We start from the raw sequence: 144,179 nt of genomic DNA, 5'->3' as shown, positions 1-144,179 counted from the left end.
CTGGGACCTCCAGAACAACAGGAATAAGTCAGAGAGCCCAGTGTGTGTGGTCCTGTGGAGTTTCATATGTAGGGCAAACTCCCATTAGACGCAAACAGAGCTTTAATTTCATAATGCGGAGTGTTAAAGGAGGTCAACGACGGAGTAATCTGACTAAAAACACTTCAGATTTAAAGGCTGTCGGTTTGTCAAGAGTTTGGAGATGAAGGTAAAATCATAGTTGACGGCGTAAAAGCAGAAACTTTCACATTATTTAAGTTAAGAAAACCTGAGTCAACATGAAAATAACGTCAACACAACTGCTAACCAGCCTCAGGGTGAAGCAGTGGTTCAGTTCCATGCAGCTCCACCCTGATGTTAGACAATTCCATAAAGTGCAGTGTATGAGTTGTGCCAAATAAAAACAAAACAAACAAAAATATAAACAAAATAAATAAATTAAAAAAAAAAAAAAACAACCGTCCTGGCCTGACAGAAACCAGACTCACATTAAATGTGATATAAACCTGCTGAATCTGTCTGCATCTCATCAGACCTCATTTCTCAGCTCTGTGTTCATCTACAAGAAAACCCTCCTGTAGCCTCTTTAATGTTTTATAGCTGTGCTAACACAGGAAGTGTCTCTGCTAACATCCTGCTAACACTTGGTCTGAACAGTTCTCCTGCTGCTGTAGACTTCAGCATGCAGCAGTGTTGAATGCAGCCACTGATTCTCCCAGTAAAGCTGGCATGAAGTCACAGAAAGACACAGAAAGCAGACACGTGCAACACTGAGAGGAAAAGTTCTGTGATTTAACATGATGCTGTAAAGACGCTCTAACACAGAGACGACCACAGATCAATAAAAGAAAACAGAGAGAAAGGACTGCACGCTGCTCATGTGAAGGTGGAAACAGCCAAACAGCCTCAGAGGCAGACTGAGCAGCTTAAACAGGCTGAGCACAGCTGCAGCTGTGAGGCCCATCAGCACAGGTGGAGCTCTTTGTGCTGATGAAGACTCAGAGTCTAGAAACAGTTCATGTTTTAAAAAATGAAATTCAAATGTTCTGTACTGCAGTGTTTATCTTTTTTAACCCTCATGCACTGTTCGGGACATTTTTGTCCTCTGAGAGTAATTTTTCTGTTTATTTTGGCCATAACTTTGTCAATATGTGAACAAATTGAATCATTTTTGCTCAACAAACTTAATCTTACATACATTTTGTTAATATGATTTTAAAATTTTTCATAGGTCAACAGTACACTGGGCAAATACCCCCTTATGTGTTGTTCGGGACAAAAACGTCCCCTAACTTTAAAGGTTTTAAAAATATATCAGATAAATATTTTTTTGAAATTTTTTTGCATAGACCTTTTAATTAACTTCAGTTCTAATCAACAGTAGTGAAAAAATCCTTTTCCCCCAAGGATTTTTAAAAAAATTTCAAAAAAATATTTATCTGATGTATTTTTAAAACCGTGTTTGCGAGGGTAGTGTTTGCGAGCAGTGCATGAGGGTTAAATGAAGAGCAGTTCTTTAAAGACACCTCAGCTTCACACATGATGTCAGAAGCTGTGCTATTTCTGTTATTTATACTTTATATTTTAAGACGTTTTTACAATGTTTACACCTTTATTTTAATAAAAACGTGTTTTTTTTGCCTCACTAACAGACCTCCACGCTGGCTCTGTTATCTTGTCATCAGTGTGTGAGCAGTGTCCTGCTGTATTTAAAGAGCTTAACCTGCTCAATAACATGTGACCCCTCAGTGTACTGATTAACTGACAGCTGTACTTTACAGACCATCGACCAATCAGCGTAAATGTCACCGAACTCTCCAGGAAAACGCTGAACAGCCTCTGTGCTGTAGTGTACATGTCACATGCGGTGACGTGCTTCTCCTCCACCGCGACTTCTATTTCTGCCTTCTTTTCATGAACAGACTTGTGATAAACGCAGGAAGCATGCAGCCCTGTGAGCGGAGTTCTCACACAAGGGCAGGAAATTAACTGTAATTGGAGGATGCTCTCAATCAGAAGCAGCAGCAGAGGATGGCAGCCATGTTGTCAGCAACCGAGAGTCATTCATTTGCACCTGTGAGCATTTATAGATCCTAAAATGGGAAAGTAAAATGGTGTTATTCAGGGGAATGTGCAGTCCACACACACACACACACACACGTTAATGTTATTAGCTGCCAATGGTTCAGTGTGTGGGGAAAAAGGGCCTGAAAACAGAATGAATCTGATCAGACACCTAGAGGTCTTATCAAACGTTCCTGATAGGATTCATTAGACAGATTATTACAAAATATTTGGTATTTTGAATGTATATACACAGATGGACGGCCATTGTACAACAATCCAAAATCACAGGTGCTGCCATGTGGGAAAAAAGACGACATCTTGGAACCAGAGCCTGTACAGTGCACCGGTTGGAAAGTGAAGCCACATCCAAACACCCACCCACACAGTAATCAGGACGCCATTTCCACATACAAGGGTATCTGTAAAAACGAAGCCGTTTGCCTTCATTTGTGCCTCTCATTTACACATAAACAGAGTTTAAAAAAAAAAAACGAATCTTTCTAAAAATTCCAGCAAAACTCCAGCAAAAGCGGAGATTTTGGAAAAGATCAACCTTTTTTTGTGTAGTACGGCTGCCAGAGCAGCTGTAGTCTAGTAATGGAAGCGTTCCAGGAAGCGTTTGCATTTCTGTTTAGAACTTTTTACCTGTTTGCATTTTAAACACAGCTCCTCTTACTGTGTAGAGGAGCAGAGACATGTCAGGTCTCCAGGTTCAGCAACTTTGGAACAACTTCTAAAACAAAGAGCCAGACTGCGATGAGGCTTCTGATTGGCCTGCTCGGCTTTCTCCTTCTTCCTACACTGCCACCCACAGGCTTGGAGTAGTCATGACGGCTCTTGGGAGCGTTTTTATGTGGGTTAATGTAAACGGAAACTTTTTTGAAAACGATGATGTGTGCACAATGTTATTTTGGAAATTGGAGGGAAGGAAATATTCGTTTTTCAAAACACCTGGTTATGTGTAAACGGGGTCTAGGTCTTCCAATTAAAATGTAATATATGTTAACTTGCTCTGTGTTATTTAAAAAAAATACACATAATCTGACTAAAAATAGTTTTAAAGACGTTTTTAGGGCTCATGGAGCCCATGCAGAAATGTTCCGGCTGCGACCCATCATTCAGTCAGAATTCTGTATAACTAAGCTCAGTTTTCTGAGATCACACCATGATTCATCCAGTCTGTCTGATCTTTGCAGGCGAAACAAGGTGGTTGTTGTATTCTCTTCAAAGGAGCTAGCAGCCCTGTGGTTTTTTTTTTATCAATGGCATGCACACATTAGCACCTGCGGCTATCATAACCCCTGGATGTCATCTGTCACACCCACACAGAGGGAAGGTGAGTTCTTAGCGGTGCCTTCAGGCGGGCAGGTGGAGGCTGATGTATCAGCATGGATTAAAGGTAAGAGATGGATGAGACTTGAAGGGAAATTTCATTAAAACGTCTGATGTGATTTATTTGAATGATAGAAAGACGCCTCCTCCTCCTCTTTACATGCAGGTATACGCTTTCATTTCATGTGTTTTGAGTCTCAGTTTCACTCATCAAACTCTGAGCTTTTAGCTCAGAACTAATTCTCTCCACATCCCGAGGTGTTTACCGACATCCCGCCGGCGAATAAGCGGGAGATGACACAGCATCTGAAGCTGCCGGCGTGTTGAATGAGGCCCTCAGCTGCCGTCTGCTCTGCGTGTCATTCCAGAATTATCATTGCAAAGACAGAATAAAGCATGTTTACTCTGGGTCTTCAGGCAGCCTATCGTGTAGTTGCATAGCAACCGCTTGGAATCAAATGGAAAATAAGTTGACCTGTGCACCGTGAGCCTCCGACAAGCCGGCACAGACTCCCACAATTCCCCGATTTGTGATGTTAGGAAAACACTGAAAAGCTGTGTGTGTGTTATGTAATGAGTAAATCAGGATGAAACTTTCTGGAGTTAGATCAGGTGCAGGAAGAGAAACAAGACCACACACAAACTGTTCGAAGAAATTAACCATTTAGTGACCATTTAAACACACGTTGCTGTTAAAGCTTTCTTTCACTTGTTGCATCCATCTTGACCGAAGCCATCCCATGTTCCCATGCACAGTGGTGGAGTTTGCCTGCTAACAGGACATCCAAGGAGTACACTGGATTGGTACCCAATGCAGCTATCGTGGTTGCTAGGCAACAGGAAACAGGCAATCCTTCAAAGGCCAGACTCCTCGGTGCAACCGAGGATGCATCCTTTTGAAGGCTGTAAAATGTGTTTCATGTTGGGAATGTGTGTGTAGCACACATTTTATTCATGTGTATGAAAAGGAATCGTCTTTATGTGATGTTTTGCTGTTGAGTTTGCAGCACAGAAAAGATTCATGAATTATTGTTCGTGAGTTCAAGAAGTAACAATGGGAATATAAATATTACAGCGTGCAGCAGTTGTTGTCCAGTACCTGTTTGTACAAGCCTGTTTGTGCTTTAATGCCTCCACCTTCTTTTCTGTCCCAAGCGTGAAGCCAAGTACATGCTGCGGAGTGAACAAAATGTGCAACAGCTTGTTCGCTGTGTGCAGTATAAATGCCAGAATACAGTAGGTCCATGCTTGGCGTATAAATGAAGGTGAATGCCCACAACCACCAACAAAAACACAGAGGAAGTGCGACTTCTTTACTCACACACTAAACGTCTTTTCTGTCACATTTTTACCAGCTCTTTGATCAGCTCTTCACTCTAATATCTAACACTGAAGAACAGTCTGTGAAAAGTTTTGTGAGGAAGAAGGTCAACTCAGAAAAAATAAAATAAACAGATGAACACACACACTCAGCCAAAGGCTGCAAGAAGCTTTACAGCAGAGCCATGAAAGATTAATTAGAAATCAAAACGAAATAAAGGCGCTTGGATCTATCATCAGTGTTTCACTGCACACAATGCAAAGCAGCATCATTTCCTGCTTATTAGCCGGCAGCACTGCTGAATTACTTCATAGGATTTCTCCATAATGTAATAAACCAATACAATGCAGACTGAATACAGAGAGCCAGAGAGAATCAGTTCATATTTTGAGAGTCTCTCCTCTCCTCTCCTCTCCTCTCCTCTCCTCTCCTCTCCTCTCCTCTCCTCTCGGGAGGGAATCAGGGATAAAGTGTGCGCTCGGTTGTCTAAATGGAAATGTTGCTACTTCAGCTGTCTTATAGGAGGAGAGTTCTGGTTGCTATTAACTTGGTTGCCTCGACTCTCTGGCACAAAGTCATCCCTCTGACACCGCCGAGGGGCTTCGTAGAGGACATCCAGAGGACAATCCTGGACTTTTTCTGGTCTGGCAAGCATTGAATTTGGGCAGCAGCTTTGTACCTACCTGTAGCCGAGGGTGGGCAAGGTCTCATTGACATTCAGTCTACAATAGCTCAACAGATCCTCTACAACAGTGGTCCAAGCTGGTTAGATACAGCTCGGCTCCTCATGAGAAGAGCTGGCTGGTTGGATTATGACAAACAACTTTTCCAAATACAGAGCAAGGACCTTGATCTATCTGGACTTACACTGTTCTACAGCTCTGTACTGCAGGTCTGGAAGATTATTATTATTATTATTGATTAGATTATTATTATTAATATTCAATGTGCAAGGACTGAGACTCCGGGCATGTGCGAAGGGCAGCTGGTGGTCCCTGTATAAGCCGCCCATTGAGAAGCGAACAGCAGATCTCCAATGGAGAGTTATACATGGTGCAATAGCTATGAACAGATACAGAGCGTCCCAGGCTAGGACCACTGTTTGAGTTGCTGAAAAGGCTGTTTTGAGATGAACAGTTTTTGAGATGAGGTTTTCTTTTGATTTATTTATTTTGGCCCTAAATATCAGGTAATGAAGAAATCTGCTTGTACATTGTTGAACTTTGTATCTGGGTGTGCAAAATCTGGCTGACACGCAGGAACATACCCCAGGATTCTGGGTGTGTGGACCTACTGCCAGTTTTTGAAGGACTGTTAAAATCTTGCCTTTGGGTGGAGTACGCCTTTTACAAAACATTGGACAAGCTGCAGGACTTCATACATGTATGGGCTGTGGGAGGGGCGCTGTGTTCTGTAGAAGAAAACAGGGAGTTAACCATGAAGTTATGATTTGAGAGTTTCATTTGTGATGGTCGAGATCGTTTGTGTACCCTGAAAATTAGTTTTTTGTTACTCAAATGTTGTAATTTGTCAGTGTTTTATTAAACCTCTCCTCTCCTCTCCTCTCCTCTCCTCTCCTCTCCTGATGTTGAAAACCCAGAGAGAGGAAGAATAACAGCAGAATACAGGAGGAGAAATGCGATTGTGAGGCTTTCTAAAGATAATAACATCCCTTTATGGCTGAAATGGCACATCATCAGATTTAGAGCAGCTACAATAGAGTATATATTATAAAAACCCTTTCAGGTCCGCCCTGTTTATCTGCAGCAGATAGTGAAATATTTCACCATGATGAGCAAATGACAAAAGCCTCAAGGGAGCAATGGTTTCATGGAAGGTTCTTCAGAAGTCATTATCATTGCATCACCTCCCTCAAGTGCTGAACGCGGCCCTGAAAACCCGCCTCCTCCCCCTCGACTATCAATCTTTGATCAAAGCAGCTACCTACATTTAAACAAACCAGGTCACTACATCTCCAGCGTTCCTCTGTTGGTTTGGTTTTCTCTCCACCTCCCAGAAACATCGCTGTGTGTTCCAAAGCGTCACCCAGCCGTGCTCACATCTTCTTCTTTGATTTCCTCCCCGTGTGTCTCGTGCTGGAAGTGCAAAGCCCTGCATGATGATTTGCATAAGATGGAGGAGCGCAGCGCTGCATGCATGCTCAGCCTTTGATGTTCTGCAGTAAATCTGCTACCGTGATAATTATGTGTGCTCACATGTGTCGCGGCGACATTTTTAGCAGAGATGTTATAGAATATTTCTCCTTTAGACCGACTGAAATCACTTCGCCGTCTTCAGGCTTTGTTGTTGCTAGCGTGGATGGAAATTAAAGGACTTTCTGCCAAAGTATCCAAACATCAGTTTCCATCCAGGCATTAAAATCTGATTCAAGTGAAGTCGCTCCTATTTTGCAGTCACACACAAAAAAAGTCACATGTTTGTCATCCTTATCCTGCAGATTCAGACATTTGAAAGGAGATCTTATGAAACCTGTGAATTCACGGTGGTGCGACAGCGTCCGCCCTCTCAGGATGCCTGAATTCGCCGTGCATCAGGATGATTTGTCATAAACCGAGTAGTGTGTGTAGGCAGATTATGTCTCTGAGGATGTAAGAGATGTGAGGACAGAGTGGGTTTGTTCTGGCGATGAAACACTGAGACTCCGCTTGTTGTGAAACGAAATTATTTCACACAGTACTTGACTTTTTTGCATCTTTATGACTCTCTCTCTCTCTCTCTCTCTCTCTCTCTCTCTCTATATATATATATATATATATATATATATATATATATATATATTTCCAGCAGGTAGCGCCCATTGTGTGGAATGAAAGAGGGGTCTCTCCGCGGATGTCTGTTTGAGTGAGTGGCAGAGAATGTGCCTTCATCACCTGTCAGACGGTCTGTCCTATATTTAGCTGAAAGGTGACAGCTCAGAATGAATGAGCTGTCACTATCAGGGCAGTCTGATGGGTTTTAAATTTAAAATGGTAATTTAACACTAAGCAGTCTGAGATGAGGTGATGTATGGGACCATAAGAGGTGAGACCGTTTTTATTATTACGTACAGAGCCAGCTCTGGTCATCCATCTATCCATCCATCCATCACACCTACGCTTGCTTTAGAGTGGACCCCCATTCTTACAGGTCGTTGGCCCACATGAACCTTCTTTGCAGCCACCAGGTGCTTGCTGGTGGACCACACTCTCAGGGTTGAGTCCTGGTTTCCTTCTTCTGGGTGGGGTTCTCGGGTTTATCCCCCTTTTCTTCCTGCAGTTCTTTTTGTGGATCATGTCTGACAGGATGTTCGTCGTAGATTCGCCTGGGGAGATTCAACCGGAAGCTCCTGACAACGCAGCTCTGATGATCACTGGTTCCTCCATGATCAGGACTCGATCCTAGAACAGCAAATACAAGTCGAGCCGAGTCAGCTGGGGTGGTCAGAATGCCCCCTGGACTCCTCCCTTTAGAGGTGCACGAGCCACAGTCTGAGGTTAGTCCACAACACTGACTCAGGATATGGGATTACATCTCCAGCAGTTGGAGGGGCTGGAAGAAGGCCCGGACTTAGGGACAGTTCACCACAAAATCATTACATTACCTTTGACATGCAGTGTTTCTTATCCAAGAAAGTAAATATTGGGCTTCCATAAACAGGATCCATGTTTGCTCTGTACTGTATCATGTTTGTATCATGTTTGCTCCTCTCTCTCTCTCTCTCTTTCTCCCTCATCCTCTCTCTCCCTCTCTCTCTCTCTCTCTCCCTCATCCTCTCTGACTAGCAGCAGGACTGGTTCCCCCTTAAGTTGACGGGTCCTGCTCAAGGTTTCTTCCTCTTAAAGGGAGTTTTTCCTTGCCACAGTGCTCTTAGGGGGGTTCCTGTGAAGCGCTTTGAGACAATGTCTGATTGTAATATGCGCTATATAAATAAAACTGAATTGAATTGAATTGAAGAGTCACGCTTTGAATCTGCAGGATGTGCACAGATAGGATCTACAAACACACAGTGTCGTATCACAGTATTACATGTCAGTGGTAGAAATAAAAAGTGATTTGGCTTCTTTCAGTGTTTTCGGTGAGCTCTGATCTTTAAAGTCTTTTCACTTGCTCAGCTGATTCTCTCTGAATCCCAATCTGAGTGGATGTGAGATTAAAACGTCAGTGCCTCCTCTCACTGTGTTCCAGAAACAAAGAAGAAGGCCACATGCTGCTCGCAATACACAAGGATGCAGACCGCGGAGAGAGCTTCTACATTTATTGGTGGTGGCGTCCAATTGATCTGGAATGAGGCTGGGTAATTGCACTTTCCTTTCATGTTGGGTCTGTTTGGATTCTGAGACTGAGGAGGATTACTCCGCCTCCAGCAGACGCCCACATGCAGCAAAATGTATGAAAACAACTCCAACACATCAAACACTGCTGGTACCCAGGCTGTAGCTGCTTAAGAAAAAAGCAATGACCGTGAAAGGTGGGAGAAAAATTACTAATATCAGACGCTGAAAACGTTTGAACCTTCCTTTTTATGCGTTTAATGGCATTTTCCTTCTGAGGTTGGCAATTGATTGCAGCCTGTGCAAGTATGTGTTTTTTAAAACCCTTGTCAATAGTGACCTCTGTACATGGCACAGATCATAAAGCATCAGTAGACAGATAATAGGAGTGCATTATTCAGCAGGCTGCTGAGATTTGCATCCCCTCCTAAATTAGCACAGTTGAGTGTTGAGCTATGAGTGAGCTTGAGCTAGCTGGCTAAACTAGCAATGCAATGGATCTGCACATTAATGATGCGTCTACAACAGGTGCATTTCAAAGACTCGGTTACATTAACTGTTTTTATCTTCTCTTTTTTGTTGCTGTCATGTGTGTGTATGTGTACATGGGTTTTTGCTTGTGTTTATTGTATTTATTGTTTTTTGATATGCTGCTACTACAACTTAATTTCCCCACGGGGATTAATAAAATAAATCTAATCTAATTTGTGAAGTTGGCTAATGAAGTAAGCTAGCAAACTAATCCACCAGATCAATCCTCCGAGTTTGGATGTAAATGTCAGGATCAGTGTGGGAGGCACAGGGCGGTTACTAATCAAAATAAAGTCTTTTTATTAAAGGAAAGCTCGGGTAAGTGCAGCTGGACACACACAGGATAATAATTACTATAACAAAAAACTCAGGACAACAAGGCCAGGACGAAGACAAACAAACCCACAAACATCCAAAGTTGACGAGACGAACTGGCAACGCGGGGAGGAAGACACAAAGACTATATACACAAGGAGCAGGGGAGACAATGAGACACAGGTGACACACATTAGGGCAGGTAATCACACAGGGAGGGAAAACACAGGAAGTAAAACACAAGACATTACACAAGGGGGAGGACTATCAAAATAAAACAGGAAGCACGAGACACAGCAAGACAAACATTACAAGGACGAGAAACGGGAACTAAGCAAAACCCCAGCCCCTCAAAACAACCATAGCTGAATACGGAATAAACACAAACCCCAACAGAACACAGGATCATCACAGTATTAGCTGCTGTTGGCCACATTGCAATCTGTTCACTGCATCTCTTTTTAATGTGTTGTGTCAAAGGTCAAATTATATGAGTTTCTGGCTAAAATAAATAAATAAATGATTAAAACAAACAAAAAAGGCCACAGGTTTGTGTCCCGTCCTCACATCAGCATGCAGCAAACTCTCTCCTCTCCCTTGCAGATCAGTCGAGTGTCTTTTCAAGGAGCACCAGCCTGCTGAGGAAGACCAGATGGTGCGATCAGCTGGCCTCCTCAGAGCTCGGCGTGAATGTGGCTTGTCCTCACTCAGATCCCTTTGTCGCCTAATGCCTGCTTGGATCTCAGTCAACCTGTGCCAGGCTGGCCGGATCAAAGGGAATATTTACAAGGCGCTCCTGTGTGGGTCCAGCTTCGTGAGGAGAATCAGAGGTGGGGGTTTCTGCTTCTTTTGCGGCGGAGGAGCTGGAGGCTAAACTGTTAATGTTGAAAATAGAGCAGGATCCTGTCAGCGCTGTGTTCGTTGCTTTGCTCTGGCTGATTAGCAGCTTACGTCTCGTCACTTTGCACCGAGGCTCCTGGTGAGTTTCTCACACCGCTCTCTGTATAAATAGGTTACTTAGCTCCTCGCTGACGTTTCACGATAAACAGGCGCCCCTGCGGCGTTCCTCAGGTTGTTGATATTCACTGCAGGGCTGTAACACGACATGTTGCAGACTTCTCTGAGGCTCTGTGGGTGTTTAAGCATCACATCACATGTAATAAAGACTGAGTGCTCAGCCGTCGACTTTATTTTTTATAAATATGATTCATTTTCAGCTCTGATGCTGCTGCTGTTGCTGAGTAATCCATTATTAAGTAGAAAATATATTTGGATGACAAACGTGGTGTTTTTATATTACAGATGTCTACTGATAACAGAGGCTTTGATAAATAGATTTATTATTTTTATTATGACATCTTATCTGAAACAAAACAATAGAAGGAAAAACTGGTCTGGATGTGCAATCACACTGTCATAAATACTTGTTGTGGAAGGTTCCTCCCTCATAAATGTGTCTTTATTTACATGCAGATGGAGGAAACGATGGCGTCCACACACACACAAACTGAGGAGTGGCCACACACACACACACACACACACACACACACACAGCAGCACTGCCGACCAGTGAAGACACAACATATAAGAGATGATCAAAATAAAACAGCAAGTAGAATACAGAGCTCATCTACAGCTCATCTCCCACTAATGCCATTGTGACATTGCCTGCAAGCTAGAGGGCTGCTCCCAAACTTTGCTGGTGGATGCTGATTGATTAGATCTGTGGCCCCACACTGCCCCTCGTGGTTCATGGTGTGACATTACCTCCATGTAGAATGGAACAATTGAAAACCTGTAACAGAATCGTTTGCAGATGCAGCACTCCACAGCTTGTTTTGAGGGTATTCTTGTTTCTCTCTTGATTTTTCGCTTTCTGAGCAGCCGCACTTCTTCATTTGTTCTATTTGATGCTGCCAACAAGAGACAAACAGCCTGAGTTAAAGCTGGAGACTGAACCAGTGACATCACAAGCCTGATTATCTGACTGCACTGAACTCTTATTAGTTTATATAAGTTTTTGTTTCTTCACGTACTGCTGCTAAATTATTGATCAAAACCAGTAAGTTATGTTTTAATTATTAGTGGAAAAACTGGTCATCGAGGGGAAGCTGTGAAAAAAGATAGAAAGCATCTGTGTGTGTGTGTGTGTGTGCAGGCACATTAAGCCACTGGGTGTTTTTCCAGAAACAGATTCCCCTCCGTCGCTTCCTGACATCATGGTACAGCATCGACATCAAGGACATGAAAATATTCAGCGATTAGAACGTGCTACAGTTAAATATATGCAGGCTTAAATATGCAAAGATATGCACAAGCATAATTCTCACCTGCAGCTCCAAGTAATCACTGGAACTGGAGTCTAATCTCATGACAAAAGAGGAGAATTCCCTTTCTGAGAGCGAGGAGGTCGTACAGGACACGGAGTCAACGAGAACATATAATATTCAGTGTACTACATTTAATTTGGGTCATTTATTTTATCTGAAAAAGAGGCCAGAGTTAAAAAAAAAAAAAAAAAAAGAGGCCTCGGCTGCTGGAGAAATCATTTTTGTCTGGTTGGCTCCGGCTGCAGCACCGTGAGAGATGATCAACCTGTGAATCAATTTAAAGCTGTCCCTCCATGGGTCATTAAACCTCTTTTCACACAGAAATATAATTTCAACGTCTTGTTCGTGAATGAACTCTTCACACTTTCAGTGAATAATCTTTTATTTCGGCTGAAGAACTCGTCCTCTGCTGTCTCTCTGACTTCAGCCTGGAACTGGGGAAATCTATACAGGCTGAGGATAATGACTTCTGTGATGGGAATAAATGACAGCGAGCGCTCTCTCTCTCTCTCTCTCTCTCTCTCTCTCTCTGTCTCTCTCTCTCTCCATCTTCACCTTTTGGAGGACATGAGTCTTGTCACTCTCGTCCTGGAGCTCGGCACAGCAACGATGCGATCGGCCAGCTCCAGGGGAGGTATCACCTCAGTGAAAACATCTCGGTCTGTGCTCTTTTTCATCCTCACTGATCACTAATTAGGCCCCACAGGTATATGCCAGGTATCTTAAGAGAGAGCAGGCGGCGGTATCAATCTGGCTGTGGCCCTTCTTTGACCTTTCCCGGTTGTTGTTTAGGGTTCACTCCATCGAGGCAGCTAATTTGTCTGTAAATGGAGGAGTCATGTATTTTTCACATGTGGCGTGCTTCCCTCTCATTATCTCTGTGCTTGCAGACTGTAATTAACTTGCAGAAGGTCAGCTCACCTCTGTGGTGTGAAACAATGCAAGGATGTGCTTCACTGGCTATAAGGCTCTAAAACACCACACACACACACACTCAGTGTGTGGACTGACGGAGCTCTGAGGAGGTGAAGACAAATGGATGTAAACAGAAAATATGAAGATTGCTTGGATGTGTGCACTCTGATTCTGTTTCTTACTTGAACATCAGACACATTTTGTCTAAAGTAAACCCTGCTCTTTGGATTTTCACATTTAACTTAGCTTAGCACAAAAGAATCAGGAAGACAGGAGCCGAAAGAGACAAAGAGAACAGCTTCTTCTTAAAACTGGCATCATAAAAAATACACTAAAATTTTCAAATAACAGCAATTCACTGAAGAAAAACATCTGTGACTGTTATAAAGTTCTGGCTTTACTGCAAGTGTTAGTTGTGGTGGAGTGCAGCTAATAATAATAATGACTTTTTATAGCAGCCATTATTCAACGGTGTGACCCCAGGTGATTTACAAAACAAAAAAGTTGGGGTTGTCACTTCATGCATATCATTCTCTTCACACTGTGTCTGTGCAGTGGTATCTCCAAGTTTCACCTTCACCGTCATGCACTTTCCAAATTACAGGCATGTTATTTATCAAAATATGATGCACTGATTTCTAGTTATTGTTACTATGGTGACAATAGCTGTTAGTTTGCTCATCCAGAATAAAGAAGGATGTAGTGGTGTGAAATGAGCCACAGCAGTTGAAGGTTGGTGAGCAAGAGGGAGGGATGGCACTGTTCATGTCATGTTTAGATAAGGTTAAATTTAGCAGGAGGTCAAGGCACATAATAAACAGGGGTGATGAATGAATGAGGCCCAGGTGTGCCAGCAGCCAGTCACCAGGAAACCACGCCCAGCCACTCTGAAAGAAAGAAAAGGACCTCTCACCAGGAAGCAGAACACTTTGTTCTCGTTCACACTGGGGAAATGAATCCGGCTAGAGCAGGATTCGGGCCGTATCTGAATATATCCGGATAGATCTCGATCTACCTCTCGGAGGTGGATCTAGCTGGATTGGCTTACATCTGGCTCAGGTCTGAACGCAAATTCTTCTAGCGAATCCCAGGCTTCCGGTTCATGGGGACAGTGTCCAGGTCGCGTACAAAAGCCGTATGTAAACAATCGTCGAAATACGACAACGTTGCCCCGAGTTTTTTTACGAGCGACACAGGAAAAAAAACAAAAAAAAACGCATGTCCTCCCGCTGCCTGAACGGACTTTGTATTTTTATGAGTCACCAACTAGCGATTTGGAGGACAACAAACAAGCTGGATTGAGTGCGGACAAGCGCGTGTGATAGACTGAAAATAGGTCTGCACGTATCCAGCTTAAAGACTATCTGGATTCAATCCTACTCTAGCTGGATTGACTTTCTCCAGTGTGAACGGGGCATTTGGTACCTGTGTCATCAACACAACAACAGCTATCACCCACAGCCCACGCTCTGGACATGACACCACGGTCTGCATCCACAAAAAGACACCACTTCTCACTGCTGTCTAGCATTTGGTAGCATGCTAGATGCTATGCATGCACAGTGAATGTTATCCAGACATTTGCTTCACACCATATTCCACCTTTAAAGCAGCATTTTTTTTTTGCTTCAGAGATTCCACCTAAACGCCTTTTCCCTGAATTTGGTTGAATTTCTGATCTAATAATCCACCACAGAGGTTTTTCTCTGTGGTGGCCAATCAGCCGGGCGCACTGTGACAGCGTCCTGGGGATAGTCATTAAAGCCAAGCCAGAGCGACGCCCTCACTGCCGCTTCCACGTCCCTCCCACAGGTGCACTCCTGTCAGACCAGACGTGGTTCACCACAGTGGACACCATGCACTTCTGTGTCCCTCTGGGTCGCCCTAATTGCAGAAAGATTTGTCATCGCAGTGAGACAGAAACCCCGGGAACACCCGACTCACAGCCTCAGAGATCCTGATGATATTTTAAGGAAGCTACAGGAGGATGGGACAAGCAGGATTGTTGAGATTTAAATGGATGCAGGACTGTGGCGCCTCATGGGACACACGGCCTTGTAGCTCTGTGCATCCTTTTGTGTGGCCGCTGACTTTCAGAAGCAAATTAAATTAAACAGTTTTCTCCGTTTCAGTGAGTTTTTTTTTTTAATGTGGAGTTTCTATTAACTTTAATGAGTAATACTTGGATGGAGCGCAGAGAGCAGGATGATGAATGGAGTTACACATCAGAATCACCACCTTCATCATGAGCGTGGGTTTGTGTAGAAAACATTATGAGCCTTTTTATGACTTCTGTCTGCAAGTGAAATACTGCAGCAAGATAAAATATGATGGTAGCTGCAGAAGTGAATGGAGGAATAACAACCACACACAAATTTACATGACTTATTTATCTAGTACACAAGCACAGGGTGTGGTTTAAAGGAAATATAATGGTGGTTGTGTTATATTTTAATGACTGTATCTGCAATGAACTGACAGCGCTTCCAATTGGTTTTTCATGAATGCCCAAAAATAGCAAACAGCTTAAGCACCACGATGTTATGCACCAAATAACACCGAGTATGTCTCAGTCGTCTGCACTCAGCTCCCCCACAGGGAAATCCTCTGTAAATTAATGGTGTTTTCCTAAGATAGGGACTCATACATGTGGTGTGTTGAATTTTCAGGCAGTTATGATTAAATGTGATGCACCTTCCTGCGATGTAAAGGACTCGTGTCAGCACTGGTGCTGCATATAATCCCCTTAATTGTGTTCTCTTTGACAGGAGACATAGCAGGGCTGGAGAGGTTTCACAGTCCACAGCAGCTTGGAGGAGTTTGAGTCCATTCCTCAGTACAGAGCAGCTTCAGTTCTGACATGTTGCTGGGGTTCCTCACATCAACTGCTTGTTTCAGCTCCTTCCACAACATTTCAGGTGGACCAAGTTCAGGACTGTGACTTCCAAACATGAACTTTGTTCTTCTTGAACCGTTCTTTTGTAGAACCTCTTGTGTGTTTGGGCTCGTTGTCTTGCTGCTCTTTCTCTTCAGATTCAGCTCACAGACAGAGGGCCTGACATGTTCCTTTAGAATTCACTGCTGTCATTCAGAATTCATTGATCCATCAATGATGGCAGCAAAACAGGCCCAAACCATGATACTACCACCACCATGCTTCATAGATAGGATGAGCTTCTTATGCTGGAGTTCAGTGCTTTCAATTCTCCAAACCAAACAATTGTATTTCAGTCAGGAGAGACTGAGGTGACTGAACGAGAGTGAAGTTAATGCAATACAACAAATTTGTGTGTTGAATGTGTTTTTGGCATTTTAGAACCTGACACGATGACCACATTAAAAAAGGGGGACAGTGCAGGAGGAGAGGCCAATAAAATCAGATGTCCCCTTGGGTCTAGACCTGGTGGTGGTGGAGAAGGCTGGAGAGCGGGAGAGAGGAGGCCTTGAACTGGCAGGGGTCTGGGGTGGAGGAGGGATCTGCCAGAGTGGATCTATTGGAGCTTTATTTGATGATGATGAAGAGAACAGAGTCCGCCTGATTGAAATACTAAGAGCTTCATACATTTTACTAGCAGCCCTCTGAAAAGTCCTTGTGAGCACTGCCATGGATTTCTCAGGTATCCCACAGGTATGGACAGATGAAACTGTAACAGGATATAACTCTCACTAATAACATGGTGACCTGTCCAGAGTGTAGCAGGCTCCAACCCCCCCGTGACCCAGCGCTGCAGGACGAAGCAGGTTCAGATGATGGATGGATGAACACTTCATTAACGGCACGTGATCTTCAAGAGTTAAAACACAAAAAAATACACTTTAAATGTCTTCCAGGACTTAGTGCCCCCTGTTAGCCAGTCTTTAGTGAATGGGGGAGCAACTACTTACTGTCATTAGCACTTAACTCAAAGAGTTCTCCACTGAACTTAATTACACACTGCTAGCATGTCTGTTGCCTCTTAGTCTTGTTTGCTTCCATTTCTTTGTATCACATCTGTCTTATGAGTCATGGATCGCCTCTTAACGAGCATCGTCACGCCTGGCATTACAGTTCAATTAAATATGTTGGATTAGCGAGACAGAAGAAATGCCAGAATACTTAACAGCTCAGACAAGTTCATAAGCTTCTTAGAAAGGTGAGAAGTGGGAGAAAGGTTTTTTTTTTTTTAAATCTTTACTATTCTTTGTTAAAGTTTGTGCGTCTTCAATGACGTATGTCGTACATTAAGTGCCGTACAGTTCCAGGGTACGTATTGTCCTCTGGCAGCATATGTTTATTTCAAGGCAGCAATTACAGCCCGATGAAGAGCACGAGCGCTGGACGAGGTGCGTGCGCAGTTTGCCACTCTGCACACTAATCTGTGAGGTCACCAATCACACATCACACAGTTTCACATTCACAGGCACCGAAGCGGAAGAACGCTGGTTTCTGTTGCCACCAGAAGCATCGAGATGATAATGTGACAAGAAAAATACAGGCTTGTGTGAAGCAGCTGTGACCTTTAGCTATGAAATGTAATGCACCTGTCTGAGTGGAATATGCAATTAACAACTCCACAGCTCTGTGTGCGGAGATTATACAACAACAAGAGACTATGATGGCAGCGTGACGCAAAACTCTTTTTACAGCTCTCGTCTGTGAACCTGTACCTGCAAACATCAAGAACTGATTGTGTTACCACAGTTAGATGTGTGATAGACGCCGCTTCCTGCACTCAGTGTCAGCCTCCAGAATAAAATATAACCGAGACATTCTGCAGCACACGATTTGTGTCGGCGCAGGAAATGTTGTTTACGTGGCTCCACTTCTCCAAACCTCAGTTTGACCCCTCATAGACCTGCAATTACTCTTTTATTCATGATCCTAACCTCAGCCAAGTGCCAAATTACACGCCGGCAGGCTGGCATGCTGTAATTTAGCGCTTTTGTAAAATGATTCAATATCAATATATTTACCTAACCGGGAAAAACACAGAACATTATATTCAAAAAATGTCATAAAAACAGTGGGGGGGGGGGGGTCATGTTACAGGCTCAAACCACTGACATGCTAGTCTCTGCCTGTTGATCTAAATACAAAGAGGCGAGTGCAGGAAGCTCAGGGCGACAAGGGTTAAAAAATAAAAGTCAGATGCCTTCAGAAGGAGAAACTGTGAAAACAGGAGTAAAACAGATGATTATCTGCTAAATTATAGGCAGTTGGACTCGTCAGTGACCCTCCAAACTTACCACAAGGACCAGCGGTCCATGAACAGGAGTATATACGCCCATGTATCATCATCATTTGTATGCAGTACATATTAACAAGCATAATCATGTGGTTCTTTTTATCCTTTTTTTCCTCAGAATTTCTGTATAAAAAAATAAAAAAAGTATTATTGCCCACTATAAAAAGGTAATTCTGAGCCACCATGAATACTGATTTGCGAGATTGATTAGAAGGGAAGAAAAAGCACAACAGCAGTGAGGAAAAAACTGTTACAACACATCACAACCAACTACTGTTCAACTCATCAAGCAGCCGCCTGTGGAAGCACTCTTTGTTACTTCAGCAGCAGCAGCAGCAGCAGACAATACGGCTTGATGAGTGAGTCAGCAGCACCCTGAAATAAAGGCTATAGGGGAGTTCAGAGTTAAGTTTGCTGTGGATTTGGCCGGCTGTTCTGACTCTGTGGAGGGAACAAGGGTGCACGGTCCAGTCCATCTGTGTCCAGATCAGGTCATCCAAAAAAGCTGAGGCAACGATGGAGGATGGGCCGGCAGGAAGGAGGGAATGGGGCCTTTGCTGGCTGCCAACTTGGCCTAGAACACAGCGGCACTGCAGTGCAACACATCTGTGTGTCCATGTGGTCATTTTTTACTGAGTATAGAGGACGATGATCAGAAACATTCAGGGTTCACACACACACAACTCCAGCCTGGTGGGCTTCCTGGTGTAGTAACAGCGTTGTTGAGCAGCAGCATCAGGATTTAGCAAAGCGTTGGAATATTAAATATAGATGAGATGATTAATGCATATGCTTGCTGTTTCTGAGTGAGGGCTCTATTAATTAACCCCCACCCCCGTTAGCGAGTGTATCAGCTGCAGGTGGGTGTTGAGTTGCAGATGGCAGGGGAGCCTTTTGGGATCCTATGTGGGATATTTGGAGCTGCTGCGTTGGCGAGTTTACACTCCCACTTCATTCCCAGGTCTTCATGAGAGCTGTACATTTTCACAGGAAGCTGATAAAGAGGTGGCAGAGCAGGCAAGGCTTCTATAGAAACAACAATATGGTGTTGTGTTAAGGATTTTCTAATGACACTGAGACTCCTTCAGGGTCCAGAAGTCTTCGAATTTCTGTGTTCTCGGTCAGAACTTCCCACATGTATCTGTTGAGTACTTTGTGCTATAAGACCAAGGTTCCCACCAGTTGTAGGGATTGCCTGTCAGCTGAGCAGAGACTCCACCGTTATGTGTTTCCACTTCTTAAACTCCCGCTGAGACATCAGCTTTACATCCATGGACTTTTTGCATAAAGCACACATACACCACAATCCCTGAAGAGTATTACCAGGAAGCATCTGATGACAGATAAGTAAGTAAGTAAGCCGCTGATGTAAATCTTCCATCTTGAATAATCGAGTTTGCGGAGGGAGGCTGCAGATGATGGTGTTCTGTGTAGCCTCTAATGTTTGGCATCCTGGGAGCTGTTCAGCAGGTCACCGTGGACAAAAGGGGGTCTCGGCCTTCTGCGACAAACTTACACAACACCTTTAATGACTCGCCTATGTGCCACATGTTCAAAGGTCTGCAGCACAAGGGCCAATCTGTCCTGACCTGTGACCTGCTTCAGTGTGATTCAGTGTGTGTATGTACTGCCATTTGTGCAGACTGCTCTTCTGGGTGTCTACATGTGACCTGGTCAAATGGTGCAGAGTGGACGACTTTTACTTTGTGTTGCCGAGTTGTGTTTTGAGCTCTGTCCTCTACAGCCCTGGTCACAGAGGAGGGAAATGATGATTATCAGGTGGTTTGGACTCAAACCCAGTGGAAATTCAGTTCCTTTAATATAAACTAGGGTTCGGTAGACAAATAGACAGTCCAGTCGGGCAGAGGCACAGATGGGGAAGGCTGCCCGTGAATCACAGTCCAGGCCAGAGTTCAGTACACAGCAAGGCAGTCCAACCAAACAACTAGACAGTAGGTAGGTAAGGCAGTCTCTGGAGTTGGGAGTCAAAAGGAGGTCATAGACAGTTAGCAAAAATGTTTGCAAAAGTACCAAAAGGAGCTGGCGAAGAGTGAGAATAATCCAAAGAACAAAACAGAATCAAACCCAAACCCAAGAAGGTCACTAGAAGCTAAAGACACAAGACGGTCTGACAGGGAGTGAAGCGGGACACAGATGTTAAATACACATGGGCAGCGAAGACAATGAGACACAGGTGAAACACATTAGGGAAGGACAGGTCATCATCAAGGAGGGAAAACAGTAGAAGGTAAAAGTGACACGAACGCACGAGGAGGACAGGACTTTCACAAACAAACCATGGAAACACAGTTCCACTGAAACAACCAAGAAACTAAGGAAAAAATCAGAAAACAACACAGGAGCACACAGGATCCTCACAAGTGTTGCTTTATCTGCTGCGAGGTTTCTCAGAATTAGACTTAGATATTGTCCTATCAGACCTCTTCCTCTTCCACAAGGTTCAGAGGGAGCCACCACCAAGGTCATAGGTCAAAGATGGTGACGCTTCAAAGACGGGGTCTATATGCTTCATGAGCACTGAACTAAGTAAGTGCATCATCCTACCTTAGGCCCCACACACATCAATCACCCCACAAAGACTAATATCCAAACAAAATCTGCTTGGTGTTGCAAACATAAATTATAGGTTCCGGTTAATGTCAAACAGAGTTGTGAAGATGCTTTCTCACTGAGTGCAGCATTTATTCAGCGTTTATCTCAGAGTGCGTCTCCTCCCTGAAATCCACAGAGTGTGTTTGTGTTGCTCTGCCTCTCTCTTCTCCTGTCAGAAGCCATCTTCAGCAGCACTGTGATTCACAAGATGGGTGGTCTGGAAAAACAAAAATGGAAGGAAACATCTCCAACAGTGTTCTGTTGCCGGGCAGAATGCAATTAGAGACAAGGATGCTGAACATAATTGGGTGTGACACATGTTAATAGCCTTTCATTTAGACAATTTTGGATCTACAGTCTACAGCTGGGCAGAAAGCGGAGTGAATGCTCTTGGAAAACAACAAGTCATTATGTTGCTGTGTGAGCGCCTGCTGCCAAACACGTGTGAAGTCACAGCCAAAGGAGCTTGGAGCCTGATGGCTCCACAAAATGGCATTTGTTTAAAATTTGAAGGGAGCACTCAGGATGAATTACAGCTATTCTTTGTTGAGGTGGAGGTTTGATAAATGAGGGTTTTTACACAGGCTGCACAGACATTCAGTGAGTCAGCCATGAAAGGAAAATCATCTCAAAGCTTTTCGGTGCAGCAAACAGGAGGGGGGAGAACGAAGGTGACCCCCTCACAGAAGGAGCTGAGCCAGCAAAACATGTTCTTTAATGTGTTAATAGAAGAAGAAGCAGGGAAACACATCAGACTTCCTGCATCCATACTCCTCTTTGTCAACAGGTTGGATGAAGTTAAGTCCTTCCTGAGAAAGCTGAAGGAGTGCAGTGGGCTTTAAGCTTCATACTGCAGCAGTGATTCATCTCCATCCATGCTGTGATGGAAAATGATGCGTCTGACCCAGCGAGGCTCCCCGCATGGACAGCAGCAATAAAGGCGCTGGCTCCATCCACTCAGGGAGCATTGATCTGTAGATGGTGATTTCCCAATGCTCTTATCTCCTGGACTTCATAGATATTAAACTTGTTCTTCCAACAGAGGTGAAACCACACTGGAGGTTTTTGACTTGATGAGATAAAGTACGACCTCAGGTCAGGGCCAAGATAGAAGAGAAGCAATTCATTTATTACACATGTTACACATAAACAGAGTTTTCGCCTCTGAAAACGAATCTGGGAAAAGTGGAGATTTTGGAAAACGCTGTATTCGCGTTTGAATGTGAACTGACAAAAACAGAGTTTGCAGCAGTCTGTGCGTCAGTTGGTGCAACTTTTTTTTTGTGTAGTACGGCTGCCAGAGCAGCTGTAGTCTAGAAATGGAAGCAATCCGGGTAGCGTTTGCATTTCTGTTGGTGTCAGCATGTTTTACTTGTTTGCATTTTAAACACAGCTCCTCTTACTGTGTAGAGGAGCAGAGACATGTCAGGTCTCCAGGTTCAGCAACTTTACAACAACTTTTGACTCAAAGAACCAGACTGCGATGAGGCTTCTGATTGGCTCGCTCGGCTTTCTCCTTCTTCCTACACTGCCACCCACAGGCCTGGCAGAGTCATGATGGCTCTTGGGGGCGTATTTATACGGGTTAATGTAAACAGAAACTTTTTTGAAAACGATGATGTGTGCACGATGTAATTTTTTCAAAAACGGAAGGAAAAATACCCGGCTATGTGTAAACGGGGTCTTAGTCACATGCTGTAGTGTTGTAACATGGTGTTTGAGTGGCCATCACTAATCAATAAAGCTCCTTTATCTGGTTTTCCACAGGTTCAATATTCAGAATAACACAGAAGATGGAACAAGAATATTTATTTTATTAAAGATCCTTTCTGTTAATCCACAGATCAGGTAACAAAAATATTGTTTAAGCTGCACGTAGAGATATTAAATCTAAACTGAAAGCTTGATAAATAACCAGAGGATGCATTACCTGTAATTCTCTAAATGAGTTATAAAAGTTGTGTCTCAGGTTTATTTTTCACATAAAATAAGTTTTGGAGGATAATTACATCTCTAAGCAGAATAACCCTCACACACACATTTGTTGATCAAATTGAACAGAATGGGATTTGGGCACTTTTGGCCCCTGTAGCGTTAATGTGGGATCATAATCAACTTCTCACCATGTTTATGATTCAGAGATGGAGGCCAAATCACTTTTTCTTTGCACGGGGGGACAGAAATGAGCCAGATTCTTATTGAAGAGAACACAACAGCTGCAGCACCTGTGAGAAACTTCTTCATCATCACCTTTAGAAACAGAATTTACAAAAGATGAGCCACAGAGCAACACAGAGGAAGACAAGGCTATGAGCAGAGAAGATTAACATCACTAAAAAGTAATGAGAATATGATATATAAGACATATATGCATAAATAAATAAAGTGCTTCTGTTAGCATCCCACTGTTGTGTGGTGCTAATGATGCTGCTGTAATCCCTGCAGGTCTAATAAAGGTCAGGGATCACTTAAAGCCCCTTTAAGACATGATGCATGCTGTATTGCTGCATGCAGCAGCCGATACATGTTCGTCTGCAGCTCCCGCTGAGTGGCTCCAACCGAAGAGCGTCGGGGTAACACAGGGATGAAGAGCGCATTAAACACATTTGTTTCTTCATGCTGGCTGCTGTGCATTAAAACTGATTACAAACTGTGATAATTTTCTGAAGCCTTGATTCAACCCTGAGGTTTGCTGAGCCGGCACAATGTTTATAATGTTTCACGCACATGAATTAAATCCATTCATGCAGAGCTGCACTGTTCAATGACGACAGTAGCAGTAAGTTATCTGACAACATTTAGCCTGCAGACAGGAATATGATTTTTTTTAAAATCGTTAATCTCTCTTTAGAACAGAAGAAAGGCAGCGGTAGAGCTACTTAGTAAAAATGCTTTGTTAGAATTACAAGCACACAGTGAAAGTGATGCAGCTCTGGATACGTAAACACGCAGCTGACAGTAAGTGTCAGGGTTTTGGGGAGACAGTTCAATGTTCAAAGACAGGCCCTTATTTCTGGCAGAGGTCATGCACATAGTACAAGCAAAGAACAAAAGGAGAAAGCACAGAAAAGCTACAAGACTCTAAAAAGTCAGAAGGCAGACAAACAAACAAAAGAGTAACACACAAGGTGACAAACAAGGTCACAGACATGAGGACCTGATCAGAGCAAAGGGGAGCACAGGACCTAAATAGACACAGATCACAAGACACAGGTGGACACAATCAGGGCGGGGCAGGTAATCACAAAAGGCGGGAAACAAGGGGAAGAAGAACACAAGGAAGACCAGACTTTCAAAGTAAAACAGGAAACAAAAGAAACAACGACGCAGCAAAGACAAACACCACTAAGGACACAGGGACACTAAGGACTAAACAGAACCACAGGACAACAAAACAACCAGAACACACAGACCCTGTTCAAGAAAATCAATCCAGCTAGAGTGGGATCTAATCTGGATTGTTTTATGCCGGATACATTCAGACCTATTTGCAAACAGATGTTTATGCACATGACCCGGATATTGTCCCTCTGTCCCGGATCAGATTCAGACAATAACCAGATTTCAGTGAATCCGGCTGGATCCACCTCTTGGATAGTCTATAAAACGTTCACAGAGATTTGCACTAGGCTGGGAAAACAGGGATTGTTTAGAATACAATGAGCTTTCTTTGGAACAACTGACCGTCATGTTGACACCCAGGATTCAGTTCAACAACACAGTTATTGGAGTACAGTAAAGACATAATTATTCGCTCCTTTATGAAAATGTTATTCTCCTGCATGGACCCTGGTCTTTAGTACACTCAGAGTTAAGTCAGGTCTTTGTGCAGGTCAGTCAGTGATGTTCACTTTGCTCTCCTGAAGGAAGTTCTTCACTAGAAGAGACGTTTGTTTCAGGCTGTTGTCGTGTTGAAAGAGAAAACCACGACCCAGACCCAGTTTTACTGCAGACTGCTTTAGGTTTTTTCAAGACATTCATGACTAGTTTAGTATCATCTGACCAAATGATACACTTCCGGTCTGTGTTTGTCTCCAGGTTGTCCCTAGCATGCTTCATTCACCCAGTTATTTATTATTATTTCTTTGTTCTTAAATAATCTTTGTGGCAGAGATCTGAAAAATGATCTGCAGCATGTAATTAAAAACTTCTTTTGGCTGCCCTCTTATTTAAAATATGAATCCCACCTTTTCTAATGTGCAGCTGTAGGACTTTTGTCGCTTGTTTTCTTTTGTCACAGTTTGACTCACATCATGTGATCCCTACCTCCACACAAACTTAAATATAGAAACTTAATAGACCCTGCAGAACAGCAGCTTTTCTAACAACAACAAAAAAGTCATGAGGAAGAGGAGGCGCAGCACACAGCGACAAAACAAGCTGGAATTCCACTGCTCGGCCAATCACTGTGATTCCAGAGAGCAGAGTTTGTGTGAAACAGGAAAAGGGATCCTCTAATTATCAGTAAACTCAGTGGGGCCGCTTTCTTCATGCTGCTTGACATTTTGATTTGAGAGAGAATAATGAAAGCAATCAGAGGCTCTCCCACCAGGCTCACAGACCATTTGTGACATGTTTACCCTCAGCTGTGAAGACCTCTGTGTTTCTGTTTGGCTTTTTGTCTGCTCTGTCACCATCATTACCAGATGATGGAAAAAAGGCTGTAAAGCATGTGTGAAAGGTCATATTAGTCCCAGCTCCCCGTGCGTCTGTTGTTATCGGTGTTAAATGGGGCCTCAATGGGGCATCGGGAGTCACCATGTTACCTTTCACCAGTCCTTAGTTTGTGGTCAGTCATCATTAGTTAATGCACAAAAGTTTTATAATAACAACATTTTTTGGGGGGATAAAATCAAGCTCAAAAATATTTTATATAAAAGCTGAACTCATTCATTTATTTGTGTTTTTAAACCATGGAAGGAAAGCATATTTATATTTCAGAATAAACATACTTCTGTTGTATACTAACAATCCCATGGAGTCCATCGGTGGTCCTTTCATCTTGATTTATGGAGCACTACTGCTAATGAGGCTTTTGATCCATGTCCATTCAAGTCTCAGTGTAGAAAGCCATATTATATTTCATAAATTAGGTTTGATTATATTTTACATAAACACACCCGATCATTGCTTTGAATCCATTTACCTCCATGTCCTATACAGGATTAAGTGGCCATTTGAGGAACTGCAGTTTTGTCTGCATTTTCCGGAGGTTGCCGGGTTGGTTGGTGCATGATCAGCATTAAGAATTTGTTCTGACAGCAGTGGGAATAAACTGTAAGTATCCTGAAATCAAGAAGGATTCAGGACCATTAGTGTAGCTCCAAACAGCAGCTGGAAATTTTGTTTCTATTGCTATGTAGATGACACCCAGCTCTACCTCTCGAATAACTATTTTCCATCCTCTCTCTCAGAGTTAAAATTCAATTCTGGTTTTTGTGCAACTTTCCTAAACTCAACACAAAAAAACAGGTTTTTCTTCCCCTCATCCCGTCCTCAGCCTCCTCAGGTCACGTCTGGGTTTGTCAAATTTTGGGTTTTGTACAGTGTTGAATGCTGGAGCTAATTGGGATCTCAATATACACTCAACAAAAATATAAACGCAACACTTTTGTTTTTGCTCCCATGTTTCATGAGATGGACTTGAAGATCTAAACTTCATTCCAGATACACAATATTACCATTCCTCTCAAACATTGTTCACAAATCTGTCTAAATGTGTGATAAAAAACAAAAGTGTTATATTTTTGTTGAGTGATAGGCTTTGAACATTTTTCCTCAGTAACAGATGGCAGAAACATGTGCAACAACTGCCTGCCATGATCCTACACACCTGTATGACTAACCCTAACCCTAACCCTATGAGGAGTGAGAGAAAGATAAAAGACACTGACGTTAATGAAAACTCAATCAACAGCTTTAGAGAAGACGATACCTGGATGGTCACAGCCTGAGGTTTGTCCCATAACAAATTCCACAGACGATTCCAGGAGATGGGCTGCACATTTATAACCCTGCAAACAAATGCATGTCTCATCATGTGTCGTTATTTTTAAAAAAAATACTACTTTCACATTTTTTTTAAGCAGATGTGTGAGTGAACGCTACAAACAAAAAGGTCGACGGAGGAAGTGTTCCTGTTATCAGTTCCAAATCAGTGATGACCCTGCAGAGATGGATGGTGTCAGGTACTGACTGACTGCACATGATGCATGTTCGCTTCATCGGCAGCACGGAGGCTGATCAATCACATCACATGCACACTCAGGCTGGCATGTGCAGGAAATAAACTAACTAATGGGAATTTTCTTCGTGTGTTCAGAGTGAGCCTGTCCAGGTGAAATATAAAGCAATCACTCACAGCTGGATGACATGTCAGACAGGACAGTTGTAGCTGTGATTATTTTCACTGGAGATGCTGCCGCTGGGCGCCACATTGAGGAACACGTCAGCTGATAAGGAATATCATTTATTGGTGTCAGCAGATGGAGGGTCTCTCCGCCTGGCATCAGCGTGAAGATGGAAGAAAAAAATTGTGTGTTGTCTGAATGGTGATTTTAATGTTGTTCTTATCAGTTAAAGGATAATTTGCAGCCTCTCTGATGCTATCACTAAGGGGATTAAATGTTTAAAGATTACAGGAAACTGGGTTACTAACTACAAGCAGCCCACACATCAGACAATGTGGTTCTTCACCAAATCCCTTAACCTGAAGTGGGCCAGCAGGGAAAAACTCAACACGGACCCTTAAGAGCCGAGAGAAGACACAGAACAAACCTGTCAAGTGGAACCAGCTTCTCAAACATGATACATTGCCATGCCAGGAAACCTGTGAATTCAAGCCAATTCAATTATGATTAAGAAGCCACTGTCATTAGTTCACATCAGAGTGGGAGCCGATGATTAATGTGCAGCCACGTTATGGATTGTTTTTGTTTATCCTGGGTTGTGCATTCAGTGGGAGTGCCTGCAGTCATTAACATGAGGAGGTTATTGGCATCATGTACTTAAAGTGATTTTCTTTCATTGGTGCTATGCAGAGTGGTTACAAATACAGGCATGTTAGATAGAGGAACATGATACAGTATGGGGAAATGTCATCAGCCTCCAGTGTTTACACAGAGCGGTGTATCCCTCCATGCAGTTATCCAAAACAGTAAGACTAAGGTATCCTGGAGTCATAGCTGATACACATCAAGTGACAGTCTGTCATTTCTAAGGTGGATCCTGAGAGATTTCTGCAGTATTAGTCACATCCTCTGAAAATTCAGAATATTTTTCGTATTTCTATGCAGATGACGCCCAGCTTTACTTCTCTAGCAAACCTACGGTAATTTGACTTTTTCACAGTGCCCCCTCTCTGATTTGACATGAAATCCTGGTTTTCATAGGTATCAAACCTGAGAGTTTCCACCTTTTAATCGCACTATTTCTCCTCACCATCACACAAGACATCAGGGCAAGCCTGAGTGATTTCTGCAGCAGTTTGTAACCATTGATGAGACTAGGGTTTAACAAAAACCATCCAACAGTGGGCCAGCCAGGGTCTCCAGATCAGTGAAGTCTGGTTTAAGGTGATGACGTCTGTTTTCTGCTGGTGGACAACCTGGAAAAAGGGTCACATTGTTACAGGGGCCAACCACACTGATCGCTGGGACTGAGCATGCTTCATTCCCTCCACCAGGAGTGCATCTAATTTGGACCCTGACACTGTTACCTCGAGCTGTAACCAAGATAAACTTCAACACAAGCGGCTGTTCACAGCGACTAACAGCAGCAGTGGTGCTGTGCACCGGTCAGCTCCCTGTGAGTTTAAGGATGTAGGATCATAAAACACCTGAAAACTGCACAGTCAGCAAAAATTCCTGGGTAAAACAATAAAGGCAGGAAGGAGGATAATAACTGTTTGTAATCCAGGAGAACCACCATGAACGAAACAAATGTATTTAATGTGCTCTTCTTCCATTTATTCCCTGTTGAGTTAGAGGAGCAAACTCAGTACAAAGCTACTCAGCTCCCACAGTGGGTTCTCCTCCATGCTGCTGCTGCTGTAAATAAGACCTCATTTTTTTAAAAGCCTGGAATTTCATCAAAGCAACTGGAACTAAAATACAACAGGAGAGACTGTGCCATGCATAAGTAGCCCTCTGGGAGCCCACTGGGCATGTGCACATCCACTGCTTATAGTAAGACTTACCTGGTGGACTCACTCAGGTTTGAGTCTCAGCTGGTGAAGTTGTTTTCAGGTTAAGTTTCATTAGTGGTTGGGATTAATCCTATTAAAGATTATGCATTGAAAAACAGGGTCAGTGGTTAGATAAAGATCATACTTAGGGTTACATAAAACATGCTTTTGTGACATTAAACACATTTTTATAAGGAAAAATATACTGTCCCGCCACTATCACCCCATATTTAACAGGAAAGCAGTGATGTAATCACAGCAATATCCAATGGAAAATTATCAGCTTCTTACTATGTTTTCATGGTGAGGATGAGCTGCTAATCCTCTGAGGTTACATAATTATATTGAAAATAATCAAATTCAGTGTTTGTCAGAGCGCTGAGAACCACAGAATGTTTAGATAGATATCGTAATATTTATTCGTTTAATGTATAAATAGATGCTGTGAAGTTTCCAATCTCATCATGTATAAGGGACGACGATAGTAAGAGATATAGATACATTTAGAGTCCTTACTAAATAAGTGAATAAAAAAAACAAACAATGTGCATACTGTTTATACTAGTCACTATCCATCCTATGGTATGTTCCTGTTTTAGTGGGCTCCCACACATGGCAATAAACACACACACTAAGCAATTAAGACCCTGTGATAGCGTCCCCCTGCTTAGAAGAAGGAGCGGGATAATTAGCTGCTATAATTCAGGAACAATGATCTGGCCTCCAGCTGCCCACGGCGGCCTCCAGGCTCTGCACAGGACAAGATGAACGGCCCCGCTCCACCAGCTCCGCGCCATTCCAACAGCACCCACGGGTGAAGTGCAGGCTACTGGAAACCTGACACATCGTTACTCATCAGGTAAGGGGTGGTAACTAATTAATATGCTGGATCATTAATCACTGTGTGAAGCAGCACAACTTTTATGTTAAATATATGAAATATGGACACACACACACACACACACACACACACGAAACATTGTTCACTATATAGACAAAAACATGTGGACGACTGATTTTAAAGCTCATTACACCCTTTACATATATTATCCTTATTGATTATTGTACTAGAGCAATGAAAATATAATACAGATATATTAGTTTTATAATTTAATAATAGTTTTAATGTCTCCTAGCAACAGGCAAAGCTGCCTCTTAGTGTTATTTCTCTTCCTCAAGCGACTGAAGTGTCATTTCAGTGACGTGCTGGAGCTGAAATGTTGTCACTCTGCAGCACTCTGCTCCTACAGATAAACAAGTGATGACTGACAAAACCTGAGAGTGACCAAAAACATCTCACCCTGGACTGAATCTACTCACATAAATGCAGGCTGCAGAACAGATTTATAATAAATGAAACCCTGCAGCAGCTTCGTGTCCTCTGCAGCCTCTGCAGCCTCCAGTGTATTTTTTATTACTACCACTCAGGCCCACACACAAACTCATTTGTCAGATATAGATTTAAATAATCCCGTATCATCATGTTTTCTAAAGGTCAGTCCACAGAGCTGGACACCAGGGCTGTGTGGGTGAAACAACAGTTGGACTATAGTCAGCAAGAGTAAAGTTCCTATAATGCTGAGTTACATTCTGAACAGCTGGCAGCCGTTCACCATTACAGCAGTTTCTGAGTCCTTCCAGTCAAAACACTCTAAACTGCAGCAGCCAAATATAATTCAGACAATAACAGGGATTTATGTGTTTGTGATTCATAACAAGCATATAAAAACTCACTTGGCAGCAGAGAGCCACATTAGAGCAGACCTGGGCAAAGTATGGCCCTTGGGCCAAACCTGGCCCCCATAAATCAGAACAACCATCCAAACAGTCACACAAAGAAGAAAAGTCGAGGACGCCCTACAAACCCTCGCTGCCTGCTTCTCCCCAGCTGCAGACATCATGTTTTCCAGTCAGCTGCTCTAAAAAAATTTACCATATTTATTTCAACAAACAACAGGAACACTGGGTGTAAGCTGATGTGGCTCTAAAGAAAAAACATAATTGCAGACTTCCCCACAAGCTGGGTTTCCATCACCTGAATACGTTCTGATGTAGTGAACATTATTCTAAAATATTAGAAGAATATGATGGACCTTATTTCATTATCAGCAAAGTTTGAAAATGAGTCTTGATGAGTCAGTTTTAAGCATTTAATGTAAGGAATCGCCCGATGCTGGCCGACCGGAAGTAGTGGGAGCTTCCGGGTCCCACTGGCCTGGTTTCTCCCATGATCCCTTGGGACTGAAGGACTGTTTGTATGCTCACCTGTCTTCTCCTCATTGCCAGATCGTCTTAGCGGATTTCCTTAGCGTTCCAGCATTCTTTCGAATTACTCTCCCATGTATTACCTTTGTGGACCTTGGTTTTTGGATTACTCGTTTGCCCCTTTGTCGGTACCTTTGCCTAGACTGATTCGCTGGTTTTGGACTGTGTTTGGATTCGGCTTCCCTCTGTTTCAGACTGGTTTGGACTGTTCAGCCTGGACTACGTCACTTGGTCAAGCCTTCTGTACTGTTGCACGTCTGGACTGCTCTCAGTGTACCGTCCTAGCTGGGGTCCCTTGTCTTCGGGCCACCCTGATTTAATGCATAGGTGAAACCAAGGTCAATGGAAGTGTAGACATATAGAAATGGTTGGGGATAACATGGTTAACCTGACTATAAGGACACATTAAAATGGTCCTTCTCTTCAACCTGCAAACAAATGGCCTGTGACAAATAAATGCATGTTCCCCCTGTATTAATGATTAAGTATCAAAAGTATCAGATTATCTGAAAATGTCTGCTCTGCTGCGCAGATGTTGAGGACTAGTCATCATCACGCTCTTCGTTAAAGGTTTCTGACAGGATGACTTGTGTTCAAACAGAAGATTTATCTGATGTCATCCACATTGTTTGAACAGCAGTGTCAGTGCTGAGCGGCCTAATTCAATTAAGATGTTATTTCTTATTCATAGTCTATTAAATCAGGGCTGTCACCAGGCTCAGGCTGCCTGCTGCCTTCCCCAGAAGACCAACAACACAACAGTGGAGACAGAAGCGACTGTGCTGCTCCGCTCATCTCTGCTCATCTCTGCTCATCTCTGCTGAAATGCGAAGCACAACCCTCACGTTTTTCTGCATATTAGGCAGAATTATACAAACTTTTGGATATAAATCCACTTCAGAGCATTATGAGGACAGACATTCTGGAAACAATCACATCAGTGACTGTACGTCGAGCCACCCGAGAGGAATCTGCAGAGAAATCTCATTTCTGCCTGCATTGTATAGTGATTTCATTCTTTGTCGTGGTGCTGCTCCTGGACTTTAACACCTTGTTGTGTCATCATGTCATCACAAAAAAATAACACAACGGGTCATTTTTCAGCTACTATTCTACAGACAGGATATGTAGTGTCTGCCGGATGATTAGAAACCCACTGAGCTCCTCCACCACATATAAACCATGTTTCCCACCAAACACTTAGAACCGATGAAGCTGCTTGGATGAGCAGCGAAACGTCTTCAAGAAAACTCTACAAGTCCAGACGCCTCGCTTCGACCTTCTCTAGGAAGGCTGCTAACATTAAAGTTGATTAAAGACCTGCGTTTGGGTTAAAATGGTCATGATTTTGTTTTTTAAGTGATTTGTGATTTTGGTTATTTTCTTGTTTTGTGATTTAATTCTTGATTTCCTTGTTTTGGGTTTTTTCTGGTGTTCCTGTTGTCCTGTTTCTGGCAGTCTTTGTGATGTTACTTTAGTTCTGTCCTGTTCCTGTTTTATTTTGAAAGTCCTGTCTCCCTTGTGTTTGTCCATGTGTTTTACTTCCCTTGTGTTCCTGCCTTTGTGATTGTTTGCCCCACTCTAATGTCTTTCACCTGTGTCTTGCTCTATTGTCTATTTAAGTCCTGTGTTCCCCCTTGTCTGTCTTCGTCTTGTTATCTTCTTGTAAACTCACCTGCTGTGCTGTATCCTGCCTGTCCTCCTATAACCATCCCTGACAAAAATAGCTCATCTTATAAAATTAAATAAGAAGATGCGTCCCATCTGCAACAAACATCCCTGCCATTTTCATAACATGATGATAAACCCCTCTCTAAAAAACATTTTAGTAATTTTATTTTCACACCGGTCACATCGATGGTCTGGTGAAATCCATCCCATCATATGTATATATACTGCATGTGTTACAGTGGAAGTGTGATCTCATGCAGTTAAATGAACAGGTGGAATCTGGAGGGTGTGCTCTCTGTATCATGTTCTAACAATAATAACTAGAAAAAAGCATTTCCTGAAGAAAATGCAGGTTTGATTGCTGCAGCTGAAGCTTTGCTTTGAATGCTGATGTGAAGGATTGCTCTAAATTGCTGGAGAATCAGAGCAATTCAGAGCTTTGTATGCCTCTGTGTGTCAGCCTGTCACGATGGTAACAGCAGAGGAGACCTCAAAAACCACTCCAACTTTGAGAGCCTGGCGTGCGGAAACGATTTGGAATTAGAAAATTCTAAATACAAGTTTGATAGAGCAGCATCTAATGAGCGTTTTAAGACTAAAATGGAGTCTGTAGCTTTAAATTTGTAGGAGGAGATACATTTGGCAGATGACCCTCGTTGAAGGGCTCTCTCATAGACTCCCATGTTAAAAATGATACAGAAATTGCTTAATATTTGAAAAATTATATTTTTTTTGAAGTTGAAGTTGACCCGGAATGTCCTCTGTGAGATGAACATTTGGATAGTTGAATGGCTGAAGTCCGTCAATGTATGCTGAAGATGCGCTGCGCCAAAAAACGGAAGAATAAAAAAGAAGAAGAAGAAGAAAGAGGGTGAAGAACAAGAGTTTGATTGCCTAGCAACGGCAATAATAATACTGACACAAAACATCCTTAACAAAACTACGTACAAATGATCCCAACCTGATTTGCCCACATTATCATATTAATAGTGTATTATTTTGTCATCTTCGTAGATGAGTTATTAGGTCGACGGCAGGAGCAGCTGCTCCTAACTGAAATGAAATAAGAGTATTAAAGATGATGAGCTGGATTAAAGTGGGTAAAGGAGGAAGAATACAGTCTCATCTGGTTTATTAAGCCCGAGGACGTTTTTAAAACATATAATAGGAACTTCAGCTGAAACTCAATGCTGATTGGCCAGAAAGAGATCAAACAGTTTTGCATTTGTGACTCACAGCAATGTGATGAAATAAAAGCCACTGACAGTTTTTGTTATGAGACGGTGGTTTGCTTTCAATATTTTAAGCTGTTTCCCGTCACACTGTTGCTCTTTTAAGTTGCTGCTCAACCATCAAGTGACAAAAAAACTAAAAAATTCAAGCAACCCTCCCAAATATTTACAGTCACTGTTCAGAAGCTGCTCAGTGTGGCAGCGCCGGAGGCTTAGAGAGCACAGCCTCCTCTGTCAAAGGTTCCCCTCTAACTCCAACCACTTGACAGCAAGAGCTCGGCTGAAATATTGAGCAGCGATTTACATATATGCAGAGAAAGAACAGAGGAGGCCTGTTCAGACTGAGGCTGTGGAGCTGCAGCCCTGTTAGGGTGTGTAGAATACACAGATGTGTGTTGATAGCTGAGGCTTCTCCTCACCTCAAAGAGTTCACTGGTGCATTGCTTTATTTAGACACAGCCTCAGTTTCCCACAGAATCTGTAACGCTGCAGCCTCCAGACTCTTCACAACTATTTTAACCCCCTAAAGCACTTTAACAACTCTGAATAATATCCTCTCATTTGTGCTGCTCTTTTGAATTTTTAACCATCATGAACGTGCTGTTTACATCCACATTTGTCTGCTTTAACACCGACTCAGTCGTTACAAAGCTGTTGTTGTCGGCTGCAGAGATTCGGAGGTCCCAGCGGTGCCGATCTGCGGCAGCCACAGCAAACATGAATCATTAAAAAGGAGGTTTTGCTTTGATGCTCATCGGCGACAGTTTTGACTCTCCCTGCACATTCCCCACAGGGAGAGGGAGAACCTCACCCCCTCCAGATGTGGCGGTGTAACCTGGAACAACCCAACGCTTTACGGTGCTCGTATACGACAGATTGGAACATGGGCACAGTCTGAGGTCTCAGTGCCTGAAGTCTGAGGGCGTCTGACCTTTGGGGTGTCTGGAGAGGTGACTCCTCGGGCTTATTGTGAATCTATTTAACTGATCAGAATCATTAAAGGTTTAGATTTTACATCCATACACAAGCTTGAGCTATGAGTTTGCATTGAACCCAGCAGACAAAGACAGAATAATAATGCATTTTTCATTGTATAAATAAACAATATTGGAACAATCTGTCAATAAAAAATGAGTAATGTCGTCACGTTCTTACAAATAACTTAATTTGGCTGCAAAAACCTTAAAGCTGTTGTTTTCCTCAGCTGCACTTTGTCCTGCTCACAGAAAATGAATTTTTTAATGAAGCAAACGAAGCCAAATAAAGACAGTTAAATGCCATGTTAGAGGACTATTCATTCAGTGCCACTTGGCTGAAGGAAGGATGCAACAATAGGCTTGGTGCACGCACACACACACAGACACACACAGCAGTGTGAGTATGCTGATGAAATGTCACGTCGGATGTACGTATTTTCAAGTGGGAATTATCTGCTGTTTTCAGAGTCGTTGACCTTCTATCATCGGGTCTCATTTCTGCTTCCACTGCAGTTTGTTTACGCTTCTCCTGCATTGATCCACAGTTCAAAGGACCACAGTGGTCGACTGCTTATAGAGCTGTGAATAAAATCAATGTGCTGACCCCGGGGAGCCGATCAATATTTTAACAAGACTTCTGAACCCATACTCCACATTGAGTCTTCATCCTAGGAGTGTTTATGGTATAGACACACTGCTGCACATTTGTAACAGAACAGCTGTTGGTGCCAAACTCAGCTCACAAATAAACACATATATATGGACCAAAATAAAAAAGTTAAAAACACTTCATTCCATCATAAAACCCATCTGTGCTGCTGTCCTAAGCATGAATTCACGTCCAACCAGGAGCGGTCTAGAAGTGGAGCACTTCTGAGCACTGCCTGTCTGGATCGTGTACTTTTATGTAAATGTGCAGGACTCCAGACACCACCAAGTTGGAACATGCTAATATGCTCAATCATCCCAATAAAGCTCAACTCGGAACCGGAAGGTTGGTGGTTCGATCCCAACACCTCCCTAGTCATTGTTGTGTGTCCTTGGGCAAGGCACTTTACCCGCACTGCCTCCAGTGCACTAACTGATGGGATTATTAAAGTATTTCAAAAAAAGGAACAAGGAACAGAGGAAAAGGGCGGAGGGTCACTTCTGGGCCGCCTCCAAAAAGAACTGTAACACCACATGTGGTGCAGCACAGCAGGAACACACTGCCTTGAGTGATGGAAGTTTAATAAGACAATGACCCCCAAACACACTAGAGGTTCTACAAAAGAGCAAAGTTCATGATTCGGAAGTCAAAGTCCTGCCCTTAAAGCTGGATCCATACTCCACGAGAACAGAGAACTCCCTTCCATCTTCCCTGAACATTATCAGCTCGTTAGGCCAGGTAACCACGACTGTGCTCCCAATTTGCAATACAATTGCATTGTCAACCTTTTGTGTGTGACATGCGCTGCGTAGGAGGGCCGTATGAGGAGTTCTGCACACACACGTCTCGCGGAGTATGGTGCCTCCCTGCCGAAACAAACCTTTTTTTTTACTCTTACCACCCGTGAAGTGAGTTCTCTGTTCTCGTGGAGTATGGAACAGCCTTAACCCTGCTGAAATGTTGACTTGAGGCATTTTGTTAACTTAGGAAACCAAAAATAAACAAAAGGCCCTAACTTTATCTCTGTGGTCCACACACAACACCTACACCAACAGCTTCAGGCAATATAGGCTCACACAGGTCAGACACTTCATTAAAAGAAAAACACTGTGCAAATGGGATCCTGCTGCATGGTGATTCACACAATGGCTGCCTGGTGGACAATAAAGTGGAGTCTGATGGATGGAACATCCTTTGTGTTTTCATTAAAATTCTGACAAACATCTGTGAAGGACTGTGTGCAGAGCAGATGGTTCACATTCCAGATGTTCACATTTTGAAGTTTATTTTCTCCTGGCTCCTTACGGCGGCCATTTTTATGAAACGATATCCATGTTTCCCTCCAGGGTGGGATTCTCATTTTGTAATAAATGAATCCCACATAAGCTGGTGACACCTCTGCCTCTTCATCCTGTTATGAGGCACACAGGTGCATCATGGCTGCAGTGTCCACCCACCCCCAGCCAACCCTCCTCACTCCGTTCCAGCCCACGAGCTGAGGTCCAGAAAACGTGGAGTGAGGGAGAGGAGGCTTATTGTGGCTGAGTGACAGTTCAATCGGACCACGTTTTTGGAGCGGGCCTCTGATGGGCCACACAGCCTCGGTGTTTAGCCGGCCCTTTGTAAATGTCATAGACAAAGCAGAAATGCCAGGCCTTTGTGTTCCTGCTGGCCGTCTCATGTCCCGCAGCAGAACAAGAGGCGATATTTCCATAAACACGGTGCCGATGTCCGTCACACGTCTGACTTGGCAGCTCCACTCACACAGAAAAGACCACGTGTGTCAAAGGGAAACAATGGCTTTTCGGATTTGTCATGGATTAAAAGGCAGATCTTTGCCAGTTTAATCTCTGTCATCACATGTTGTCCAGGTGTCTCATCTCACCTGTCACAATATAATAGGCTTTTTTAAACTGTACTGCACAGCTGTGTTTTTGTATTTAAGTGGGTTTGTAGCTGATATTTATATATGAGCCACTGCCAACATGAAGGAAAAAAGATCTAACAGACTGTGTGTTGTGTAAAAAGTCGTATAAGAAAAGAAAAGAAAAGAAAAGAAAAGAAAAGAAAAGAAAAGAAAAAACTTTATTAATCCCGAAGGAAATTCTTGTGCCAGAGGTATCAAGTTACATTAAATGCAGTTAAGTACAGAGTATAAGAGTATAAGTGTCACTATAATCCAAAATCAGAGTACAGTACGCAGTATGAGCACAATATATGATACATGATACAAATATGGAGATGTAAGGTGCTAAGTAAACATAAATATAGACCAGTGGAGGGAATGACAGTGATGCTTGACATGATTATCTAGCGCTTCTCCCTACAGAAAGGGGAGGAGTTATACAGTCTGATGGCAGGAAGGACCTCCTGTGGCGTTCTGTGCTGCTCCTCGGTAGTCTCAGTCTACCGCTGAATGTGCTCCTGTAGGACAGCAGTGTGTCGTGCAGGGGGTGGGACGTGTTGTTACGAATACTGAGGAGTTTCCTCAGTATCCTCCTCTCCGTCACCTCCACCACAGACTCCAGCTCCACTCCCAGCACCGAGCCAGCCTTCCTAATGAGCTTGTTGAGTCTGTTGGTGTCAGCCGTCTTCATCCTGCTGCCAAGGATGCAGTATGCATGTATCACTGGCTTTAAACGCCCATCACATCAACATGAAACTCAAATAAAGCCAAACATCACCAGGAAGACATGCTGATATTTCTAGGTCTGGAAATGACCACCGTTCATATCTGAACAGTGCATGTGATGTGCACAGGAATGGACTGGCAGGCTGCAGAAAAGACACCTCCAGACCAGAGTGAAGTCTGCTAGAGACCACCTGGAGACAGAGCACACAGACTGGAAGTCATTTGGTCCGATGAAGCTAAACTAGAGCTCTAGAGACGCATAAAACCCAAAGTTTATCTGAATATCTTAAAGGTGAAATGATGCAAACGTCCTAAATAAAACTAGTGTGTTTGGAAATTTGGAACATTCCTATGAGGGGCTCCTCTACAAAGCAGATGACCCTAAACTGGCACATACAGAAACAGCAGGTGTGACTTTTAAAGAGATGTTAGCATCCAGTTCAGTGTCTAAGCAGTCTGATGATGATGATGATGATGGATCTGATACAAGCAGCAGAGTTTAATCTGAAGTCCCATGTTGAGTTCTTTGAGTAATGGGTTTAGTACACAAACCCTTCAAATCCACTTGTCCTCCCCAGGATGAGGAATGCATGAACAAACACGAGCTTGTTAAGCTTTGGAGATCAGGATATAGCCTTACTCAGCATTTCACATGCTGCCAGAATCGATTATCCACAGCCTGAGTGTGGAGGCCACCTCGGAGGGAAGCGTTCCTCCGATTTCTCACAGAGAACAAATCCTTCAGCGAGGAAGGGGAGCTTTAAAATCACATCAATATATATCTTTGTCCAATATTAATGTGGAGCCGTTTTGTACTAAAACAGCCTTTGGCACAAAAGTGTTTAGTAAGTATAGTCTGAATGTTGCAGAAACTCTGGAACTCTGTGGAAGTCATTTCTCTGGCTGACGTCTGCAAATGAGTGGGTTCAAACCTCTAAAATAACTTTTAACTTAAAAAAAAAAGTCAAATGAGAAGATTTAAAGGTTAAAAAAATGTGTTCAGGGTTGGTCTGATTTGTCGTTTTTTGTGTAACTAGTCACATGAGGTCATCCGTTTTCTCTACTGAGAGATTATCGTTTGCTCTGTCTATCTCCCATTGCTTGCACCAATTTCCATCTCACTTTGCTGATATGATACATCAGAATCTACAGAAAAACTGGATGATGGGAAACTCATCGTGTGAGTAAAACATTAGCCCTCAATAAGGTGAACACTGCAGAGGGTCAGCCAGCATGCACACATGCTGCAGTTGGACTAAACTCTGCAGCTCTCTGTTTATAAGCAGAGATTTGAACACACATGCAAAAACCAAAACACTGAAACACAATGCAGGGAAAGAACCAGAAAGAGAGAAAAAGTAAAACAGAAAAGAGGGAGAAACACACATGTAAGAAAACAGACAGAGGCGGTAGCTCAGCCTGATATTTGCCAAATGGACACAAGCTACTTTCTATATATTACTAGATATCAGCTTTGATACAGAAGAGGCAGCAGGCATGAAAGGCTGGGAAACAGACAAAGGAAGCACAGCTGGTCTACATATAAACTTGGGCTTGATGAGTGAATGAGGGACAGGTGGAGCAGAGGGGGAGGAGGGGGAGGGAGGGGGTGTGGTTGGCACAGCAGCAGGTGTTGCAGGTGAAGGAAGACAGACTCTGAAACACATGTGCACATAAATAATATATGTATGCAGAATAATGTGATGCAGACAAAGAATGTTTGGTTGATGTTTACAGTACACACACACACACACACACACACACACACACACACACACACGCACACACACACACACACACACACTGACCCCTCAGGCTACACATTTAAATGTGTGTGCTGTGTGTAGCTGTGTCATGCTGATTGGTTGTTGAACTGACAGCAGGAAATTGATTGCTGCTGTGTTCTAGTAAGAAGAAGATGTTATTCTAGTTACATCTATATGCATAAGAAACATGCTTCCACACAGCTGTCATAATCCAGCGGCCGTGGCATTTTTACTAAATGCACATTTCAGACATGTGTGAGGGGAACAAAGAGCTCCTCTCCTCCTGAAGAGAGTTTTATTATAATTATATTTTTATCCGGCCTTGTTCTGCAGATAATGATGAAATGAACAGAGAGCTCCACATCTCATCAAAAGACATGTTTGGTCATTTAGAACAGTTCTGTGTGTCTCTCCCTCCAGAGCAGCGTGCTGACCTACATCCTCTGATAAACAGTGTCTACTGTCAACATCTGCCTCTGTCATTCATCTATGTAGTGATAGTATAAACAAATAAATACAATGCATAGTTTTCAGCATTTTAATCCTGTTATGTTTGTTCTCCTTCATCCTCTCTGTCCTGTTTCCCTCTTCTTCTCCTCTCTCTCTCCTTCATCCTCTCTTCCTGTCTCCCTCTTCCTCTCCTCTCTCTCCTTCATCCTCTCTTCCTGTCTCCCTCTTCTTCTCCTCCTTCACCCGGCCGACTGTCAGCAGGTAGGTTCTCCCTTGTTAGCCGGGTTTCTTCCGGGTAAATGGGACTCCAGGCTCTGGGTTTTTTCCTGTAAAGCACCTAGAGACAATATTGATTGTAAAAGGTGCTATATAAATAAAGTTGAATTGAATTGAATACATTTATACGGATGCTCACTCACTCCTGCTGCACACTCATAGTTTTGTTGTTTATTCACAGCCTTACATCTGCTTTCAGCTCTTCACAACAACAACCTTCTCGGACACTGGTGTGAGTTGATGTGCCATCAGTTTGATGTTGTTTTCACTGACACCTTCTGGGTAACTTTTATCCCCTTGTTTCCAGATGAGCACAGCTTCTAATCAATATTTCAGGAGCATAGGTAATCGTTTATGTTAACAGTCATTAGGGTTTTCAGTGTTGTTTGAGTCCCCCACAGCAAAGACAGCCAGAAGTTCACATGCTGCAGTAAAATCCAGCATCTCTTTCATCTCCCTCCTCTTGCTCGGTCCTTTTTCTTTTTTTTTTTTTGGAAAGCCCAAAGGGCGGCCAGGCTTCAGTCTTTGATGGTTTTCTTTCCGTCTCACATCTGAGAGACCTCAAGTTCAGAGAAAATGGCTCCAGAGTTGACAGCTGAGATACACAAAGAGCTGTCAATAGACCTTCAAATGGGCGGCTAAAGAGGACGACTGTCACTTCAAGTGAGGATTTTTTGAAGTATCTGTTTTATTACCAGAAAAATCAACATAATCTTAACATAACTTCCATCCATCATCTGAACCCGCTTCGTCTGGAGCCTATCCCAGCTATCTACGGGTGAGAGGTGGGGTCCACCCTGGACAGGTCAAACTTTACTGAGATGTATTGTTTTTGTATATTTATATTTTTCATTTTTTAATACATTCATTTACATTTAAAACGCTCCTGTGGCTCCAGGGGTTTGTTGTGTGTCACATTCTCTTAAACTCAACCATAGTCCACATATCCTGTTGTCCTGTATGCCTAGTGTGTCACAGTAACTACATGTTGATCTGATGGATGTGTTTTTAACTAAATGTGTTTTTTTGTAATGGTGTTTTATTTGTGGCTAGTTGTATCCAGGCTTTGCATTTTTATTAGGGAAGTCACCTTTTAAAATGCAATGCAGCTGGCTAGATACCAGAAAATTGTATTTTGACTGCCTGTGTGTGTGTGTGTGTGTGTAATTCAGTTACCTACAGAGTAAAGAGGGCAGAGGTCACACACGGGGCTAAAGGTTGACTGCACTCTTAAACTTGTCAGTACAGTTAATTAAAAAACTGGCACACACACACACACATAAACAGCTGATCCATCATTTCATCTTCTGAGAAATTTGCAGATCTCTCTCTCTCTCTCGTGTTGTGTGTGTGTGCACTGGAAATATGATGACATGCAAAATGAATGGTACTAAGGGAATGTGTTTTTATTTAAGCTGTGTGTGTGTGTGTGTGTGTGTGTGTGCGTCTTTTGTCTGTGATAATGAGCCGTTTTGTTCTCTGGGTTTTTGTCATCAGTCATCCATCAGCTCCGTCTCTGCCTAATAATTCATATCTGCTGTTGTTTCCATCAAGAAACCGACAGTGATGCCTATTGATCTGTAAGCCTTTACATTACAAACATCACACAGTCTGACGGACTTAATCCCAACACTTACTTGTTTATTAGAAAGGGTTTTCTTGTTTTGACTGCATCAGTGTCACTTATCTCCTTCCTTCCTTTCCTCGTACCTTTTCTTTCAGACAGTGCATCATTTTGATAATAAAACATAGTTTTTGTTGTTTTGTTTCTCTAAAGTTATATTTTGTTTAACTCCTCCACCCCCTTATAAAAAGCCCATGCCTACATGTCTCCATGTTGTGGGCAGAAACATTCAGCACTGTGGTGCAGAGGACTGTCAGCACGGAGGTGGCAGAGCACTTTTTGGCAGGAACACAGCGTCTCTGGGTACTCTTCAATGAAGATGTGGCAAAAGGTCACAAAGTTCAAGGGGGCCAAATACTTTCGCAAGGCACTGTACCTTGGTGGATGGATGGTGGGCATCATGCACAGACCCTTTATAGCACATATGTCAAAGTCAAGGCCCGCGGGCCGAATCCGACCGCTGGTGTTTTGCACGCACCAATACTACATTTCCCATAATGCAACGGTAACCCGCGAACTCACTGCAGCGCAGCAAGCGGACTTCGGCTTCATCATTCATTAGCAGTCAGAGCAGATGTCAACTTTCAGCTACCTCCTCCCCAAAAAATGGCTAAACGGAAGGTGGATGCTGAGAACAGGGGGTTTCAAGCTCGGTGGGAGGCAGAGTACATGTTCACTGAGGTAAATGGCAAACCTGTGTGTCTTCTGTGTGGAGAAAGTTTGGCTGTAACGAAAGAATACAATTTAAGAAGGCACCATGAAACGTCTAAGAAACACACAGACAAAGACAAGAATATGGACATGGAACAAAGGCTACAGAAGAAGAATGTACAGGACATGTGATTTTTCATTCATTTAATCATTAAATAATACACTGTGTTAGGTCTTGGTTCAATAGGCTACGTGCAATCATTTCAATATGTTTTAATAAACATTGAATCAGTCCGGCCCTCGGCTTATAGCCAATTTGTTTTTTTGGCCCTCTGTGTATTTGATTTTGACATCCCTGCTCTATAGGCTGATGATCCAGACTCATCAGACAACACCTAATGACTGGAAAACAGAGCACACACAGACTGTAGCTGGAGTCTCTGAATCTATAATATGAAGGAGAAATGGCAGCAACAGGAGATTCCTCCTGTGTGTGAGCCTCCAGCTTGATTCAAGTTCATCTACATCATAACACAGATTCTTTGCATGAATCTGTGCGTGTCTGCTCCTCTGAAGCTCACGCTGCGCTCTTATCTCTCTGTAGGTGTAAAAACGTTTTTCATTCAAGCTTTCTGCACAAACGTATTCCCCCTGAAAAAAGGGGAGTCACTTTTATCTGTGCAGACCGCCTCTCCCTTCTACTCGCTGCAGTTTCTACTTTGTGTCGCTTTTTTTTTTCCTGCCAAAGCAGCTGCAGCTTCAAACGGCAAACACACACACACACACAGAACCACAAAGAGGGGAAAACCCCTTTTTTAATCAGGGAAAAAATAATAACATTTGTGACTAAAAATCTACTGTTTTTGTCTGTTTCTGTTTTATTGTAAACTTAAATTAAAAGAAAGGAAAATCCTTGTTATGAAGGATGTGTGCGATGGCTGTAAGACGCTTTGGGGCTAACACTGAGCGCCAAGACGTATAGCAGCTCTGTCAAGGTTGTCAGGAACCAACACACACACACACACAGAGACACACATGCTGCTAAATGGCTGCAGCATCGTACAATAAGAGCATTTGACATGCTGCAGGGCTCGGCTGGGCGGCCGAGGGTAATGGCTTCGGCAGCGAACAGAACGTGGAGGCGCGGTTAATCCCGCCGGGAATTGGGGCCATTATGGAGATGTAGTCAGCCTCGCCCTTGGACGGCTCTGCATCGTGGCGAGTGACCTCTAAGCGCAGATGAGGCAATTAACAGCAAATGAAATCTGCGGTGAAAGAGCTGATTGGATTATTTTGAGGGGTTTTTTTTCTGGCAGGGTGAAATGAGAAAGCAGATATAGCTTTAGGGAGCTGCAGAGCACATAGAGGGGAAACCTATTTTTGCCCCAACTACTGCACTGCTGCTGTTTGTGTGTCTTTTTTTCATACACAGGCGGGAGGGAGTGTGTGCCCTGAAATATAGCTCAGAGCAGAGACACAGCCAGCTTTGAAAACATCAAACCCAGCATCTGACTTCAAAGTCTGTGTCGTCATCAGAGAGATTTCCCTACCAGGTGCACAGACACTGAAAGGCGCTGCGTAAACACTGCCTCTGATCCAGCGTGGACACCACAGACGCAGGGTTAATACATGCACATCGTATAGTCTGCACAGAGACATAGTGGTCCATGATTGGAGCTGAGTTGGCGGGGGAAGCAGGAAGCTGTAAGGTGGCACCCAATTATGCAAAAGAAAGAAAAAGAAAAGAAGAGGCCAAGCAAGGAAATGGAGGTTTTGACACATGGGCTTAAGCACCGGAGGTTCTTGCTTAGTTAAAACTCCTGTGAGGAGTTCTGAGGCTGGACTCCAAAGCAGAAAACACACTGGGGATACTGTTCAACAATTTATTGCAGCAGCTGCAGTTCCAGTTTGCAGTCCACAAGGCTTAAAGGCAGGGATCAGTACACAACCAATCAAACACCAACTACACACGGGGAAAGCGAACAACACTGTAAGCAGCCATTGTTGTGAATGAGCATACTCAGGATCCCGAAACATAATGAAACACCCATACACAAAAAAACCTTTGTCTCTCTGGGTGGACAAGGCCCAAGAACCCACATTAACGGCTTAAACTGGGAAAGAGATGATCAAAGCACCCTGAATACACAGAGAAGCACCGTTTACACATAGCTGGGTATTTTGAAAAACAAATATTTCTTTCCCTCCGTTTTCCAAATTAACATCGCGCACACATCATCGTTTTCAAAAGTTCCCGTTTACATTAACCCGCATAAATACGCCCCCAAGAGCGATCACGACTACGCCGAGCCTGTGGAAGAAGAGCTAGGGAAGTGTAGGAAGAAGGAGAAAGCCGAGCGAGCCAATCAGAAGCCTCATCGCAGTCTGGCTCTTTGTGTCAGAAGTTGTTGTAAAGTTGCTGAACCTGGAGACCTGACATGTCTCTGCTCCTCTGCACAGTAAGAGGAGCTGTGTTTAAAATGCAAACGTGTAAACAGTGCTGACACCAACAGAAATGCAAACGCTACCAGGAATGCTTCCATCACTAGACTACAGCTGCTCTGGCAGCCGCACTACACAAAAAAAGGTTGCACGAACTGAACTTTGTCAGTTCACATTGAAATGCGAATACGGCGTTTTCCAAAATCTCCACTTTTGCTGGAGTTTTTAGAAAGATTCGTTTTCAGAGGCGAAAACTCTGTTTATGTGTAAATGAAAAGGCACAAACGAAGGGAAAAATCTCATGAGACACAGGTGAGGAACGTTAGGGTGGAGCAGATAATTAACAGCAGGTGGAGACACAGGAGAGCAGCCAGAAGAAGAAGACGTCACACTCCTTCACTTTTCCAGCTCGCTGCAGTCTGTGTCCACGCAAAGGAGTGTGAATTTTTAAGGGCTGTAAGAGCCATGTTGAAAATACAATATTATACATATTATATATTAAAATGGTCCAGGGTCTACCCCACCTGTCACCAGTAGTTAGCTGTGATAGGCTCCAGCCCCCCCAGGACCCTGCACTGCAGGACGAAGTGGATTACTGGATAATGGATGGATGGATGTATTAAAATCCACTTTACATTCCCGGAGTTCTTTCTCTGGGACTTCCCCCTCTTCCGTCGTGATGGCCGCTGTCTCTGAGGATGTCTCTCTGGGGATTTCTCCAGGAATAGTCACTCAGCTCCCGACAGGCTCAAAGGTCAGCTTCACCGTGAACGTAACACCAAACGTTAGGTAAGATCTGAGCAGATGCAGTGAGTCACCAGCTCCTCAGCTACACAATAAATGAAGCTGAGCGGAGCTGCTAATCAATCCTTTGTTCTTCATGTGTATTTGTTTTGTCATTTTGATGTGATTTCTAATCCTGAAATCTGGGACATTCTTTGAGATTTTAAAAGGCTGCATCAAGCAGAACACAATTAATATTCCACACATGCACGCGGGCGGTGGCAGAGCCGTGCAGACATGCCTGTGCTCGTGTTAAATGTGGCTGTCATCCCACAGAACAAACCTTCAACGCCGTCTCTGTAAATTTGAACAGATGTGTTTGGGTTTGAACCGCTGTGTGATCTCACACTGAAAAGGACAAATACACATATTTACATCTGCATTCAAGTGATAAATTATTCAGCGTCTGACCTTCCTGCTCAGTGAAACACCAACTGCCAGTACAATGAGATGCAAAGCGTGTTGCTATACAGGAGTCTGACGCTATATAAATCCACGCTATGCAAATAGGTTTGTTGAAGTAAAGAACGTCTTATATATATATGCATGCCTTTGAAGTGCAGGACTGTGAGGGGTTTGAATAAATGCCCCCGAGATGTACCTCCAACTAAAAAGGAACATACATATTTTATAGGTGAACTCTCAGTGAGGGGAAGCTGTGAGCTGAAGGGAAACAGGAGGGAGGCTGCAAGTGTTGACCCCGATCATTCGGCCAGTGGCACACATGCTGCTAGGATACAGTGGTGTCTTTAGGATGCCTCCTCGTCTCCTCCATCCTTTGTCCTCCTTCCTCTGACCAAGAAAATGATCTCAGCAGCATCATTTCCTAAAATACAGCAGAAGGATAGACCACCAAAGAGACTCAAAGCCACAGACTGTGAGTTCCGATCAGTGATTCAGAAAACAAAGGAGCTGTGTTATGAAGAAAACTTTGGATGTTGCTACAGTCTGAACTTGTTAAACTGAAGGAGGAGAGTTTAAGCACATGCATCAGGGGCGGTAATGATGTTTCTACATCCCAGCAGCACTCTGCATATTGCCTTGGGAAGAAGATGTGAGAATCTGATGAAGGACGGTTCCTCCCCACTCGCGTGTTCACTGCATACATTTGAATATGGAACCTCTAGAGCTCATTGTCACACCCAAATGTTGAGTTTCATCTTTGGAATTCATTTTAAACTGTAGCAAAAAATACTGGAGAAAAAAAGAGAGAAAGACAAACCTGGATTACTGTCCAGCAAGGCACTGCTAATTCCCTCTGCAGTTTAAACCGCCACATTCTGACTCCAACGAGCTGCCAACATTTGCATTAGTTAATTGAGTTGTTCTCATTTCTTTTAATACAGTAAATGTTCATTTTATTGTGACGAATGGGGGAGGAGCTGTCACTTCTGAGTCCAGTCATATATTTCTGATCACATGCTGCCCACTGCTCCTAATTAAGTGTCTAAGGAGGTCCTGTGTCACATTATTGTTCTGATCCTGTTTCAGTTGTGCGACGCATTTCACATGATGTTCGTCAAAATATAAGATCATTTTGCAAATGCATAAAGTTGAAGCTCGTGGTGATGAAAATAAAAGAGAAAAGGAAACGGACCTTTACATTAAACAGGATGTTAGGCTAACACAACCAATAACACACACAACCATAAATCATAGAATAACAGGAAAATACAATGAAAAGCTAAAAAAACACCAACCAAGAGAATAAAACCTAAAACATAAAGCTGCTGCACTCAGACATGAAACGTGTTAGATATAACAGATCAGGATGTTCATTTCAGCTGTGGTTTAGTTTATGAAGATATTACTGTGCACAAAATTAAAAGAGATTTACAGACTGAGTATTATGACTTAATTTTACCGCTTCGCTTGATTTATTGGTAAATATATTGGATGTAAAATGGAGGTTTGTGCCGGCACTGTTTGCTCTTCTTAAAATAAATTGACTTTTGTTTTGTCACACTGGTTTAATCAAAAATAGTGATAGAAAGCAATAAAGAATACATGTGGAGCTGTAAGTGTGCCTGTTTCATATTATCTCTCATGCATGCAGCTTCTGTAAAGGAATACAGACTCATAAATGATTCTATAATTAACTGAGTAATAGTTATTGATCAGTCCCACAGTGATTGAATCCCATGGTTGTTTTGTGCCATGACTCATCTTTGCTCTGCAGCCGACCGTCCTGTGACCTGCTCGGCCCCCTGCGGGGCGGAAATAACTTCTGAGAGGCGCAAAGCGATATAAAGAATTTAAGCAAATTTCCATCATTGACTGCTTCACCCCCCTTTCTGACAGCTGGATGAGAACTGAGGGTTCAGAGACCCACAAATCAATCCGCTGTGGGAGTGCGCCTCCAGACAATACTTTTCATGGCACAGTGCAGCCACGATGCTAAATTGGCTGGATGAGGACAAAGGCACACGAGCCATTCGATACTTTTCATGTAGCCTGGAGTCTGGAACAATGACAAGTACACAAGCTGCTACAGAATGAAATGTCCCCGAGTCGATGTCCAATGAGAGAGCAGGCCTCCACCTCCAGCTCAGCTCATTTATCAGTCATCTGAGATTACCCCGCATGCATACAGTGCATTCACTGAATACAGAACGAGAGCGATGAGGTTTCATACAGTGTTTGTGCTATCTTACGTGAGTTAAGCAAAACTAAGGAAACAGCTTGTGGCGTCAGAAGGACTGGGAGCTGGCTCCAAACGTGAGTCAATCCTCCTGGTAAAAATGTCTATTTTAACAGAAAAACAACAACTCTCTCAAAACAAAAACTCTCTCTCCCCTCTTTGCCTGTATGTGGATTGACCGGGAGATTAGGTGGACTGTTGCCACTGTTGCCATGACGATGATCTCTGCCTCCCAAACACTTTCAGAGCAGCTTTTCAGAAATGTCACTAAAAGTTTCTCCATACTTTTTTTTTTTTGCAGCAGCAGCGGTGGTTGAGCTTCTCAGGTGATTGATTGGTTGATTGATTTATCCATAACCATGCATCCTTCAGATCTTACGAATGGCCAAATGTTGCTGTGGTTATGGTTTATTGAAATAATAATAAGAGTCAAGTACAAAAAGATCAGTATAGTATGCTGGGAATGAAATAAAATGTGTTTGCAGGCATTCCTATTCAACAAAAAGTAATTCTTTCCTTCTCTTTCCATCTGAGCCGCGAGGCAAAAGACTATAATTCCCATTTGAGTTTGGAGCTGGAAAGGTTAAGGAGCCTTTGCCTCAGGGGCCCAGCCGGCAGGGTGTGTATAAGGGGGAGCCGCTGCCTTAGTGGAGCAGCGGAGAAATCTAGTTGATGGACTGAACTCTCAGATGCCTCGGTGCTGTTGCTCACAGCTAGTCGGGGACCATGGTAGTAATGTTAATCTCCCCCATGTGGCTGTGCAAGTGTGAATGACTCACCTCACAAACCTCCATCACTTCATATTTTACAAAGCTTGTAGAAAAAAAACAGAACAAGGTCAAAAAGGGAGAAAACATAAGAGGTCTGATTCATGTTTTACCTTTCAGTGGACAGAGAAACGTGTGAAACAACAGACAAACCAGCTCCTATTTACCGTAAACACATACTACACTATGTTTTTTAACTGCTAGTTGTGCCCGACATTTTCAATTGAATGATCTGTCTGTCAAAATAACTTCAGCCAATAAGATCAATGAATCTGCAGAGGAGGAAACACACCAAGGTGATTGAAAGATTTTTGAAAGCTGTATCTGTTAGTATGTCGGTAGAGGATTGTATCCTGGGAAACATGCACAAGTCAAAAGTCAAACTGTTTCTATTTCTTTCTTTCATTCCCCACCATTGTCATGTGTAAAACATGGCCCATTAAATCCTGATTGGTTGGATTTGAACACATGGTCAGCGTCTGAAAGCATCTCATGCACAAGAAGGCAGGGGTAGCATTTTTTTTTAAGGGCAATTAGATAGAAGCATGAGAATGTGGGAGTGGCTTCTATTTTTTTCTGCATGTCTTAAGAGATGCAGGAGTTGTAACCATGGTAACGGAGCCATCAAATGAAGATGTTTTTTTTTCTAAAACTAACCCTGCAATTTCATTTCTAAACCCAACACAAAACAGAATTCTGTGCATAAACCCAACAAAACAACAAAACAGAGAATGTAAAGGGAGTCCACTGCCTCACATACATCAGGGCATGAAATATCTGATCAGTGTGAAAGTCTAAGCCTAAACCTTTCTAATGGCGTGAGTGTCTGACCGCTGTCAGGCTCCACAGGTGTCCAGAAATGATGAGAAAGTGCCACGTCCAACATCACAAAAGATGAGTTGGGTGTGAAAAGCTTCACTAAACAGCAGAATGAACCACTAATCTTGTTTTTTCCACTTATTGTGTGATATTAAATCCAGCAATGCAGCTCTCAACATCATGCCCGGTATCGGTTAAACTGTTGGACTTCAGCTGGTTTGGTTTTGTCTTAAAAATAGGTCAGAACTTCAACACTGAAATCTCTGACCCCCTCCTCTTCTGTTGGCCTCACGTGTTTTTATTTCTGCCTTCAAGCGTTGTGATGACAGTCGACGGGCTCTGTGACCACTGCTGCTGCCTCGCTCCAGTTTTGAAGCATCTTCTGGCAGGCTGATCAATCAGATCCCCACATGTACTGCACGGTAGCTCAAACCCATGAGAGCTAATTCTGATAAATGTTTTCACACCTCGTTACTTTTCTCTGAACCTTCAGGGAGAAATGCTCCTTCAAAAAAAAATGGAAAGACAAAAAAAGACGTCTTAGGGGCTGAGGACCACCTACCTCAGCAGTTTTCTGGCTAAGATGCCTCCTGGAGGCTGACATTACCCACGAGGCTCAGAGTTCAAGTTGACAGCAACACATCAAGCACAATTACACAGGTAATGGGAATTCAAGTCTAATTTTAGAAGTTGCAGCTGTCAAGTTGTCAAGAAACAGATATTCTATTTATAGGACAACAAAAGAATGAAAATGAAAATCTGATTTATGAAGAGACATTGGCCTCAGTTTGGCTCCAGTGAAAATGGAGACTCAGAGTATTGACTCAAAACTGCAGCAGCATAATCACAGAAAAAAAACTTCTGAAGCATTAAATTAAATACTGAACCTCATGCACAAATCATCATTTGCCATGATGGTATATTGAAAAACATTAGATTACTTGAAATGTTATGGATGCTGGGCTTTACTGAGTATCAGCATTTTTCCACGTAATGGCAGAAAACATCCAGCATTTCCTGAAGTAAAATTCATGTACTTGCAGTTTTTATGAGCAGACAGACACAGGACATATTAGTGTCAGGTTTAGGACTTAAATGCAGAGGAGTGCAGATAATCCAGAGTTTATTACCAAGAAGAGAGTCAGTACACAGTGAATCAGTCCAGCCAGGCAAAGGTACCAAAGAAGCAGGCGAGGTCATACACTTGAAGTCAAAACACACCAGAAGCTAGAAAAATGACTGGAACCCTCAGTAAAACACACAAGACGACCTCGCAGGGAGTGAAGAGAACCACTGAGAACACTAGGGAGGGACAGACAATGAGACACAGGTGAGACACATTAGGGCGGGACAGGTAATTAACAAGGAGGGAAAACACAGGAGGAGAACTAACCAAAACAACTGAAATACAATGATACCAAAGTAACCAAGAAGCTAAGATTAACAGAAAGTAAGAACAACACAACCCAGGATCATGACAATCAGTCCATGTTATATGCTGTGTGATGCACACAGTAGACTGGATACACACTACACACCAGACTCGCCTCCATATTTGGAGTCTTCTGAAGTCACCATGACAAACTCCTTACAGCAAACAGCAGCTGGTTGGTCCCACAGCCTGACCAGATCATGTAGCGTGTGTGATTGGTCAACTTTAATGTTAAAAACCTTTGGCTTCCTGGTAGCACCTGGTTTAGATTGGCTCATCAGCTCCTGTACATACGTATGCTGCAGTGTGCCGCTCTGCTGAGTGTTACATTTGATGCCTTTAGTGATTTTCCCTCAGATCACCATCTATATTGACCTAAGTCTCCTTCAGCCAGCTGCCTTCTACTGCAGCCAGCCCAGCTGTTTACTCCACCAACCTCTAATAAAACTCTTTACATTTATTTCCCATCTGTGGTCTGCATCAAGGTGAAGTTGTGACACCAAAAATCACAACAAAAAATGTCTGTATTGTCCTGTGTTTCTTAAAATCCTGTAGTGGGCAAAAGCAAGTGTCAACATATTTGAGCATGGAGGTCCAGAAAAGATTTACTTAGAAAAGAAATAACTTTTAGTTTTTAGTTGGGTCCATGTCCCATCCTCTACAGATGGAGGAGTAGAGGGGTGATGCAGATGTTACCTGTGGGGAGCTGGCATGGTGTCCATCCCTTTGGTTTGTGCCTATATACTGTAAAGTGTAGCATTGGAACACAGATTCTAAGAGCTTCTCTCTTAAAGTATCATGTCATGCTCTCCTCAGACTACCTCATAAAAAACACGCAATTAACTGAGGTCATGATCAATGGCCAGTGGTGTCAGTCAATAGAGCAGCTCTGCCACAAAATAAATGAGTCCTGGAGACACCTCTGTGCTCCTCACATCAAACATGGGACAACTAATTGGGCACTTTAAAGGCAATGAAAAGATGGTGCCAGCTGAATGTTGTCTCTCAAAAAGTGAAAGTGTATAATTGGAATGCAAAACAGGAGGCCCGGGAGAGCCATCTCCACCTGAGTGCCTCGATGGTATATTTATTAACCTTTATCACATCAACAGATGATGAACATGAACTTCTTGGACGACCTTTCAGTGTTATCTGTTAACTATGCAGGAGAAAGTCGGGGGCAGCGGAGTTCACCGGCAGCTTCGTGAGAAGGTCGCGAGTTGAATGTCAGAAAGTCTGAAGGTTTTCAGGGAGACGTGTGGATAATGACACGTCAGGAATCTTTTTGCAAATCATCCTGGCTCAAATAGACGAGCTCTCTGTGTCTGTGTGTCTGAGCGGGGTGGGATTGATTTGCCGCTGTCCTTCTTGTATCGCTGCCTCACACGCCTGAATGATAATCCTGCCCATCAAAAGCAGAGCCGGACAACAGAGCAGCTGCACCGCTCCTCCCTCACCTCTGATGCCTTCTGTCAGCCTGATGAAAGGAGCTCAGCGATTTAAAGTTCGGGTTTTGTACTAATGACTGATTTTAGGGTGTTATTAATTAAAAATCTGCTTTTATTCACATTTAAAGGTAGGGTAGGAGATTTTGAAAACTCAGTGAGAGTGAGCCAGATTTTGAAAGTAAACACACACCCCTTTTTCTCGGAGCTCACCCCGAAGCCACGCCTCCCAACCAGTCTGTGACTTCGGCCATCATGCACGTACCTCTCTGGTGCGCAGAGAAGGAAGAGAGTGACAACCAGCCAATACTCCACCCGGAGGATTGGCTGATGTTTTTAGCGTTTTATAGCTTCCACAGATGATTCATATTCTTCATTTTAAAGTGAAACTGCCGAACTAATTGGTTGCTATGGGATTGTAAAGAGAAGTTATGCTAATTTAACAAAAAGTGCATCAGAATGAAATCTCCTATCCTACCTTTAACTTTATATAACACTGAACAGGTCAGTCAGTGTTTTATTGGACTGTTGCAGCACACATACTGGTAACTAGTTTACTAGCCCGTTTTGCACAACTTATTTTAGTAACATTTATATGCCCTGTGACAGCAGGAAGGCGCAGGACATCACAGCAAGGTATCACAAATGATCACAATGAGTGACCTACCAATCGCCTTTGTAGAGAACCCTAAAAGTATCGGATCAGGACTCTGCAGATACTCAAGATCAAATGACTCAGACTCGGGGGCAAAAAACCTGATTGGGATATCCCTAGCAGACACATTACTTTGTGAAATGGTAAAGTTTGGAAACAGAGATGGTCAGGTATCCAGGAAAGGCTGCAGTTTGTCCTGCTGGTAGGCTCCCCAACACTGGCTGCTAATGAACATCACAGAGTGTTCTAAACAAAACTATGGGCAGCAATGGTCAGATATTTAAAGCTTTTCACGCAATCATTGTTTATGTGCATCTTCTTCTGACAGTGTGAATAATTGCATGAAAAATCTGCTGTAAGATGGTGATGTTCAAGAAATAGGGGTTTTAACCTTTTAAGTACACGCGGCCCGAGGACGGGACGGTTCATGTTTTCACTGCAATATCTCCGTCTGGGCGCAGCCATTTTGTGCTCTTTGTTGACAACCTACACCTCGTTGGAAAGCCACTTCCCTACTCTATTGATTGACAGCTCGTTTGACCATACAAAAGGATCGAGGGCCTGTCCCTAGCCAAAAGAATCCAATGAGCGACTATATCGAGCGAAGCACCTCCCCCCACTCTTACGCTTGTATTTTCAGCCCATTATATTTGACGCTGAATCTGATGCAATGGACGTATAGCCAATAAGATTTCCGTCACGGGGATGTCCCACATGAAGGGGTTGTGGAAGGAGGGTGGGCTACAGGCCTAAGCGTAAACATGAACAATGGATGCCGGCTGTCCATGCGTAAATGCGTAATAGTGAGAGTGAGCGTATATCTCCATTCCAGTGGTATTTCCAGTGACCAGAGAGATGGCGAAACGCATGGAAAAGAAGAATTACACTGTTGAAGAAGTTATTGAAGAGTGTACGAGACGGGAAAGCGACTTTTCTGACGAGGATGTGTCGGATGCGCAAAGTTATGTGTCGTCTGTTGACTCGGTGGAGGAGGACATGTTCATTGAAGGAGAAGATATTGTCCATGACAAGTAAGTGTAACTTTTATACATGTTGCAGTTTTATAAATAGAATGTAGACGTTTCAAAGAATTAGTGAATACAGTGTTGTGTCCTTTGTTTTGTTTACCTGTGTGGGGGAGGTGTGCGCTTTTACTATTCCTCCAAAAGTAGTTGTGGAGGACTGATTTGTGAGGTGAACAATGAATACAGCTACAGTTGTTCTGTGAATGAATATCTGATATATACATACAACCATACATACATCTATAGTTATTTTGTTTTATATATATTTTGTGCATTTTTAGGCAAACACTGTGTTCTATTTCATTTACCTGTGTGGGTCCTTTGTTCTGTTTACCTGTGTGGGGGAGGTGTGTGCTTTTACTATTCCTCCAAAAGTAGTTGTGGAGGACTGATTTGTGAGGTGAACAATGAATACAGCTACAGTTGTTCTGTGAATGAATATCTGATATATACATACAACCATACATACATCTATAGTTATTTTGTTTTATATATATTTTTTGCATTTTAGGCAAACACTGTTCTATTTTGTTTACCTGTGTGGTGTGCACTTTTACTATTGATTTGTGAGGTGAACAATGAATGCAGATACAGTTGTTCTGTGAATGAAAACCTTATTTTTTGCATTTTAGGCAAACTGATTCAGATACAGAGTGGGAGCCAAGCACCAGAGCCAGAGCAGCCTCCTACTCCCAGTGTACAACATCACAAGCCAGTCTACATCTCTGGTGACAGTAAGACACCCATCAAGCTTTCTAGCTGTGCTTTGTAGCAGCCCGTGACTGTAACAGTGGCATACTGAGAACAACATGTGGCTGTGAAACCTGTGGAATTGTAAACATGTAAACAGTTTGCTGTAAGTAGTTTGGGTATTTGTTTAGATAAAGGTGTTGTTTTTGACCATATCTCTTGTTCTGAGTCTTTTCTTGTGATGCACAATTTCAGTTTCAGTAGAATAATGAGCATTCAATGTGTTTTTGCTTCACTAACATTATTTCAATCATACTAATAGTGAATCTGAATATGGAATGAGGTTCCTCTAAGTGGCACCTTTCATTAGAGCTCTCATTGATGTCTGTATGTTGAAGCATTCCAGAGTTATGCACTTTGGTGCCAAAGTGTCCATTTGGAGACTCCAAATGGCACTTTTTGGAGAGCGCCTGGGAATACCTACAGAAAAACCTGTCCCAAATGGTCATTTCTTGTCCAATTACTATCTACTTTTAACTGGGAATAGGTAAGACTTCAGCCTGTGTCACTATATTGTCATCTAATCAACATCACCATGCTCCAGTTGTCAAGCAGCCTTTTTTTACAAAAAAAATTTAGGCGAGCTACAAAATCTTTTTATTTCTCTGTGTTTAGACTTCTCTCACTGTTAACCATTTGCAATTGCAGTAAATCACACAGCTAAAATAAAAATTTCAGAGTGTTACCTTCACAATGAGACCAAGCTTTTGCACATACTCCTAAGGGGTCACAAACAGCTTGTAGTTTAATTTGGGTATGCCTTTGACAGGCGTTTCATCAACTATTGAGGGTGGTGTTAAAGGGTTAACACACACTGAAATACACACAGGACTCATTTGGTCGTTGTTGTATTATCACATTCTATTTATGTAAATCCCAGAAAAGTCCTTTTGGTGCAAACAGGATCTAAACAAGCATCCACCTCTTATTGATTGATTGTTTTGAGATACACTGATTGAAACAGTGACTTCGTTCCCTACAAAAAAACCCACAGGGTCCTTCCACAACATGTATTTTAAGAGCTACATTAATTTCCCATTTTCCTTTCAGTCACATCTCCATGCCTGTGCTTGCACTGAGCATGCTCCATAGGGAATCAATTAAATTATGCATGGGAACAAATTGACACTCTCAGCTAAAGGTGGTGCTTGTCATTAATTTTCCTCATCTTCATTATCCTGTTATGATTCAGATGAATTATTGAAAATTCAATTTCTTCACTCCAACCCAAAATGTCTCAGAGCGCAGTGTCAGCCCTTCGTTTTTAAGCAGACGGGATGTCAGGAGTGAAAAGAATGAGTGTTTAGAAGGAGGATCCTCAGTTCTTCAATAATCCGTCTCATTACTAATTCTTTTAAATCTTATTTTTTAATTGCCACAGTGTGATGGAAATGCAGATCAAATGAAGGAATCTTGATTAAAGGAAGTCCCTGTGATGTTTTCAAGGCTGTTGGAGTTTTGTTTTTTCAGATCCTCATTAAAATGTGCATTTATTTTCATTCTCAGTGAGAAAACAGTGTAAATGTATCCACTTGTTGACATAATACACCTTTAGAAAAGTTGATAAAATAAAGGGGATGTTCAGCATACTGTGTAACATACATTATATATCACATCTACCCATTCCAGTCTGAATTGTTTAAGTAAAGAGCAACAATGTCTACCTTCAGACTAAAAAGCACACATTGATACAGCCTCAATGTGTCTTAGTCCTGGCCACAGTCTTGGTCTTAAGGTCCCAGTCTTGGTCCTGATCTAGGTTTTGTCCTTGATCTTAGGTTCCCCGTCTTGGTCTTGGTCTTGGTCTTGGGCCTGTCCATGTCTATGTCCTTATCCGTGTCTTGTCCCTCCACTGTCCAGGTGAATTTACCTTACCATCCTGGGGCCTCTGTGCCCCTCTTTTCAGGTCTATATGTCTGCGACCTTTACAGGTCTTCACATGTGTCCAAAATGTCCCATTGCGCATTACGGACTTAGACTGAGGACAGATCTGGAACAGGTCGAAGAAGCAACATTTCTATGCTCCACATATCTGGAAGAAATGCCCAGAATACTGCAGGCCTGCATCTTGGTCTTCAAATCAAATATTGTGTGTTTTTTATGCACGGTATGCCTGTTGTGAAGCCCTTTGAGTTGCTGAAATGTGTTGTATCTGTCTGGAGGCCAGTAGTGATGCTAAAAGGTATCACAGGCTTCACAGCAGCTGCTAAAGGGGGCTGATCGATGAGAGAGGAGCAGTGGGCGTTGGTCAGTGAGGAAGTCGTGAGCCGCACTGCACCAATCCATCATTTTGTTTTTCCAAAACTTTCCCACACCCACTGCATATTGACACACAGGATGATACATGGTCAGTGGGCATTCGGCAGCAGGAGTGTATGGATTTTCTCCTCACAGACAGCAACACACATTTCCTTTGAACCACTCCAGTGGTCTGGTGAATAATTTATTTAGCACCTCTCATGAGGGAGCTCAAGTACATATATGTAGGCCAACATGTCTGACAGCCTGGTGAAAAGCCCTCCTGCTTGGCTGTGCTAATTCTGTGCATTACGCTTCATAGCATTAGATATTAAGCAGCTCTCTTTCAGCTTGGTGACTTTGATGGCAGGTCGGCTCAGATCTCAGAACATAGAGGGTTGAAAAAAATCCGGTTTGGCAGCACTGTTGAGTTCAGATAGCGGATCAGAAGAAGGAAAAATCATCTTCCCCGATGTGAAGACCTAGAAAAACCAACAGTGATCACAGGCGGGAAGGTAGTCTGTCACTCAGGGAATCTTCCCTCAGTCTGTCTGGTGTTGTGTAACCCCGGATTTACACCAGAAGTGCCGCACAGCAGCTGCTGTGAAACACTTCTATTTTAGGCAATGAGAGTATTTACACCAGATGTGTAGCAGAGCGTCCCAGAAGCATAGCTCCACAAGAGATACACACTGTGTCACGCCAATTTGCACCAACCTCATCAAGCAGACAGGAAGTCAGGCACCAGAACAACAGAGGGTTTCCAGTAGATTTTCAAAATGCTTTTCAAAAAATGCTATGAGTCTGAATTCTCGATAAAACAACTTGTGTAAGTGAGTGAGTGAGTGAGGTGGTTTAGAGAGCAACAATAAAGACCTGAAGAAGGAAGAGGAAGGCTGCACAGCAGAGTGTGAACTTCCACCCAGGCGACTGGGACACTGTCCTTTTGTTTTCACTTTTCTTTGGTTAATTTGAGCATCAAAATTATTTTGTTTGTGGCTTAAACTAAAAACTACCTTACCAATTTTTAAAGCTAACAGTGGCTGGAGCAGTTAGCACAGGCTGTAGCTATTAATAATGGTTTCCATAGCAACAGTATGTAGACAACATCCCTAACAAGGGGCCTTCCTAAGGGCAAGATCAGCTATACAAAAAATTAAGCAGTATAAAAAATGTCCTTATAAAAGATGAGATTTTGTCTGAATTTTTTCTTTTTCCAAAAAGGTAGACCTTGAAAAAGTGGAATTTGCCCAATAATAAAGGGCAACTTATATTCTGGTATCATCTCAGTGAACGTATAAATCAAGCTAACATATTAGCTTATTTCATTTTATTTGCATATTTCATTCGCAGTTATGTGGCTGCAGAGTGCATCAGTGCCGAGACAGGGGCAGTCAAGCTGAAGTCTGATGATTCCTCTTTAGGACCACTTGGATCAATATGTCAGCTTCCTCCCTCTTGCACAGTGATAAGTCTTCAATCTGCATGTGACAGGATGAAAAAAAAAAAATACTTGCCAGCTGTCACACATCATCAGAGAGGAGAGGACGAGACGTCTTAAGGGGCCATGATAGAAAATTAATGAGATCTTCCCAGTATGCCGTCACAGTTTTGTCACAGCTGGACTCAGAGTGCTCCAGTGAGTTCACTGGGGATCCTTCACTATAAATTGTTTTTTTTTTTTGCGTTCATGGATAACCACGCAACACCACATGACTACAGTGTGCCATATGCTCTGGCTAGCTGAGGGGAAATCAAGCAAAATGAGCTGCTGCTCTGATTTTAATCCACCTACCCTTCTTACAGTATAACAGGATGGATAATAAATACACAGCTATGACTTATTTAGCGTGACGGTGTCTGACTCTGGCAGAATATACAAGTGTTTGCTGGAGGTGACAGAGAACCCGTACAGTGCCAGCAAGTACAAGGGGGATAAGTACATGTGTGCCATTAATGTTTCAGGATCTGGTCAGTCCAGCACACGCACGACCCAAAGCTGAGGCGAAGCAGAGACTCTCTGCTGCACTGCCAACACGGAAAACAGACAAAGCACATTTCTTTTTCAGCTTTTTCAGCTTTTTCAGCAAAGAACGGGTCAAGAAGAACAAAGTTCAAGTTGGTCTTTATTTGGTCCTGAACTGAAGAGATTCATGCTGAAATCCAGACTTCTGGCTGTGTCATTGAATGCATCATTAAAGAAGTACAGCAGCAAAGACATCATGATTGTGGTCCTGATTGTGGTCCTGAGCGTAATCACTGAGCTTGTTCATCATCCTGGAGAGGAGGTTGTAGTCTGAAGTTGGACTTGTGTGCTGGAGTGTCCTGGTAGAAGAAGAATCACTTCTCCATACTGAATATTGTTGGTATTCTCTCGTAGAAATCCATCTAATCGACCCCTGTGTTACCCCATTTTCCCCTGACAGCCATCACTGTGGTACAGACCTCACAGATATAACTTTGTTAGTGGTGGTAAAATCAAATATTTGCCAGTTACATAGAGCTTGTGGTGATATTTATTCATTTATTCTTCTGTGACAGATCAAAAAACCTGATAAGATCCTGATAGTACATGAGGAAGTGGACGGATTTCAACATTTAATCACACATGATTGTTAAACACTTGATTATAATCAAGATAATTGCGAATGAAGTGAATATTTATAAGGCCTAAGAATAGGTCCGATTCTGGTTGGCAAGTACCGAACGAAATTTAAATGAGCAGGTTAATTAAATAGAGGATTTCTTTCATGATAGCACAGAGTGCTTTAAAAGCTGCCACACGTCTGTTTTACTTCCAAGTAATGCATACATTCAGTTTGTACGTTGTGCTGCGAGCTCCATATTAAACAAATCAAAACAAGCCTGTGTAAATATCATTATATTCTGTAATTCAAGAGTGAGCAACATGACTACAGTTACTGTAACAGTTACAGTTACTACTGTTTTCTAAAAAGTGTTTTTGAATCATTAAGATGTGATTCTGCATGAATACTGCAATGTTTTTCCACATCCTGATACAACTTCCCTCTGCGACCCTGCAACACAACAAGAATCAATCAAAAAGCGAGTCTAGACGTGATGAATAGCAGCCCAGAGTAACACAAAGAGATTTAATCAGCCTCACACAGAGGCGGGTGGAGACGGGTGTCAGGCTTTAACCAGAGGCAGGAGCCCCCTTGAGGTTAATCTGAACTTTCAAAGAAATCCAATTAAAAACACCGACACTAAAGAGACAAACACTTGCGGGGCATGTTTTGGTGCAGCACCTCTTCTGTACCAGGAAAAAAAGTAAAGAAAGATATTTTCTCACCATGACACTTCAGGAAATTAGGTCCAGTTGCTGCGGCTTTCTATTGTGTAGCAGAAATGTGGTGTGTGTGCTCGGTTTGTTTTTATATTTTTCCTCAGGGGACAGAAAAGTAAAGGTAAGAAGCCACAGAAGGATCCACAATTAAAGAGTAACACAACTGCAGAAGGGTGAGATGTTAGTGTTAATATAAGAACAGGTTCAAAGTTCTCAGTTTGATCATATTTGCTTCTCTTTGTGCAGAGTGTGTCTTCATCTCTGTGTTGTCTGTTATTGATTTTATGGTTTCCTCCACTTATTACGTAAGAGACAAAGACAAAGAAGCCCAAAGCTGTATTAGAGTAACTTAGAGTATTAGAAGCTTTGACAGCAGGTTTGCTTCTTCTTCTCCTTCTGTATTTGTCAGCTGGTGAAAAAAGATAAAATAAATATTGTTTTATCAAATTATCTAAATGGATTTGTGTTAATGTTTGAGTTGTTGATGCCTCTCTGCAGTTAGGAGATAAGTGGGATTATCGACACCAGTTTTATCAGACCGCAGGCTGCAAAGCAAGAGAGGAGTTTTCCTTAAAATGGCATCAAAAACACAAAAAGAAAAAGGTAACAAAAAAATGGACAAAGTAAAGATTCAATAAATGAAGACAAAGACCAAGACTCCTGAATGAGTCAGGGAACAGAGGAGAAGAGGTACCGACAACCGTGAAGGGGAAACACAGGGCTTTAAAGGGACTGATTAAACTCAATAAGGGCGGGGCAAAAAGGAAGAAACAAGGAAAAACAGACACACAAGGTAGTATCATTTCAAAATAAAAGTACAACAACCAAAAACCCATAAACATTAATAAATAACACACATGGACAGATAGTTACCAAAATAAAACAGTCCTTCAGTGTAGAGGAATACTCTGCAGATATTTAGTACAAAATAGATTAGCCTTTACAAAAGAACTTTACATGGCTGCCTTAATGCATCACTTAGTGAGTCCCTGTGCTCATAGAAGATGTGTTAGCATAAGCACTTCAAGCACTGGTAAGGTATATTAAATGTATGTTGGGCACATAGAAATGTTTTACATCCTGATTCGTTGTTTAAAGCAAAGAAATGTGGCGTTATTTTTTCATTTATAAGAAGTACACTATACAAATGAAATTCTCCCTCTCCTTGCAGCCATTACTTCTGCTGTGAAGGACTTTATATGCAGTGAACAGCACGCACTGACCGAACAGTGACAAGACATCCAGAACCTGCCTGAGTTTCTTAAGGGTATATAAAAACTATAGTATTGCAGCCTAACAAGCAAAGCACCATCATGGCTGCCGCAGTGATGTCATCCCACAGCTGCAGCCATTATCACACTTCAATCCGGCCTCAATCAGCCTCAGCTGCAGTGGAGAAGGAGCTAAGTGAACTCACTCCTCCAGTCTTCTATCTGGCTGATTGCTGCTAAGCAACCACAGCTGAGGGTGCGCCCACACGCGCTGCGGCCACAACCAGCCGTGGTCTGCTACACGATACATAATACAACAAAATAGTGCTCGGCCTTTTTGTACGGCTCAAAGGGAATTGATGCAAGAGAAGGCAAAAAATTGCAAGACATCACAAAACTTCAGCCCAAAACCTCTGCAAAGAATTTAAAAACAGTTTGAGTTCCTGCTGTGAAACTTCAGAGACGCAATGTTTTGTTCAACTGAATATTACAAGCAGGCAACTCACAGCACTGAGAGGGCAAGTTCCTGAAATGGAAGTGCGACATGAGTCATGACTGCTGTGAGCTCCTTGATACTCCCAAAGGTCTAATGGGGACTGTATGTGTAAAAGTGCCATGCTCTTCTTTTTCCTTTCCTCCAATTATAAAAGAAGGCAAGGGTTATTTATATAGCACCATTCACAAGGCGATTCAGAGTGCTTTACAAGACAAGATACAAGATAAGACAGTCGTGAATAATCACCTAAGATTAATTTGTGGTAATTTACGAGATCGCTGCAGCAAACTTAAGAGTTTTCAGGCCTGACTGACTGTTCGAGCCAACCTCAGGTATTCAGGAGGTTTGTTCCACAGGTGAGCAGCAGAATAACTGAACCCTGCTTCACTTTGTTTGGTCCTGACCAAGCAGCAGCCTTCGGGGCTCAGACTTCAAGCCCATGCGGAAGTGTCAAAACTTGTAATTCATGCCGCAACCACTGGGGGCTGGCTCCAGAAGCAAGTCATTTCCCATAGACTCCCATGTTAAAATGGCCGACGTCACAGCAGAAATGATTTACAGCCTGGCACAAAAAACCACTCTGGTCTCAAATAATAGGTTCCCTTCTAGTGTCAATTGTACGGGGGGTGAATTTTTTTCACAACTCACTCGTTTTAATTATATTCAGACTTAAAATTACGCATAATTATGGGCGTTGCCGCTTGAGTAACAGGCAGTTGCTGCATCACAGTGCGAGTTTCCTGCTTCCATGATCGCCCGCCCCCCTAAACTCCGTCCCGGAGCCTCCCACCGAGCCTCAAAACGGCTTTTCAGATACAAACGGGTGACATCACGGAATCTCTGTCCATAGTTTTTACCGTCAATGGTCCTGACCCTGGGTGCACACGGTAGGCCTGTCCCTGATGATGTCAGGGGTCTGGATGCTTCATACAGCACCAATAAGTCCAGGATATATTTTGGTTCTTTGACTCACAGGAAGCCAGTGCAGTGATTTGAGGGCCAGTGTAATGTGGTCCAGTTTTCTGGTATTACCCCCTCACACTGCTCCTCAAGTGGAGCATATCCCCTCTCACCAGCGCTTACCTCACTGTGCACAGCTCACATGGCGTTTATCTTCGGGTTAAACTGGGGGAAAAAAAATCGTTGGAAAATTGGATGTATTCGAAAAACTTAATGAGCATCTTATAATAATACTGCATGCACATTTTAAAGTGTTTAATGAACAGGTATGTCCTCACAATGCCACTAAAGAAAAATGCATCCTTTTTGGGCTCTTATTAAGGCATAAACAAAGATGCCGGCTTTGCTCTGCCACCGTTTAGCTTTGTGGTTCCTCTATGATTTCTGGGTCATAAAGTCCATCATTTCCTCCTTTATCCTTCATTCTTCACACAGCTAAACATCCATATGGTGTCACAGATAAAGAGTGTGCCAAAAAGATACCCTGCTGTCCTATTTTCATCTCCAAAGTGTTGAGCCTTTGCTAATTGTAAGTGGACTGTCCTATTTTATAATGAGAACCAGTTTTTATTTCAAAAAGTAGCACATCAGTACAAATCCAGTAACTTTGGACATTTTTTATTCTCCAAACTTTCTTCCACGGAGCATAATAATGGAATACTGCATATAAATGTTCACATTTGTTAGAGTCAAATTAGATCTATGGGACATCTGCACAGATCTCCTAAAATACCATGCACACTGACAAATTAAACGACCTTCTCTTTAAGCCGCTGACTTTAGATCGAGCATCATGACTTGCCCAGTGGTTCATCTCACACAAAAGCCAGCATTTCAATTTCAAAGCTGCCCATTTGCTTGAAGCAGCAGCAGCAGCAGGCTCCTCTGCATAAATCTTAGCCCATCTCTTGACTGTGGAACAAATGAATGTCTTAAATTAAATTTGAGACAATTAGACTGCCTGCTATATGTAATTGGTTTTCTGGTTGGATCAAACAGACCACAGCTCAGGCCTGAATGAGAGGAAACGTGGGCGGACTCAGGGTTGCAAACAAGGGATCTTAGACCGAGGACTCCCAGATGCTTCATCAAACAGGTCAGTAATAGGATATCACAGTGTTTCCTATGGGAATGAGTGCAATCTCTATCTCCCACTTTCATATCCTCCTTTTATTTTTTTCTACTCTTCACTACATGGACAACCTTTAATACCAATATAGACGGTGATTTACTTCCCACCGCTCGCTGCCACATGCAGCTTCAGACTCAGAATTCAGATGTCAGGCTCAGAGCATTACCTTCTGTTATCACATTTCCATAGTCAGCTGGCAGTTCAATTTTGCAGCTCAGCAGAGCTTAAACCCAAAGAGCTCTTTCTGGGAAGTTTCAGATTGAGCTCAGCGAAATGGGCTTTAATACTTTGTACACGGTGTTTACGAGAAGAGAAAGAGCCAAACCGAGCCTGTGGTGCCATCCTACAGACATCCAGTATCATGTGGAATATACTGGGGGCAGTATTTCAGAGCGGAGAGATGAGCAGTGAATTCAGAAGTGTTTAGAAGGTGGGACACGTTCTGCTTCAAATTCACTTCCTTTATTGGCCGCTTAAGCGAGTCGGCTGCCTTATAAATAAACTGTCTGTTACATTTAGTGTTTGAAAGGACCCAAATGCAAACAACACACAAAAACACCAACAAAAAGCAAATAAAGCTGACAAAACCCCAAAAAGGAGGACACCCAAACTAAAGGGAACAAACAGCAACAAAAGAGTAAAAAACTAACCAGAAAAAAAACAGAAGACAACAACCTTGGAGGACACACAAGAGCAGATGCAAGGAGACATTACTGGGACACACACGGTGCAGACTGACACAGACAAAGGAGCGCTCAAGACCTAAATACACAAGGGTAACAAGACACAGGTGGAAACAATCAGGGCGGGGCAGCCAATCAACACAGAGGGAACCAGAATGAGACACATGAGGAAACACTACGTTCAGACTGAGACAGGAAATCCACCAAAACGTCCAACAAACCACCGGAATACAAAAAAATCAATAATCCAAAAAATGAAGGCTTCAAAGGAAAACAAAGTTAACTGAGGATCATCAATGCAGCCCTAATAATGATGGCCGCCCGTGGCAGCAGCGAAGAATGCTGTGAAACAGCAACATAGGTTTCATTAAAAAAGAAAGACGTCTACAGCAGAGAAGAAGAGACTGCTGGCGTGGCAGAAAATTGTGCTATTTATTTTAGATAAAACTTGAAATTAATTTTCAAGGTAGGTCTCCTTGCAAACGAACAGGATCTTCAATAAAGGAACATTTTAATAGCATTCACTCAGGGGGTCTCAACATGTCTGTATTCTGTAAGAATGCAGAACATGGCAGAATGCTCATTAAAACATGGCTGAGTCTTCATGTGAGCTTTGATGCTTTAATTAAGAAGATCTGTGAAGCTGGAATACAAACACAATAAAGAAAAAGGATGTCAGACTTCGTTTTGTCTGTTTTTTGTACATTTAAATGCAAAACAAGAAATCATTATTTACGGCACAAAACATACATGGGAAATCGGGATTAGCGCTATGCTAACATAACATAGAAAAGCCCATTGACGGGCTAATGCATTAGCATTGGTTGCGCTATTAATTTAACACACAGATGATAAATCAATCCGGGACGCTATAACAGGTAAGTCATGCAGATAATTTACATAATTATAATAATATTACTTACAGAGTTTGTCCTCTTGAGATACAGCAAGAAAACCACTGTGTCGGAACTACGGGAAGCCCACAGGGACAAACAGAGGAGCAATGTAAACAACTCCCCGGCACTCTTAAAGGGTATTAAAGGGTAGAATTATTTTTTAAGCCATAAAAAATGTCCAAAATTTAACAAATAACAAACAAAATGACAACACTGAGAAGAGACAAAGAAAGGTAACATCAACAACAAGAAACACAGCAGGATAACACACAAATTAAATGTGAATAAAATCAACAGTAAGCCAGACTAACCACACACATGAAAGCTCACACTGAAGTACATCCTGCCAGAAACTGACAATAAAGAAGTGCCAACATTTTTAATTCTTGGATTTGTCCCAGTCGGTGTTAGACCACCATTAGAGGCCTAATGTTTTCAGGGCATACTCAGCGTTGAGTGACAGATGGGTCTGTCTAGTCTCACTAGTTAGTGAAGCTGGCTATCTAAGTGTCACCCACCATCTCCACTCAGGAGCTAGGAGCTGCCAAGATGGTGTCGGCTGGAGTGTAAGTGTCCTTAGCTTGTTTAGTGAAGCAAATGTTCAACCACAAGCTGAGTCCTAATTCTAGGCCTATCAGATCAGACAGTGTTAGTCAAACTATGAGTTGTTCCTGTGTTTAATCGGTGTGACACATCCCCAGCTCTTGTTGGTAGCATCCATGAATCCAAATCTGCAGGCTTTATTTCACTTTGTGCTGGTATCAGACACAAAACAAAGGTGGATTATCACAGGCTGATACACTTCTACTGGATTCTCCTCAGTATTAATGCACATCCAGTCTCCCTATGACACTGTTTCCTCACATTTATTTTGAAAATGATATCTTTAGTATGTGTTTGAGTCAAAATTTCATTTGTTCACTCAGTTGTAGCAGAGATGCCTTTGAGTAACAGATGCTCCAAACCAGTGAATAGGAAGCATGACAGGTTTGAAAAAGAACAGAATAATCTCACCTGAATCCATAAAGACAGGAGAGCAATGGAGAGAATACAAGTCAAACAATATTACATTTGCCGACACTCTTGAGATAGATGTGAATGAAGCAGGAACCACAGCTGGTTTCTCCATCAGTACGGTGGTTGATTACACGTCAGGCGATGTCTTTTTTACAGCAGCTCATAACAACAGGACTGACAGCTTCCCAGAAGGAAACGTTATTGGAGCACAGAAGTATTTATAGACAGAGCAAAACATCCTGTTTATCTCCCTTATGGAGAAACATGCAGTATTTATACAGCTCCTATTTATGGAGGTTTTATATATAATGCAGCGCTCTACACCAGATTGGGTTTTGAGGACATGTGGAAAAGACTTTGTATCATCATACGCCAACTAGCACTTCATACTCAGAGGAGGAAAGCTCACTAATTGAGGTCAGGAGTGCTCTTTAACCGGACTTTTGAAATCCTTTTTTAGCCCATTTGTCTGCTCTTTTCTTTAACGCGGTGAAATGGAGGGCTGTCCCCTCTGAATCCTGCGCTGATATTAAATGAATGTGTCAAACCTCTTGTCACTAAGGTGGATGGAAAAAGCAACTCCCATGTCTGTTGCTGATACGGGCAGGGGAAGGAGTCTTCTCTGGGCTACTTTTTTTCATTAGACGGCCCTATAATGGCTCATCTGAGCCTCAGCGGCTGCAGCGATCTCGTGTCAATGGACTTGTCAATCAGAGTCCCCCCAGGAATGCTGCGATAGCTGTGGAGGTCGCCTGCATGTAGAGCTGAGGAGGCTTTCTCAGCAGTCAAACAGCCATCTCTTAGATTGAATCATGTTACCTGTCTGAAGTCAATTTGCATACAATCAGAATATGTAAATCATAAGCAAGTCTGCATGCATATCTGTTTGGAGCATATGGATGTAGTATAATGAAAAAAAAATCAACAACAAGGCTGTTACTGTGTGTGAGTCTGTGCCACTGCTGGTCTCATTCTATCTGCAGCTGCACAGACTCTGTGCAAACACTCTGTTTAGCCTCATTTCTAACAGACAGATGTGAGTCTGTGAAATTCTTGGACACAAAAAGAAACTCTGTGTGCAGAAGTTAACACAGTTCTAAGACAAATATCGATGTACCACAAATGTCAGCATCAAGAATGTTTGTGTAATTACTGTCACTGCCAGCAGGGGGAGACTAAAGTCCTGGGCTGTAGCTTTAAAACAAAATGCACAGAACAAAGTCTGCAACCTCAGATCGTCGGTGTGGACGTTTTGGTTAAACTCAAATCTCTGCTGTAACATTCTGAGCTATGAATACAGGCTCATTTTTTCAGGGATGCTTCAAGCTAATATTATCATCAGATACTGGCCCTGATACTGACTAAAAGGAGAATTTGGCTGCATGCTCGCTTGTTTGACGCCTACTCGCAATAAGTGGGAAGGAAATTGTATGAGATGGTGATGATGATGATGATGATGACCCAAAATGCTGGTCCTCTGGCTGGCTGTCAAAATAGTCTGAGAGGGTGAGACTGTCTCTGAAATCACCTGCTGTCTCCAAACTATCTATGCAGGGCACATGTTGTAGTGGACTGTACAATGAGCTCATCTGGAAAAAATAAAAATACATTGCAGACACTAGTTGTATTGATTGCATCACAGCTGTTGCATAATTTAAATGTGATGCATCGCTGGCAGATAAATGAATATTGGGTGCATTGCACGATGGCTAATGTAGTGACCATCACTTCTTTTCTTGATGCATTGTGGGATACACTGAGTGCACTATATAGGGTTTAAAAGCGTATTATGTATTCGCATAGCACTACAAAATGACAAATGCTAGCTGACTGCTAGCAGTGGACTGAGTGGCTCTCAGCTGGAAGCCTGAGCTAATGATTCAGATTAGTTGCTTTCTTCCCTTTATCTTATTGGGTAAAAATGCTGAGGCCTGGGCTGTGTGGACATCGATGTCCAGTTTGACCAGTAGGATGAAATCCGCCTGGATGTGACCACTTTAATAACAGGCAGCAAGTTTCCTGCTGCTGTGACTCTTCACTCCTCCTGTATTGGAAGTTTAAGTGCAACTACCAACATCGTGACGGTTGAGCTTTTCCCTCAGACTCAGATTTTCAGAAGCCGATGTGACATCATGGATGGATAGTTATATACAGTGATCTGTAGTCGGTATGTCATCAGTATTCCTGTGTTGTCACTGATATTGACACTTGTCCATGTTCCTCTCTTCATCCATACTTAAAAAAGAAAATCTGATTCCAGTTCCACTCTGCATGAGCTGTCTGGTGCACGGGGCCACGAGCCAGTGCCCAGCGGAGAGCAGTTAATTGACATTGACTGTTGCATGTCTGCAGGACACCAATAGAGCCATGGCTCTCCTGCAGCCAGAGTGCTGCTCAGAGAGCACAAAGGCAGCTCGGTTTGAAAAGGCTACCTCAGAGCATGAATACTAATGGAATTGATTTATACCTCCATTTCCTGCAGGGAGACTTGTGGACATTTATTGCAAAGGAGGAGCCAGGGTCCTTATGTGTGTGCACAACAGTCTGAAGTGGTGGAACAGCTCAAAACTCTACAGCAGCAAAGCAGGTCTGAAGATATGATCCAAGACCTCTGGAGATATGGCAGTGTGATATGATGACACACAAGAAGGCTGGAGGAAGACTGTCCAAGATGGTGTGGATGTGTGAGAGAATGGAAAAGTGGAAAACTGTCTTTATACTGTAGCTGGAGAGAAGTCATTTAGCTGAGTTGCATTTTGGGAAATGTAGGATCTAGGGTTTTTTTAGGTTCATTAGGTACCTGTAAGAACTAAAGCTGCACAATTTTACAATATTATCCTTCCAATTGTTTAACATGTTAGAGGCCTTAATGTCACCCCCTGAGTCAGACTAACAACTGAAACTGGTTTTGTTAGAAATTACACCACGACAGAGAGCTTAGATTCACAGACAGATGACCTGACATTTTCCTTTAACCATGATACTACCACCACCGTGCTTCACGGATGGGATAAGGCTCTTCTCTTTCCTATCTTCTCATTTAAACCAAACAAGTTGAGTTTAGTGTCATCCATCCAGAAAACATCAAGCCTTCTATGCTTTGATAGATTCAAAACACCTTTAAATGGACTGACTCTAATTTAGCCTTTAAATTAGCTGCTAACAGAGGTTCACATAGCTTTACCACTAACATGTATGTAATACTCGATCATTTTCCTGAATAAATACAGTAAAACTTCAAATAATAGCAGAGACCCGAACTGACGCCGGGCCCGTTTACAGGCCCGGTCCGATTATGGATTTGGACATATAAAGGCCGGCCTCAACTATAAGCCGGGTCTGATTTTCTCATAAGGTAAGGAGCAAATATATAACTATAAATATAACATAAAAAACAACAACAATTTATGCCAATGTGTGACGTTGTCATGGAGACACATAAACAAGGATAAAGAAATGTACGATGACATTAATGATGGAAGGGATGTGGACAACTTTTTAGCTATAGTTCTGGATGGATTTTTCGCCACAATAAATAAAGGCCTGTCCCAAATATAAGCAGGGACAATTTCCAAATTTTCGATTTAGGCAAATAAAGGCCCAGGCTATTATTTGAAGTTTTACAGTAAGTGACTTGTGTGAAAATCTGCTGATGTTTTGCATCATATTTGTGCAGAAGAGTTCTCACACTTTTAAACCTAAAGCCTCCGACGCTGCTGACAACAACAGCCTGTGCGTAAGACAAAGGCATTCTTGCATGAGGAGCATGAATCAGTCATCAACATCTGTTGCAACAGACTGCAAGATGCATTTTGTTCCCCCTGCAAAATACATGCGTGTGTTTTTATTCATGTGCAACAGAATGAAACCAAAGGTGTGTTTCTACACGGCAGCAGAATAACGTCAGCTCAAAGTGAAATTTACTTATGTATGAGTGGAAGGTAAATAAATGCGCTGCATACACGGAACAGAAGAAGCTCATTAAACAGACCTCTGATAAGCAGCAAACTCAAAAATGTCAGAGCGTCACAATCGATTCATTTCGTTTTAATGTCAGCCTCCATCCTGCGCTGGAATTACACCCAACTCTGGAGTCATTGCCGTCCCTAATCCTTGCTTGGCGCTCCTCCATTATCTTTTCAGTGGATTCGTTTGATGTAAAAAGGTTCCCCAATACCCATATCACAGACCCACTTAATGACAAACAGGCTGCCGTGAGAGAGATGCTATTTGCATCGCTTTGATGTCTGTGTACTCACTGTGACACGATCACAAGTCAGGTCTCCCTCCAATCACCATTCCAACGACACAGTGCATTCTGTTTACAGCCCTTTTCGCTTTTATTGAATAGATGCTGAAAATTCCCTTCTGAGAGAAAAAAAATATAAATAAAAAATGCACAACAGTCATGTTGAGATGAAAAACTGACATCAACAGTAACATGTGATTTACATTGAAGGTCTTTGCACATACTTCTGAATGCCATGCAATGAGATTGATCCATGACCGCAGGTCTCCTGCCTCCCAAACCAGAAATATGTCCGTACCACACTGCTTCCATTTACTGTTTATCACTTTATTTTACACACAGGCAGCGTTGGCCTAAAGGCTCGCCGCAGGACTTGTTTGAATGCACAAACACAAGACGATGAAAAATTATATGAAATCACTTTATTCTCAGTGTGCGGTGATTCCATTTTTTTTTTTTTTGCAGGAGAAAGTTACAGACTGAAATATTTTTCTCTAAAATGGCATGCAGTGAGGCTAACAGGTGGAGCTTCGAAACACAGAGAGGACACGAAACGATTATATCAACAACCTTGCCTACATCGCACACCATAAGCATGCATACAGTTTTTGCTAACAAATAGGGAGATAGAGAGAAGGGTGAGAAGATTTTTTTTTGCAGTACAAAAAATGTGTTAAATTTGTTAAAATACCAACCACCAGAGGACAGGAACAGGACCAGATACAGACGAGAAAGATTTAAAAAAAAAAATAATAATAATAATAATATAAAATACTGCACCAGATTAAGCATCTTCTCAACACACACAGAACAGAGAAAGACAGATGCAAGAAGAGAGAGAAACGGCAGACATTTTACATTCAAGTCACATCAAAGGAGTATTTTTTTTTAATATAAGGGCCGTGTTTCACAGGCAGTTTTTTAAAATCCTATTAATGGCAGAATGAGCCTCTGTAGTGGGCTTCAACAAACACGGCGTCTCTACTGGACATACTGATTACGCACGACTTGGGCAGTTTTGTATAGGCAGTGGTCTAAAAGCCATTTGGAGCGCAATCAATTTACAAAATGATGAATGAGGTTATGATGGAGGAGATGTGCGAGAGGAGTGATGGGTGGAGTTCAGAGCACACCGGTGTGGAGACTCTCACTGACGTGCCTGTCTGCGGTGGCGAGTCCTTTACAGGGGCAGTAATTGTAGCTTTCTAGAATATATTTGGGCCAAACGTGAGATATGTCATCAAAAAATAAACAAAAAAAAAAAAGCAGAGGCTAAAGAGAGAGAGGCTTACAGCTTCACAACTTAAAGCTAGAATACCTGAGAATTTCAAAATAAAGGTATGCAGTAACTAAATAAGAATGAAACCTACTATCAGCACTATTCTTTGGTTTGATTGAATAACCGCTCTGACGATGGATGCACGGTGCACGGCTCTAACTATCTGCCACACGGCAGGTTACACTGACACCACGGGAATAAAACGTGCTCTACCACAGGTGACCTTACCACACTGTGCGTGATTACAGAGCTCACGAAGCACAGAGAGAAGCTACACATCCCCCGCCTACGCCACAGGAACGCACAATAATAATCAATGTCACGTTCAGCTAGCGCTATAAAAAACAGCGACAATGTGGGGAAAAAAGCTGTTTGTTTAAAAAACTGTAAACACACCTACAGCTACTATACTGTGCAACCACGGAAACGAAATGATCACTGCTAATAGCACTTTACATGGCAGCTAAAAACAGCTCTCTGCAATAAAACTTGTCGATCATCATGGTGAACGTTAACATCGATTCTCAGGTTAGAACAGCACGGAATTGAATCTTTAGGCGATAAAGGCATTTACAGAGGCCTACTGTAAATATATATACGACAGTGTGCAGCACACGTCTGGTGGAATGTCTGAAATATCTGGAATGTTTTAACAAGACACTGTAGAATGTAGGAGAAATCATAGGAATATGCACCAAAATAAAACCTCATCTTCAAATTTGTGCCATTATAATTATGTATCTGCAGGTTCGTCACAGAGTTTCATCGTTTTAAACAAAAAAACCTGGTTGTCGTCGTCATATGGTGAGTTTTTTTTTTCTTTTTTGGTGACATAAAACAAATCGCCCCCCCACCCTCCCTCTTGAATTAAACATGTCTGACCTACAGAGGCGTCACTGTTACTACAGCACGTCGACACGTGTGCGTCTTTAACACCGACTAACACATTAAGGAGTAACTTTTAAACACATAACAATGAAGATTGTCTGTTATTGCTGATTTGGGACTTCACTCCCATCAGTTAAACCAACGGACACAGGACAACTTCATTTCCAACAATATATTGCACTATTGTCACTGTCTGTTCACATATAGTGTGTTCACAACGCACATGTTGTGTGTGTGTGTTTTTTTTTCTTTTTTTGTTTTACAAAAGAAAATAAAAAATCATGAAAATGTTAACACAAGTCAAAATTAAGTAGCCTGCTCAACGTTTTACAAAAGCAGCGACAACAGCCGCAAACATGTAGAGCAAGTGAATTTATATAGAATTTAAAGAATTTGTTAAAATAAACTTTATGTATGGAGAACATTTATAGTTTTCCCAATGGAAGAACATTTAATTATCCTTCACTGCACATGGTGGATGAGATGTCAATGAAATAAAACGTGGAAAACCAGTTATTGCCTCGAATATCAATGTATTTATCATATCAAATGAAATGGTGTCCATAGATCCACTTCACAGTTCACTGCATGCTTCAAACAAAACGGTAAACAAAAACAAAACCCTTCACTTCCTGTTTGACAGATGTTACACATTCACTGTAAACCAATGAGAGCTTGAGGGACAGTTCACGGGGGGTGAATCCTCACATAAAAATGGATTTATATACACCGCATGTATCAAATATCAGCAAGAACAGAACAGGAAACTTCAATCAAATTTTGATATGATTTGGATAATTTCTTAAAAGTTAAAAATATGGCTTATACTCTTCGTCTTCTTGTTGTCATATTTCACTCATATATGTATATATATATATAATTCTCTTTTTTCGGTTTTATAACTGAGGCTATTTACAAACAAAAAGGATGGATGATGTGTGATCTTATTCTAAGTGCTGGACATTTGGGAAACATGGCATCCGTTTGCCTTGAAGTAAACACATTAGATCTGGTGTTGCGCACTTTTTAAAGACAGGATTATAATCACAGGTTTATCAGGGAGGATGCTCTGTTTGAGATATTAAAAAGTATGAATCACTGTCTGAGATCAGATCGTTTCAACTCCAGGACAAAGTGAATGGCATGCTGTGCAATTCCAGGGCACTTAGAAGTCAGGCTGACGGGGTGGGAGGGAGGGAGGGAGGGAGGTGAAGAGAGGTGTGACTGCAGGTTTGGGGGCGGGGCTTGGTGGTACAGCATTGATTAGATGAATGTTGTTAATCAACTTTCACTCAGAACACTGTTACTTTTTATTGAACATATCCATGAGCGGTGTCGGGATGAACTTCATGACCGTATCCACGATGCTCTCCTCTTCCTCCTCGTCGCCGCAGCCAGTGGGAACCGCCTTCTTCGGGCGGGTGAGGCTGCCCTCGGAGGCCTGCTCCATAGCAGCCGCTGCCTCTGCTTCCTTCTCCTCCTTCTTCTTGATGCCGTACTGCACAGGGAGAGAGAATCTTTAGAAACCGGACACTTTTATGCAGCATGTCTACACTAGCACATGTTAACTTTGGGGCATCTTCGGGCTAAATGAGTTAGCCAGGGACATGCCACCAGGCCTGGGGTTTGAGCCGCTATCTGCATGGTCAAGCTGTGACTACCTGCAGAGCCACAGCTGCCCAAGTATGTGAAAAAAAACCATTTGGTCAGGTCCAGGAAAAGATCGTAGTGTGTGTGAAAACAGAATCTTTCACAAACACATTTTATACGACAACCTTTTCATTTAACATGGTGATGAGACTCATCGCCATAGCAACATATATGATATTCTCTAAATTTATATGAACTTAAGAGGACAGGTAAAAATGGCTTGAATAGGAGGGTGCATAATTACACTAACATCAAACACTGTCAAAATGATTTCCTGGTGAGGAGGGGTCCACCCAAACAGGAGCAGGCAGCTTCTCATGACAGAAGTCACTAGTATTTATACTGTTTATAATGCAAAGCAAGGGAAAAATACATTATGACCATGAGATGGAGGACCAAAATACAGAAAATGCAGAGCTAAAAGTAACTTTGATAGAATAAAGTAAAAAACTAAACAAAAACTCCAAAAGTCCAAAAGCAGAAGAAGTAATGAGTATGAAAAACACAGCATGCTTCAAAAGGTAAGAAATAACTAAGATGACACTGACAAAAGCAGAAAGACGCAGACAGAGAACAGGCAGACTCACTAAGGATGGAGATGGACACGCATGGAGAAAGTGCAGCAGGTAATGAGACACAGGTGGAAACAATGAGGGCGGGGCGGCCAATCAAGGAAGGAAGATGACAGGACGCATGACAGCCTCGGTGCTACAGAGACTTCCTGTGAATCTTTCTTCCAAAGTTAGAAATGTGTGTGTGTGCGAAGTGTGACGTAATTTAAGACAAATCGGTTTGAAAACAATTAGTGCTCTTTCAAAGTAATGAGATTTCTTCATTTGCATGATTTAGATAATTTAGCTTCAGGCTGAAGTTAAGTGCAGTTATCCTGCACGAGCCGCAGTTATAATCAATTTCTGCAATTAGATGTGGCATCAGGAAGCGAGAAGAGATCCAGGATTTTGCAGGTGTGTGTGTGTGTGTGTGTGTGTGTGTGTGTGTGTGTGGCTTTAATTTGACCTTCCTGGATATTGTATGTACCAATTACAGTGGGTGCTCTCTACATTGATAAACTCACAGCCCTGAGCCTCCACAGACTTTTATTGAATCAAGAAAGAACACAAAATTGCCTTTAAAAACATTAGAGACATTATCAGCTGGGTGATTCAGCAGCAGCTCCACTGAAAGAAATGATCTGTTAGCATTACGTGATTATATGAAGGAACTGCTCTTCATTAATTGATCATTCAGCCGGCTCCATCTGTGAGTTATACACATATTATTTGTTAATTTTTACTGTTTGTGTGCCAAACAAATACACAAGAACCTGCACAGGCTTACAATGAATCAGCACTAACTCCTTTAATTAACCCTTTAATGCAAGCTGGGGAGCAGGTGGTATTATCTTTAACTCTTTACTCTCTACTTTAGAGTGGGGGTTTGTGTTACCCGGTGTCTGCTCTGTGCATTTGTGGTCCTACAGTCTGAGCAAAATCGATACAGCTGGACTGTGAGGAAAAGGCTGCAGAGGGCAGGAAGGTCAACAGGCTGAGGATTGGGTGGATGTCGAGGCAGAGATGTGGAAAATGAGATGGAGTCCTGCGTGACCTCTGTGCTGCTTTCACAGACACACGTTAATGTGATTCTGGAAGAATAAAAAGCGTCTCAGAGGAGGACGGTCTCAGTGTTCGTCTGTCTGCAATATCATCCATTAAGTAACATTTACCAATGTTGAAATGTTTTTCTACGAGGAGATGGTAGAATAGCAGCCTAAAGACTTCTTTATGATTAAGAAGCTCGTTCATTAGACTGCAGTAAAATCTAGAATATTGTGTTTTTATATGATATCTATCACACGTCTTGGTCCTGATATCTGCAGCCATAATTATTATTCCTTATTTTCGAACTTTTTACTTCACATGATCATTGTACAGTGTGGACAGTCTTGAAGCATGAATGTAATGTCAATAACAATTGATTTGCATTGAGACAGAACAATAAAAACTAAGTCTGTGTATGATGGAGGTTGGTATGGATGGTGGGATTAAACCTCTACACTGTATTTCCTCCCTTGTATTTATCAGAGGACCCTTTTTTTTATATCTTTGTGGCTGCATCGTCTTTGACTGTCATGCTTAATAATTCATTAATCTGTAACGGAATGTTAAATGGTATTATCAAAGTCTTTGAATTATTACCCTTGACGTTGCTAATAATGTATTAAACATTTGACTTAATTTCTCTTTGAGGGCTTTCACTTTGAGTTTAAAACCTTCCTGTGTTGCTCTTGTAAGACTGTCTTTAAACTGTGGGGGTTAAACAGCAGCCTTTTTTAGAACAATAGTGTAAGAAGGAAAAAAAGCTGAGATATGACAGCATATCTTTGGCAAGTGTTTGATTATAGCGTGTGGAGAACGGCTGACTAAGCATGACCGTCTGCACTTCTGCAGATGCAAGACTTTGTTAGAGTGGAACAAGCTGAGAGAGGGGGGCAGATTGCAGGAGGGAAGGAAGAGAACAAACAGAACAGAGGGAGGTCAGAAAGCCAAGTTAAAAATGATCCCAGAGCGGTCATGTTTGTACTGACGCTGGATGTCGTGATGACGTTTTTGATTGATCTGTTTTTCCCAACACACCGCTGCTGAATGCAGTTGGACAGTCTGTATAATCTGTCCCTCTTTGTTAACTGTAAAAAAATGTAGCACAACATCCCAATTTAAATAATTTATGAACTTAAGTCCATGTTGCAAATGCAGAATTAAAAAGAAAATGGCAGAGCGACTTGTTGCAGATAAGAAATGTATTTGGCATTGCGGATGTGGGCTTCAAAAACTGCAGTTCCCTCCATGGCCTTTGGGACTGGCTCTAAAATAAAGTCTTGTTTGTTAGGATGAATTATTATTACTAAATATTGCATAGTTTTGGGTAGGGATGTCCCGATCCGATCACATGATCGGAAATCGGGCCCGATTACGTGATTTCAGACTCGATCGGAATCGGACATTACCTCCCGATCAGGACTCGGATATTTTTTTAGGGCTGTCAAAGTTAACGCCTTCTGTGCAGGGGTATGACAGCTGCTTTTGGTGCGACAGGTCCTGGTTCGAGACCTCGATGTGCTGCGTGTGTGAAATCTCCCAGTGTGGCGGCACATGCACACACAGGCCTGTCGCTAAACAATAAATCAATTAATTGCACGATAACTTTAAATGTTTTTCGGCCGCGATAAATTACATTTGCACGCTTGTTTGTTTTCCTCTCTCTCTCTCTCTCCCTCTCGCTACCAAAGAGGCTGGATGACAAAAGGCGTCACTCGGTGCGTCGTAGCGTATAAAGTGTGCAAAGTCCGGCCGTCAGATTTAAAATGTCCCGCGGCTTCTGTCTTAAAATGTGTCAAATCAACAGGTAGTTCTTATTTTTTTAACTCATTGTGTGACGTCTACGGGATGTTCTGAGCAGACCACGGTCAGCTCACTGTCTGCGTCGCCACGGTGCGTCACAGTGCTGCAGGGATTGGACGCTGGTTACAGCAACACAGAGAGCTGTGAAGCTGCACAACACCGGTTCAACACTTCCACACAATTCACCACAAGACTAAACATGCTTATGAATACAACGTGCCATCAGAGAGAGTCCGCGTTGTACGAGTGAAGTTCTCTGCCTTTTTACCGGCGGCACTCGCGGCAGCGCCACCCATTCTAGTCCTCTTGCCCAGTCCTCTGGTGCCATCTCTGCTATTTTATGTGTTTCTGTCTACATGGTGGCGTTTTTAAAATTCGCTGATGCGCATACACACACGCAAACGCGTGCGCACACAAACACACAGCCCACTCCCAGCAGCAGGTAGAGTGCGTGTTGTTTGGCTCTGTTGCTCATGACGTGCTAGTTGGTTTGACTTAACTCCATTGACTATGCTCAGATAAGCCATGGTAATAGGCCTACCACTACTCATAATAATAATATTAATATAATTAATAATAACAATAATAATAATAGTGTTGATGATTGGGGGCCTTTCCAGTGTTAAATGTTCTTTAGAAATCGTGACAGGCCTACACACACACACACACACAGGTTTTGCCGCAATGAGTGCCTTTATAGAAAGTATCGGATCGGGACTCGGTATCGGCAGATACTCAAAATCAAATGACTCAGACTCGGACTCGAGGGCAAAAAAACCTGATCGGGACATCCCTAGTTTTGGGTGATAACTGCGACTCCCCGCCCACCTCTTTGCCTGTATTGGGAGTTTAGGTTGACTATGATGCTGTCAACATGGAGACGGTCAGAGGATCATGGAGGCTTGGTCCAAAGTTCTAAACACTCACAGTCTATTCATTTCTTCCTAAACCTCACAACACAACAGCAGCTAAACAGTAAAAAAGTGTAAAAGCAAAGCAACGTGAACACAACTGAACTCTGAAAGTCTTCATGCTACCTTTTTGCAGACCAGCTTTGTCACATTTCTCTGGTTATTTCCAGCAAGCAGCTGATTCAATGAAGAAAGTAAAGTGTGCAACAAATGGCCAAACAGGAGACGATGTGTTAAACTAGCAGCACATTGAGGGCAGGGAGGGGTCATATGTTTTGTAGCAGGTAATGCTGAGCAGAATATTACAGGAAATGTCTCCTCTGAGACCACAGAATGCTGTAAAACCTGCACCTTGCATGCTATGATAGAACTGCTGTTTCCAAAAACACACAAAGGGCCGTTCTTCTAAACACGACCTACATCATTTGTGCTTGTGAGGCTCTGTTAGAAGTCTGTTTACCTTATCCCTGATGCCCTGTCGGATGTTTTCTCTCTCTGCCTCCATTTTTGCGTACTTGGCCTTCCTCTCCTCTTCCTGTTGCCTCAGCGCTTCTTGCCTTTCTTCCTCCTTTTTCTGAGCATCAGGATCCTTCTCCTCCTCTCCACCGAGCATCTTGCCCATGTCTTTGGTGGCCCCTGTTGAAACAGAGAAAAAAGTGTAATACATTTTTCAACAAGCACATAATGTATCCCAGCAATCATCAGACCAGGCACTGTGCTGCAGCTAAGATCTGGACCCTTCAGTAGATATTGCTTTTTTTGTTTGAATCCTCTTTGAGGGCAGACAAAGAGCAGCTCAGTCTGCCCTCGACTGAACCAAAGACAAAAGCTCCTGACAATAGAGAGAACAAGAGGTGAACGCCGCGGACAAGAGCTGCAGATAAAAGCCGCTGCAATAAATTATTAGCAGTCCTCTTGATTGCCTTTGTGCTGCTCACGTTGGCCTTTGCTATCTTCATTAGGAATTTACACCCTCATGTGAAGCGTCCACTTGTAGCCGGGGTCAGGACTTTGAACGGAAGCCATGGAGAGCTGTTGAAAAGGACAATCAAAAACAGACCCTGATCTCCTGTCTGTGCGTGTTAGATATGCTAAACAAGAGCATGATGTGATGATCACTTCGCTGCATTGATTCATATCTTTAATGTAAATGCTGAGCTCTTTGATGATGCCAGGAGTGAAACCCTTGATTCTGGGAAAGGTTTAATGAAGCCATGTCTTGATGAGGGCTGGTTTTAGTCAAAGGCCTGCAGCCACTGACATCCCACTCTGTCTTCACTACTACTTCTGTCTGTGCCGAGCATCTGGTGCGTGCACTACAGGCATCAACTGGCATGCTTCATTATGTCACATGGCCAGCGTCCTATCCCACAGCCTCCCGGGGAATTATTCTATAATTCACATCTAGTTCCAGTCTGGGCACAAGCACGCCTTTTATGCAGGGATGGCCATTCATCCGACTACAGCAACCACATGCAAATGCAGAAAGTATATGCGCGATCTCACACACACACACCACAAACCAAAGCTGTATATGGATGTCATGCTGGCCCCCCCATTGTGCAAAAATTAGGCAAAATATCTCATCTGTGGTGCTGCCATGTTGGAACATGATGCCATCTTGGAGCCAGAGTCTGCAGAGTAGACACAGCTCCATTTGGTGCTGACCACAATGGTACTTTATATTTTTTTAACACTTTGTACTTTGAGGTGACTCATTTTCCACTACAACCTTCTCCATGTGCAACACATACTACTGGGTGTAAGTAATATATTAGCTGTTGTGTGACTGTTCCAACCCATCAGCACAGGGAAAATGCAATATAAAGCCTGTATTGGAAGTCTTTGGTGTAATTATGAACTAAATATGGTGTTTTTTTCAGTATAGTAGAGTGCCATTAAACTTAACAGAACAGCAGTGTTGGTGGTTTTTAAAACCTTCACAAACAAACTCTGCAACTTGAAAATCCAAAGTTTCCGTCAGGAAGTTGCACAGCCTAATCTGGAGTGTGTTAGCCTGCATGTTGAGCAGTGCTTTTTACACGGGGCTCTGCCCGTGTGTTCTCACTCCCGAGGCTTTGGCTCTTCTTTCCAGCTCAATGGCTGGAAACAAGCCAGCGCTCCAGCAGTGGCCCGACCAATCCTGAACCCTGCTCACTTCTAACTCACAGGAAAGAAATTGATTCGAATGAGAACTGGACCTTTTGGTCTTCACTGAATAAATGTGGATTACGCCTGGCTCTCCGCCCTTCCTGCCCTCAGCCCGGCAGCCCACCTCCTTTCATTACTCAGGCCTCTGTCTCCACCCAGAGCTGCGCTTGGATGCATTGCTGAGCCTCACCGGCTCTCTGGAGGAAGAACTCAAAGACACAGCCATCTGCTTTAGCAGTGAAATTGATGAGACAGCGGTGACCTTGAGGTTCTTGGCTGCAGTTTGACTTGGCAGTCCCGGACAAGCCCCAGTCGTCATTCATATATAGGCGTGTGACTTCTAATTAATGTTTTTTTAGTGACACAAGACATGCTGCCATGTTGAGAATGTATTACACTCATTCGACTTGATGGCTTTTCATGTCACTGGATCATATACACAGAAATCATTTGGACCTGAATCATGTGGACATTAACATGGAGTGGGTGGCCTGCCCGGTCAACATGACTTATCAATGAATCAATCAATCACATACACTGCTCCCTATAATCTGTAATCTGATGGACGTTTGAATAACAAGGCTGCAGCTCACTGAGCGATGACATGTTTAAGTTTTGACCCACTGTGACACGTTTGTGTGATATCGAACACAAAGGTTCTTTCAATTTTATTTACAATGGTCCTTGAATGCATCGTTTGTCCCATCAGAAAATATAACCCAAGTTGATGTGGTGTAAAATCTATAATCGCAGGGGAAAGAGTCAAACTTCATGACATTTAATGAGTATAAGTTCTTTGTGCTGTTTCCATAGGTGTGTAGGAAACAGAAGTGGAAAGAAAGCACCCAGCAACCTCGAAGGATTCAGTTGATACAGACAGCTGGAATCAGAAATTAACAGAAACTTCAGCTCTGCCCACCACCAAATAAAGAAAATGACTAAGTTCAGTCTCCCAGCAGTGGCCGTGAAGGTGTTTGATGCCGTCTCACTCTCTCTGTTCTGTTCAATGCTTTCCTTGCAGGCACACTGGAGCACTGTGGTTTCTATATTAATAACATCATTTATAGAATTGTAGATTTACATTCTTGCACTCAGAAGAATTTATCTGTTTTTTCTGTTTCTCTGCCGCAGGATAAAGTCGGCAGAACTGCTGAATGGGACTGTAAACCTCTCTGACTTGAGGAGATTTTCCAAATCGTGTATGAATTTTAACAGAGGCTGACTGTGAGGGGGGGAACATCCTCCATCACTCCGGGGTAATATATTCTTCTCTGACCAAGTTGAACAGAGAAACTTTTCAAATTAAAACTTGTTAAACTTCAGAGTCTGTAGCTGCAAATTAAAGCATAGCACAGCACACACTTTTACCACGTTTGAGCTACTTTATTAGATGTATCCTCCTACGTTCCTGTCGTCATGAGCTATTCTCACCTTCTCATTTGCACAGCCACTGATCCTGAAATGTCAATGTATGCTACCAAAGTCTATAAGAATGGATTACTGTTAATACAATGTAGTATTTTTAACCTTAAGCAGAGACGGAAAGGGTACGTCTGTATGTTTGACTTGTGTTTACTTTTCCACAGATTTGCTCTAATAACACTCATTAAAAAGTTTTCCCACTGAGACTCATATTCTGTGTAACAAGCACCCAAGTGTCCACAGTCCAGTGGGCAGGGCCTGCCTAGTTCACCAATGTCAGTAGAAATCTGCAAATATAACTCTTTTTTATTATGTTTATTGATTCACTGATGCAGTTCTCGTGTGTTTTTCGCCTCTCCTAAGACTCCACATGACTAATCTTGGCGCTCAAGGCTAATTAGCTTGTCTGATTGTGACAAAGTTGCTGTGTAGAATGTGGAGACAGTCGTCGTTCCCAAAAGCTTTGGTGTCATCAAAAGCTGCCAGCTGTGGAGTATAGGAGTGGAGCAGCGAGCTAAAGCTCCAGAGGAAGAGCTGCGGGCCTCGACTACGGCTAGAAAAACACAGCTATAATGTACTTAATGAGAAAAACTCATTCGTCACCACAAATCTGGTGTATCATTGTGTGAGATGCATCAGATGTATGAGGCGACTGTGTGCCTTAGATAGGGAAGAAACGGCAAATAAATGTTAGGAACACAGCATCAGCTGCGTGTGGGACCAACTAGAGGACAATGGACCGCTGGAGAAGGATCAAGGAGACCAATCAGACCACTGGATCTTAAATAGTGACTGTTTCAGTCCTTGACGATGTAAAGTGATCCCTCACTGCATCTCTCTGTGTTCAGAGGACAGGAGTCGTCGCCATGGTAGCCAAAAATGGCAACAGCAGAAGACCAACAAGATGGTCAAGTTACTCCATTACACCACATGACAAAGGCTGTCATCTTGACATCACTGCCATGATCTCATACAGCTAGCTATATATGCTAACTCATTACAGCTTTAAAGAGACTATGTGGGTCAGCTGGGACCTAGAAGCAGGAAAAAGACTCAGTGTGAAAAGTGAAAAGTCTTCAGAGAAGGTTGAAAGTTGTGGATGGTCGGGTCAAATTAGACTGTTATACAGTATAAAGGGTAGGGCGAGAAGACGAGGAGGTGTGTGTTGAAGTGTGAGTGACACTGTGAGTGTGTGAGGCTGTGCAGAACAAACTGTACAGCATCTATTTCCCTCTGTGTCTGTGCATGTATGGTGTAGGTTTGTCTGTTCATCTGCTGAGTGCATGTCCTAAAGGTGCATTCAGGCTCCAAGAGCATTTCTGCTGTGTATGGGTTGCATGTTTCGTGCAGATGGACACATGGGAAATGTCCCCTGTGGGGCTTTAAGGCCCCCGAAAAAGGACAGAGACAGAAAAAACAGAGGAACAGCAGGCTAAAAATGAGAACAGAAAAAAAAATAACAGGGCATGATAATTTCCACTACAGCAAATCAGAGAGACTGATAGAGAGAATGTGAGGACATCATTTGTGATGGGGGTGGATAAAAGAGCCAAGTGTGGTAGACAACATTATCCACCATAAAAAAAGAAAGAGGACACAGAGAAAAAAAAACACAATGGACTGGAAGAAGGACACCGAAGGGAAACGGTTCAAAGAGAGTGAAGATAAGTGCAAAGGAAGACGCATGAGGGAAATTCAGGGCTACTGTGAGAATAAGAGAACAGAAAAGCAGCGGGACCAGCTCAAGGACTCTGTGTTCCTGCTCTCCCATCTGTCACTGGTCCTCAGCAGCCCCATGGCTGCCGACCGGCAGGTCCCCACTTCAACCCCTGCGGCCCGCACCAGCCGTGCAGGCTGTCTTTATCAGGCTTCTGCTCCGGGCTGGGCGAGAAGGTGGTCCCAAAACTCAGCGGAGAGACCACACAGGGGACGTTACATTCTGTATGCCTGAGCATAGAGACAGCACATCCTAAACAGCCCATTTACCCTTGAACCACAATGTCACACTGTGCACGAGAAAGCTCTGCGGGGTTGAATACTCGATTTCTTGTAGCATGTAGCAGCAGTTAAAAGGTGGTGGAGACCAAATCAGAGCTAATACTAAGGTCAATGTTGGATTCCAGAGGAGTGCACCAGCAATGGCTGCTTGATATGAGAAGAAAAGATCAAGAGTTAAAAAGCAGAAAGAAATTTTTATCAGCTCGTCTAAACCCATGTCTGCTCTGTTCTTGGACTTAATTTTCATCTTTTTAAAAAAGTGTGGCAGAGGTAAAGTAATGGTGACAAAACATCGTCTAACAGGTCGTGCCTGAGTCAAGGCTGCATGCTGAAGCTTCAGAAGATCCTTCTTTGGCTGTTTCAACTCCCACACAAAGTTTTTTATCAAAGTCAAACCTTGAAAAGATTTTTTTTGTTGTTGTTAAAGCAGCAATGAGTCACTTCTCACACTGAAGCTGTTTGTGCTCGTCCCATCTATCGACTATCCGGGGATCCTTGGAACACAGCTGTCCTCTGAGAGTTTTTACAACACTCTGAGTAAGAGGAGAGGACGGAGGCTCGTTCAGAGGGGAAGATTGCTTCTCCACAGCAGGCTGACCACAGACAGGTCGTTTTAGAGACAACATAGTTTGTTATACTTCACAAAAAACTGCAAAATCTCACCTCTTATGTTAAAGACTGCTCCGATTTCTACCACGAAACCTTCCTTTGACCTTATGTTAATGGCTGTGCTGTGCTCTCTGTAGCTGTAAGGCTAATTTCTTTCCTTTTGTCACGCTGCCACTTTCACACTGTTAACTCAAATAGTGGCGTCTTTCTTGAAATAAAAAATGCAATTGTGCTTTTAGTTTAGTTGTACTGTTATATTGTGTTTTATATATCTGGTGTGGGCCGGATGGAAGGTGGGTGGAGGGCCAGAAGTGGGGCCTCAGGCTTTTTGGAAAGGAACACGCTAGCATTAAAATCAAAAGATGATGATAAGTAAAGCGCGCCCACACCGTACCCCCTTCCTCCATCCGGAGCCCTGACTAAATCTTTCGGACACATGGGATAAAAGAGGCTCACTCCTCACGCTTTATCACTCGCTCACAACCATTATCATCGGAAGACAGCCTCACAGAGTCTGGCCTTGGTGATGAGCGAGCAGGGACAGAGCACATTTATCACCTCTGAGGTTGGCACCGAGGACAAAGCAAACCATCCATCTACACACACACTCAGAGAGACACACACAACGCAGGTCGGCACTATAAGCATCTACTGTAGGATTTATCCAGGTAAAAACACTGCAAAGAAAAAGCATGACGTCAACTTCAAAAATAACACCGTAAATCATGGAAACTAACAAATTAAAAAAGGTTAATCACTCTACGAACGAAATCTGAAGACAATACATCCCAGTACACCCCCATTAAAGATGACTAAAAACAGAGTAAAACACTTAGTGGTCACTTATTATGTTCATTATTATGCTCAGGGCTCATTATGATCACTGGCTTTGTCTGGATTTTAGGTCAGATAGCTTCTTCTGCCTCTTCAAATAAGTCTTATGCACGCTCGGCTCAGGGAGGCACGTTTGGTCGCGTGCCAGAGATCATGGAGAGCAATAGCAGAACATCATAAGCTATTACTCCAGCGTCAGTGCAGTAATGAGTAATGGAGGTGACGGTGCGGCTTGCTAAACCTCCACCAGTGGGACTGAAGACTCTGCAGAGTCTACAGGACAGTGAAACAAAGGGAACAAACGTGACATATTTCCATTTTTGATCCCTAGAAGAAGATGCTTCTTAACAGAATATCTGCTTCAGATACGCAGATGTGTAAATGTCCCCTGCTGTGTGTGTGAACCACTCATTCCTGCAACATAAGCTTTCATAAAAAAACAAACCAAAACATGCATCATCCCATCCCTAGTTAGACGTTATACTAGGGATGGGATGATGTGCTCAGCTCAAGAGACAAGATCATCTCTGTCCACTTTGTCCTGCACCACAGGGCCACCGGCAGCTGGAACCCATCCCAGCTACCAACGCACAGCTGGACCATTCTATCACAGGGCGAACACACAGAGAGACAGACAACCAGTCAGCTCTTTGGTATGTGGGAGGAACCCAGAGTACCTGAAAGAGAAAACCCCTGCAAGAATGTGAGGACATGAAAACTCCGCCCAGAAAGCTTGAATCGAACCAGAAACCTTCGCGCTGTGGGCGACTGTGATGTCACTCAAGATGACTGATTGATTAGAATATGATGCCATATTTAGCCATGCTAAATGTCTGCTCACTTTATCCAGATGTTGATCTGCACATTCACTCTCATTGTCACAGAATAAAGAGTAAAGCCACATCCAGGTGCTGCATCAATATAACATGCAGGGGAAAAATCAATACCTAATACAAACGATCTTTCAGAAATAACTAATTTTAGCAGAGGAAATGTAAACAGTGGTTTCATGCATGCCTTGCTAAGGTAATAGAAATTGATCTCAGGCCTTGTGAATAATCAATGAAGGACCTTTGGGAGGGGGGAGCCAGTCAACATATAGGCGTGTTGACACTGAACGCATCATGACACTGAGCGGTCAGTTCAAGGTCTCAGCCTTTTTTTTTCTTGCAGGGATCAATAAGTTATTGGGCGCTCCTTTAAAGACATCATCCTACAGCAGGGCTTCTGTGTCTGGCTTTCTGGTTGTTGCGTAAACTCAACATTAAAGGAAGCATCTAAATATAGCTCAATACAGCTCATTAAAGGCATCAATGCAGGCTGCTAAATGTTTGGATTTAACTTCACATATTTCATTATGAATAACTTTTGTTTAGCATTAGGAGCTCATGTCATTTACTCTTAGAGTTCAAAGTCAAAAACCTTGGAAGTCTGAAGAAACAGCAGCTGTCCTACAACCAGGATCTCAGTCGTGTGAGTTCCTGCAAGATCCTGAACACATCAAAACACAGATTCCACCAGAACAGTAGCAGAGCTGAAGAAGCCACTCGGGGGAGTGACGGAACGTCTTCAAAAAAACAATCCTCAAATCCAGTTGCCTCGATTAAAAACTCCTGGAAAAGCTACAACCAGCTTGTTTCCTAAATTTCTTGAATGCTCTCATTTAAGAGAGACTTTTCTCTTTGTGATACTGTGTGTGCTCATTTAGCCTTATTGTTACTCCCCACTGTTCCTTCAAGGCTTTGATTATTCACTGTACATTCTCAGTCAATAATTGGTGAAGTGACTCCAAAAATAGCAGCTGTTTCATCTGCTCCGTATGCAAAACAAACAGCAGCTGCTGACAGCCGCGGTCGACCAACACCTGGAGCGCAGGCATCCATTTTTAAGCCTATACTGTTCCATTTAAATCAGACATACTACTCGGCTGCAACATGAGCCATGTTGACACCATGTTGCTGTAAAAACAGGGCTGCTGCTCCACGAGCTTCAATGTGTTCTTCAGGTTTTCACCTACACAGCAGCTCCATGTTGTCACAGCTGCGAGTTTCTCCCTCATCCACTCACACACTCCTCGGCTGTTGATGCACGGACATGTCTAGACCTGATTCTCTGAGTTTCCCCTTCACACAACAGGAGATCATCCCTGTCAAGGCCCATTCTTGTCAGCGACGGTGGCGTCAACTTTGTGTAGCTCTTGGTTTGGTTGAAGTGAAGGATTATGGGAACTGAAACACAGATTTTAAAGAAGCTCCGGTGTAAAGCCACACTGAAGACCTCACCAACAGAGTCACATGCAGCACTTCATATTCTGGAATGAAAGCTTTGTTATAACTCTGTGCTGAGGTCATATTAATTAATTCTCTCACAAATTAGTCAACAACTAATTACAAGTGTGCCGTCGTATCCTGCTGCTGTTTGCTTTGTTCTGTCGAGTTGGAGACTTGAAAGCAATTATGTTGGTGTCAGAAGTGACGCTCGACTTCGCGGAGCTGAGCTGCATCTGATAATTGCTTTTGAGAGGATCAGAGTATAAGTTACAATAAAAACACAGCACTGAATCTAATTGTTTGCATGCAGCGGTGCTTGTCTTTAGAATTTTCTATATTTTAAACATAATTATGATGCAAAACGTTTTCAAATTCACACGAGTCCTCGAAGTAGACAAAGAGAACCCGATTAAACAAAGAGGACAGAAATATTAGACTCATTTATTTATTCAGGGAAGTGATTTGACTTTTCCTTCTCAGTTACTTTAACATTGGGTGCTGTATAAATATGTGTTGACATTTAAATGTAAATCGGAGCTGTCACCGGCCACAGAATTTGACAGGCGCTGTTCAAACTACCGTAGTTCTGGTTATGTTTGCACTATTGAAGAAATCTCAACGGATTCTGAAAGCTGAGAAACGGCTCTTTCTAATGACCACATTGCATGTGAGTTTTTCACGGGAGTTTTGTGGAGCGTAGGAGAGTTTATTTTGTGTAATCTCTTGTTGCTGAACACGTTTATAAAGAGAAATTTGATGAAAATGAAAATCTGTTTTTTTTTTAAATTTCTTGTTATTACACATTGTTCTGAGCATTTATAACACAATAGCAAATATGTGCCAGCTTTTGAAAGTTATATTTCATCTGTCAAGAAAAAACAGGTAAAATAATTAATACAAAGAACATTTTCTGACAGAATCATTAAAAAAGAAGGCAACCTGTTATAATTATAGTAGTGAAAGGGTTAAACAGGAATCATTAAATAAATGGTAGCCCTAATCAATATGTGATCATTGAGGCACCTTGAATAAAAAGGCTCAATAAAGAGCATCTGTATATTCTTTGTGTTGATTTACTTCATCGCACATCTACCTGAAAATCTAATTTTCATGTTCTATTTTTACACCTCATTCATACCTGAGCTGTGACTTCTAACACATCTGAATTCACGTCAGCACTAATTAACAGGTTAACTCGTTAACAGACTCCTTCCTCTCCATCTGATGCTGCTGTGAATGCAGATGACCACTTCCTGCACAGCACTTTAGAGACAGATATGAAGCCTCTGTAAAGTAGCCTAGATGTGATTATTATTATTATTTTATTGTTTTATTCTACATAGATCCGGCTGCTCCAAACTCGGAGGTGAGAGTCATAATGAAAGAGCGCCTCTTTTATCTGGCATTTGGGAGCTATGTTTAGGAAAACCCATCAATCCCACATTTGCATTTTTAGTACTTCCCACATGGCTAAAGATGCTAATGTAGCTCCCCCTTCAGCTCTGCAATAAAAGCCATTCAGCTGGGAGACTCCTCCTTTGACCTCCTAACACTGCTTTCATTTGACATCAATTCCAGATCTATCATCTAAAAATCAATGATGCGATCGTTGCCATGATGAAATCCTGATTGGCTAGAAAGGGAGAAGCATCTAAAGGCTGCATCTAAGCAAAAGATGCCTTTTAAAATGTATGTAAAAACCCCATAAACTGAACAGGGAGCGGTGGATTTAAGCCTCCAGCATCTGAAGCTCTCAGAGCCAGGGATGCATTTGAAGTATTCATGGCTCAAGTGCTTCAGTGATGCGTATTTGGAAGTTGCTCAAGTGGGTCAACAACTTTTTTCCCTGTTATTAGCCCACATATTTACTTTATTAGCGAGGAAGCCGGGAACAGCAGAAAGCCAATTTTCTGTGGAGAGGATTATGACAAAGAGTTGACTTTCGATGAGTTGCAGATGAAATGCAATCTGAAATTCATGAGCCAAGGTAAACACTGGGAATGGAATTCCAAATTGTGCCACGACCTTTAGGCAAAGTCGTCTTTACAGAGACGACCGGAGCTCCTCAGAGAGCCCTGCGACGCCGCTCGTGGAACAGGGATTAGCATGAATACCCCAAGCCGGCTGAGATCGTCCTTGGGTATATATTGTCAGCATTATGCGTGCACATTGAACTCTGAAACCCAAGGCTCTGCCTCCCTGTCAGCTCCCTCCCAGTTATGCTTTTAGCTCCAATTTCGCCTCCTGCCTCTATGCTAATCTCAGGAACTATGATTCAATCCCGCAGGCCTCCTGATGGCTCTTTGGAGAGCTCCAGTCTGTGAATTAGCTCTCCGGATTCATGGCTTCCCGCTACACATAATCACCCCCGCCTCATCCTTCCCCTGCCACTCTGTGAGTATACTCATCGATCACAAGGCGGAAATCAGATTTCAATGATAACTAACACCATTACTCAAACATGAGATGGTGCCGGTCCCCACGCCGTCACCCGTGGCTCGGATTTGCGTGGCTTTGGAGCTTTTTGAGCGTGTGAAATATGAAAATGTAATTCATGTCAATCCCTCTCACAGCAAGAGTGGTCATGCAGGAGGAAAAGACTGTGTTCATACAGAGCAGCGGTACTGTGGAGCGCTATGTGACTCAAATTAGGCTGCAAAACACGACACCATTTTATCCAGGATGCACCTAACACACGAGCATTATATTTTTTTTAGCAAGTTACAATTTAATGCCTTTGTGACATCTGGATGTAAAAGGATGGTCGGTAATAAAATTCAGCTGCCTGCTGAATAATCGCAGCCTCTCTCTCCCTCTCTCTCTCTATAAAACCTTCCAGTGAAACGGAGTAATAAAACATTTCCTATCTGCTTGTAAAGGGTGCCCATATTAGTTTTCAATCTCATGAATTTGCAGAATGTTGTTTGTGACACTGCTGCTTTGTGTTACTGTATCACAAACGCACTAACAGGCACATTCGCCTGAGCTCTCCGATAGCTTCTTGGCGTGTTTTGCTTTTTCAGTGTTTGGTGGTTCACAAGGTTTCACACTTAAATGAGCATTTTACAAGGTGAGAAATTAAACTGATGGACTCCTCATGCGGTTTGATTGTTGGAACACAGCAGCCAGGTTCCGACCTGTACTACAGCATCATGCTAAGGGCTTAGTTTACACAGCAGCAACTTGCCACAGTATAAAGCTACAAACATTTATGTCAAACAACAGGGGGTGAGCTCGTCACAACGTCGTCTTCCTGCATGAAACAATGCATTAAATTCTGTCTTAGGTGCCTTAGAACACATGCTGCCTGTCACAGAAGCCTTGTGTCAGTGTGCACGACATTCTAAATGATGAGTTATGAGATAGGACTGGGCTGTAAATACCCCAAACATCCACTTTTAATTGGTTTTCGGGTGGAATTAGTGACTCTTTTCCCCCCTGAAGCCTGTCTTGACCTCCGGTTTGACAGCTGCAGCTGTGCCACATCCAGCCTGTTAGGTGTGAAAAGTGGAACTGAAAAAAAAAATCCCATCATGCCTTTCCCTCGACTGATTCTCAAGTTATAGCACATGCTCTGGCACACTTTCAGACCCGGTTGATGTTGGAGCATTTCTAGATGTCCTCTGATGTTCACTAGGCGGCCGGTCCCCTGCCTTTCCCACAGCGCTTTGAAGTTCTTCTCAGGCAAAAAAAAAGAGCAGAAGAAAGTGCAAGAGGCAAGCTGAGAATTGAGGTCAGCGCTGGATTCTCGGTGGAAGTTTTCTGCGAGGGAGAGGCGCTCCCTGCCTTTTCTTTCAGATTTTCAAGAAACACAATAGACGTGTAATAGAAGGGAGAGTCAAAGACGGCGAGAAGTGAAAGACAGGACAGATTAGAGTGAGGAAAACCAGAAGAACCACGGAGGCAAGGGAAGCGGAAAATAGAGCGAAAAAGAAGCTGGGTGCCACCAAGGAGGAAAAAGGAAGTGGAGTGTGACGGCGGCGTTCGTGATGCTGACTCATCCGTGCCAGTGACCTTGGCTGGCAGATGAGGAAGAGCGGTGCAGAATATCAATGTTTCCTCCTGCCATCTAGAGACATTTCACATGTTTGACCAGACCTGACACACCTGCTTACAACAAATTTGAAAGTTTTGTGGTTACACAACCACTGCTGGCTTCATCATATAACAACAGAACAGAGGTGGATTGTCTTCCTACGTGGTTGTTGAGATGCAACACATCATGAAGAAAACATGTGCTCATGGTTTGGATTTAGCTTTTAAAGAATGAAGAAGAAACCAGGGTGAAGGTTTAACAGTATGGTTTGTTAACATGCATTCTCAACACATCTAACTAGGAAAATTGATCCCTTCCATGGCAATATTGTACAAGAGAAGGAGTTTATGACTGAAATATTGAACTTATATCAACTTTTCCTGGTAAGGACGGGCTGTGAGGTGGGACTTATGGCCGGTTTACACTGTGCGATTTTGGGCTGTCTCAGACGAAAGACGACCATCGCAGGAGAATCGTGGAGATATCTTTGGTCGTGGCTCTAAATCGGTGTCTTAGGTCGCACTGTGAGGTAGCTTTCACGACGGCCGTGGTCTGCATCTTGCAACCAAAGATAGGCTGAGATAAAATTCTAGCGGTGTCAGAAATTTAGGATGACTGACTCACAGTGTGACAGCTGCTACGACCTGTCACTCCACGTCCTCCTCCTCCTCCTCGCATGTTGCATAAATTTGACGTACATCGTAACCTGCGATCGCAGGTTACGATGTACGTCAAATTTATTTTTACTTGCAGTACACTCGTTTTCAGGATCTCGTTTAGGGTCAAAAACTAGATCTTCAGCTGCAGTGGTGTGCCAGTGCAAATAAATGTAAAATTAAAAGTGGCGTGAAATAATAAAGTATATTTATATATATATTTAAAATGCATGATATATTTATAATAAAGTATATTCTATTCTATTCTATTCTAAATAACACAAAAACAACAAAAGGCTGTAGCAGTGTTATCCACATGCCATTTGGTGACAGCGGGCTGTTATAGAATGTGAGATCATTTTAGAGGTCTTTAACGTTGGTGGATCTGCACATTAACCCAGTTTATTCCGTGTTCGGGTCATAAACTGAGCAGCTCTAGCGAGGCCTCTACTGCAGGAGCTTCATTACATAAGGTGTGATTGGTGGTGCTAATGTTCACGTCTCCTGGGCCCGCTTGTGACTGGGATATATGTGGTTGAGTTATGTGAGCAGTGGGTGGATGCAGCCTTTTAAAAGACCTCTCTTCATGTACATTATATGTGTGGAAGCAGCTGTGCTGATCCATCCTGCTAAAAAGTGAGACACAGATCGGCCTCCAGCTGCAGCTTTGTTGACCTCAGAATGTAGGATCAAGAAATATTTCTAATTTTTTGACCATGCAGCCGTATGAAAACACATTACAAATCTGTCCGACTATAAATGGGTTTCTGCGAGTCTCACAAGAGGGCTGTCAAGGTGAGGTCAGTGAGGACACTGCAAGGAGTTATTAGAACAAAGATGGATGTTCTATACTGGAAGTCTGTTCCTCTCAGGGACAATCATTAGTGCAGGTTTATAATGTCTTCATTATGATCCTTGATAAAATAATGATGTAAAAAGGGAAGGTTTTGCACATAAAGTGGTAATTATGTGTCTGTGTTTTTACATCTTCCCAGTGGGAGAGAGCATTAGGACGGCACGCAGCTGGTTCTCTGTGCAACACGTGCATCAACAGAACATGAAATAATATGAAAAAATAGCTGCACATGAAGTGGATTCATAGAAAGAACAAATGCAGAACTTCTTGTACTGACTGTTGGTTCTTAAACTAGAAGACAGGATTATCACTGCAGCAGAGATATGCTCATGGATTTGTGTCCTACCTGGGATCCCTCGTTAGCATCAGTTTGTCCCTGTTTCCAGCTTGGCTCTTTCCCTTTAAAATGCATAATGACTCCACTTGCAGAGTCTTAAAAGACAGAAGCTTAACATCCAATTATTTTTGGCCAAACAGCCTAAGAGTTGAATTCATAAATTAGGCCACAAACTTATCAGTCACCTCACAAATAGTGGTCACAGATGTGTCAGGTCTAGAACCTCAACTCCAATTCAGTGTTTATACTGAATTATACTTGGTTTAGTGTTGGTTTAGTCTAGGTCTTGGTTTAGTCTTGGTTTAGTCTTGGTTTAGTTAGCTAAAGTGTTGGGATGTAAGAGATAAAAGCAAACAGCTGTCGGTACTTTCATAAGCTTTTATCCTGACGGCAGTGTAAGGTCAGGGATTTGCCACCAAGCAGATGTAAACATCGCCAAACCCAATATTTTACTATTCACGGCTTGAAACTGAAGGACTATTGATTGGCTTTAGCTGTGTCTCAACAGAGAATACAGAACAAACTTCCATCCAGGCCACCACATGTGTCACATGACTGAAAACTATGAATAAAGGACCTTACTTCCTCTGAAAACCAATCTCACACACACGCTGATGCTGTAACACGCACACCCGCCGCTGCCTGATTATGAGGTCGATTTGCTGCAGCTCTCTGTGTCTGAGCTGGACTGCAGCACTAGTCAAGCCAGCGCTCGCTGAGACCTTCTGACAAGCTCGATGTCTGAGAGTGGCCGTGAGTCATGGTGAGATACGCTGGCCGCCCGGAGTTGTGTACATACCGACATGCAGCCGCTGCACTGTTTATGAATCGGTGCTTTAATGCATGTGACAGGAGGAGCTCACTCGGAAAATTAACCTTCGTTCCTCGGGGTTGAACGGCGCAGGCTGCTCCGTGGCAGACCATGTCAAACCGGGAAGAGGAAAGGCTTGTGGGTACCAGGTTTTAGAAGCTAGGCTGACTGGACCTGGAAGGTGTCACATGGGTGGAGAACTGATGTCAGAGCGGCTTAAATGGCTCAGCTGGCTGATGATAAAAGTCTGTTAGCAACTGCAGACCTGAAAAACTCAAACCGTCAAAACAAGACAATGCCTGCTTATGTCAGCCAGAGAGGAGGCTGAAAGTCACCCGAAAAAATGAAAAAAATGAAGCTTTAACAGCAGTTTATGTCAGAGTTTTCAAAACTCCAATGAGGAAGTCTGATGTTCAACCAAAGAAAAAGCCCTCAGCTTGAAAAAGTGGCCTTATAGAAGAGCAGAAGAAACTCTGAACTACCGATAAACTCAACTCAAACTTTAAAAAAATAAAAAATAAAAGAATTAAAAGCAAAGAACAAATTACCGAGAGCTGTAAGAACAAACTGCAGATGGGAATGCAGACATGTCCTCACCAGGAAGTCTTTCTGATCGTCTTTAGGAGCATCATTGTATGTTTTTTGGTGGCAGGACTCGTTACCATGGTGATGGCAGAAAGGACCATTTTTTCATGTAAAATTCAAACTTAATGCTGAGAATGCATGTGTTTCAAGAGAAACCATGATCTTCACTCACTCCTCACCAGGAGCAAAGTTTCAGGGTGTTTTCACATCTACAGGCGTTAGTCCGGCTGAATCCAGCTCCAGTAGCTTCCTCTGCCGTGGACTCACTCATCACATTTGGACCAAAAGATGCTAACACAACCAAAAAGGGGCGGTTCTCACCTTGTTTTGGAATGCTTGGATTTTTCTGTGTGAAAAGACACCACACCAACAAAGACTACAAAGCCTTAGAGAAGCAAATACCTGATGTGACAAAGCTTCTGCTGTCACTCAGATGTTGCCCCCCCCCCCCCGAGAGAGAACAAAAACACAGAAGCCTAATTAATCAAGACCTCCGATGTCAACTAAGTATCATCTCTGCTTCCACCCCAGCTAGAACTCTCAGTAATTAGCAGCTTTACCGTTAGCATACCATCAGCGCTGCATTGTAAATGAGTCTCTCTCTCATTTGCAGGCTGCTCATCGCGTCCTCTCGCTCTCTCTGAGGTTTTCTTTTCCTCTCAGCTTTGAGGAAAGTTTGATGAAAACAAAAAGACTTCTTTGACTTTTTTTTGTTAAATGTTGCTAAAATGTCTGCAGAACACATACGTTCCTAAAAGATAAAGAAGAATGTGATGACATATTGTACTATTCAATGACAAATGAAAGCAGTTTCGGCATCTTTTATGTAGCAGTAAAATCTGCGGGTATTGATTATAATATAAAATACGAATATCAGATATCCTTTTTTCAAAGATCCAAACCAAAGCACACACCCATCCATTCGTCTTTGTGAATTTGCTGAAGCATGCGTATATTCCTCTCTTTCGGAGCGCCGATGCTGTCGTCTCCATTAATAGTTTTGCTCGTGCTCAGCCAGCCGTGCGCTCTCTTCGTGCTGCTCTTTCAGCCCGTGGGACACGTCTCTTTGTGGCACTGTAGATATGGATTGAGAGGATATCTCCTCTATTGTCTTGGAGGACAAAAACTGGCATTGATGTCTGAACTGTGCACCACCCTGATAACAAAGCTGCCAATTCACTACCTCATAATCACTCTGGCAATAGAAAGAGCAATTCTCCTCCACAGCATGACCCTCAGGCTGCTATTGATTCCATCTCTTTTCTTTTTTTTTATAACCTTAGGGAGTCAGCGTCGAGGTGACATGATTTCAGCAATGTCACGCTAACAGTGAGTGTTATTGTAGGTGGAGGGTTAGCGCCGGGTCACCGGTGCTGCTGCTGGATGCCTATGGAAGGACTGACCTTCACAGCAAAGTTGTGTCTCCTCCTCTCTTTTACAGTCCTCTATAATCTATTCCTGTCAGCGTGTTCTCAGGCAGCCCGGCAGACTTCAAGGTGGGGCGGTTCTCCTCTGACAGGAGGTCATTTTCCTCGCCCTCAATTCTAACTCCACTCATACACACACACACACACACACACACACACTCTCACACACACGAATACATGAATCTATTTGAAGCAGTCCAGCTACACATCATCTCCATAAATTTCCTTATGGCAGGTTTAAAATGCAAATGTTTTTAATTGCCCAAAATTACAACATTCCAAGAAAAAAAATCATATATTTCATCTAATCTATCAAAAATAAACCCTCTGCACTAACAGGATTCTGTCGAATACAAAAAAATCTGCACGTCTCAGCGCAACCAGAACGATTGGTTTTCCGGCAGCATGTAGTCATGTGACACAAAAATCAGCAAGTTATTGGCTGATCTACAGACTGTCCTGGTGTTAAAAAGGTAAACATGTAAACATCTATAACATAATTTTATTTTTCCTACATAAGTAACACCTGCAGGCACTTATGCATGTTCCACATATCTAATGACATTCAGCTTTTGTTTAATAATTATAATTTCTCCTTGTATCTGTGTGTAGCTTTTTATTTGTAGCCATGATTGTGTAGTTCGCACTCCCTTTGTGTTGCAGTGGTAAACAAACACAGAAAGACTTGATGGTTTATCATCACGTTTCTCTGTGTCCTCAGTAAAGTGTTTGCATGTTATGTTCAGCTCACACCTGAATGTTATTCAGGATCGGTCCTCTGTGATTTATTAAGTGATGTGGGATACGAGTTAAGCAGACTAATTTCATGGCTCCCCTCTTTCAGCCGGTAACACATTTAACCGGCCTCAAAATTGAGGCACTTGCCTTCCAATTCACATCTGCAAACTAATTAGAGCTCCATTGTGGCAGTTGGCTTCATTTTCGTGCCTGATTTTTTTTTGTGCGCTCTTTTCGCAGTGGCTCGGCATCTTAGAGAGAGGACGTAATAACTCGGCCTTCAGTGATTCAGCATCCCCATCCCCACGCAGGGTGTTTATTTTTCCTTTTTGGTTTCCAGTAAATGATTCGTTCAATTCTTTTGGTGTAGATAAGAAGAATCAGGCAAGAAACCTGCTCTGGCAATTCTGGTCCGACCTGGTTTCTAGGATTCATGATGCCGCCTGCTCCTTAGGTGGAGACCTCCGAGAAGCTTCATGAGGTTTTTAAGCAGTCAGCAGAAGTTCGTACTCCTACACACAAGAGCCCGGCAGCCTTCTCTCAACACCCACATCTCCTGCACCTTCACAAAGGTTCACGGTGAGCAGAGTACTCGCTGTAGCTCGGAGACCTTCAGCTCCGCTATTCATGTTTGATGGGGGAAAAAGAAGCAATCTGTGTTTCAAAGACCAGCAGAGAAAGGCCAAATAGCTATGATCTATTACAAAGTTCTTTTCTAAATTGCTTGTTGTGCAAAAAAAACCCTTTCTGCTGTCACACAGTTCACCCTTTAAAGTATTGATCTGCGGCACGATGGTGATAAATTGGAAAGCTCTCACAGCAAAGCGTCTGTGTCTTTATCTGCCAAATGTTCACCTTTATTTCTCTGTCTTTGTTCTTTGGTGAGTTTTAAAACACAAATTACGGCATATATATATATATATATATATATATATATATATATATATATATATATATATATTGTATATTGTATATTATTGAATTGAATTGTTGCTCAAGACTAACATGCAAAAATAAGACATGTCGTATTTGTCTGAGAATTCAAAATCTGACATCGCTACTATACTAACTAAAGTAAACAGCTTGTAGGACTGTACAGAAATACATCAGGTGTTCATCAGGGTGTGTGGGTGTCCACAAAGCACAGTGTGTTCCCACCAACACACACACACACACACTCTACAGCATAAAAGTCCAGACAGAGCCTGCTGTGGACAGCACATCCACATCCAAAGCTTAGAATCAGCATCAGGGATTGGCGAGCTGATTCCCCGCAGCCGTCACCTGAGCTCAGGAGTTTACTGGGAGACACATGAATCATGTTATGACTCAGCACAGAAGGGATCTTCACTCAAGTTTTCATCTACCGTATTTTCTAAAAAAAACTGTCCCAGGGGACTCCACCATCTGAAATCATTCAGAATATGCTTAAAAAGTGGGAAACAGCTGCACAGGAGCTGCCACCACCCCGTTTATACAACGCAATCACTGCCCAGTTATGACGTTCAGAGGTGCTTCATCCTGACCAAAAGAGTCACAGACAGACTGCCACAAAATGCACCAAATGAGGACATAAGATGAGAGAATGGAGCTGTGCTTGGTACCTATGAGAGAAATCTCTGATGTGAGAACATTTAGTGGCTTTTATGGTGTTGCAGTCACAGAGCAAAGATAAACAGCTAATGTTATAAAAGCCAGATTTATTACTCTGTACAAAAGGCAGCTATTGCAAATGAAATTCTCCATAATGGCGCATGTACTCACAAATGGAGAAATTAAAAGGAAGTAATATGGATAAAAAAATCTGTTCCAAAATGTGTGTGCAGGAGCTTCCATCACACTTGCAGGTCTACCACGTGTGCATTAGAAATCCACATAATTCCTACATCAGGTGTGAAGATTAATCTGTGTGTAAGAGAACCTCCCAGCATCCTTCCCCACATGTGAGTGTCTTTACCTCCACCTTCCTGCGTTCATTTAGTTGTTGTGGACGAGTAAAGAAGGAATTTCCCTGGGACAGATGGTGGATGACGTGGTAGTCAGAAGCAGTGTTATTCATCCTGTCCTCGTCCACATGCCCCCCTCTCTGTTCACAAGCACCAGGCCAAAGACCACAAGCTAATAATCCACAGAACATCGTGAGTGCAAAGATTTTCAGCACGGCTTGGCACAGTAGGCCTCAAACCACAGAAACCTTGGCAGCACTTGGGATGAAGGGTAGTTAAGGACACCGTGGCATATGACAGCCAGCAGGATGCAAAGCTCGTCCTGTACACATGCAGTAAGGGAATGTTTATGGTGACCCATGGGGGGAAACAAAGAGAAACCAACAGGCTGCGACACGGGATGAAGTCTTGGAAGAGAAACAAACAGAATGACTCAGTAAATTGGCATATTAATTAAAATATGACTCTTTGTAAACTACAGATGTAATGGATCACAATGTAAACACAATGACTTCTGCAGGAGCCAACACCCTGCTGGATTTTATTCCTGCCAGCTAATCAGGGACTGAGCTACACCTGGGAGGCCGTTAACACCCATTAACACCTTCAGGGGCTGCATGTGTAGAATACAGAGGCAAAAAAAAAACATTTAAAAAAAAGTAAGAAACATTTTCTACAAATTCAGCCAAAATACCACAAAAATACTGAAAAGGAACCACAACAGAGTCTGGCTGGGAGTTAGGAAAGAGAAGGAGCTAATGGACAGGGGTCATTTAAGCTGTGAACCAGATCATGGCACTCCATAAGATGCAGGACAAAAACAAAATGGCACCTACTGCCCCCTGCAGGCAGGGAGGGAGAACACAGATAGGTGTGTCCATTTGACTAATTCAAATATGGGCAAAGAGGGGTGGCTTACAGTCAGTCTACCTGTCACTCAAAGCAGCCACATCCTTTACTAACTTCTAGGTAGCACTAAAATACAGAAATATATAATATGGAGTTGAATTCTGGACAAAGATTGATGAGTTTTTAACCATGTTTAGGCCCTCAGACCCATTTATGAATACCCAAAGATGATGTCTTGATTTTGGTATCACTTGTTATACACATAGAGCTGAAACAAGCATCATGAGTGCCCTGCAGAACTTTTAGTGACAGCGAGGATAAGAGCAGCAGCCGGGCAGTAACCTTGAGCCTCAGCGGGCGCCCTGCTGCGTGTCTTTGATCGGCTCGACCTCGCACTGAATTTCGGAAAAAGTCACCACTCTGCTGCCTCCAGACCCACAACAGCACCACTAAACAAAGACACACACACACACCTGCAAGTTTGCAGCAGACAGCAAGAAGTGTTCTGATTAATGATCCGGCAGAACAAATGGAGCAACACAGTTTAATGGACCAGCAGCGGTTCAGCCTGTACTTGACAGAATTGATGGGCCTGTGTGTTTTCCACCAACAGTGTGTGTTTAAGAGTGAATATGTGCACAGGTGCACTGTAAAGGGAATCACTCTTAATTTTTCCAAGCCAAGGAGAGTGCAGTAATGTTGTGCCAAGATGACATATTGAAGAGGGCGGCCATTTTGGATGCTGGTCAAGAAGGTGCAGTGAAGGTCAGCTGTTGCTTTCTGCCGTCGCCAGAGAGTTACATGTTGTTCTCATCAGGCGGAGCAGCACAGTGTGCAGCAGCAGAGAGCCAAGTGAAAAATTAGTGATTATCTAAGAAGGGCAGACGTCACGGCGGTTATTTTAGGCAGCAGTGGTTCCTTTATATAATCAGCGGCTTTACCATCAAAAAGGAATCAAGAAGAGCTCCTACTAGCATACAATGATTTATTTGAGATTCTATTGTGGGACCAAAAGCAAAACTGATGAATACTGCAGCAGGAAATTAGTCTTAATATCGAGCTAAACGAGATTAAAGAAAAAGTTAACCCTTTCAACCCCACAGCTTTTGCATACAACCAACAATAAAAGCCATAAAACACGGCACTAACCATGTAAAAAATAATCATATTGCATATCAAATTAAACAAGAGAAACTCTACTACAAGCACATATAGGTCATATTTACAAACATAACTCCAACAAAATGCAAATCAATTATCAATCAAAAGTATTCAAACACACCTTGTTGTTGCTGAGATATACTCAGTTAACCCAACAGTATAAATTTGTGTATTTATGTGGAAACTCTGATAAAATATTCTACAAAAAACTATTCCGCCATGGGTCTAAAGCTAAGCTTTTCACAATAAAAGCTCATTTCTGAGGGTTGGTATGGTCAGGACTGGCAGCAAAAGAGCAGAGGAGCCTTTCGCTAACGTCCACATCTCACTGCCTAAATTGATTAAGTATGCTGTGTAATCTTTGTATTCTCATTTGGCCCTGAAGCGATTGCTTCTGTGCTGCCTCTCCTCAGCTCTCCCGACCCAAACTAAACAGTGTCGTTTGATGTTAAATCGCCTACAAATGGACGGTGGAGGTCGATGCGGCGATCTTGCATAATGTTGGTGCAAATATTTAGGCCAAACAGATGATTTATTTCCTCACAGCACAGTCGCTGCAGAGGTGGCGAGCCCATCTGTGCATGTGTGCAACTGATGTGCTGTGTACAGTAGTATAATGAAAGTGTGTGTTTTTACAATGCTCAACATGTGTGCATGTGGTTTTTTTGTAACTCTAAAGCTTTCCGAGTCGTTTTTTTGAGAACTTCTACATGAACAGATTTATTTTTTGTTTCTGGTGGACGGGCATATGTTTTCGTGAGTTTGTTTCGCCATCATGAGTCGAACTTTTCCTTCCTGGTGGAACAAACTTCCCCCACTACATCTGCAGGGGTCCTTAGGGTTTCTGAGCAGAGACGGTGACTCACTCATTTCTTGGCCATGTGCTTGTAAACTCACTTCAAGCCCCAACTTGTTAAAAGAGAAAAACAAACTCCACTTTCTAGCTCTCCTGCAGCGACCTCTGATAACATCTCACACCGAGAGCGTGTCACGGTGCCAGGCGGCGTCTCTTTGCATCAGCATCCTCCAGGTGGCTCAGCAGGCCGCAACACATCACAGGTTCCTTCTGCCCTTGGTTCAGACAGGGCACTGCCAGTGTGTGTGTGTGTGTTTGCCAAGTGTACAGCTGCTGACCCCTGCAGAAAGTCCTGCATGCTGCTGGGCAGGATGACAGGGTGTCCTGGCCAAGTCTTCAGTCTGCCTCCCATATGTGAGCAGAGCTTTATCTAAAAACAAAAAATGCAAACTACAGCCTGATATAAATAATGAGGGCAGGATTAGGACTGCAGATAGAGTTGCCAGCATTAAGTTGTTGTACACCACTGTCCCGGGTGTGCCTGTGCGATGAACACAGTGACACGTTTTGTTGGTCTGTGGTTATAGGTCCATACTGACCTATTCTCTGAACCTAAACAAAGACATCACGGTGCAAAATAAGGCCTGGGATGGCCAATGACCTGCCACCTTGCAGACATTGCATTAAACCCCTGGTTTGGAATTTTGGCAGACTCTATCCCCAGGCTGTCCCTCAGGCTAGGTCTTGGTTTCCTTGTTCTTAGGCAGGGTACCACACTTCATCATCCCTTTCTCCACAGAGGTCTTTTTGTGGATTATGTTTGTCTGGATCTTAACCCAAGGAGCATGTAGCTTCAGACAACATACGTAGATCTAGACCATGCAGGACCATTTTGGGCATGTCGGTAGGATGCACAGTGGGTGCCTGCCTTTAGAGGTTTATCAGCAATGGCCATCAGGGTGGAAAAACCAAGGCCAGCCCAGGGTGCACTAGATGGGATAACGTCTCCCATCTGGTCTGGGATTTGCTGGGGATCCTCCAGGAGGAGTCAGATGTTCCTGGAGACATGGAGATCTGGGTGTATCTGCTCCCCCCTCTCGTTACCACGACCCTAATGTTTTAAATTGAATAAAGGGAATCACCATCATGATGTGCCATTTGGCTCACAGTCATAAGGCACAAGGGGAGGCTCCAACCTCTGTGTTTATTATATGTTTACACATGTGGACCCATCTTCTAATGGCTCCATGGCAACAAGGATACAGCACTATAGAGCATCATCCATCCTATGTCACCCAACACTGCTGCCATTAGCTTCTAGCATGCAGTGTTCCACAGCACTAATGGTAGACTTTACTACTCATTAAATATAAAAAGATTTTCCCTTTAAGTTTTAATGGGATGTGTTTAAATATTGATCATAAAAAGGTTTCTTGGACAATTCACAATAAGCAAGTTAAGAAAAAAATTTTGTATTTCATCATCTCAGATTTTTGCCCTATTGGCTGTCATTAGCATAAAATAAAAATCAAATCAAATCAAATAAAATGAGGAAAAAATAATTTAACTTGAATAACAATGTATTATATATGCCTCAAACAGGATAGTGTGATAGAAAAACCCCAGTCAAGTACGTGGCTGTTTTTTAATCCGCCCACCCATTTGACTGGAGGAGCCTGGAGAGCTGCCAGCTAGTAGTGTTATAGATTCTTGACATTGATCTCACAGATGTATGTCGGTGCCAACAAATCAGTAAGACACAACACCATTACAACACTTACAGTCAGGGGTGCTGACAGAAACACTAAACTGTATTTAGTGGCACTACAAACTCGTACCCGTCAAGAAGAAGATGTCAAAAGTTACAGCTGCAGTTCTGATATTTAGCATTTGGAACTATAACAATGACACCTGGCAGAGCCATGAGTCAACAGCAAGTTTAGGGGAAAAAGCAGAATGAGAACAGCAACATTCCTGCTGAATAATGATGATGCACACACACACACACACACAAACACACACTCGAGAGGGTGCTCCATAACACTAATGTGTGCTATCCAGCTCACGCAGCGTATAGTTAAGTGTCATGCAGCCTCAGCGTACACTGTTAACCGCTTTCTAGGTCAGAGCGTGAATCAGTAATAAGCATCAGCGGCTCTCATGCAGAACAGCGTCTCTCGGCTCCCCAGCGATGCAGGTAGAGTGTGTTGATTCCCTGAACTCCCCACCAAGATCAGACGGGGGAGAAAAAAAATCCATTTGGAGATGTAATTAGCACCGAGAAGCAAAAGAAGCGAGGTGTTTGTATGTTTACATTCAGAGAGGCTCATTTGTCTGCACGGGTGACTGAGTGGGAGTGTCACATGGTTTTAATGTGTTTCTGTAACTGAGCACGTGTTTGTTTATTTGTCGTGCCAATAGCGGTCTAAGGAAGACATTTGTATTGTTCAGTAAATATGGATACACCGACTTTAATTAGCTGGAGACATGGAACCGCTCACCTGCTCCCACACAGTGAGAGTCACTGTCACTGGAATACAGAAAAAAACGACATAAAACTACAATCACACAGGAATTGCATTTCATCAGTGGCTGCTAGCTTGGCAGCACAACCAACTACTGTTATATAGACATGGGTGGAGACCAAAGCAGAGCGAAAACAACAAATTAAAGGTCCAACTTCAGATGCAGTGTCCATGTAGGTAACTACTGCAGACTTTTTTATTACCGCATTTTTCGGACTATAAGTCGCACTTTTTTTCATCCTTTGGCTGGGTATGCGACTTATACTCAGGTGCGACTTATATATTAAAATATATGATTAGTTAGCCGTGTGTCCTGATGTCCCATCACAGATATCATGGCAGCTGTTCTGTCCTCTCCTGACGGTTCACCTCCACCTCCATCTTGTCCACACTTTGCACTCCGAGCATAAGTGACGTGCACGTTCATGGAACGTGTGCTTGCAGCCGAGCCTCAGACCTCACCTGGCAACAAGGAATTCTATTTTCTGATCAGCTATAGTGCACAGTAGTCTGCCTTTGACTCATTTACAGGATGTTTATAGGAGTTTCTGTGCGGTGAAGTGAATCATTTCTCCGGGTGAGAACTTGTCGAAATGCATGTGTCTCAATGTCCTGCAGCCGCACCACTTAAGTTAAGAGGAATTTAAGAGGCAACGTTACGCTAAAAACGTGGTGAATCATGCTGGTGCGACCCATAGTCCGGAAAATACGGTATTATATAGTTCTACTTCATTTAGCCTCACCCCCATGTTGTTCCACCAGAGCTGATCCGCAGTGTTCGCCGGGGCCTACTTAGGTGACCCATCAGATTTGACAGGCCTCCCCAGCTCAGCCCCCAGATTTTAGCGATAGCACTCTGCTAGCTTAAAGGTGATAGTCAATGTTGACAGCTCACTGTGCATCTCTCTTGAAGGAGTGCCCACCTACACCTGCCCAGTGCTCAGTTGGAGTGGGCTGGCAGAGTCCCCTGAAGGATCATAATGAGCAAGCAAACTGTCATTCAAAGAGTTCATGTCTTGTCTCTTTGTGTGCACGGCCCAGGTGTGCAGCGTGCGTTCAGCATTTTCTAAAAAGCCCACATTGTGCTCCTTCTTTTCACGTCACCTGCAAATGTTTCTGCACAGTGTCGAGGACTTTTCATGTTGGAAATGAAAAGATTTGATTGACAGGCACGTTGGCCACATGGGGATTTCCTCTGCAGATGATGGACTGCCCACCCCCCGAGAGGCTGTTGCAGGGCAGAAAACTCCCACAGACTGGAGAATGTCAATCTATTGTCATTACAGCATCAGGGAGATACACAGCTCAGCACAGCACAAAGAGCTGGAGTCTGGCTGGCTGCAGAAGTCTGCAGAGACTGTCAAGCAAAGCCAGGGTTGGGTCCTCTGCTGAGATCAGTTACAGAAGTGACTCACTTATCAAACGGCGGTAAAAGTTTTGACAGACAGCAAATGTTTCTGAGGACAGCGGACGTTTCTGAGGACAGCGGACGTTTTTGAGGACAGCGAATGTATCTTAGGACAGCGGACGTTTCTGAGGACAGCGGACGTTTTTGAGGACAGCGGACGTTTTTGAGGACAGCGAATGTATCTGAGGACAGCGGACGTTTCTGAGCACAGCGAATGTTTCTGAGGACAGCGAATGTATCTGAGGACAGCGGACGTTTCTGAGGACAGTGAATGTTTCTGAGGACAGCAGATGTTCTGAGGACTGCGGATGTTCTGAGGACAGTGAATGTTTCTGAGGACAGCGGATGTTCTGAGGACAGGAATGTTTTTGAGGACAGCGAATGTTTTTGAGGACGTGCTCGTTGGTCTGTGACTTGTGTTTCAGAAAAAATTGCCACAGGTGTCTCTCTGTCACTTGCTCTGTGATTCTAACACAGATGACACAAACAGTGTCACACAAAGAGCTTCGGGCTGCGTTGCTTGACCACGTTGACAAGTAAAACATCAATACATCAATCATCTTCAGACTGACTTTTGTTTTTGTACCGGCCCTGACAGCGTATACAGCTACCTGTTCATGTGTGATCCTTAGGATGGTAAAAGCTTAAAATGATTTAAATCTGTCTGCAGACACACAGGTGCAGTACATGCAGTGGTGTCTCATGCAGTCTCACTCTCTTTAGCACATTAATTCATGTGTGCTGGTGCACAGCAAGATGTCGAATCACTTCCAGAGGCAGGAAGTCACCTCAGCTGGGCCCGGTCGGTCACCTCAGCAGCTTAATACTTAACACACACACACACACACACACACGTCCTTTTTCCAGTCCACTGCAGGGATAATGGAAATGTGGTTCAGAGATGAGAACCTTCAGAGCAAACGGAGGTCCATCTATCTGGATTAACTGCCTAATTGTTGGAAAAGGGATCGTCTTCACTGACTACAGCTCTGTGATATCAGCGCTCCCCAGGGACAAAAGGGATATGTGTGTAAAAACACAACTAATTGATGGAAGGTTTTTCACGGAGGTGTGTTTACTCCTTTTACACTAAAACTTAAATAAAGAGCAAGATCAATTCTTTCATCACATTCCTGATAAAGGATTAAAAACCCACAGACAGGTGATACGGTGTCTCATTAGAAGATAATGAACCCGGTCTCCTTCTCACAGATTATGCCCAAATCTCATTAACAATAATATGAACTCTGCTTCTGAATGTAAAAAATGAGTGGCCACTGACCACGCCGGCCAAATATATTAATATAAACTAAAACAACATTAAAAACCACGACTAGTCAAAGTCATCTCTTCTGTTGGCAGGTTTACCCTCCATGAAACTCTGCAACATGAATAATGATGAAAAACACACAGAGGAGGCAGATACCACTGCTGCACAGCAATTTATCAGAGCTACACTACCTCCCTCCTTGTCTCATTTCTTTAAACCCAGTTAAAATGAGACGATATCCTCCATAAAACATTAGTCGTATGTGCCAAGTCAGCGGAAAGCCAGTTAAGTGTGAAGAGAATCATCTGAAGACCACCCAGGCGTCAAGGTTTCACTGGAAGTCTAGCGTGTTGTGTTAAAAATTACATGTTATCCAAAGCTTGTATTAAAGACGTGACCGAAATGAAAAGTGGTTAAAAATGCTGAAAAAAAAAATGTGGTTCATTCTGCACATGCAGGACCGATATGTTGTAATATCACTATCACACCGCAGCTGCATGAAAAAAAATCCCATTTCTGTGTCCTGTGGTCATGTTTCTGCAGCTCGAATCAAAGGCTAATATGAAAAGAAAAATGATTTTTTACAATCTACTCAACACTACAATGGGTCCCATTGCTCTGGATAAAGACAGTAGGAGGATGGAGGCCATGCCTGTGGTTGGAAAAAGAGAAGTCCGTATCAGGCTCATTAGCAGAATGGACGGAGGAAGAGGAATCGCAGGAAGAGAGGGGCGGAGGATGAAGAAGAGGAAGGACGAGGAGCAAAGGAAGGACACAGGGAGGAGCGTTTAAAGGGCATTAAATACAAATATGTTAAATACATTATCTAAAGGGGAAGGGGTGCCCTTTATGTGTGATCTCACAGAAACTCAGCCGGGTTTCTTTTTCGCTTTCAACGCGTAAACAGTCCACACACCGGCGGGGTGTGTAGGGTCTCTCACACAGACTTCATATAGCCATATACAGTGCAGCCTCTAGGGTTCCTAAGCTAATCCTAATTAATCCTGTAGGATAATTATGTTTTTTTTTCCTCCTGTGTGGTCACACAACCACAGCACAGGGAGTTGCTTCACGCAGCACACCGTCGTGCATTTTCACAGTTACACCATCCATAATAGTCACGACTTGGTCTAATACACCCACAGCACACACACACGACACAAACGTCCAGCACAGACCGTCTCACCTCACCTGTATTTAAAACTAATCATTATTATAATGCATCTGTCAGTGTGCTTATCTTCCTCCTCCTCAATACAGCTATTTATGGATATTTATTATTACAAAATCTGAGGTGTGGATTGAAGAGATGCAGTTAGACTGAGGTGTAGATCAATCTGCGCAACTTGTTTCAGCGTTTGTTTGAAAATCCAGTTGTTTCCACCTAGTTTGCTGCTAATGTCTGTAACATCATTATTCAACAGGGGCCAATTCACATGAAAAACGTCTCACACAGAAAGAGACGACAACAACAACAAGCACCCGCTGCAGATGGAAACCAGCTGCTTTAAGAGAGCGCAAAGTTCCTGTTTGTCCACCGCATCTGATGGAACACTATTCAAAGTGATTAACTCGAGGTTAAAGGGTAAAACTGTATTCTGTTCTGCGAGTTAACTCTGGCTGCAGTTCACCTAGAGGGCGCTGTGCTCCATGAATACGGAGCTAATATAATTATTTACATCTTCTTTTGGACAACAGACCGCAGATTTGTTTGTATTGTCGTCTAATACAATATCGATTATACATCAGAACTGACATGAAAGTAGCCAAAGCGGCTCTTCTCATTGAGCCAGGTATGACTGTCCTCTCTGTGTGTTTACATCTGTACAGGTCTGCTAACACACCATATATATATATAATATTGTTGTGTTATTATCTGTTGACAGAGACTTCTTAGTGAATGTTTACATGTTTGCCCGGTGGATGTGTGTAAATGGATCCACTGCAGGCTGCTATATCTGCACTGTGCTGCTGCTGCTCCCCCTCCTGTGGTTTTCAGCTGGGCAGGAGGTCTGTCGCATCCCACTGATTACGACTCCAAGCGTGTGTGTGTGTGTTCGTGGGTTTGTTTATCACCAAGTTTAAATTCTTGTCCTTGTGTGTGTGTGTCAGCATCATTTCTCTTCCAGCCTTACTTTAGATCGCACAAACACACACGTACACACACAGAATTACACTTTATCACCTAATGCCAGCTAAAGCCATCAACTAAGGTCCATCCTGTGTCTCTGTCACACAAACACAAACACAAGCCAGCACAGAATCACTCAGAAACACACACAAACACATCTGTGTTTCCTCCTGTGGCTGCCTGATTGAGGTTTCCTTGCCTTGCCCTTTAGATTTACTGTAATCGTGGCAGGAGAGAGGCCGGAAAAGAAAAGGGAGGGATGGAAGAGCAATGATGGGATTGAGAGAGTGCTGGAGTGAAAAAAGAGGGGGGGGGGGGTTAGAGAGCTGTGCATCACAGGATAGAATGAGTGCAAGGTTTAAAGGTGTGTACGAGGGAGGAAGGAGTCACGACACTGAATGAAGAGAAGCCGAGGGTTGAAAAGAGGAGATGGAGAGAAACTCTGCGTCTGCAGAAAACATCTCCCATTAAGGTGCAAGCGCGACTTTACAACCTCTGCTGTCAGGCGCTGATGATATAACACCCAGTTTTAAAGATCAATTTGTCACTTTTCATCTCCTCCTACACCTCATTCTCCTCTTCCTCTGAGGCTGAGGGCAAAGATGCCAGAGGAGGAGGAGGAGGAGGAGGAGGAGGAGGATGGAGCTGGAGTTCCAGCTTTATTGAGAGAAAGAGGTAAGTGCAGGACTTGCATTTACGAGCACTTTTGATGATGTCATATGCAATAAATCTTCCACCAGCCCCCCTGCCCCTCCCAATCTGGCACAGCTTCCTGATAAGACAACACACACAAACACACACACTCTGGTTTTTACTGCCAGGCTGATCGAATCAATTCCTCATTTGTCCTGACTTTTCGCCCCACACGTCACCGATGAGCTACAGCCAGTGATTCTGAAACAGTCCTGGGATGACACAAAGGTCCCGATCAAAATCAGGAAAATCTCCAGCATCTGATATCCATCTTAATTTTCCACCTCATAGGCCTGCAGGGATGGAAAAGCTAACATGATCATCCAGATGCAGAAGACAAAAATAGATGACGAAGAAAGGAGTGTGTGCACCGAGTTAAAGATGTTACTGCTATTTAGGGCGCCTGCTTGAAGGCAGCAGCAGCAGAGATCCCACTAAAATCTCCTGATTGATCAGATCTCTGCTGCCAAGTATAAGAGGCAACCAAAATATACAGTTTATACAGCATGCTAAGGCAGATGCTGTTCCACTGTTAAAGCTAATGGAGATATGACCCATGTGGTAGGCCTTATGGCGTGTATGAAGCACCAGTAAATCACCTCTGATCACCTGATCCCCTACTGGTTATTATAGACAGGTAGCAGGACTAACTTGTTAGCACTTCATGCTCTCCAAGCTGACTGACTTGTAAAGTGTCCGCTAGCTTGATGCACACATGATTTGACTGCTCTCTGCTGGCTAACCGTGCCCATTTGTGGTGCAGATTGTGTGCCAGCAGGACTAAAGTGCAACATGTAAAAAATGGTCTGTGATTGTGATTGTGTCACCCACAGTTCAGGCCTGTAGAAAAAAAAAAAAAAAACATTCGCAGCACTAACAGGATTTGCCTCAGTGCCTGTTCATACAAACCCACCAGCTGAGATCTCTGTGCAGACCTTGGATTGCCTGTTAAAGTGTTCCAGAGCCTATCCTCATTGACATGAAACAAACTTCTGATCTGTGGACTGTGGAGGGTCGTGGGTGACATTTGAGCGCCTCCTTGGTGCCTGTTGAGGCGACCTTGCTCTTCACCGTACCAAACAGACAGAACACAAACCGGGGCTTAGATGGGAGCAGATGGAGTGTGAGTTTCTCCTCAGAGCACACGGAGAGAAAGAGAAGTGAGATAATAGCCCACAGCTAATCCACTGCACACTGAAAACTCATTACTCTTTAAGAAGGAAACAAAAAACTCTGCTTAAGGTTGAAGACCTTGGCACACAGAGCCTGCTTTTCCTCATGTGTGAAATTCTTTTTTTTTTATGCACAGCATGGAGAATTTGCCTCGGCTTTATTGACGGAGAGCTTTGTACCAGCCTGGCTGTGGGCACCTGCAGCTCCCCAGGACACCCACTTACACACCTACCACATGGTTAAACGCATGATAAACCCACAGATACAGCAGCCGACAGAAACAAGCAGAAAACAGAGCGAGAGTCCAGCAGCCATTAGGTAACCAGCATGTTTTCAAGTGTGAGCATCCAGAGTGCAGAGCTTTAACAATCAAAAAACTCATATTAAAATATATATAATATAATATTCTATATTCTCTAAATACATTTCTGGTGTTTTATTACGAATGTGCTCATTCAGGAAGCCTCACTGGACGAGCAGATGGTGAGCAGGCAGGGCTATTGTGGCTACGCAAATGTAAACAATGGAAAAAGGAAGTCCGTCACGAGCAGTGAGAAACACCTGCCTGACTGACAACATGATGAGCTTTTCACCAGATAAAGTCCTCACTAAAAGCAGCATCCAGCAATTAGGAATAAAACAAAGAAGTGGCTCCTTCTCTGCGCCACACTCTTAACAGCTCTGCCTGCTGCTGAGAGGAAACACTGACATGTACATGATGGAGAGCAGGTGGTCAAGCAATGTGTGAGCTCTCTCTACACCTGTTCACGAAGGGACTGCTACACCAAAAACTGAGCAGAATGATTCGCTCAAACTGTCCTAACAGTTTCAAAGCTCAACCAAAAAAGTGAGGTTTTGTCATTTAAACTTGGACAACACCGGAGAGGTGGATGAAGTTTTGACAAAAGTGGCGTCCTTTAAAAAAAAAAAAGAAGAAAGGTCAGGGCCACATTTGGAGTCTTAAAGCTGTGAAGATTCACTTTAGTAAAGGTCAGAGTGGAGTGCTCCACTTCACTGTGTACAGGAGGCAGGATGCTCTCTCCGGAGTCAAAGTTACATCATCCCACGGCTCTAATAAGGCAAGAGTTGCACTAGAAATTATTTCTGAGAAAGGGTACGTGTGATCAGATTCAATAGAACTTCAGTGTGGATACTTTCTTCAGTCTATCATCTCATTAAAATACCTTTGCTCTGAGTAAACATTCATGTATTCATATGGACAGATCACCAAGCACCGTGAAAACCATTCAGGTCATTTCACTTCCCACTGCGTCATCTGCATATTCATACACAACTTCCTTCAAAACCCATTAATCTGTCATGATAATCTCATGTCCAGGGACTATAGCTGCAGCTCACGCAATTAGGGAATCATTCATGTGCCTGCATGTTGAAACGGAATTATTGAAGATTAGATTCTGCCTGATTATTTTCATCAGGTGGGAAACTGTGAGCTCAGCTGAGCCGCTGCAGCGTCCGGTCGAAAGGCACCAACAGCCTGATTAACGGTGGAAACCTGCTGATTAGCAGGTCTTATTAACTGGAACATGAAATGCCCTTCTGGCCACAATGGTTTAGTCAACGTTATACAAATCACTAGGCTGTTAAAGTAAGCTGTGCTCAATGCGCCCCGGGGGCCAACGGCATGCGCAAAAAAAAGAAAGCACCAATGCGCACACGGGAATGAGAGGCAAGCATATTACACCGAGTTCCTCAACTGTAACACGTGAGGTGGAGCTGTAATGATGTGTGAAGAAAGGTGCGGAATATGAAAAACTTTGGAGAAAAATAATCCAACTTACCTCCCAACGCTTGTTTCATAACGAAATTCATGATGATGGCTTTTAATTCCCCGCCTTCTTTATCCGAGCGATGTTACATTCAATAGTTGCGGAGAAGTAGAAGTCCTTTGTTTCCAGATCTGGAGAGAGAGAGAGAACACGACAAACATTAAACACTGAAATGCATTCACTTTACTCCAACAAACATTTTACATTCAAAAATATTTTATTTTCTAAATTGACTGTTCAATTAAAGGTTCCACAGAGCCAAACATTCACGTACGGACAGATGTGTGCGTGCGTCAGGCGCGCTTCTCTAATGCGCAAATTGAAGGACAACAAGGTCAATGGTTCAAACACAACGCCAAACAGCGCAAAGTACGGACCGGATCTGCGGCTGCTGCCTTAATGTTCACCCTGCAAATGTGTCTCCTCGGAAATATTTCCGGACAGAGAGTGACGGGAGTGCGTGTCACGGCCGTGCTTTGGGCTGCAGTTTGGAGAAAGTGCACGGTGCGAGCCCCGTAGCCTGGCAGGGCAGGACGCTCTTTTATTCATGCATGTGGACTGAACCACTCCAGCGTATTTTTCCTGATCATGTGGTAAAACTTTCCATCCTCCATTGGAGGGACACTGAACACAGCCATCCCACTCCGGCAGCACAGAAGCGCTGCTCCCACACGCACAACCACGTTCATTAACACAGAAACGCAGACGCATGCATGCTTGCACGATGCGCGTGATAAATATGTTCCCTATCGACCGTGATGTGCACATACGCGTGCAGAGACGGCGTAAAATCAGACGCGCGCACACATGCGCTTCCTCGTCTGATCGGACCGCTTTCAGCACCCACCGCGAGTGAACAGCTCCCCAGACCGCTGATGTGCACTGAAGCGGCCGCATCCAGCATCGACTTACCTCCGTCCGGTGAGCGGCTGGGATGCTCCTCACACACCGCGCAGTGACGGGAGAGCAGCGCGAACTTATCCTGCAGCAGGTAACAGCAGCGCGGGCTATAGTCTAACTGCTCGTCCCTTGCATCTCCGGCTCCAGGGGCTGTGTGTGGTGGTGGTGGTGGGGGAGAAAGGACGTCCTTGGTGCTTCCTTGTGCTTCGTCTTCCTGCACACACTCACTCACTCTCACACGCGTAGAGAAGAGGAGGAGGAAGAGGAGGAGGAGGAGGAGTAGAGGGGGAGGCGGTGGTTTGCAGCTGCCGTTAACACCGTGATGGGAAGGAGTGACTGAATCACATGGAGGGATGGAGAGAGAGAGAGAAACGTCCCACTAACGTCCTCCTGAATGATGGGGAGAGATCAATTATTCAGCCCTGACGCTGGCTGGCTGGCTGCTCCGTCACACAGCCCGCCTCCCGATCTCTGCAACGGGAAGAGGGGCTCAAAACGGTGATGCAGAATATTACATGCAACATATGTGTTGTCTCGCTTCATGCGACTCACAATCAGTCTGCATCCAGGTAAAAAAATAAAATAAAATAAAAATAAAAAAAATGTGCCAGTGGGTGCAGTGATGGGTCAGCGGTGATCAATAGTTGTTTTTTTCATCATGTTTATGCTGTATTCCATACACAACATTCCTCTGGACAAACGGGGTCAGTTGTGAGCAGAGTTTCTGACCCAGGCCAGGGAGAAAGGAGGCACCTGGATCCATCAGTGGTGCAGCTGAGCATCCAAAGACCTGCAAGACAATACAACACGGATGAGTTCTATTTATGGCTAAAGCAGTGTGTTTATGCTACAGCTAATCTGAGATTTGAAGCATAAATAAGAAAACAGCAGCTTTTAACCCTTAATTGCCAAAGCACCTGTTTGGTTTCAGTAATCATTATTTGCCTGTCCTGACAGTCCAAATTCAAATTTACAAGTGAACTGTACAACTCTACATCACTGTCCTCTCAAACACATTATCTGCATCACCAGACAACAGAAAACATCATATTGGTGAGGCCAGAGTGCTGCTGTAGGATGGATATTTGTCCAGTTTAGGACCACACCCTGAAGCAAAGAAAATGAGGTTGGCATTCAGATTTGTGTCCATATTCCAAATCCAAAGTGGCTATGACCTGGTTTACATTTCGGTCCAGTCTCAGAAAACAACTCTATAGTAGCCATGTTGGTTCAGTATCCTCATAATATATGCGCAGCAAACCTCAGCTGTCTCTGACTTGTTGTGATGTTAGTGAAGAGTCTCAGGGTCATCCAGGTCAGGATGAAGAGTTTGAAGCATGCAGTCAGTTCTAGGACTGATGAAGCTGCTTGGAGGAGCATATTTAAGGAACTCTAACAAGTCCGACCTTGCTTCAAGTTCTTAAATGGGATTCATAACATTAGCATAGAGTATTTAACCCAACTCGTCCTCTTTTCTTCACAACTAACCACAAAATGGTCCAACAACAACAGGAAACTTGACTCATCTGCTCTACCCCCTCCTTCCAGCGTCCAAATGTGGACAAAGTTTTACCAACTTCTGATAGTTTTGAAAAAACATTTGAAGGCAAAAGAACAAAATCTGCTTTAAATCAGGCAGTATAAGACTCGCTGCTCCTCTATGTTGAGAGAAGTCAAGTGAGGCTCCTCTGAATAGAGGTGCATGGCCATATGGGTGGAGACCTTGAAGTCAATCCAGGACCGGGTAGAGGGATTACATCTCCCAGCTGGCTGGGGATCCCCAAGGAGGAGCTGGAGAAGTTCCTGAAGACAGGGAGGTCTCTGCTCCCCCTGTTGTTACTAAAACCCTGAGGGATGAAGCCATGGGGGGGGCAGGATGGGTAGATGGATGGAACTAAGTGGTGCAGAAACAAGTTCTGAAAAGCAGCGTCTTTTGCAGGATCAAAATGGATGGAGCGGTTTAATGCAAGCTTTCTGAAGCAGGAAATCAAAAGTAACGCTGCAAAAATAATGACGCTGCACTGATTTGATATTAATCTTTGATCCCATCCGATGTCAAAATACAAATGTATGGTCACTATGTTGTAATATATTTGAGTATAAAATAGGAGTGTTTAGTACATGTCACAGGGAAAGCTGCCGAGTCTCTCTCTGAGGAGTGAGCCTGATCTCTGGCAGACATAATATGATTTTTATTGAGCTTGTTTTAGTCCATAATGCCATTTGAGCGCCTTTTGTTCCCAGTTCATAACATTTTTTCTTATCAGGATGTGGCCTTGCAGGGAAGCCGAACCTCCTGGGGTGATCTATTCACCGACACCAAACACAATAGTATTAAACTTTCATCCTGATGGATGAGGTGTTTCTGCAAATTTATGCAAAGCTGTGACACACACAAAAAAAATCACATCTTACACCCTTTTTAGCTGCTCTTCATTTAGCCACCCAGCTCTTCTTCGGTGTGCATGATTTGTATGTAAAAATCGTGCTTTCGGTATTCGGCTCTGAAGCAGAGGCTTGACATGTTTCCTGGAATTAGGCTGCATGTTGAGAATTTTAATCCCTGCTTTGGTTTTATCTCCCTCGCTCACTTCATTTAAAAAGAATCTCAGTAAGAAAAGGTTAAACAGCCTGCCAAGCTCAGGTAATTAGTCCCCCACCAAGGCGTTCTCCAAATACTGAAGCTCAGGTGGAGATAAAGTCGACCAGTTTTTACTCCACCTGCTCAAACGTGACGTGAATGGAGTCCACAGATGACAGGCAGGGAAGTGTTGGCTACAGGTGAAAGCACTCAGCCTGTCCACTTTCTTCCATATTGTCTAATTAAATATTGATTTAAACATGTGTGTGAATTATTTAGCCGTAGCTCCATCTCTAAACACCACCATGTAAAGTTAGCTATGCCTTACCATGTGTTGGAGTGCTGGAGACTGAAGGGGGGGGAGGTGGGAAGGCACTTCCTGTATACAAACTTTGGTGACATCATTAGTGATGTCACAGGGAGATACTAATTGAAAGAGGGATGCAGATAAATTGTATTTTATTTATTATATTGTGTGTGTATTGTATGTGTTTACCTGTGGTAGGATGAGTATGCAGTAAACAGAACATGTAGACGTGAGGATGGGGAAAATTATTTTTTCACTTTCCTGTTTCCAGGAGGGGGCGTGGCCTGAGCAGAGTGGTACAGTCCAGAGGGCTACAAAAACAGCTGTGTTTGGGATATTTGGGGGAACTTAAAATAAAGTAGAAGAATAACAGGGAAGAGCAAATAATTATTTAATGAAGGATTAGTCACAGCAATTGAAATAGCACCATTTTCTGTCATGTTCTGATATTATGCAGGAAATATGAGGTTTGAATAGAAGGAGACGGTCACGGTTAAAAATTCACTTTTTACTGGATTAATTAATTAATTTATTAAAACAGACTGTAAGAGAACCAGGTGAGTAAAAGCAGAAGAATGTTCAGCAGAAATAATGAAAATACAGTGAGCGTTTTGGAAATCATGGGATGAGCTTTAATTGATGTTTTCTTGTGCTCTCGCCAAAGCCCTTCAGTCAGATTTCTGAGTCATTTATTTATTTTTAAAGGAGCACAGTGGTCAGAAAAATAAAATCAAAACATAAAAAGCTCTTTTAATACAAGTATTTTTTATTTAGATAATGCGAGTATGTGCGTCAGTGCACTTGTTAAACTGAAGCTCAGATTGCAGAATCGTCAATTGTAGCTCGATGGACGTTAATTTACTATTTGAAAACAAATCGCTTGCTGTTCAAGTCTATTATGTCGCCCCTCTTATGGATCCTCACTGGCTTAAGTGTTTGGGTCGTTTGAGTCCACCCACAGGCCTCCGTACACACCCTCCATCACCCTCTGAGATGACTATTGATCAGAGATGAAGATCAATAGTAATTCACATTAAGTGATTTTTTTTAAAAACCATTCCTGTCACTGCATTATTGCATTGCCAATGGGATTTTAGATTGATTTGCATTCAGTCTTTTGATTGATCGTATTGATCAGCTGCTGTGAGAACATGTGGCAGCTTGATGTGACTCTGCAGACATCGGACTGAGCGCGCTCACTGGCACCTGGAGTCAGTGCAAATGACTCCTAATAATAAACCATCACTAATGGATAATGTAAATATTTGGATGTAGACGCGGTCGGCTCATGTCACTGACCATGAAAGAAGAAAACTTCCTCCAGGCATCTTGCACACTCTGAGTGTTTCTTTATTGTATCTGAGTCTGTGTTTCTTGGCCTTACTTTCAACCTTCAGCTGAAATCTAACCTCATGTAATAACCCAGACTACACCACTATAACCTCATTTTTTCCTAGATGCACTTTGGTTGTGAGAGCACAAACACACACACACACACACACACCATCATACATTCCCCTGTCTGGCACACATACTCCCCTGATGTCTTGTTAATGCAGCTCCAGTCCTCTCTTAGGCACTATACTCTCCTCTTCTCCTTCCCTGGCTGCATCTGCTCTTATGACACACATACATAGAAAGTGTAGATGGTAGTAGGCCTTCAATACTGTAAAGCTGCTCTGACTCACTGAAATCAGATGATGCTCACTGGCACGCCAAAGCTGATCTAAGTTTGTCTGTAAATCCGCACAGGAAGCCAGAAAGACGTGAGTGTGTTTCTTCCCCTGTGAGGCTGCTGACTTGTGCTCTGTAGACTATAGATTTCCCCAGAGGAGGAGCAGTGTGACCTGCAGGCTGGTGACTGTTGTTGTGTTTAGTTTGTTGTAAATATCATGGTGTGTCTCAAACAATGATTTATATTTGCTGCAATATTGCATCCATCCATCCCACGTCATTCTAAACCCTGTAGCAGCACACAGGAGGTCATTCCTTCATTCCTTCCAACATATGGACAAAAGTATGTGTACAGACCTTTTTTTTTTAGACGTGTTTTTATCAAACTTTACATAATAAATGGCTAGATGTAAAAATAGTTGCTACTGTGTATTTCCTCTGTGTGTTTTCTGTTGTTTAACCATGAGTGGAGTGTTTTAACTGAGCTGAGTGAGTCAGTGGTCCAACAGTAAGGTGGTTATTCACATAATAAAAACCAGATCAGACCAGAATTTGAATGAATGAACGTATTAAACATTCGTCATCCACCTTTAAAATAAAGAGGAATAACATGGAAATAAATACATGCACTGAAAAGAAGGTAGAGGACCACAGATGCCCATTAAACACCCACATTTACCCTTAAAAATAAGGATAACTGGACTGCTGCACATGCAGACGGTGCACCAGACCAACAACAACTAAATCAAATCAAATTACTGTAAATTCAATATATATATATAAAAAATCAATCCCATCAATTTTAGAGCTGCAAGTCACAGAATCTGCCAACCAAGCTGATCTCCAGCACTCAGCCTCCCTGCTGTGTATCTCTCTCTCTGGTGCCGTTGCTTTTTATTGTGGCTAGACCAGGAGTAACTGACGTTTTATTAATATGCATTCACAGCCACTGAGCTTGCATTATTAAATTGCTCTCCATTAGGCACTACCACGGAGCTGTGCACCTATTTTTTTTCATTATAGAGCAAACTGTTCAGGCGGGCCGTGAAATGTCACCCAAAGGCCTCGTTAAAGACGCCATGTTTTCAGAAAACAGTCTGATCCCAGACCGATGATCTCAGCGCTGCTCTTCACCTGCAGCAGAAACCAGTCTCTGGGAGTGTTGGGACTTATTGTGGGGGAAACAGCAGATGACGGGCTGAGCTGTAATGAACACATCTGAACTATTGCTGCTTCAACAACATTCCTGTTACTTTAGTAAGTAAATTGAATAGAGAGGTCTGCAGCTGTTTCACCCTTTGCCTGCTGCAGACACTGGAGTCAAAATTGCAGGAACTGGAACCGGCTGTAGAAGTGGAGCGGTTGTACTCCATCACCTTTTAGATCTGACAGCCAATCAGGAAACAGCACAGAAAGAGAGACGAATGTGCTTGTAGCTCTTTTTTGAAAGGACAAATCAACTGACGTATTTATCAATGCTTCTAAACAACAGAGGCGATTGATAAGTCAACATACAGTGGTCCCCGCCGCCCATAGTCATCCTACCTTTGCTAACGCCTGTTTCTGTTCATGGCCCACCTGCTCACAGAGTCTGGATGGTTTCTTCAGCCACAACAAAGTACTGCAGGGATTCGGCCCATGGACCTTCAATGTGGTTTCTAGCTTTAACTTCACGTTTTATTTTGACTTCTCAGCTATTCTGACAGTTGAGAGTGTTTTTAAACAGAAAAACATACAGGTATCTGTGAATTTGCGATGATTTGTGATGCTGATTATTAATCAGTAAATCTTTCTCTTTCCTGGAACTCATCAGCAGAGATGACACACAAACAGATGCTCTCTCACACACACACACACACACACACAGGTCTGGTTTGTGTGTCACTCCTGTTTCAGTCCAAATATGAGCTGCCCTCAGACAGTCACATTAGAAGCTGTTTGTTCATATAATAGTTCTATACATTAAAGATGTATCCTGATATGACGTCATCTGAGGTCATCTGGACTTTCCTCACCTTGAGCAGAGAACACAAACACCACCTTCCTCATCCACCATGATCAGTGTTCAGTCACATCCTCACACACACACACACGCAAACGTGCAAAATGTTAGACAGACCTTAGACAGACATACACAGGATCATCTCATGTATTTGCTCAATTATTTTCCATTATCATCTCTTATATATAGCCAGCACCAGCACCGCTCCTGATGATGAGGAAATGAATCATGGGTAATAATGTTCCATGGAAGGAAATGAGCTGCTGAAATGAGTCGTGGGCATGTTGCAGAATGAGTGCCGCGATGGGAGGTTGTCTCTCGATGGCAGATGTGGTGATGCATCGTGACAGAGAGGGAAGGTGTCAGCTGAAATCATCGGATACGACATCAGCAGTGATCAAAATGCATTTACTGTACACACAGAGGCTGACGAGTGGAGCTCCACGACGACTCCCACTTTCACATGAAGAAAATGAAAGTTGAGCGTGCAGGTGGAAAGGCCGGCGCGTTCCGCAGAGCGCTCTTTAAAGATGAAGCACCACTTACAGTGATGAATAACATTTTTAGAATATTTATTTTACCACCTCCAGTCATGACATTTCAGTGAGCAGGTGGAGAGCAGAAGTTAATTAAGCTCTTAGTTTGAATGTGGCCACCATGTTGAGGTCAATGAAGCATGCAAACAAGCAATGTAATGTGCTTTTATATCAATAATTCTGATTAACTGTAGTGGAAATAAAGAAATACTGGAACAGATATACCATCAACACACAGCAGTGGCTGGTGACCAAATCAAGTAAATTCATTTACTGGACAGTGTGAGTCTGAAAATGTCCAAGAGTCACTCAAACAAACCTTGAAAGAGGGTCTAAAGACCTGGTTCATGGCTGGTTGTAGGAAGTCCATCATGTAGTCTGAGGCCTCATAGGTAAGTAACAAGATTTAAAAAAGTATATGTTAATGTACAGTACGAGCAGGCTACACTGAAATTAGTGTTTAAAATAAAAAAAGACATACAGTATGTTTGTACGGTATGAAATTGTACTTCAGTCATTGGTTTGTCAAAGCCCTTCAAGCCCTCTCTCACTGAGGAGCAGCAACTCTAGATGGATCCATGATCTCGTTATTCTAGTCACTAATTGGTTGGTCCAGTTGTGAAGAAATAAAAATAAGAAATAAATCAAGAAATAAATATATCTCTGTTGTATCTTTACATCTCAGCAGCAATGCAGCTCATCTTTGACCTTAAAAATACATCCAAGTCTAGTTTACTGCAGTTGAAACACATAGAACCTGCTGTGACCCACAGAAGGTCTCAAATGGCAGAAATGAGTGGCTGCAGTAGGACTTTCCGTTTGATAGGATCTGTCACCAAATCAACATCAAACGTAAAGAAGCTGTTCATCAAACACATGCTGTGTCTGTATGGAGGTACGATGATTCACGGTAACTATTCCACAGCACATGGAGGATTCTACAGTGAGAGTAGAGAATGATTTCAGACAGAGCCAAGGCTCCTGAGTTCACCTTGATTGATTAAGCCAGACCATCTGAAAGAAGAAGACAAGACACCACAAGTGTTTCTGCAGAATCTGACTCCTTTTCTCAGAAAAATGTCTTTAAATACCAAGAAGAAATCTGTTAGATCTGACTCACAGTACAAATGGATCCATGTGCACAGTCTGCCCAGCAGGAGGTATTTAACAGGGGCAGGGGTTGTTTCACTTCATTTGTTCACACTGTGTCCAGGACCATCAGGGCCTCTGTAGTCCTTGCCCTCTGTTCAGCTTTAAGAGAAAACGCTGCATCCACACACATCACTGTACTCAAGTTCTCTAACCACATCTTTTAATTCATGGTACAAACTTTCTTGAACTCCACAAAAACAGCAGAAGTACATGATTATACTGATATCTCAGAGGGCCACTTGGAGAACCCTGCTCACTCTCCTCCTCCTATTATCCTTCTGTATGAGACCCACAGACATGAGAGCAGTTTGATAAACAACCAACATTTCACCCTGGAGAACAGAGCGTGGGGTGTGTGTGTGGTGTGGTGTGGTGTGGGGGGGGGGTGTTTATTAGAAGTGTGTGAGTGCTGTGAAATTGGCTCCTTGTCTTGGGTTTGGTAAAAATCAAATGCTCCTGTGGGAGGCGGTGAATGGGCTCTATTGTTGGAGCGATGACGCGTCATTGTGGGCCACAGAAGAATCATCAGTCCTACAGGGAGCTTCCGAGTCCTGGGTAGTGACTTGTGTTCCCAGAGGCTGTTTATTCATGCCTTCACAGGATGTGATACAACTTTTGTTGGTTACACTAGCATTCCAGAAGCTTGTGTTGGGTGTATGTGCTGCAGGGATATTATTTTAGGTTTGTTATTTGTATTCATGTTAGTAAATTTGATTAGTTTGAATATAATCTGCAGTAGAATAGATATAATTTTAGGAGGCCCCTTAAGGGTGAACCTATATGTATGTGTTAAGGTGATACGTTAACTGTTTGGTTAATGTGTTCTATAGGGCTGATTAGAGGAAGCTGGCAATGCTGGCTCAGGAAATTGTCAATTTAGCAGAGGTAAACAACTACTTTTAAGGAGTTAAGTCCAGACGCCTTGCTTCAATCTTCTCTACATTGGAAAGGAAGGTGACATGAACACAGTGGATTGGGGATGGAGCCTTGTGGGCAACCAGTTCCTGCCAGGTCTGACAAAAAAGACTGCTGCAGAGGATCCACCTGTATAACTGCCTGTCAAACACAGCAGTGCAGTTGCAGGGCATATGGACTACCATGCTTGTGGCTCATGGCAAGCTGGGAATTGTGAGAATCACAATATTCTGACTCTTCACGTGGCAGCCCTGTCTTTATTGGAATAAAAAAATGGTTATTTTAAAAATGGGGCCTTTCTTAGAGTCAAACTTTTAGTATGTTTTAATCTGACATGGGACTACCATGTGAGCAGTCATGTTTGAGGCAGACATAGCTTCATTTCTTTCTTTCTTCTATTCTATTTGGGCCTTCAGGTTTGGTTGCAGGAGAGGACATTTACAACACTATGCAGCTCTCAGGTTAATATTTGTTAGCTGCGACACGTCTTTCAGCTGTTATTCTGAGCTTTCCATGGAAAAATGTAAATTATCGATGTTCATCATCCTCTCAGCTGCTGTTAAAGAGCTGCAGAGCTCAGACAGCTGGCTGTCATATGTCAGATCCAGCTGCAGATGCAGCAGGTCCACTCTGCTGCTGCGTCATGATGGATCAGACGTCCGTCCTCTCTGGGAAAGCACTTCAGGGACAGACTCTCAGACACAGCTGATCAGAATTAAAAATAAACAGCTCAACAGGATCAAGCAGTGCAGCTCAGATTCTCAGTGCTGCTACAGAAGTTGTGTGATGATTATTTTTTAAATTTTTTTTATTTTAGATACTTTAACAATCCCAGAGGGAAATTGCTTAAGGCTGCTGCCAAGCAGTGTCATACAATGACCACACAACAATGACTTAGGGAGGAGTTGGGATCGAACCACCAACCTTCCAGTTATTGCACAACCCTGCTATACAACTGAGCCACTGCTGCTTTATAAATATTCGAAAAAGTTTTACAATTCTCAACATTTCATTCATTTTTCATGGTTCTACTTAAATTCATCCACATGCTTAATAATGGAAGTAATCATTGTATTCAGTCTGAATATTCAGCCTACACCCTTTAATCTAAAGGAATATGAACTTTATCAGATTTAAAAAAAAAAAGCATTTTAGAATGATGAAAAATGATGAAAGAATTCCCTTGTAATAAATTTGAATTGGTTTCTTCAGTATTGAATCAGTGGGCAATGACTGGGTCAGAGTTAAACCAGTGGTCAGCACAGTGTGTGACAGTCAGGGTGTCCATGCTGACCCCCGGTCTGCTGCGAAGCGCTCCTACAATGGATGCATCAGAGCTGGGGCACACAGCAATGAAGGAAGGCGGCCGGGTCTGATGAACTATGTTTGGGTGGTCTGGTGCCTCCTACCTGGGGAACATGTGGCAGCAGGATGGGAAGACGGTGAGCTGCCAGCAGCCGTGTGACGCTCAATGTTCTGCTGGGAAACATTGAGTCCTGCTATTCATGTTTTGACACCTAGCTTAGCATTGTTGCAGACGGTTTGGAGTGATGGCTTGACCTCAAAATTCTCCAGATCTCAATCTAATCCAGGGTTCATAGGATGTGCTGAGCCAACAGTCCACAAAGACTTCACCTCATTAAGGTATCTGCTGCCAACACCTTCAGAGGTCAAGTGGAGTCAATGTTTCAGTGGGTCAGGGCGTCCAAATGCTTCTGTTTCCTCCATGTGTCTGACAGAAAGCCTTCTCACTGTGTGGGTCTGTTAAACACAAAATTTACTAAAAGGCAATCAGACCTGGGATCAGAGCTCTGCGAAGGTCTCGGGGTTCTGTGTGTTTTTTTTATTTTCCTGATTGTAGGCAGCCTTCCTCAGCTCCTCACACATGCTGGTGTGAAACCAAAGAGGCTGCCGCCGCGCTGCAGTCGGTCTCAGTGGGACGCAGGGCCACTGATGGTAAAAATAAAATGTCCGACCAGAGCTGCCTCATTTTGGCCGACTCCCAGAAGAAGACAGAAATAAACCTGATGTGCAAGAAAAAGGTCCAAATGAGGGAATACATTTATATAAGTGATAAAAATGTAAATTCAGACCAGGCACCTGTGTGGTGCAGCTTTTGTGTGACTTCATGACACACAGCACACCAACAGGAGCTTTTCTAGCAGCAACATATAAGTGTACTTTTGTCCTTGAGCCAGCTTCAAATGTTCTGCTTCATCTGCCAGCTTTAATGGAAATGATTCATATTTAATGTTGCTGTGTGGCCTTTCAGGGGCCACAGGTGTGGTGAGAGAAAGTGTTGAGTTTCTAAGCTCAATACATCAAGACGGAGAAAAACAGTTTTTAAAAGGTCACCACAGAGTTTCCAAAATGTTAATTTGTGAATCTTTTGCAACCATAAGACCTCGGGTGCTTTTTGGACGAGATCCAGATCCAACAATTGAATTATAGACATCAAGCAGATTTTAATTAGATCAGCACTCCAAGGCTCCAAGCAGTAAAACACTTTTATAAACTCAGAATACACAACGCCAGGATCTTTGGTCAGGACCCAAAAAAACAAAGAACATAATGGCAACTTAATGGAAGTGGACAGTGCATTATGTTCCGAAGGTGTATGAATATATTAACACCTGCGAGCGTGACATTTTGGAGCGCCGACATCTGATGAAGAGCGCGGCACTCTCGACGTCACCTTGCAGATGGTGATAATTTTGCACTCTTGCTTTCTTCCTCATTGCATCCGTCAGACCCATCTCACCAACAAAATGGAAGACTGCTCCAGAAACACTTTGTGCAGACAGTAAATGGGAACATCATTACAACCAAATTACTGTACGTCAAGGCTGAAAAGTAAACAAGGGTTCGATGAAAAGAAAAAGACCCGGACAAGGAGGAAAAACATTTCATATCTTTTTCATTCACACAACATTAATCTGCAGAAGTGAACAATGTCATGCAGCCCTGTTACATATGAAAATATATGTAGCAGCTATTAATTATTATTATTGTTACGTCCCCAGCTCAGCTAAAGGGAAAAGGGGACAAAATCATTAAACAGCCGAGACACATGTCATGCTGGTAAAGTGTTTTGTTTTTACCTTTTTGTTGAATGAATAAACAAAACAAGGAGGTAACAACCTAAAAAAACTAGAACAAAAAACAGCAGGAACACTGCCAGGCAGTGTACACAACATAAAAACACAAAATACACACACACAAGATGAAACAACCTGCCAGCTATGGCGGTTACAACCACAACTAGACCATAAGGGTCATTTCATGTTCGAATTTTAGCACAGAGAACTGACAGCATCACCTTCTAGTTTTAAAGGTCGGGTAGGAGATTTCATTCTGATGCACTTTTTGTTAAATTAGTGTTACTTCTCTTTACAATCCGATAGCAACCAATTAGTTCTGCAGTTTCACATTTAAACGAAGAATATGAATCATCTGTGGAAGCTATAAAACACTGAAAACATCAGCCAATCCTCCAGGTGGACCCTGCGCGGAGTATTGGCTGGTTGTCACTCTCTTCCTGCTCTGCGCGCACCAGAGAGGTACGTGCATGATGGCCGAAGTCACAGAGCGCAGCACGTCTTCAGGTAATGCGCGTCCATGTGATTGGGAGGCGTGGCTTCGGGGTGAGCTCCAGAGAGAACGGGGCGTGTGTTTACTTTCCAAATCTGGCTGACTCTCACTCTCCTACCCTACCTTTAACAGTTAACCAAACAGAGCAGCGAGTCAGGGGGCAGTATGCTGGGGAGGTCTGCAAAAACAACATACACCTAAAGCAGCCTCCAAGGAAGTGAACACAACGCTGCACTTTTTAAGCAAAACTCCCACTGAAGCAGCAGCTCTGCTATTGGTGCATCTGTGAGCCAATCACACAGCGGAAAGGTCTTCAGACAGCCAACCACAGGGGAGCTCCTGCACAGCTGCATTAACCTATAAAGTGCACATCCACACACAAACACACGGCAATGCTAATGGTACTGCCGTTTGGACACGCTCACATGTGCACATACACACACTAGAATTCAGCCTTGTCAGATTCATTAGGAGCCTTAAGGTCATGGATGCTATCATCAAGCAGCCTTTATTTGATTTGGGCAGAAGGGTGAAATCTTGTTATTCGTCCTAATGAGCAGGGAATAGTAGCCAGAGTCTATTGAAGAAGGGGGCGGCCTGTCTGACACCTTGTGTTGCTGACATTTGTGTCCCTGCTCGGGCTGCAGAGGAAGGGACAAGGACGAGGTTGGAGGACAGAGAAGGCGTGCAGGGATGCTCTCACACAGCGCCTTCGCTCCTCTGCTTGTGTCTCCCCGGTGAGACGACCGACAGACAGCAGGCTGCTAATGAGGGCAAAGCTCGCTCACCGTGACGCTCGGCTCTTCGCGAAGGTCGTTGTCATCACCAGAGCATGATGGGAATAAGGCAAATGAAAATGATACATTGTGCTATTGAAAGTCATTCAACTAAAAAAAAAAAACAGCAGGACGTGTGCAGTACCTGAGAAGTACAGATCATCCAGTGTTTTTCACAGATAAAGGGTAACACCGCCTACACTGAGTGGTGACAAGGCATTCTGCAGAGCATCTTAATGTTCTTTACAGTATGAAAGAACTGAAAGGTTTGCTTTGTCAAACTGCATAATGTCTGCCATTAGTGCTGAAATGGGAAGAGAGACGGCCGAGGAGATAAAACAGTGAAAACAGACCAAAACAGAGACACAGCCGCTTTTAAGACCGCAGCGTGTCATTAAACACACACACACCAGTATTATATAATGCTTTTAACAAATTTATATTCTCCTTAAAACATTCTGTATATTAATCATATTGTATCACATGTTGCTGCTGATTCTAATAAACAGCCACAGAATCAGCCCTATGATCCAGCACTCCAAAAATGAAGATGCAGAATTGTGTACTGTCCACAAATGATGATGATGATGATGGTGATGATGATGATGGTGTACTGAGCTGACACTCGCTGCCACCAGTGTGTATAAGGCAATGACGTAGATTTGCTTTTTGACATGTGTTTTGCCGCTGCCAGACAACGTAGCTACAGACGTGACAGCCATGAAACGTACAGCCAGTCACATGGCCATATGTATTATGGTGGGACCAGAGCCCTTGATATAACCCAATTGGGATGATATCTATTGGTTTAACCCTTCCTGCACCCAATGAGATTCTGTTTTTTTTTTTTTTGAGGGGATCACCTATGGTCATGAGCTCTGGGTAATGACTGAAAGAATGAGATCGCGAATACAAGCGGCCGAAATGAGTTTCCTTTGAAGGGTGGCTGGGCGCTCCCTTACAGATAGGGTGAGAAGCTCAGTCACCCGAGAGGAGCTCGGAGTAGAGCTGCTGCTCCTCCACATCGAGATGAGTCAGCTGAGGTGGCTCGGGCATCTGCTTCGGATGCCTCCGGGCATGTCCCAGACCCCGGGAAAGACCCAGGACGCGGTGGAGAGACTATGTCTCTCGGCTGGCCTGGGAACGCCTTGGGATTCCCCCGGAAGAGCTGGAAGAAGTGTCAGGTGAGAGGGAAGTCTCAGTGTCCCTGCTTAGACTGCTGCCCCCGCTACCCGGCCCTGGATAAGTGGTAGAAATGGATGGATGGATGGATGGATGGGATCAAATTGTTGGTGGGTATAAGGTAACATGTCTAACGTGCAGCGTTCACTGTTCTGCTATAGCCACCGCCATTTTGTCCCCCATCAACATGATTCCAAGACAGAAGTGTCCATCTTTTATATTCAGCTTTCTGACCATTAATAGCCCACCACTCCATCCATACTTACTGTATATACTTGCATTGTTTTTACATTTCTCCATAACCCACATTGGACTCCCTGCTCTCAGGAGTCTGACACCATATTTGAACCCATCAAACATCCCAGAGTCCATGCAGTATCCCACTGCGACAACACCAAACATCCAGCCTGCATCGCCCACCCCCTACAAATACCCAAAAAACTGCTACTAAAACTCTCACTTTGTAAACTTTTGACCCTGCTGTAGTTTCTGCAGGTACGCTCACAAATATAATGAGGTGCATCCCTCTGCTCCCTCTGTGTTTATCCCGTTTGATCCTGCAGTCTGCAGCGCCTGCTTGTTATTCCGAGTCATCTACAAGGTCTTTGGGTTTCCTCTGGTACACCTGTGACTGATGAGGTGGATAAAATAAATCTAATATCTCTCAGAGTCTGAGATTTCAGTTGATCTGTGTGAGAGTAGCAGAGCTACAAATGCACCCCTAACATGATGGAACTGCAGCTGCCGCAATGACTTCAGCTCTCCGTGCAGACCTTTCTTAGAGAGGATGAAAACAAACTGTACATTTATGCAGCTTTCATTGTGAGAAACCATTTGCTGCTGATAGAGATACCATCTTTCATTAAGCTCCTTGCATATATTGAAAAGCTGCTTTCACAGAAACAATGAAAAATGGATGCATTCAGTCAAACGAAGGCAAACATCCAATTTCATCACAAGGGGAGTGACACACATTTGTAAAAGGGATTTTTACTGTTTTATTTTTCCTGCTGCTTCTACTAGAAGATCTACTTTAAAATGGAGGTTCCCATGGTGACGAATGTTATCTTCTAAATATGATGAATATTTATAAACTGTATGTTCCTTTATTTAGAAGCTCTGCAGTTGTTTCACATCTCACTCTGAAAGGTTGGATAAAACCGATTGTAATATGATACAAAGATCTGCATGATTATACTTTACAAATATGATCAAATATATAATGAACTTAGTGTGCCTATATTAAAATAAAAACATGTATTAAAGTGCATTTATTATTCATCTGGAGTTTAATCTTCATCTCTGTGGCAGAGCTCGTTTCCCCTTCTTCACATCCTTGATATTATGTAGCACCATACATTATGCAGCGCTGGGGTCACGGTGCCAGATTACACATGCAATGTGCTTCTTGTCCTCATCTGTCTGCCATAATTGTGCATTGGACGGGTTTTGTCTCAGATCACGCACCGCACTGAGAAAAACCTCATATGCCCCTCAAAAAGCTTCAGTTCAGGCGCACGGTGGAAGCGTTCGTGTTTTCTTACAGAAACACATCATCCTGGCAGCACTTGATAAGCTGGAGCCATGCAAACTGCGTTTTGTGGAGGAAAATGTGTCTCGGAGTCCACCTGCACGTCCCTGCAGCCAGATGAGAAATTAAAACCGCTGCAGCTCCTCAGAAAGTGACTTATCAGCTGTGTGTCGCTGGAGCTTGTTAAAGCACTAACCCTCCTCCACCTTCTCGCTTTGCCCTCATAACATTCACCACGTGTTCCAGTCAGTACAGACCCTCTCCCTGCCAGCAGACCTGTCCCTCATTATCCAGGTGCACCTCGCCATTTCTCTGGTCTCTTGTCAGTTTGGCTTCGTTTCCTTGTGCCAAGTGGTCCGGCATTTTTTTCCTCTGTGTGTTTACCAGACTGTCTGACCTCAGCTCGCTCTCTGACCTCTGCCTCACCCCTCTTGTTGCCATTTTTTTACCATTTCCCAGCTTTGAATCTGCTTTACCCACAAACCATACTTTCAATAAATAGATGTCAATATTTTTTTGTGCACATCTTGGCTGATTTGGACCATGCAGCTGTGGCTGCTTCTGCATTGTATTTTGGAAACAGTGGAGAACAGCTGATAATTTGCACAACACTGATTTTGCTAACGCGGTAAACCCCTTACATTTAGTCCTCAAAAGCCAAAGCCAATCATCATTATTATTATTATTATGCAAATACTGATTCACCCTGCCTGCCTGTCTGAGGCACGGGCAGCGGTGGCGACTCTCTGCAGCACTCTCAGGATAATGTAATATCACAGGCATCTGCGGGTGTATCTGAGCCCTCTAAAAGCCTTGAATGGACTCAATTATGCCTTCATCAGAACGAGTGAATCAGAATGTATTTTCTGTATCTCCTCTTGCCTCCGAGCTTCTTTCTCCCCCCAATAAGAAACAGACATTGAAGTCTCTCAAAGAGATTAAGTCCAAGAAGAAATTAAGACCAGCCAGCAGCCAAATGATGGAAGAAGGAAAGATGAGAGCGGTCAGCTGTAACTTCATGTAATGCTTTGACGAGAATGTTTGGCTTCATATTAAATGTTACACACTGTTACAAAAACATAGAGGCCTTCAAACAAGCATCACAGAATGCCTTTCTCTTCTTCCCTTTATAGGTCCTCAGGGCCAAACGAGGTTTGTAATTGTTGCAGAACGTATATGGTGAGCTTAAAGGCGTGTGGGTCACAGGGTTACTGCCTGGACTCACACAGCAAACCGTGTATTTAGATGAGTTCCAGTGGATTGAGAGTCCCAGCTGGGACCTAACCTAAAATGGTTTTCTACACAGAAACATCCTGTGATGGCAGTTTATCAATGAGATTGAAGGAAAGTCTGGAACCCACAAACCCAATCAAAAACACAACCTCGGCTGTGTTCGAAATCACTCCCTAATCAATATATAGAGTCTATACAGAGCCTCTACCATTTTGTAGTGCTGTCTGAAATCTTAGTGAGAAATTATAGACCCCATGTAGGGCCCTCAATGTATCCCACAATGCATCTTGAAAAGTAGCGTCCATCCGATGGTCACTACTTTTAGCGTTATGTCCCATCATGCATTGCGCAGACTGGCTGTGTGAACCTGTCTTATAAATATATTGAAGGTTTAAAGAATGTAGCATGAGCAATGACGTCATTAACGGCCACAGAAAATGAGGGAGGTAGAGTCCGAAATGTCTGAAAAATGCTTTCACAGTGAGTTCACTATATGGAGCCCTACATTGAACTCCCCATATGGAGAGTAGCCCTAGTCTTTGTAGGAAAGTAAACAATACAATAAATCAGACAGAAGCAACATGGAGTCAAAGCCTGCATCATACCAAAGAACTCAAAAAGCTGGGACAGAGACTAAATACAGGGAGACAGGGCATGACAGGTAATCACAGAGGGGAAGGAAGTCAGGGACTTCCAAAATAAAACATCGCTAGTCTGAACCATCAGTGGTTCGGCTGCATGCAAACAGCTCATATTTGTTGCAACCTTAAACTGAAGTTTGGAGCATTGATTGTTTTCCAGCTAGATTTCCTCTTTCGTGCAACATCCTTAATCAGCCACAAGATCATTCCATGTCTTAATTTGGGGCCGCAGTCCCAACCAATCCCTGTTAAGAGCCACGGCTTCAGAATGGGAGGCCCTGCCTCTCATCCTGGCCACTTCAAGCACACTGCATTGAATGTTGGAGGTCACAGCCTGACGATCAATATGCACATTTCAACAAACCTCAGAGCAGACTTGTGTCTGCTAAGTGGACTGCATTCTAGAATAAACCCTGTGTGACATTTTCCAGATTACGCCGTGAAATATACGATAAGAAACGCCCGTTGGAGAGAAACGACACAGCATCCTGACACACTGTTGCCGCAGTGAAGATGCTTATCTGAGCTCCGGCTGTGTGCCATGAATGAAACAGGGAGCAGGAAGGATCGGAGTGTTGTGATTGTTGCAGGTGAAATCATGTTATGTTTGCACATGAGCAGCCCCTCCATCAATCCCCCCTGCCCCATGTGGTGCCAGTCACACTCAGATGAATACATATCATATTACCTCACACAAAAAGATGAGAAAATCCATTAAAAAGGTCATGTCATGGGAGATGGCAGCGGCTGCAAAAGAGAGAAAATGAGAGTCCCCGTCTCACGCTCTGTCTCAGTCTCGCTCGTGTTGTTGTTTCCTGTGCACTCTGCACCGTTTGCATGGTCTGTGAGACGAGGGGCCGGCAGCTCTGTGTTTATTAATGGCCTTTTCTTTGTCCAGCTCCACCTCATTTTGGTGTTGAGTCGAGCCTGGCTATTTGAAAACAATTTATTTTTGAGGAATATTACCCCGGTGCAATAAATCTCCACAATAAAAGGTGTCATTATCCCGCCATCTTACAGCAGCTGGAAAGCTGTGCTTTTTACTGCGCTGTGCTTCAACCTGTTGTGAATTTCTGAAAAATATAGTGCAATTTAACAGATGATTCACTCTAAAAAGCTGGAAAAGAAAAATATATGCAGTCATTAAAGTATTGCTGAGAAACATTTTAGCAATCATCTGTCATATTCTTTCTAACTTAATAGTACTCCATATTTTAGCATTGTTACACCTGCACTGTGTGAACTTTTCTCCCACCTATACATGCACGAAGCTTTGCGTACAAATACAAGCTAGTATTAGCAGAGAATCAGTCTTAATGTTCCTCCTAAAATACTATATGAGGTATATTATTAGTCCAAGAAAGCATTGACTGCTCACCTCTCTTTGGTCTATGTGCAGTCAGAGATCATCAGATGATGTGAGGAAGAGGCAGTGTTGTCAGAGGTCAGTGATGAAGATCACTAATCGAGCAGCAGCTTTAGCATCCCTCTCTTCTGGCTACAGCATTATTTTTACTTGTTTTCTCCCATCACAGATCACACTGTCGTTCTAATTTCACTTCCTTAGCCTCTGTTCAGACATTAAAAATACAGTGTAGGGTTTCGAATTTGCCGGTAAGCACACAAACATCCGATTCTGTAGATTTAGACAACCTGTTCTCACAAAAGACACATCACATTTAAAGGATTATACTGTACAGCCACCAGATACATCACACTGTTACATTTATGCTAATGGAACATATGGAACATATGTTGTGTAGTCTCCTGTCACATTCTATCATAGCGTGTCAGGCTAATGGACCTCATGTTTCTCTGGTGAGGACGGGCTGGATTAAAAGGAAACATACCAGTACACCACCTGTGATTCTGTATGAGAAATGGAATAAATGTAAACTTCAGTATGGACACAGACGTCTGGGTAACTACATGAAAAGACCAGAAACAGGGTGCAGTCATTTCATTCCAGTTGTTAGACGTGTGGGTTTAAAACACATCTCTCATTCCTCCGTTGCATGTGGAAAACCGGCATCGCTGTAATGTCAGCAGGCAGCAAACCCAAGTGAGTCGCTGTGTGCTGTCACTTCAAGGACTCAGAGGTGGCTGAGTCGAGTGTTGGGGACACCCTGAACTCCCAGCACCACAGGCAAGTCCAACACTCCTCAAACACTCAGCTTGGAGAACCAGAACCCGTCAAATGAGGTGAATGTTAAGCGATGGAGTGTGTCTGTGTCTTTGATTACTGGGATCACAGGGGTAAAAAACATGAGCAGCTTAGAGTGAATCACATGCTTCATGTTTGCAAAATGACTTTAAAATGCAGGCAGAGATCCATCACAGTTCTGAGCCACACAGATGTTCACATTCAGTGCTCATCAGCCCTTTCTTCTTCCTCTGACCACGGGTTGCCATCACACCTTCTGTTAGGTTCCCCTGAGAAACAACATTTTTGCAGCATGATAAATCTCCCTCATGTTCACACATCCAGCAGCACTCACTGCAGTCAGCAGGGACGTCTGCTGGTTGCAGACTTCACCTCCTTGTCTGGAAGACTTCCTGTTGTTGGGGAATGTTAGGGAACCTTTGATAGAACACACTTTGCATTGGACCTCACTGAACCTGTCACTCATTTATATGTCAGTCTTTGAGCTGCACAGTTGATAACAAAGCGGCTGAGCAATTTAACATTGATTGTGTAGAAGCATTCACTAAAACTGTTTTGTAAATGGCCCGAACAGACCTGCAGCTCTTTGCAGGCTCAAGCATAGATACAATATTAAAATCACCTGCGGCGCTCTGTGGGGAGCCCGTAATGAGTCAGTAGGTAGTTATTATGTGTTCGCTAATGGACAATTTTTGTTTACTGAAAAGAGACGTTGGCAGCATGCACACAAAGCATCACATTTCACAGCACGTCGGCTAAAACAACACAGCTGCTCATACTCCACTTAACCCTGGTTAACATGGTTAAAACGCCACAGCTTATGTCCACATTGAACTGCTTACTTTCAATTTTACAGGTGGTGACACAATAAAAATCAATATAGACTGTGGGACACTGTCCCTCAGGGCCGGGACACACCAAGCTAATGGTTAGCCATCACCCAGCAGTCAGGACGTTGTTGTATGTTGTTGTACCGTCCTTGGATTTGCTTCTCAGCTGATCGAGCCTGTATAATCGAGTCAGAGATGCTCTGATTGGCTGCACAGAGTAATGAACCAGTGCAGAAAAGGAGCATGTAAACAACAAGATCTCCACAAAATGTGTGGTCATGTCTGCAGCCAGGGTTTTAGAAATGCTGAGGTTCAAAAAGAGAACTTACACAATGCAAGAAAAATCTAATAAACTTATAATACAGTCAGAACTGAGCAGTATTAGTAAAGTAGGACCAGACATCTGAGGGTTTTAAAGGTGAAAAACGGAGTCCACACATGTCAGGAACCGAGCAGCCACATGTGGAACAGACACTGGTTTCACTCATGAGAAGAATGGGGTCAAAGGATAAAAAAAAATAAGTGAATAAGCAATAAAGAAATAAATAAGCAAATGTCAACAAACAGACAGAGAATGGTAAAACAAGAAAGACAACAAAACAAACTGATAAATCTTCCCTGAGCACCCATACTGTAACACCTCAGGCTTTCTGAAAAAGCTTCAGCTCACAGGCAGCGAAAAAAAAGCTCACGTACTACAAAATAAAACCACAAATACTGAATACCTGTGGTCATAACCTGGGTTGCATTAGGAAAAGTAACATGCTCACATCACCATGGAAACCTCAGACTCACACAACATTATTTTGATTTCAAGGAAAAGTAGACAAAAAAAACAAGCCGACACATTTCTGAGCAGGAGCATGTGAGGGCTATCAGCCTTCAATCTAAACCTGGACACAGCAGAGGAGAGCCACACAAACACAGGCTGCCTGAACAAGAGCGGGTCTAACACCACACTCAGCTGTTACCGTGACTGCAGCAAGCTACTCAATCCATTAACAGGGCAAAGTGAGAGGAGATTAAACGCCTCACAGTGATCACAGCCCTGCTGTCATCATGAGAACTGGAAGACTTGTTATGCAAATGAACAATTGGATTACATGCTGTATATTAGATTAAGAGGTTTGTTTTTTACTTTGTTACATGATATCAGACTTATTATTTTTTAAAACATTAAAAATTATGACATAATTCAGTTAAAATTATGTGACATTTTGTGACATCCATCATTTAAGGGTTAATCAGCCTAAGCAGGGAAACCCACGCCCCTTTCCCCTGACCCGTCCTGCTCCTCCAGGAGGATACTGAGGCGTTCCCAGGCCAGCCGAGAGAAATAACCCTTCAACCATGTCTTGGGTCTGCCCCAGGGCCTCCTCACTGTTGGACCTACCTGAAACACCTCACGAGGAAGCCCAGCATCGTAACAAGATGCCTGAACCCCCTTAACTGGCTCCTCTCAATGAGGAGGGTGAGCGATGGCCGAGGTCCTCAGGAGAGTGTCGTACTTTTGGGTTGTGGCCACATCAAAAGGTGAGAATTAAGCAGCAACCTCTGAAAAAATTGCAATTCACCCCATAGCCTGTAGGGGCTGTCTCCAAAGTGAGTCAATGCCCGTAGACTGTAGTAGACTGTATTGATAAGTCAGAGCCTTCCACAGACCCCTTTGGGTGAGGAGTAAAGGTGAGGAGTGACTCCTCATCTTCAGTATTCACAAGGAAATATCCACTTGCTGTAACTTCTCCCCACCCCGGAAAGGGCAGCATCAAGGTGGCGCTGTCTCAGACGGCAGCTTGTAGTAGCAGCTCCCAGCGTTTCTGCGTGTTTTTAAGTGTTAAGTGTGTTTATGTACGTCTACTTTTGTTCGTGTTTTTGTCCCTAGTTTATTGTATTTATCCTTTTAAAATGCTGCTACTACAACTCAATTTCCCCACAGGGTTAATAAAGTAAATCTTAATCTTAATCTTAATCATTTCATGTAGCTCTGTGATGCATGTTTCACTAGGTTACATCTATGAAGAAGAAACCTGCAGCCATAGAAAAAAGAACAACAAACTTTTAGTGATGTGGTCTTGGCTCAGTCACTTTGATGAATGCCTCATTTGATTGAATGTGGTGTGTGTTCGCAGTAAAAAGCTTAAAAGTGTGTGTATGAGTTGTTACATCAGGACATATAAAGACGAAACAAATGAAATTTACACACTAGAGTTAGAATCAAACAACTTTTCATCAGTTGTGTTACAACAAAGGCTTCATGATTTATTCCTCGTCGGCTCTGTGACTGATCAGTGCTGTGATGAGATGGGGAAAAAAAAGTGTTTTTATTTGTCCACAGGATGTGGTGACAGAACATTTTGCTGGCAGTACATCCCCTCATTTGCATTCTAATTAGTACTATAACAAAATGGCAATCGTCTCAGAACTGTTGTTGCCTGTTCCGCCTGCACACTCAGCCTCTTAATGGCAAAAAACACATTTTGGAAAAGGAAACTTTAAAGTTTGGATTGTCGTGACATCTTCACACATATAAACCAGATTTACAGCATTATTGGATTTTGGTGCTTTTTAATCAGGTGTACAGAATTCATCCCATCAGGCATCAAGCAGGAGGAAATGATCCTGTGTTGGTGATGATTGTTATATGGCGGCAGGAACCTGTTAAGACTGAATTACAGGACACCGAAGACAAAGACCTGGTATATTAAACTGCAGGTATCCATAGCAACACTGCTGCTGTATTATTACACGTTGTCACTGAAACTGAGTTAAAGTAAAGATTATGACTGAATGTGTTCCACTAGTAAAAGGTGTGATGTAATTATCAGTGGATGTTTGTACATAATCAAAGCATGATGTAATGAGAAGACGAGGCTGAGGAAGAAACGGAGCGAAGCATCTCTTTGATTGGGACTGTTGTTGAATTATTTCTCACCTAATGGAAATCTCCAAAACATAGACTGTAAATAAATGTGCACAAACCTTCAAGGTAGGGTAGGAGATTTCACTCTGATGCACTTTTTGTTAAATTAGTGTAACTTCTCTTTACAATCCGATAACAACCAATTAGTTCGGCAGTTTCACTTTAAAATGAAGAATATGAATCATCTGCTATAAAACACTGAAAACATCAGCCAATCCTCCGGGTGGACCCTGCGCGGAGTATTGGCTGGTTGTCACTCTCTTCCTGCTCTGTGCACCAGAGAGGTACGTGCATGATGGCCGAAGTCACAGACCGCAGCTCATCTTCAGGTGATGCGCGTCCATGTGATTGGGAGGCGTGGCTTTGGGGTGAGCTCCGAGAGAAAGAGGCGTGTGTTTACTTTCCAAATCTGGCTGATTCTCACTGAGTTTTCAAAATCTCCTACCCTACCTTTAAATTGTTTTTGAGTCCCTGACTGTCACGTCAGCAGTGTCTAAATCCATCTAAACTCTAATGTCCTCCTCCATGTCCTGATTATGACCTTTAAAAAACAGCTCCTTATATACATATATATGTTTTATGAAAAGGGAACTGATCAGTTGACACTAAAGGAGTTTGTGTACAGTCTGTAAACATGCTTAGTTGAACATTTTAGCATTGGAGTCTGTGGGGATTGACTCACTTTTGAAAGCCAGCCCCCCAGAGGCTGTGGAGGGAACTGCAATTTTGCAACACTGCTGCTATTGTTCTCAGCCCTGGAGGTCATGATTTGCTCAAAAAACGTCATTTACAGCCTGGTGTACGACGAATGTACTCGATAGGCTAATGTTTGTGTGTAAATGTACAAGTAAGGATGAGACTACTGTGTGTGGGGTGCCTTCACAAAGTGTTTTCCTGTCTGTCTCTGCTCACTCATGCTCCACCCCTTCACCCATTCTGGTGTTAGGCAGAGTCAGGCGCTGCCAAGATGGCGACAGTTGGCTCGCTGAGCTCTTCAGCAAACATGTTGCTGCATGTTGACGACCTCACTCTCTGGGCTTCTTGTTTGAGAATGGATGTTGATACCCCAGATAGGATCTGCTGGAGGGTCTCCTCCAGGGAGAGAGGGACTGTGGAGTGGCTGACTCTCATGGCGTCTGCTTCTCATTCGTATGCAAAAGCTACTTCACCAAAGGCTGACAAACACTCAAAGGAAGCTTTGAATTCTTCTTGTGTTTTCTGTTTTTTTGTTTTTTTAAAGCTCTTATTGTATCTCCAGCCTATGTTGTATAATTCTCATCTTCTTTGGCAGGCTGAAAGCTTCCAGCTTTATTTGACTCCAAGTTATTTGGCTTCTCTTTAAGTGAGAGTCAACAACACAAAAACATCTCTGCAGCCCGGAGATGCTTCAAGTCAATCACACTCAAAGCAAGCAGCCTCCTCGGTGCTCCCTTCCCTCACACACAGACACACCACTACCAGGCACTTCAGGGTTCATTTCACTGCAGAATAAAGCACCCAATACTAAGACACATCGCTGTCAGTTCAGAACCTAAAACAACAGAAAAGGCCTTCTGTCTCTACAGCATCATTTTAAGGAGAAATAGTGGTGATGTTGCTGAGAAAAGTTAACTTTAGCATCCTTAAATCTGCGTGTGTTCCCCTGCAGCCCGCTTCCTGCGAGGCTCTGTTATTATTTCTCAACAATAGCAAATAAATCATTCCATTCAGGTTTGGAGAATTAATCGAAAAAAACTATTGGCACAACAACAATAAGGTCAGCGCAGCATTTGACATGAGCAACAATATGTGATTAGAAACAACTCCACCTAATCTGCACTGGACGGCTGCACTCGCCTCTCTGCACCATTATTGTCACATTTCTTCACACTTATAGACCACCAAATCCCCTGCTGTTCTCAGCTGCCATTTCCTTCCCATTAGGTTGACAGGAAGGAGTCGATGCATTGGCTAATCATTCATCATAATCCCTAATGTGTTTTAAAGATTGGAAGAAACTCAGACCTTTGTCAGCGTGTGCGTTTTCAGCCATGATTTGCATACATTTATTTCCTTTTTAGCAGCTGTTGAATGAAGTCTGATGGCAGGAAATTATTAAAGTTCATAAAGTTCTTATTTTCTGTTAATTCTCACTCACAGGTATTGAAGAATCTGCTGAGGAGGTGTATTGTTTTCCCATGAAATGGCTGTTATTATCTCATGAAATGGACTCTGTCACTGTTTAAGCACTTGCTCTTTCACCTATTGCTATGGGACACTGTGGGTGTTACTAGGGATGTCCCGATCCGATCACGTGATCGGAAATCGGACCCGATTACTCGATCGGAATCGGATGTTGCCTCCTGATCAGGACTCAGATATATATTCATTAGGGCTGTCAAAGTTAATGCCTTCTGTGTAGGGGTATGACAGCTGCCTTTGGTGCGAGAGGTCCTGGGTTCGAGACCTCGATGAGCCGCTGCCTGTGTGACATGTCCTAGCTTGGGAAGGCTGAAGTATGTAAAGTTGGTGGCAGTTTGGCGAAGCAGCGCCATGTGGAAATCCACAGTCCATGTGACAGCGATGAACAGTCAGCTCGAAGCTCTGGACACACGCCCACACACACGAGTTTTGCTGCAATGAGTGACTTGCTATTTGCCTTTATAGAACCCTAAAAGTATCGGATCGGGACTCGGTATGGGCAGATACTCAAAATCAAAAAAACCTGATCGAAAAACCTAGTTGTTATTATCCCATTAAATGGCTTTTATCAGTTACATTATCAGCCCATTTAATGGACATTGTTACTCCTATATCTATGACCTTAGCAGGTTCAGCAGACATAATCACCCCACATTGTTTTCCATTGAATGTTATCAGTTCTGTTGTCAGTGCTATTAGTTGATTGATTGATTCCTTTCCTCTTGCTGCTTGGTTTGTATATGTGTCCTTATCACTCGTCACAATACATGATAACACACCTTCTGGCCTACTCATAGCTAAAACAATCCAATCACAGTGTTCAGTGTTGCAGCATTGACTCATACATCTCTGGGGTTTTGCCACTAAACACTTTAACTTGATTAAAAACGGATTAATTGAGCTTTGAACTGTTCGTTTGACTCTGAGCCTTCTGAAGCTGCCTCCGAACTTTGTGATGTGGAAGGAGATCGGGTGCGCTGCATCATTTGGTTTCACATCTCCTTCCCAAAAAAAAAAGAGAGAAACAGTATCCTGAGACGCAGTGGGGGAATCATCGCACGGCACCAGCGGGAAGGAAAAGTTAAAAGCTCTGCTCAGAAACAGATGCATTCTGGGAGGTTTGAAGCCCCAGCGCTGCAGCAGAAACTGGATGGCAGTGATGGTGTCTGGTGGTATCTGCAATGCGTCTACATCAGTGGAATATGTTTTTGTGTATGTGTGTGTGTTTGTGTGTGCTCTGCCTCACGACTTCTCTCTGTTTTGTTCATCCTGTGTGGTTTTTAGACACAAATGCTGCAGCTTTACTGAAAAAGACCCATTACAACCGGGATCCTTATGAAAAATGAAAGTCCCTCTCTCTCTCTGACTTTTGAAGGCTGAGCATGCTTTGTGTGTGTGCATCCAATGTGAGTATGTGTGATCTGCATCATTGTAATGTTTCACCACAAGCGAAGATTTAAAAGATTTCTGCGTGGGAGTTTGGAGCTCCCTACAGTGTCTGGGTGTGCGAGGAACAAAGGCGATACATAGTGTACGCTTCTCCCATGATCCTCTGCATCACAGATTAATATTTTTGGAAATCAGGGCAATGAAGTCGGTATCTGACGGGAAAAAAAACAGGGTTGAATACAGTCTGAAAGTTGCCTGGGGTGGTGACAGAGGCAGGAAGAGGTTGTTCTGATGATGGAAAACATATTTAGAAAGATACCGAGTTAAGCTGTTTGTGCAAAGATGAATTTTTTAAAATATTTAGGTGATTTTATACAATCCCACAAATAACTAGAGCGACTAATTAAGTGCACATCAGCTCATATTGAAATGAAGCCTGGAGGCAAGGATCAATATCCTCCGCAGAGCTGTGTGACCCCTGCTTCTCTCTGTCCTGAGGGAGATCAGGGAGTGTACATGTTTATTAAAATGGATGTGGTTGAAATTCGGCCTGCTCACTGCTCCTCACAGACGTGGTCCAGGCAGCCCTGATGAAGTATTGATTTCTGGGGCCGGTCTGGGTAATGAAGATAACTTTAAGCATTGACAGAATATGTAGACGATCCTTTAGAAGCTGCCCGGCCGCCTCTGCTGCTGCTGCTGCTGCTGCTGCTGTCCCAGCCCTCTCCTTCTTCAAACATGTAATGGTCCCTGGTAAATGTTAATGCAATATAAACAAGGCAAATTGCCTACAGAGAGATTAGGAGGCAGTGAGCAGGGCTGAATCAATT

General features: G+C 43.0%; 1 protein-coding gene across 4 annotated transcripts; it reads right to left on the bottom strand.

Moving 5' to 3' along the window:
- Positions 1–74,388: 74,388 nt before the first annotated feature.
- Positions 74,389–115,993, bottom strand: LOC114442564 (complexin-2-like). 4 transcript variants are annotated; one of them, XM_028416252.1, is made up of 4 exons: positions 115,757–115,993; positions 114,857–114,975; positions 80,833–81,008; positions 74,389–75,911 (listed from the first exon to the last, which is right to left on the bottom strand). In XM_028416252.1, the coding sequence occupies exons 2-4, from the start codon at positions 114,885–114,887 to the stop codon at positions 75,717–75,719; spliced, it is 402 nt and encodes a 133-aa protein (XP_028272053.1). In that variant the 5' UTR covers positions 114,888–114,975; positions 115,757–115,993; the 3' UTR covers positions 74,389–75,716. The 4 variants fall into 4 exon arrangements, with proteins under 4 accessions (XP_028272053.1, XP_028272056.1, XP_028272055.1 ...); XM_028416255.1 differs by lacking the exon at positions 115,757–115,993 and adding an exon at positions 115,692–115,707; XM_028416254.1 differs by lacking the exon at positions 115,757–115,993 and adding an exon at positions 115,222–115,322.
- Positions 115,994–144,179: the final 28,186 nt, after the last annotated feature.

The sequence above is a fragment of the Parambassis ranga genome, chromosome 10, assembly GCF_900634625.1.
Source record: "Parambassis ranga chromosome 10, fParRan2.1, whole genome shotgun sequence".
In the NCBI taxonomy this organism is placed as follows: Eukaryota; Metazoa; Chordata; class Actinopteri; family Ambassidae; genus Parambassis; species Parambassis ranga.
This window is presented reverse-complemented; position numbering and strand designations above follow the sequence as displayed.

Bases quoted from the DNA above. Each gene is read 5' to 3' on its own strand.
- LOC114442564 (XM_028416252.1), bottom strand. From the start codon at position 114,887: ATGAATTTCGTTATGAAACAAGCGTTGGGAG. The intron at 81,009-114,856 runs GTAAGTTGGATT...CTGTTTCAACAG, and splicing joins TATGAAACAAGCGTTGGGAG to GGGCCACCAAAGACATGGGC. The intron at 75,912-80,832 runs GTAAACAGACTT...CTCCCTGTGCAG, and splicing joins GACAGGGCATCAGGGATAAG to TACGGCATCAAGAAGAAGGA.